Source organism: Typopeltis vanoorti, chromosome 8 (genome assembly GCF_054136105.1).
Source record: "Typopeltis vanoorti isolate ZY-2024b chromosome 8, IOZ_Tvanoo_1.0, whole genome shotgun sequence".
NCBI classification, from domain to species: domain Eukaryota; kingdom Metazoa; phylum Arthropoda; class Arachnida; order Uropygi; family Thelyphonidae; genus Typopeltis; species Typopeltis vanoorti.
The window spans coordinates 50,644,228-50,788,406 of NC_143556.1; the positions used below are offsets into that span (position 1 = coordinate 50,644,228).

Genomic DNA, 144,179 nt, shown 5'->3' on the forward strand with positions numbered 1-144,179 from the left:
AAACTCTCAGAGGATACAAAACGTCTTATCCAAGAGAAAAGACCAAATCAGAGAACAATTGACCCAGCGGATAAACAAGCAGTCAATAGAGCAACAAGCCAGGTTCGATATGCCCTAAAGGACCACCGTAACCAACTCTGGAATAACAAATTTCAGCAAATAAACACAGAGGATCAATCAATATGGAAAATGATGAAATCACTCCGTTCAAAGCGTTTTACATTTCCTCCAATCCAAGGTGAATCTAGTATTGTCTATAACGACGAGGAAAAAGCTGCAGCATTTGCTGACAGCTTAGAAAAACAATGCAGCCCCGATTATATCAATACGGATATAAATTTAATAATCCGTGTCACCAACAAATCCGTGTCACCAACAGAAATATATGAGATTTTAAGAAAACTAAATAACAAAAAGGCTCCGGGTCCAGATGGAATAACAAACAAGGTGCTCAAGCTACTTCCCTGCAAAGGGGTTATGCATCTGGTAGCCATCATTAATGCCATCCTAATGCTAAATTATTTCCCAGAGCGATGGAAAATTGCCGACGTTTTCCTAATTCCAAAACCTGGAAAAAATATACAGTTTCATGAAAATTACAGACCGTCAGCCTTCTTTCATGCATAGCTAAGATAGCCGAACGTGCTATTCTCACACGGGTTCAAGAGGCAGCAGATATCAGCCATGTCATTCAAAATGAATAATTCAGCTTTAGGAAATATCACTCCACAACGCTACAAATTTACAGATTTGTCGAACATATAACCCAAGGGTATGAATGGCACCAACACTCTGGCGCAGTTTTCCTGGACATCACTCAGGCATTTGATAGAGTGTGGCATCACGGACTAATTTTTAAACTACACGAAGTTGGTATTCCATTACCACTAGTTCTACTTATCAAATCATATCTAAATAACAGAAAATGTAAAATAAAACTCAACGGTATCAGATCCGCAGAGAGGAGAATCACGCCCGAAGTCCCTCAAGGCTCTCTGCTATCTCCCCTACTCTTCTCTATATACATGACAGATCTCCCCAAACTGTCCTCATCTATCACCGCTCTATATGCCTATGACACAATCATTATAGCCAGATCCCTCCGTCCACACCTGGCCACAATCAAGCTGCAAGAGAGCAGTCAATGAATTGGAGGATTGGTACACCAAATTTCGTATCGCAATCAATGCAAACAAAAGCTCTGCAGTACTTTTCACCAGACGTAAAGCAGAACGGAATACAAGAATACAAATGTTTGGTAAAATCATCCCTTGGCACAATTCTACCAAATATGTTCATCTTGATAGACGTCTAAACTTCAAGTCACATATGGATAATGTCACCACTAAGGCAAGTCAGACTATAGCACAGCTATATCCACTTTTGAATAGGAACAGCTTCCTAAGCATATGCAACAAAATCCTCCTTTATAAATTGGTAATCAGACAGCAACTAACTTACGCCTCTCCAACCTGGGGTCACACAACTAAAAGCAACATCAACAGACTTCATATAATACAGAATAAATTCCTAAGAATGGCATTTAATGCCCCATAGTTCATCAGAAACATCCAGTTACATCAAGAAGCCAATCTTCCAGATATTAAGACCTAGATGACAGGCATTGCAGAGAAATTCTTCACAATCACGGATAATCACCCAAATCAGCTAATTCGACAAGCAGCGGACTACAAACCCTCAGATCGTTACAAACATAAAAAACCGAAATCCTTCATCGCAAGAGAAAGCTGAGACAGTCTCAATGCTCACAATGAGCGGGTAAATTACCCACAATAATATCATCACCCACAAACTAAAATCCAGATGAAGGGATAAAGAGTCAAGGATTCAGTCCACCACCAACCACTTAAGTTCAAAGTTCAACGATGAAAATCGATCGTGAGATTCGGTGATTAATATCCTTGTAATGGATGGCAATGCTGTTGCCAATGAAGTTCTAACTGAGGCTAGGCTATTGCTGTTACCCTCCTGCCATGATCAGAGCTTTAATAGCTCAATAACACCTTATCCTTACACTCTCCTCTGCAGATAACGGGGAAGATGAAAAGCATTCTTGCTTCCCTTTAAGCCAGTCCTTATAAGGATAATGATATATTTACATGCTTCTTTGTTTTTTTTTAAGAAAAGATTATGTGACACCTTTTTGAGTAGAAAAGTTCGAAACTAGTCTGTGTAACATTCTAAAAAAGAAATGATGTTAAAAAAAAAAAGGACATCTCACAATGACCCCCTAAGAAAAGTACCAAATGCCTGTATGTCATTTTTTTCTTAGAAACTCCTACCTGTTTGTTAACAGTCTACGTTAAAAGGAATGTCGCAAAGGGTTGAAGAACTTTGTTTTTGGATAGAAACGTGTTTAACTTGAAGTTAATTACCATATAATCCATTTAAAATGACTGCTGGCTATACATAAAATGTCTTCTGGCTCAGTACTTGAGAAACTAAAAAAAATGTGAATGTTAAAAAGGTCAGATTAGTTTTTTTGAGGAACCTAGGTGCATCAACATGACAGTGTAATGGAAATAATACTAAATCATCAAAAAAAAAAGGTGCGTTTTGAGTTGGCATTGTTACATGGCGACGTAATTCATTATTACAGCAGCGCTACGCAATATTCTGGGTACAGTTGCTGTACCCAGAACAGCAACTGCCATTTGCTGTTCATGATTATCAATTTAGGAAAATAAATTCAACTGAGATGAATCACTGGAGGATGTGGGAACATTGTCTTGTTTATTCGTAACTTAAAGTTCCAGATTTGATCTAAAGAGTCATGTTTATATATTATATACAAAAACTAAATGAAAATTATGAAATGATAATAAAAATCCTTAATTGATCCTTCGTGAAGATAAAAAATTAAAGTTCAATTTAACCAAGTTTGAATAAGTGCATCCAAATCTATAATATAATACTTATATAGTCCTTATAAGGACTAGCTTAAAGAGGCGAAGCAAGAATGCTTTTCATCTTCATCCGTTATCTGTAGAGGACAGTGTATGGATAAGATGTTATTGAGCTATTAAAGCTCTGATCATGGCAGGAGAGTAACAGCAATAGCCGAGCCTTAGTTAGAACTTCATTGGCTACAGCACTGCCATCCATTACCTTCCCTGGGTACCACTTTTAGTCGCCTCGTACGACATGCATGAGCTACATTGGTGCTATTCTTATCCGGGCAACTACACGGGGAATATTTCCTTATAGTCCTTATAAGAACTGGCTTAAAGGGACGAAGCAAGAATGCTTTTCGTCTTCCCCGTTATCTGTAGAGGACGGTGTATGGATAAGATTTTATTGAGCTATTAAAGCTCTGATCATGGCAGGAGGGTAACAACAATAGCCGAGCCTCAGTTAGAACTTCATTAGCTACAGCATTGCCATCCATTACCCTCCAAGAGTATTATTCACCGTCTTCCCGGGAAATATTTCGAATGGTTTAAATAGGAATGTTATAAGACTATTATTTAAAAAAAAAGGTGTACTTCTCATTTTTTAATAATTTAAAAGTTTCTTAAATTTTAAGATTTTTAAATAAATATTTTATTATTACATAGATTTAAATTTTTTTGTATGAAAAAAAAATGGTCGGATTTTCATTATGTCATCGATTATAGCGGTTTGTTTTGAAGTCATGGACAGATGTATTTGAAAAATGGCCTTGATGTTTCTTTTATAAGTATTTGTTATTTTATTAATTTTGCAATTTCCATTTCAGACCTCCATTGTGATGAGTTGACTACTGTGGATAACGGACAGTTCAAGGTCACCGGAGATCATTTTGGCGCTCGAGTTATGTATACTTGCAATGAAGAATTTTGGATGTCCGGTCCCAAAGAAAGGTTATGTCAAGGAGATGGATCTTGGAGTGAACAAGGCCCTGAATGTCGAAAGAAAGGTAAATAATTTAGCTAGAAACAACCAGTTTTTTTTTAACGTTATCGAATTATTCCATGGTGTATACATTGCAAAATAATCGTTATATAGTGGGATTTAACTTGCAAGGAGAATCTAGTTCTAATGCTGACAGTTCAATATAATTGGCTGAAACTCAGCTGCCTCAGGGGTGTGAATAGATTCTAATTGGTTGTATCGTTTCCTGTAAGTGAAATCCCTGCAGGTACCTTCTGCCAACGTACAAATGTCAAGGAAGATCCATCAATGGGTTTCCTCTAGGCCGATACGTTTCAGAGATATTAATAGGTATACTTTTAACAAGAAAGAGCATATACCCTCTTGCTCATAATAGACTTTGCAGAATAACACTCACTCAAAGATCGTTTGTCTATCATTAGGTGACGACCAAGCTAGTAATTTAGTTTCCATTTAATCAGATTCACAGAACGCTTTCGTAAATGATGTGAGTACGTATCTGGCATTCTAAACATATAGTGCGATATATAGTTATTAAATAAACATGAATATATCTTTCATCGCGCAAATAATAAGTTATTTTTAAGTGGTTACACGAATGATGAATTAAAATACTCTGCCCCCTTTAACATAGAATAAAATAAAAAGTACCGTATAAAATATTATTACAAATATAATGTTTTTTTCTAAAAAGATTATTGATAATTATATATACTGGAAAGAATTTAAACAAAAATATACTCTACATGTATAGTATATCTTTTATTACATTCTTAGAACAATAGGGAGACAAATTGATAAGAACATCTAGCACCCCATGTGGTGGCAGGGACAAGAATAGCGCCGCTGTAACCCATGCATGTCTTAAAAGGCGATTAAAATGGACACCGAGTTTTGAGAGTTTCGCTCTCTCAGGTTTATTCCGGAATTTTGGTCCCAGTGAGAGAAGAGCTTAGATTTCGGGGGGTTTGCCCTGGGAGAGCATTTTGAGTCTCCGGGGGAGGGCGTTTTCCGGCGTGACCCGTGTGGGGCCTTGTCGGTGAATGCCTTTTCCTGGGATATGAGCGGCTCTGCTCAGTGGGGGGGGGGGCGTCACTGAGTGTAACCAACGCTGAGTTGGACGGTCTTTCGGCCACTCGTAGGGAGTGGTCAGAGGGATCGTTTCAATTTTTAGAAAGGGCTTTACCTACATACCAGCTCCTCTGTAGAACATGCATGTCGTACGAGGCGACTAAAATAGGTACCCAGGGAAGGTAATGGATGGCAATGCTGTAGCCAATGAAGTTTTAACTGAGGCTCGGCTATTGCTGTTACCCTTCTGCCACGATCAGAGCTTATAGCTCAATAATACCCCTTCCACACATTTTATTCTGCAAATAACGAGGAATATGAAAGCATGCTTGCTTCACCCATCTAGACAAAAAAATAAATAAATAAATAATATTTGGTACTAATAATGTATCCTATATTTGTTCGGTGGTTATATTGGCAACTGTATGTGGTAATACGATAAGTTTCGAATGATTGTTCCTTTATTCAATTGTAATCTGAAGATGAAAGGGAGCTATTTGTCACCCTATTTGTTAGATAGATGAAAATATCTTTTTAAGATTCCTATTTTTATTTCTGTGAAGCTACAGAATTTTCAAATTTTCGGAAGGTTTTAAAAATAATCACGTTATTTCCTAATTGTTCAGTTTCTGATTTTTTACTGACATTTTAACTCGAGTTGTATTTTTTTAATTTCTTATTTGCATTTTCAGACAAACTAATTTTTTTCAAGATGAAGACCACTTGCTGTAGATGTTCTAAGTGCTTTTTTCCTCTATTTTATACTCAATCCTGACAAATTACTTGTAGAGATTTTTACTTGTCTCCAACATCAGTATAAAAGTAGAATAAAATATTAAAATAATACCTTTTTATTATTATTCCAGTATATTAGCTATGTAGACCATGTAATTTCATATTACTAGGGTTTGCATAAATTTTACTGTGTAAAAATTTTTTTCTTTTTATTCATTCATTCATCTATTTTTTTTTTCATTTGTTATCGTTACACTGCTGATCTTTAAAAAAAAGTGTCTTCATAGGTGAATGTACTAAATACGCTAAAATTCAACATTTTTTGTTGACTCATTTCAGCCATTGTCTCACCGAAGGTCAGTTCCCGTACTTTATCTCTTTTGCAGATATTTTCGTGGGCATTGTCCAACAAAACTAACATTTCTGATAAACTTACAGTAACACGAGCACCATTATCTAACAGCGTTTTAAGTTGAATTGCTAACTCACCGAATCTGCTACTCCCATTCATCTCGTTTCCGTAGAACAGCCATCTCTGTAATGCATTTTCCAAAGACGGCTGTTCATAATGAATATCAACAAGTTACTGCTCTCTTGACTCCTGCCCGCACATCATACTGATTTGCAATAGCCTTTGTGGGCTTGTCTCAAGTATCAGGCTCTGATATAAAGGAAAATAAAACAATAATCAGACATTTTGGGGTATTATGAATGTAAAGAACTGGTTTACAAATGCATGTCATACGAGGCGACTAAAATGGTTACCCAGGGAGGGTAATGGTAGCCAATGAAATTTTAACTGAGGCTCGGCTATTGCTGTTACCATTTTTACGATATCATACCGTATTCATCCATTTTTTGTCTGATAAGAAAAAGATGGAAACAAACACCGATATTTTGCTAAATATAGAAAGGTAGAATATCTCACAGAACAAGCTGAAGATTTCTGGAACAAGAAGTTATTCATCTCTTTTTACAATGTCTTTTACGAGCAGTGTGAGAGATTTCCTATAGAGGAAATCTCTGATGTATATTTAGAATATATTCAGAATATTTAAAAGATTTATGAATGGTTAACTCTAGTTTCAAACACTAGTTTAAGAGAGAAAAAAACTTGTGTTACACTTGTAGGCAGAGTGACCACTCACCAAAAATATTTCGTACCAACTTATGCAAGAAAAAAGGTACAAAATCTGGAAAAAAAAAGTACTAGATTTTTATTTGCTTTCGTTTCATTCTGTTTTGGGCATTTTACGATATCACTATCTTATTATTATATATGAAATCAATGTAAAACGTTTAAATTAACACATGTACGACAAAAATGAAAAGAAAAAGTCAAAACCTCATCTCACTGTAGTCATCTATGAGTCCAGGAGCTGCAGTTGTCATTCATCATAAAAGTCACAGTTGTAACTCTAGCACTTAATATGTGTATTAATTTAATATATAATTTTTAGTGTTTAAAATAATAATATTAAATTTTCAGTTATTTAATATGCTATTTACATATATGCTTATACAGGGAAGCCCATTCACAAGAAAAACACTGGAAGTATTTATTCATTATTTTTAACAGATTTCGCTAAATTAATTAACTCTTCAGAAATAGTAAAATCTGTAGCTGATGAAAGTTTCAATTTTTCTTTTGTCAAAAGGAGTCCATTCATCAAGGGAGTTTGTAGTTGAATCCTTATTTAATTCTTATTTATTTTCCCTGCTGAAAATATTCTTTCAGTTGCTGCTGATGAATGAGGGAGGCACAGTACAGCTTTAACTGATGTTGTTAAATTAGGAAACATTTGTTCTTCTGCAGTATTTTTCATTTCAAAACCTTTATTCCAAACAAAACTTCTTTCAAATGCTTCTACAGTCTTCAATAGTTACCATTCTCTATCACGCTCTTCGTAATGCCTCTAGTTTCGTAGCGCCGCCTCTAAAAATTGACCATTGTCTGCTGATTTTATCTTTTCAATGGGGGTCCAATTTACGCTGTACATAAATAAAAGGTGGTTACTCATATATTAAAATATTTAATTATTCCACTTGTTTTCATTGCTGTAGTGATCTTATAACTCGCGAGAGGTGTTTGAATAGCAAAGAATATATTTTCGTTAGCTAATACCAGTGGGTTTACGTGAGTATGGGTTCGGGGGGTGGGGAACAGATGGATAGCAAACGGTGAGAAGGGGAGGAAAAAAAGAAAGAAATCATGCTTGAGTTACCGAATGTGACATATGGGGAGGTGGGAGAAGATAAAAATATTAAAACTCACATGTCTAACTCTCATGTTATTATTATTATTCGGAAGGAAGTACTAGAACACTAAAAATTTATAAAAGTTACTAGATCTAGTACGAAAGTACTAGATATGGTCACCCTGCTTGTAGGCAGTTGCACGGGTAGTAAATAGGAGTATTTGACTAATCAGATAAAAGAAAAGGTGTTATTGAAACAATACATTTGCTTTTCTATTACTCTTAAAATAACCAATTTGTTGAAGATAATGAAAGTGTCTTTTAAATTACTATATGAAGAATGTTTTATAAAAATCAAATAATATTTACAATTTCTACCTAAAAATTCAAAATATCAAGATTGTTGTTATTTGTTCTGTTGAGCTTAGATTTGAGCTATCAAAAATCAGAAATGCAGTGATTTGAGAAAAAATATTTTATTTATTTTTTTTAATCTAAAAAATAACTTACGAAACACAGATGAGATGCATTTCAATTAACATGATGCCAAACACAGCTGTATTTTTTCTTGGAACAACCAGTTGCTAGTTTTCATCTAAACTAATAAGTGATATATCACAGTACACATGAAGGTTCGAACTCAGGACTAAAATGTAAGGTGAATATGCAGCATATAAAATAGTTCCCTCCTTTTACAAATTAATTAACTATACTCCATCCCTTTTTTTAAATAAATTTCAGCCAATTTAGTTAAATAAACAATCTATTTAGTAATCTATTAATATTATTTTTAATCAACTGGTTATTTTCAGTAGTATTTTTATATAGAAAAAACAAAACACTGGTTTGAGTTGGTAAGTTGGAAAAAAAATCAGCTAACGCCTTTTTATTCCCGTATAAGGAGTAAATTACTCCTTATACGGGAACAGTTTTAGCCCTATCTAAATTTTGGAGACTGAGTGGACAGTTCCATCTCCATCGGTAGCCAATCAGAGATAGCTCTCCCAAGGCCATCATTAATTTAATCTCCACGCAGTTGAAGAGACGGCTACCAAATGTCACCATCCCTATCCGTAACACAATATGTTTTTTATGTCTGAAAATAGTGTGATTAGGGTTCGACGATCGATTTTCTTGAGTTTACGAAAAAACCGAGCATTCGGGAGAAAAAAACCCGCTTGCCCGTGCCAGACATCGACTAACTCGGGAACCGCTCGAGAGAAAAGGGCTTAGAAAATGTTCCTCTAGTCGGAGACCAGATTTGAACCGAAGTCTTTCTTCTTGCGGACAAACGCCGGAGTGCACACGCCGCTTCCACTGAGCTACAGAGGCTCCTTGATAAGTTGATAATAGCAAAATAAATGGCACAACTTGGGCAGGAGAAGTTACCGTGTATAGATAATAGGCAGAGTAACGTTTCATAACTTGGTTTTAAAGTAAGGTGACTGCCGGTGATTACTAATAATAGGGATGCTAACCAAACAGATGATGAATGTGATATTTCGAATAGTTTTATTAAAGTAAACTTGATAATAAAATGTTATCAACTAGTTGGTAATGACAATTCTGTTTGGTTTGAAGAAACTGGGTTCGAATTGGATGCGAAAAAGATAAGATCATTCAACTGAAGGTGAGTCAGCAACTCATAAGGTTTCTCCTCAGGAATCTTTCGTCCCTCAAAACAGACAAATCGACCAGAGAATACGTGCAGTTGACAGATATAGAGGAAGGCTATATGCGATGGAATGAGCTACTCTCTAATCAGATCATTGATTAAGATTTCCATAATTCCTTGGCTATGACAGAATCGTGAACCAATAATCTTCAATGGAAGATGGTGTCAATTTTAAGATTTTAATTATATTACATTATATTATGCAGAAAAGAATTAAACACATTTATATATTATATATACTCCTAGAAAGCTTTCCAAGAAAATGCTGAAGCGGTGAGAGTAGGAAAAGAAATTAAAAAATAAAGCTATAAACATATTTAATCTTCTCTTCCTCTACATCCTCCTCTTTTACGAAATTCTCAGCGTAGATTTTTTGTATCATAAAATTTAAGCAAACAAACCAAATTTATTCTTTGTGTTATAAAAAAAAAACTACCTTCAGTCTTATGTATTTATTTATCGTACTTCAGTTGCGCATTTTCTCTAGAATTCGTTGTCAATGATCTTTCGCCTTCAACATTGACATGCGTTCGTAGGAGTGCTTTAAGTACCAAGTCGGGGTTAGACTCGGAACCTTAAGAGATGTATTCGACTTTAAGAAAGTCTGTAAAGGCACTTATCCACAATGGACCATCTTATTTCTGACCTTACTCACTCTTTTGGTCACGTATCCAAGTCTATAAAAGTCACTTAAATGGTGGAAGTTTGGAAAAGATTGCCTGTGCAATACGAACTAATATTGGATACTCCAGTGTGTGTGTGTGTACTTGCTTAAAGTGCAGTTTGGGAAACTACCGATAGAAGTTGGAGTACGAGTTTCACTCCAGTGTTTTGAAATGACTTCGTGATAGAATTTTGTTTGTCGACATTGAAGTTTGTAACTTAGATAATCGCCAAAAGCACATTTCCACTGATATGAACAAGTTGTTTTGACAGATGAAATGAATACAGTATCTGTTTTAAATTAAACTCAAATAGTAACAGCGCCATCTATGAGATAATAAGGATACCAGTAGATGCCGCTATCAACTAATTATTGAAATGTTCTGATATAAATGTCAAAAAATAAAATAAAATAAACAATATATTATTTCTAAAATTTGTTAAAATTTATAAAATTTTAAAAATTACTTAAAAGCGATGTTGGTTTTTTGGAATTACATTTGATTTATAACTTTATAGCAAATATTTTAATTTTTATTTTACAGAAACCTAGATTTTTTTTTAAAATGTTACTTTTATAAATTAATCCTCCGATTTAAAAGATGTATCTTTTTGCAATCGATTAAAGATATATGTTTTTTGTTGCTTTGTTGATGTATCTTTTTGTGGATAACTTTTCAGCAAGTATCGTACCTTTCTGTGAACTCTCATTTGTGTAATTCCTTAATAAAAAATCAGGAATTTTTTAAAATTTTATTTTTCTATAAAATTATCCTTCCGATTTCAGATAAGCACATTGCTTTGCAGAAAGAAAGGGGTTGTTCACTGTGTGAAGTAATCATGTTTTGAAATCGTGAACCGTATCTAATAACGCTAACTCATCGATGGTCGGTTTTCATAAAGTTCTCGAGATCTTTGTATCCTCCATCTTGGAATGACAAAGTCATCATTTTGCAACTTGCAAATATTTATACTGCTCCAGTAAACGTTTTCAACTGTAAATTATTTCGTCTCCGAAATATACTTTCCAGGCAAATTTGATGAATTAAGTACATTTAATCAATTAATGATAGTATCTTTTGGTAATGAAATACTATCTACACGAACGTAGCGGTCAAGGTTTGCCTAATCCCATTACACATTGGTTGACTGGCGAAATTTGAAACTGGATTTTTTTTTATATATTTCACCAGTAATACAATTATTAGGGAAGTATAACTGACCTTTATATTTAGCTCACTAACTTAAAAGGTCAAGTTAGTTTACCTGGAATCATAGACCCAAACTGTTTTTAGTCTTCCCTTCTATACAATAAAATGATTTTGTTTGACTAAGATGGTTGAGACATCATAAATAGACTTCCAGATTTTCATTGCAATACTACATTCTACTTGAATTTACCACTCACAGGTGATGTTTCCACTATCGATGTCTATCAGTAGTCCTGAGACGTTTGAGAAATTTATTTCAGGTAAACAAAGCAGAGCTTCCGAATTATGTAATCCTTAACCCACCTATGATACTAATATATTACAGGGTTGACAACGAATCGGGATTCACATAGGAAAACAGTCGTTTGTTTCATTTTTATCCATTTATATATGGAGGTGTCGTTTTTTATATATATATATTGAGTTGCTTTGTTTTAATTTATATGTTAACTTAAATTCTTTATCATTTTTGTGATGTTTTTTTTTCTTTGTGTTGTTCATTGGTTTTTCACAAGATCTAAAGGGTCACGGGGGGGGGGGGGATTTCATGGATCAGGAAACTAACGAATCAAGTTATTTTCCCGATGAGCGATTGGTTTTTATTTACTGAAAAATACTGCCGATTATTCCACATAGCAATGCCCGATAGTTATTAACCCGATTATTTATAGAATTTCTTTATATTTAGCAAATAAATATATTTGTATTTTAAAACGCCAATGCTTATCGAGTTGTTTTGTTAAATATATAATTTTTTTGTTTTAATTTTGTTTCCGTATATGTAATTATAATGCTGAGTCAGTTTTTTACAGTTACCACGATTGAGAAGTATTCTCATACTGTAAGAAAACCTAAATTCCAAAGGCGATATATGATTATCAGTAAGCACAACGGTTACAAAAATTCCCTGTTATTATATTTATTTATTTGAATTTTCCTCAGAAAAGTTAGTAGAAAATTCAGGGGATGAAATCAGAAAGATTACGTCTATAGCGAGAATGCCACATGGATAGATTTTCTATTCCATACTAAATTTGCAAGCCTTTCTTCTCCTTGATAATCTGTGCCTTATTCGATCTACCACAATCGCATTTTCGGTAAAGAAACAAAATCTTTACGATCAGTATTATTAGTGTGTTCTATATTGAGATAACTTCAGCGTTGCTGTTTCAGCATTAAATTTAAAAAAAAAAAAAAAAAGTTCCACAGTCTGGTTGTTTAAATCAATTACGTTTTTTTCCTTGCGTAATTTTCAAGCTCACGGCTACCGTCTAAAGTGAATTTTCACTCATTAAAAGAGTAAGCGCAGATAAAAGTACTTGTGATTCAAAGCTGTTCCCATTTCTCTTTCTATTAGCGTAAACAACAAATTTTTGTCTCAGAAATCAAGTGTTCCTTGCAAAGCATCTGTACTTCATACCTCAAGACAAACACGATTAAAGGATGCTGAAGCACGCTATCGACAGTACCAAATAGAATTACGTTTGCCTCTAACTACGTTACCGGAAACTAAGTTACAGTGGCTCATTTACCTGCCTACAGCTTGTTTTAGAATGTTACACGTATGATCTTTGATCTGCATTCATGTTCATTTTGGACTCATATCTAGTTCTCAACAAATGATATTTTACACTGTATTTGTGTTAAGATAAAAAAAATAAATAAATAAATACAATTCATTGTTACATTAGGAAATGCAGGTTTCATTGTTTGTTACTTATGAAATATGAATTTTGAAGTTCTTTCACGTATGTAGTATTTCATTGTTACGTCAGAAAAGATAGATTTCATGTATTGTTCAGAGTTCCTTTATGAAATATACACGTTTCTACTTCTAAAATCCTTGGAATATATCTACAATTTCTAAAAAGATATTATGGTAATAATATCTTTATAGAAATTTAATAATAAATTGTCAAAACAAAATTTTATTGGACTTAAGGATATCAGTTATTGAGAACTCTGAATTTTCTAATTAAAATAAAATAAAAATCAACCTACTAACGCATTTTACTTACTGGGTCACATTTTTTTTTTTTTTGGAAAATCATTCGATGGACAGCCAGTCCCACACTTAATGCGCCAATGTAATTCAGTTGAGTTCAACACTGCCAAACAAGAAATAAACAGACAAACTAAAAGGAGACTTCATGACATCGAAATGTCAATAAAATCGTAAATTTAAATATCACTGATTTAAAACATTGAATGTTCGAGAATCTATTATTTTAACAAAAATGAACAACAGAAAACAAAAGGGATATTAAATTAAATTATATATTTTGTATAAAATATAAAGACACAAGATTAAAATATGTTAAGTATTTTAAAAAAATGTAAAGAAAAATATTATAATTCTTTGATTTTTGTAAAACACCTTTCATTTTTTAATATTTCAATGATATAGGTGAAAATCGAATATGAAATATGATTTACATACATGATTCGAGTTTTTGGTTGAAGGATATTTGCGGTAGGTTTTATGAGATTTTTCTTTTATTGGGTATGTCAGATGTGATGACACAAAAATAAACAAACAAAAAGTCTGGTTTTGCTATGAACGAATAAATGGTTATAGGGTGCTCTGGAAATATACTGAGATGAGATGGCTGGGGAAATTCTATTGTCTTCTAAATATTTTAATACACTTTCTTTTGGTGTAAAAACATGCAAAACAGTCTCTAAATAGAACATAAAATCTGACATTTATATCCATTATGATAAATAAACGATATCATAATGTAGCTATTTACAGTAATGAAGTTGATGTAATATAAATCCATGCATCTGTTAGTAAATATACTAAATGTTACACTTCACCAAATTTCCAAGCTACTGTTACATGGATCTGCATAGCGCTTTAAGCCAATGTCCAAGCTGATGATATTTTAATAACACAGCACTAGCGTTCTACTGTACTAAGAAATGTGTGATATCTTTCACAAATCATGACTTAATAAAAATTCAATTAATAAAAACCTCTGAGTTTCCGATCAATTATTTTAATGTACATTTCTATTAGAAATGCTTCTTTCCCCCTAATATTTTGTGATATGTGAATGCATGATGGCGTATGTTTCACTGTATAATAAGACTTTTACTAAAGTTTTATCATTTTTTTTACTTGTATTTTAATCAAAAAGCAATGTGTGGAATGCCGGCTCAAGTTCCTCACGCTCGTCATAACGCCACAGGAGAAGTAAATGAATTCGATGTGGATGCTGTGGTCCAGTATAATTGCTTTCCAGGTTACGATGCCCATGGCTTCCCAAGAGCTAAGTGCCTATTTTACAACGGAACTACACAATGGTTTGGCCTCGACTTGAGATGCATACGTAAGTAATTATTAAGGGGAAAAAAAAAGTCTTTCTCTCTCTCTTAACTTTTCACCCTTTTCCACAATCACTCGTCTTTATCTATTAATATCTTATACTAATATGCACATTTAATACGTAAATGTATACTTTATAATATGAATAATATATATCTTTTCAAGTTCTGCTTTTTATAAAAAAATAAATAAATAAATCAAAAATAAACCTAAAAAATCAAAGCTTAACCATTTCAAGATGATTAATTCCATTTTTGTTATCATCCGATAACGTCTTAATAACATCTCAATAATAATAACAATAATAAATAAAATAATAATATATAAAATAACTAACTGTGAGATAGCGAATATATCTTTTACTAGATTGAGTTATATATTATAGTATACAATAAATGTTATTTTTTATTTTCATCTACTTAATTTTCATCTACTTAATAGAGAAACATTTCGAAATATGTCTAAGCGATAATGTTTTTTCTGAATATCTAAGATTCAACATCATCTTTTTATTCAGACAACATGTATACACATCAATAGACTTCAGGGTGACTCAAGTCCCTCAACTCATCAAATTCCCCATAATTCGCCATTGAGTCTGCAAAATTTATATACTATGATTTTAATTTGCATAAATGCAATCATTAATTTTACTAGTAATAGTTCTACAGCAATTTGCGTAAGTTTTATACAAACAAGTATGGGTTTCAAAATAAGCTTTAATAGTACGATTTACGACCCCATAAACCAAACAGTTTTCCTTTTTATGCAAATATTTGCGCCGTTTGTGTTCATTTTATTTTCTTTCATAAATTCTGTAATAATATTCAATAGCAGTAATACCACGCCATTAAATTTCTACAGAGTAAATTACAAAAACGAAACAGGCTTAAGAAGATATTTGAGAGTTTTACCGAATAGCTACTGATCTACCAGATTATAAAAAAGTACTTTTTTTACAAAAAAAATGTACTTCATTCTTTTTTTATGAATATCCATTAAGCCTATGAGATTTAATAGATTTCAAAATTATACATGCACGCGCTAGGCTCTCGAGAACAACAATAGTGGAAAACATGTCCATTTCTCAAACGTGCTCGCGAAGCTTTTGCTGTTAGTATTGTTATAAACCAAACGACCTTTTCTCTATTGGACTTACAACGTTCGAAATATCCTAATCAAGTGGGTCGCGTGCTGTCTGCTAGTTGCGTGATCGTTATACTTGAGAAAACATAAAAATGCAAAAGAGAATTGCCTATAATGGGGCAATACATCACCACGGAAAGTGTTCTGCATGTTTTTTCTTTATTTTTTTTTTTACTACTTTCTACTGTAGCGACTATATTTATATATTACTTATTCTCGTTTGAAATCAGGGTGGATTTGGGACAGAAGGAAATGGTTATAAAAAAATCCCTTTTTATCTACGGAAGTTGATTAAAGCGAGCAGTAAAATAAATGGCTTTATTAAGAAAATTTTATGATATTGAGGCAGATAAGAGAATGAATGTACAACCCACGATAAAAATGTAAAGTTAGAGGCAGTCTTTTAAGGTAAATTAGGAAAAATGCTAGAAGATAAAATATAAGATAAAATATATGGGTAGTTAGAAAAACGCAGTTAAAATTAACCTTTCACCTCAAATTACACGAATATAAAAAAAGAAAGGTGGATTATTCTTAAATCTTATCTTTTTAGATATGCAGAAGGAGTTTCTTGAAATAACGTTTTTTTTTATTATTATTTTCTTTTACAGCTCGAAGTTGTGGACACCCTGGGGAGGTGGAAAATGGTCTCCGTGAGGGAGATATCTTTACTTTCACGAGTCGTGTCACATACCACTGCGTCGAGGGTTATGAGCTAGTAGGACGCGCCAATCGTTACTGTCAATCTAACGGAGAATGGAGTGGAGTTCTACCTTCTTGTCGACGTAAGATTTTTTTTCGTTGTTTTTGATGGTATCAAAAGTGAAATTGTATTTAGTTTTCAAATTCCTAAAAATAAGATCTGAAATTTAAATTCGACATTCTATTTTTTATTTGGAAAATTTTTAATTTTTTTATTTGAAAATTTTCCATTTAAAATGTTAAAAATTTTAAATATAAAAAGTTTAAGAATTAAAACATTTTTGAACATGTTTACTATTGATCCATATTAAATGTGTCGAATGTGTTGAAATGACTTAAATCACATGTGTGTGTGTGTGTGTGTGTGTGTGTGTGTGTGTGTGTGTGTGTGTGTGTGTGTGTGTGTGTGTGTGTGTGTGTGTGTGTGTGTGTGTGTGTGTGTGTGTGTGTGTTTAAGCTGGTTTTATTATAAAACTGACCTTTTCAGACAAGTCGACCTTCAGTACATATGAGTTCGCCAATACAAAGTTACGCTGGAAAAAAAAAAAAAACTATCGCCTATTTCGGTCTTAACGACGTAATTTATAAAAAAAAAAAAAACACGAAAGTAACGCAACATGCCAAAATCAGTAAATCATGGAAATGTGGAAGTATTATATCATACCTGTCTTAGTTCAAACAAATAGAAACTCTTTTATATTATTCAGAACCGTTCGCAATGCTTCCTGTTGAGATGTTTAAGCCTAAACATGTTATGTTACCTTTTATAAAATTAACCACATGTATTTGTCCGTTAAAAAAGTATTCATCCTTGAAATCTGTATTTATTACTTTTAGGACTGTTTTTACAATTTGTTGGAAACGTTTTATATGGAGGTGGCCATTCTAAAGCAAACCCTGGCTTGACTCCCCTAATCCATTACTTAGGCTTCTCTCTATCTGACGTTCCTAATTACGGTGCCGGGTTCCTCCTGTTTCTTCCCATCCCCAGATCAGGTTTCCAGTAATATAGCATAATTCCAGTCCCTGGAGAACGACCTCCATACAGATCTAGGTTCTTCTCCCTTACATTCAGGTCATCGGCATGTCCGTTTGTGGAGTGAATAAATCGAATTATCAGAAGGAAAACCTGTCCCCTCCATATGGAAACCGATTAACACTGATCTAGTTGGAAAAGAAAAATTCTTTCATAGAAATACTCCTCGCGTGAAAGAGAAGAATCAAGACTAGGTGTTCTCCAACCAACAGACGTATGTTATGTCTTTCACTTGACTGTGCTGTGGAGATGTTACTCATTTATGTAATGATTCCTTACACGTGAAATTTAGTTTTTATTAAATGATAATGAAATGACTCGCTCTGTACCAAAAACTGACTCCCATGTCATGTTTTAGTACGATTCTCTTATATCAAAATATATTAAATGCGTTTAGAATTTTGATGCATTCTGATATAGGAGGAACCACACTGCTGTACTTAAAAGATAAACTCGACTACTTATTAATGGAAGAGTACGAATGAAAAACTGGAATGCCCAAAGAGTATTCTGTTAATCTGAGAAACTGATGTTAAAGTATCCATATCAAGTGGGTGTGAATAAGTGTAATGTCGTTGAAAAATGTGACTGCGAGTTATAAAATGACAAATATTTCCCAGTCTTCAGAGTGACACTTGCGTGCATACCCTGCCCTAAATGGGGTTGGTTAAAATACTGCGCTGTTAAAAGCCATCCAAAAGACACTTGAAACTTTTAAATATTCAAACGGAACTTGGTTGTAGCGATGCCTAATATCAAAAGCAATGAAGTGTATTTGAAGATGAAAGCTTGTCACTTGAGATTGAGCGGAGAAGATGCTTCGTACCAAAGTGGTGAATATTTATTAGCAGATGAATAAATAGAGACAGGTGAAAAGAAATTTCCGGAATATATTAAAAAGATGAGCGAAATGTCATAAGATAAAAATGTCACAAATTGTACTTAAATGGCAAGTAGAATTCACTCAACACAGATTCGGAGAAGTGGAAGAGCAGGAAATCGGAAATAGAAAGAAGGAAAGAGTGTGACAGCTGGAATGGTGTGTCGGAAACTGGATATTTATAAATGAAAAACAAAAGGAGACGAGAAAATGTGAAGCGAGTAACAAAATATTTATGCATGTGAACATTGCATTAGTCAAATGACTTCGAAGATGAAAATAGTACGACGAAAGAAAAATGAAAACGAAAATTCAGAAGACGACAACAAAGTATTAAATCTAAATATCGGAATATGATAATAATTTATCAAAACTACAGATCGAAATGTTATAATAAAGTATCGAACTAAAAAGCAAAATAAAGATCGAAAAAGGATAATAAAGTATCAAAATTGAAGATCGAATGATGATAATAAAGTATTAAACTAAAGATCGAAAGTGGATCGAAGGATGATAATAAAGTATCAAAATGGAAGATCGAAAGGAGAAAGTAAAATATCAAAACAAAAGATCGAAAGATAATAACAAAGTACAAAACTAAAGACGAAGGATAATAATAATAAAGTATCAAAATTGAAGACCGAAAGGTATCAAAAAATTATAAAATATCAAAACTAAAGATCGAAAGATTATAATAAAGTATTAAACTAAAGATCGAAAGTGAATCGAAACATGATAATAAAGCATCAAAAGTAAAGATCGAAAGAGGATAATAAGGTATCAAATTTGAAGATAGAAAGATCAGAGTAAAATATAAAAATTAAAGATCGAAATATGATAATAAAAAAACTAGAACTAAAGATCAAAAGATGATAGAAAAATATCAAAACTCAAGATCGGAAGATGATAAAAGAATTAAACTAAAGATAGAAAGATGATAAAGAGAAGTTTAGGGTAAAGAGAAAATAAAGGGAGGAAAAAGTAAACAAAGATGTTTATCAAAGAATTAGAAAAGAACAACAAAAACAACATAACTGTCTATGAAAAGGATAAAATGAAAACAAAGACGGAAATTACGTGGCATTAATAAAATTCGCTTCAGAATAGCATTATTCTTCAGAATAGAATTATTCATTATTATTAACAAATAAGTCAATGCCGCCTATGACCTGTGTAATGTAGAAAGTTCATTTACATGTTATTTGTAAAATATAATGTATATTGCGTTTCAAATCTTTTTGCTTAATTTTGTCACTAAAATTATCCTATTTAAATCAAATTAAAATGCTCCCCATGAATTTTTATAAGGATTTTAAATACTAACTTTCAGGCAAAACTACTTATGGTTCTATCACAAATTTCATGATATTATCTTCGAGCCTTAATTGATTTTTAAACTGTTTTATTAAAATTTGTAAAATTCCGTACTGTATTTCCCAAATTAAACACCAAAAATAAAATAAAATAAAATATTGCCATTATTGTAACCCTGAAAAACATCGCGTCATTCTTATTTGCTAACTATTTGTTCTATAAAGAAGTAATTCAATGAATTATATTGATACTAAAAATGATAAAAGACATAGTAGGGAATTATTTTAGCGAAAACTTTACATCTGTTAAAATACACGATGCAAACACCCTTTTAGTTTCTCCTCTAATGCGAAAAACAAATACTGCTCAAAACATTTTCAAAGAATGATCGAGATTTAGCCTTTATGCGCGACAGAATTCTTTAAATTCAAATGAAACTCGTGTAAAAGATTTCATCCACTTCATCGCAGCATTTGGTTAAATCCGCAAGCATGAATTGCGGACAACTTTGTCAAGTGGAAAACTCCTTTTGTGTCTCGTGCGAGATGCACGTTTCAATTGTTGTAGAAATCGTTACATCATAACTCACTGGAGCACGAGTTCCCCAAAGTGAAATGGATCTCATCTCTGGTGACAATTTCGCGTGGCGCGCGCGCATTTCTAAAGCAAGCACGTGCGAAATCTACAGCAAAAGCCTTTTCGTTTTACACTCAAATTCCTTACAACAGAGGGCGCCCTTAACCGTACACTGATAAACGTTTTATATTACGAAATGTATTGTGTTACGTATCGTCTACTTCCAATAGATTTATGCACGTTTGGTTCGATGAGAAGTCGTTAATGAGTTTCGTTCCGAGTCGGTTTATTTTATGTTCATTCCGGTATTATTGTTACACGTACGAATTCCCAGACAGAAATCTTACTGTTGGCTGCTTTCTACCTTTAAACAGGAAGATTTAGTCGGCTTCCGATACGCATTTAAAGCAAACGAATCGAATGTCTTTGGAACGCTTCGTGCCGCGTTCATGAGAAAATGATCGCGCGTTCATCTGGAGGCTCGCGCCGCTAGCTGACGTAGCATCGTTTGCGTCAGTTTTCAAAGGGAAGTTTACTGTAAAACTGAATTATATCTGCTAGAAGCGTTGGTGCTAGAAGTTTAAATACTGTCGCGGTATGCCTTTGGGACACGCAGCGGTGTGCTTTGTGTATTGATTTCCTTTTATAGGTAGCACCAGTTAGCAGATAATACCGTAAACGGAAAATAATAACGAACTTAGGACTATTTTGGACTTCTATTAATAGCTGCAAACCCAATAAGGTAGCCGTTTATGGAAATGAAGATTAAATTAACAAAGATATTGCAGATTGCATGAAAAGAAATGTCTTTTTTTTTTCTTGTTTTTTTTTTTTTGCTGAGTCTGAAATCGACACCGTTTCCATGGCATCAAACATCGTTGCTTTTATGAAATCAACTTTATTGTTTTCTTTTTATTTAAGTGCAGACGAAGCCTGGAATTAATAAAATCAATTATATTTCCCTACCAAAAATATTAGACACTATAGGTATTACTCTTACTGAAATCCAACCAGTTTGCTAATTGTGTCCTATGTGGGTCTATTGGATACTCCCTATATCATTGGGTTTTAACTTTATTTATTTATTTTTTTTTTTTTTTTGGTGTGTGTGTGTGTGTGGGCGGGGGGAATTAGTAGGTTTTTATTGTTAGTTCTTTTTGTTGTTGTATTTAATTATTCATTTGACGTAACAGAATTTACATATTTATGTATTTAACTAATTCATAGTATAAAGCTAATTCACAGTATGTTAACAATTGGTTAGTATTTCTGTAAAAAAAATGGAGATACATAGGCCATGGCTCCTATGATTTGAAGTTTCCAAATCCAATTAACGAAAGAACTTGGAACAGAAAAAAACAAACCGCGATTAAAAAGTGTCACGTTTTCTCTTCTTCTCCTATCCCTCCCCCCCCAAAAAAAATAAATAAATTCTAGTTGTGTAGCCATTAAATCAATTTCAATCAAATTTGGAACATTTATTTATTGCCTTGTTCTGTTGATTTCAACGCAGTTAGATTGAAATGGAAGAGAGAGAGATATCAAGTAAAAAATCCTCAGATACAATTGCAAGAAGCTGGTTAATGGTAGATCATAGAACACCTGTCTGTCTTCTCTGAAAAATTCTATATTCATCCTAGTACGGAACAATCCGATGTATAGGAAAGTGTTCATCATAAAAGAGAAGAGGGGGGGTCGACTTCATTAGTATAGAGAAATTAAACTGATTAATCATCCCTTTCTTAATAATCGCCGATGTGTTCCTCGTCTACAGATACTCTCACTGGTATTGTTCATCCAAACTTGCATCTATAATCCCACCATTCTTCTCAAAACATGTTAATACGTTGTAATCAATCAAGAGCCGTTTTCAGTTAAACTCCAGGCACGCCATGCTAATTACTCATCTCTTCTCTTCATTCATTTCGTGCTTTCTGTCCTATAGAACAGCCCTTCCCCCTATAAACTGCATTCTTCTGGTTTCAATAAGAATCTCCAAATAACTTTCTTCTTTCGATCCAACTTGACCTATCCAAGCACCATAGAATCTGAATGTCTCGTGTGAGAAACTGCTATAAAAATAAAGAAATAAAAATAATGATACGAAGTTGATATATAATAGAATGATAGTGAAATATTATTATTTTTCAATGTTCTATCAATAGGCGAAGGTTTGAAATTTTTCATCAGCATATGTTTGCCTGTGTGTTGAGTCTTCGCATGTTCCGCATTAATAGAGTACAAAAAGGGTTACGTGCTTGCAAGATCCTCATAATTAGTAATTTTTTCTCTTCCTACAATTTCGATTTCGTCTAAGTGATAAAGTTACAGAAAAATGGAGCATCTTTGTCAATGAAAATCACGACGGCGACTGCAAAATACCGTATGAGAGGTCATGAACTTCAAAATTATTTCCGGTTCTTCAACCTACTTGGAAAAAAAGAAAGAAAAAAAGTGTTTGGATGCCTATTGGAATCATTCAGATAGAAAAAAAATCTGTAAGAATTCTTTGACGAGCCATCATTCCTCCAAAACTTCCTCCTTGTCAAATAGACTTATCGGGAAGACAAGAATCCTGCTCCATTATTTTTTGTTATGATGCTTGAATCTAATATTTGTATGACGAAATTCTAGTTCTTTGTAAACTAATAATTTCTATGTAAATCTGGTAGTCTCGTTTGATTGATGATTTTGTGTTTATCGGAAATTTTCACCAACAGTGATCAACTCTGAAGCAATTAATCAACTCTTACTGAAGAGCTACCCTGTTGAATAATGATGTTTTCTGATGAGCTTACACCTAAGACGGCAGTAAATTATAATAAGTTAACAAAAGATACAACCAGGATAACATAAAGACATGATTAATATTAATCTCATGTTTCTCTTTTCTTAGCTGTACAATGTCCCAGTCCAACCGATCCAGGAAACGGTCGCGCCCTCTATAATGTTGTGACATTTAACTCTCTAGTTAAGTATGAGTGTCGCCATGGTTACCGACTGGCTGGACCGAGTGTAAGAACATGCGGTGCTAATAAACAATGGGAAGGAGATGAACCATTGTGTGAAGGTAATTTCACTGGCTTTATCAACTTGGATTTGACAATTTGCTATTGTCGTGTGTGTCTATAATTTGAAGTTAATGTTTGAATACACGGATTACGTTCAAGGACATTTATTGCTCTTTATGTATTTAGAAATAGACTGTGGAACTCCGGGAATTCTGTATAACGGTTATCTGAAGAGTACCAGCACAAGGTTTGGATCTGTTATTGTCTTTCGTTGCTTTGACGAGATGACTTTCGTTGGGACGTCAATCTCTACCACTTGTGGAGAAAATGGAACTTGGTCACATCCGCTTCCTAAATGTCTCGGTAAGGAAATATATTTTCAGATAATTTTAAGAATTGCCATTTATTTAGAAGATTTTTGAGGTTTATATATGAAAGTTGTAATAGTTCTATTTGGTTACACCTAATTTTTTTTTTTTTTTTTTTTTTTTTTTGTAGCTCCGTGTTCAGTTCCTGAAGTTGAAAACGGACGAGTGAATAAATTTGCTCCTGGAACTAAAGTACCACATGGAGAACAAATTTTGGTCGATTGCACTCCCCAATATGAACTAAGATATAACAATACTCCAGCCTCTTGTGACAATTCCACGTGGACCCATATCCCTACTTGTATACCAGGTAATTAAGCTGGCTTCCAATTTGAAATTGTCTGATTTTTAACACGTATTGTTTGCACGCTGAAGGTTATTGATTCCTAGAATCCCGAGAAACCCGAGTTTCCACGGATAGAAACCTATTTCTATCCATGTGAAACGACCGACCTCCGCTAACTCACCTTACGATGAAATCCTTTAAAAATTCTTCCTATCCTTAGACAGGATTCGAGCCGAGGTCATTTTAATCAAGTAGATGCTAGATGAATCCATGAAAGACTATATTTTCATTTTAGATTTAAAACAAGTCTTCTCTTTGTCAGGACGAACTCTTCAAACCTTTGTTCTTTCATTTATACAATGTTTCAATGCTTAGAGTTTTTAAGGTGATGCTGGTAAGTATTAATTCTGATTTCGCTATACCATTTACTTCCCAAAGCAGTCAAAATGACTTCTGCATCGATCTTGGCTACTTTCTTTATGCTTGCGAACCTTTTCGGTCACAATCCATGGATTACTCTTTCATCGAAACTCAGCGGGAAATCAGTGAATGTAACTGACATCGTCTTCTAACACTGCTCCATTTTTACTGCTATATTCATAGATCACTGATTGATGAACTGTGAAACTTCACGTCGGTCTATCGCTGAACATGCGCATTATTGAAAAACAAAAAATGGGGGAGGGGGGGGGATTACAGTTCAATCTAGCTTCATAATTTACTGCAAATAATGAATATTCATACAAAAATGTTATATCATATCCGTTAAGGATAATTGTTACATTAGGTCTATAAGAAACATGAAACGCATATTTATCATAAATTAACATGAAGAAACATGAAAAAATTTTTTATGCGAATTAACATGAAGAAACATGAAACGCGTGTTTATCATAGGGTCTGAAGTTTGCAAGACCATGTCTTGTCTCTAGAACAGGGTTTCCGATGATCTAACTCTTAGCCCACCTACAGTACTAAATGCACTATAAATATGATCTGCCATACACTGCACAATGAAAATGGTAAATGTAAGTCATTTTTAGCAATTACAGTTGATCCCTTGAACAACACGGGAGTTAGGTGCGCCGATCTCCCGGTTTTGTTCGAAAATCTGCGTATAACTTTTGACTTCCCCAAAACGTAACTACTAATAGCCTACTGTTGGTAGATTTAATACTGCATCTTTACGTTTGTTTAATTTCTCTCGGCTACAAATGTCCATGTACGGTCTGTAAGTGTTTGTGTGCGTAAGTTTTGATAAATTTTATTTTTTTTTTATAATAGATTTATGTATATTTTATAGTAGTAGATGATAAAATAGACTAGTACCTACATATATTTTATGAATTCATGACATACCTAACGTTTTCTCAATTCTTTCAATATTTCTAAGCTATTTAAAAACACGCAGACGGGGTAAGTCTGCGTGTTTTTCCAAATTGTCACAAATCTCAAAGAAAAAAAAAAAAAAAAAAAATTACCAATATATTTATTCATAAAAAAAAACCGCGTATAAATGGATCCGTACTGTTCAAACCAGCATTCTTGAAGGGTCAACTTGTATGAATTAAATATCTGAAAGAAGGTACTTGTGTAGATCTATGGAACTTCCACAACTTGGCCGCCAGAAGAAAGATGATAGATTTCTCTATTCGTTGAATAGAGAAACTTTTTAATGCTGTTCTTCAGTCCGAATTCGATCGCTGATGCAGACGTGTGGTGTTTTCTTCACCGAAACGAGAAATCTGTTTTTTATCCATTGAAGCTCAAAAATCGACCATAGAACTCACGCTACGTCAGGCATAATATATACGTGTTAGGATCCGAAGAAGGCGATTGGCTAAGGTATTCTCTCTCTCTCTCTCTCTTTCTCTCGAAAGATCATCCGTACAACTGGCTTCTCTGCTCAATATTTTATTCAGTAGGCAATTACGTGAAACGCAATTAGTGGCTTTGCTAAAATCCAAATAAATCACTTCATATCCATTACCTTGGTCTATTTTCCTCGTGACCTCTTCATTAAAAGTAAACAGATTTGCTATAATCGATCTTCCCCTTAATGAAACCCTGATAAGAATATCCCGAATACGATTCCTAATTGATATTTCCATCGCTTGATCAATAACACTAGCGAGAAGTATTTTGGCCTATAATTCTCCACTCGATGTGATGACCTGCCCTTATGAATTGGAATGATTCCGTGAAGTAGTACATGAAAGTCAGGCCTATTCTGTAACTAAACTAGTTATTGCAAATGGAAATATGAAAACTCCTGTGATACTCGCAAAGGCTGGATTGGCTGTTCGGTTACTTGTACTTTACTTCAGGAGGTTAAATAATGATGGGAAGGATGTCACGTGATCTGGAGATAAAGAGGTTGCCTTTGCTTTTATGTCCTTGTATTTAGTTTAACTATTTTAATTGATTTTTTTTTTATTGCGAATTCTACTTTTAAACAAAACCTCCTATTTTGTTTTTTAGTTTATTCACGATATCATTTCCTTTTCTCTCTCTCTCTCTCTCTCTCTCTCTCTCTCTCTCTCTCTCTCTCTCTCTCTCTCTTGTATTTTATTATTCTCTCTATCCCAATATTTATGTTCGTCAAATAGAAACGTCCATCATTAAATATATTAAAGCTTGAATATTTAAACAAAATGCCCGTTCGACAGTCTTCTAGATAGATTGATTAATGTTCTGTTAATGAGCTGAAGACATTCTGATGCGATGCATTGTAATTAGAGAGAGAGAAAAAATAAAAGTAATAAATTCCATTAAGACATCTCGATTTAAATCAACGCCTCCGGAAAGTATTCGTCATAACAAAGAAAAGAAAACGGACTGCTACAAAAGCGAAACCTCTCAAGACGTCTGAGTTTAATTTCACTTCAAAGAAAGCAGCAAAAAAAAAAAAAAAAAAACGGTTGCTTCGCATTCGGAACTTATAATTCTACGGACAGTCAACCTATTTCTTTCTTCGGACTATTTTCAAGACGTTTTTGCAACCGAAATTACACAGTTCTTCAATAAGTGGTGGTTTTTTCTCTTTCCTTCTTTCCGCCCCCTTCATTCATATTCTTCTCCCGCTGACGACCATTCACCTTCTACCTTATCCACGCTATTAACCGAAGTGCGTATACGCGAGCAGGAAGTCGGCATGCCGTGAATATTCGAGTCGCCACGGGAGCCTAGACGTTCCTAATAGCCGCTTCTATTCGGCGTGGCAATCTCCTTTCCGAGATGGCTCTTGAACGAGCAGCGAGGGAGATTTATCACCTATTACATAAAATGCTGCAAGGTAAACACGAAGATAATGTTTTTCTGGGTGCCGTTACCGCAACGCTTTCTATTAACGGCATCCAAGTGACTCCAGGAAGCATCCAATTATATTCGCCTTTTCTGTTACTGGCTTCGTTTCGAGCCGACTGACTTCCAGGCACGCACTGGCGTCATTCTTTCCCGAATGCTTCAACAACGGAGAACTTCCATGACGTGAGCGGCGCTGCAGGAGGGAGCATTAATTGTCCAAATGAACAACGCAGCATCGCTATCATCCCCCCCACTCCCACAAAGAATTCACAAGTGGTGGTGTGTTGTGTTGCAGAGCAACTACTTGATCACTCGTCCTCTGGTGGATGGATTATTTCTTCACGTACGTTTCCTTGGAAACTGAATTTCTTTAACGAGTGTAAGCGTTTTGACTTCGCGTTATCCTTTACTCATTATCAAAGTCTGTCTCTGTGTGGGTAGATGTGGGTGTGGGTGTCGCTTTCTCCTGTGATCTATCAATACTTTTAATTTCGTCTTATTTTTTCCTGTCATCTTTTTCTGTTTATTATTCGTCTCTCTCTCTCTCTCTCTCTCTCTCTCTCTCTCGATAATTTCCCGACACACACACACACACACACACACACACGCGCGCGCGCGCTCGCGCGCATACACTCATTGGTAAGACCGCGGTTCTACTCCCTTCTAAGACACACACAGAATCTTTATAAAGGTTTTTCAATTGATGATAAATTAGCCAGTGGAAGGATATTTTCCTTCCTGAAAACTCGGTTTTTTATCCCTCAAAACAAACAAACTTCTCATAAAAACACACGCAATCAGCACACATAATATACTGACATCTGGCAGTAACCAAAACAGCAACATCAACAACACACAAAGTCGTTCTCAAATGCCCATTGCCTCCTGTGAGTTCTTTATTTCTACTTCACTTCTCTTATTTTTCTTCTTTCTGTGTCTATTGTCTTCAGTTCTTCCTACACATAATTCGTTCTTGTTTCTCTTATTTTTTCCCCTGTCATTCATCTTTTTCTTTTGACATTTCCAATTTCTCTCTCTCTCTCTCTCTCTCTCTTTCTCTCTCTCAATTCGGCGCTTTTGGATAAAAGAACAACCCTCTTTGAATGGAAATGTCTAGATGTAAATGTCGTATAGTATGCGAGAAACATTTATAATGGCTTTTTGATTCAAGGTGCGGTTCTCCCAAGATTGGCAGTCTTCTTCTTTCATAAGATGGCCACAGTTCTTATCAAGCAGTTCCCATCTGAATGCAGATTATGATATTGAAAACTTTGTGCTTAATTTTTTTTTAAGTGATTGTATTCCCCCAAAATAATATAAATAAAAACTAACAAGATTCTTGTCATTCACATTTACTGAAATTAAAAAAGTAACAATAATTAAAGTATATTAAGAAGATAAAACTAGATATTAAAGATAAAGATAAATTTCTAACACATTTTCCTTCCCTAAACGAAATAGATGGCGCTACTTTCGTCTTAACATTTTACTAATCGAGAGGCAACCATCTTCACTTCTCGTTATTATCATCACAGTTTAGTACATTTCTATGCCGTGATATACGAAAAGGATTACTGCTAATATTAATCCTAATCCCCTCCCCCTTTGTGTTGTGTGTGTGTGTGTGTGTGTTGCCTGACATTTTTTATATCAGAATATCAGCAAAAAAAAAATGAAATACTACATTTCAATAATTATAGCAATCCATACAAACATGTTCTTGTATGATTTCCCATTTGGCTTGCATAAACCAGTTTACTAATCTGTTTGAATACAGATTCATTCCCTCTTAACCTGCTTAGCAAGTGCCGTGCATGGTATATTAGCTCTATGTAAACCAACGAACAAGGCAAATATTTAGATAGCCAGATTACCTCACAAAGCATTTCTATAGTTTCTCGCTAACGTTCGTAATCTATTTAAGATAGATTGCTCCGATGAATAGCGACAACACTGAATACCCAATCCGTCTCCAAATGATACCAAACTATCTTTAAATTTGCTTTGAAACATTTCAAACTCTCAAATTAGTAAACAGAGATTTAAAATAAAGCTATTGTTTCTCTGTTTCACGGTTAATAGCAACCAGACGCTATATTTTCGGGTTATCTGTTAATGAATTAAGCAAAAGAAACTTGAGTTTTGCTTGTTATGAAGATTTAGCATTAAGGAGTTCGTCTTGTATAATTAACAGTTGCATTATCCTCCCAACACGAGGCTTTTGCTAGTCCTAATCTTCTAATAATTAGTAGGAAGAATAAAGCACAGCGAACTACATTTAATTTCCTTGTAAAGCCACAGAACGATGTATCATTATCAGTGTCACATTGAAATACAAGAGCGATAACAACGAACCTAGCGGTCAGAACGGTTACTAATCACCTAGGCAACCATTTCTGTATTAAATAGACATATATATGAAACCTTTTAAATGCATGACTGTTACTTCTTTCAGATACGTACTGAATAAAATTAAATAAAATGAACCTTCACCTAGTACAAGAATGTACCGATAATTTTATCGGAAAACGAGTCCAGAATCGTTGCGAGCGTGAGGCGAACAGTAAACGAAGTCTAAATTGTTAAGGCTTTCTTGTCACGCTCTTGTTATAAAAATAGTCAGTTTCCTGAAAGAATAAAAGATGGCGCGCGTGTGCCTGCTGGAACATAACAATTAAAAGGTGTTTGTGGTTTCTTGCTGAAGGGTCTGACGTTGCTTTTACAAAAATGCCAAGTTGTCAGTTTCTTTTTGAAAATAACGTGATTTTTACATCAACGTGTTTCGTTGAGATGTCAAAGGAAGTTTTCATCGACGAATATACTGACATTTGAACTGTTTCTGTATTTCTCGAATTTCATAGGGCAGAATTCTTGGGAAACATGAAAAGGCAGAGTTTTTTTTTATTATTATTATTAATTTTTTATAGACCATAGATAAAAGAAAACTTATCACAATTGACAGCACCATTATGTGTATATTCATACACAATTTTATTGTCTTTATTGATATAAAACATAATTTATGGATTTGCATGACATCTATTTTAATAATGGCTTATTAGTGAAAAAAAGAAAAAAGAAAGAAAGAAAAGAAAAAAAACAATCTCACTTTAAAATAAACAAAATTATAATTTTAGTATATAGAAAAAAATGAATATTATATGTTATATTAGAATCTTTAAAATATTTGAAAAATAACACATATTTAAATAGTATTTTATGAGTTTTATTAATACACCTTTTATTTATTAAAATGGATTTTATAATGTCCGATTTTATTTGTGTATGTTGTTTAAAAATGTGTAATGTGCATAGACTATAATTTTGATTGGCCGATTAAAATGCTTAATGATTCAAACATTAATTTATTAATATTAATATTGACATATAGAAATAAACAGCAATATAAATGGATGACATCAATTATTAATATAACTTTTGTAGTACTTCTATGAAAAGAAAGAATCATAACGCATTGATCAATGGAAAGAGACAGCAAAACAAAACGTCATATTAATATATTAGGAAAAGAGAAATAACAGTGTCTCAGTAAAATTGTGCACTGAATATACAGAATAGAAGACAAGAGACATCTATGTAACTGCTTCAAAATACGTACAAAGTTTATTCATTTTGAATATCGACTTCTGAATATTTTCAAATATATATGATTACAATTATTCAAGGAGTGAAATACTTGCGTGTTAAATTATTACACGATGTTTTTGTATTTCAGCACGATGCAAACAATTACCCAGAAGGCCTAAGAATGGGATGGTGATAGCTCCAAAAACTGATCACGGCATGAAGGCTTTATTTCGCTGCAGAGATGGCTTCAGATTGGCGGGCCCAAATGTCACTGAATGCGAATTTGGAAAATGGATGGGAGAGATCCCGGTATGCACAGAAAGTAAGTAAATCTAAATCACTTACTTATTCACAAACATATTATTTATTATTCCTTTTAACGTGCATCTCCAAAAGTCTATTTTATTGATGAGACAGTCCATTACTATATAAAAGATATTCATGAATCTATTATTCAGTTTCTGAACGTCGATAAAGTGACCGATTTATTAATTACACTTGTTAACAATAAATATAACCTACTTTGACCTCAAACAGCCCTTTCTGGTAATTGATTACACGGGCATTCCACAAAAATGCAGATTCGATGCGTCTCATAATTGACTGAGCAGAGATGAAGGATTTTAACTACAAACCTGTAAACATTTCCGAAGACTTGAAGTTTGTGATGGGACACCTATAAAAAAAAGAATAAACTCTGAGCATGAAGTCATGTCTCCGTAGATGATCATCTATCGAAGGATCATGTACTGAGGCATGACTGCTGTTAGTTGGAAGTTTTTCTGGTTGGCATCGAATACTAGATACTCTTGTGCGTTGTGGCCCGAAAAGAAATTACATATTCATTAATTTTACATTTTCCATACTAGAAAATCAATCGGAGTCTCACCCTGAGCTAAAACTTTTGAATATTAGTAAACAATATTTTTAGGACACGAGCATCTACTCAAACATACACGGATACAGAGGGATTTGAGCATCTACTCAAATTCCTTTGTATTTGCTTACCTGCTTTATATCGCCTGGAATCGACCAATGGCAACATGTCGCTTTCGTAGGCAACATGTCGCCTATGAAGCGGCGACTAATTGACATCTTTGTCTCCATGATAATAATCGACTGTTTTGATTTGTGCGGGCACAAAGGTATTAATTTGATTAAATAAAATGTATTATGAGACTTTGATCCTTTCTTTGTTCTTACATGGTTAACTGTACTTAACCCGCATTATAACATGTCTGTCTAAAGCTGATCTTTTCATCTTAGCTGGTTTAATTTTTATGCTGTAAATAATTGAATGCAATAAAGGAAGTTATCTTGCAGGGGGAAAGAAATGAAGAAAATAGATACATAAATAACACGAGAATCACTGGTATATAATGTTTATTTCATTAATATAATAAATTTTATCAACGTAATCAAACTTTTTATTGAATGTCTCCTCATCTTTTGCACCACAAAGCTAGTTGCTCATTCATCTGCTAGGATACCGATCACTTCTAAGCATCCCTGCTGATTATTCTTAAAATTAATTATTTATTCTTAAATTACTAGACTAATAAAGTGGCAGTTAAGAAAAATATCTTCATTCTCTGTCTGCATGCATTGTTTACAAATTCTTCTTTCTAAAATACGTATTTTAAATATCTCTGAAGTCGAAGTTTATTATACTTTATAACACTATGGCAAAAATGATTTTGAAGATTCATTTATTTTTAAAAAAATGCACTTAAAATGCTAAAAGATAATCAAGATGTCTGTTTCCTTTTTATTACAATCGCTTGCTGAAACTGACAGACTATAAAACGCTCTCTTCTGTTGTCTATATTTCGTTCCTTGTCACATGACTACAACACGCGCGCTTCTAACGCTAATCAAATATGTTACGAAATTAATTCTTTCTCAACAATATGAAGGTTTCAACTTTCTCTTTTGCGTAATTAATTTTTCATTGTTAAGCTTCCAAAATCTGAAGATATTTATTACCAATTTTTTTTTGTTTTGTTACAAAAATGCGTTTGTAATTTAATATTATCTTTCGCCATGATTCCGTTCCTTCTGATTAAACACTTTTTTAATATTCAGGCATATTGTGTTTCTCTATCATCTATTTTAATTACAGCAAATGAAGTTATTTCTTGCAGGATTTGGCGGTTATAATGCAATTTAGAGACCTTAGAAAGAGGTTGGTTATGCATAAAATTGGACACATTAGAAGATAAGAGAGAAAATAAGAGATAATTAAAGAGTAATGGAGGATATCTTGTTCGTTTGCCTAACATTGTGACATCTGTTCATTGTGAGTTTAATATCTATGCTAAATGACTGCTTAAAATAGGTTTGGATCTGCTCAAAAAGTATCAAAACTGACTTTATTTTCCCAGTAAACTATGCTGCTTGGTATCAGAGGACAAGTAACATGTCAGGACAAGTTAATCATCTATTCAAAAACTGCGAAAATCTACAATTTGCTTATATAAAATAACAGTTAAGAGAACTTTATATTAATTAGCAGTTCGTAGTTTTAATAAGCACTATATCATTAAACATATTGAAGTTATCCGAATGGCATTTAGCATTTTTAAATATAGCATCAAATTGACTTTAAATCCTAAATTTCATTTCGAAATGTCAAATACAAATTGAATATTAAATAAGCACATTTAGGAAGTTTGGAACAGTCCTTCAACACCCACGCTACCACCACCTGATGTGCTTTATGAAGAGCTCACACACACACACACACACACACACACACACACACACACACACACACACACACACACACACACACACACACACACACACACACACACACACACACACACACACACACACAAAGGGACGAAAAGTTGATCTGCACTTTCGAGGAGTAATGAGTATGAAGTTGGATGAAACGGTCGACTTTTCATATGAAGGTTGTGATATACTGGAGAAACCTCAAATTAAGTTAGAAATACAAAACAGTCATGCCCTAAAAACAGTAAAAAAAACTGCATTTTTATGACAGTCCACCCACGAAAGACAAGAAACTTACTATATATATTAGTGCTTTGAAATAACTATGGTTACATAATCTATTCTACAGATTAAACATGATAATTTTTCAATCCCTTTCACGCCTCCTGTTAGAAAGATGGTATCTGAAATAGATCAATGGAAAGCATTTATCACCTGCATAAGATATCATAATTATAGAAATTCAAATGCCGGACAAAAAATATAATCAACATTAATATGAATTATATAACCTATGAATGGTAACTTCGGGTATTTTCAACTTGGCTTAATTCTTGACAATTAATAACCTAGCTTAAGTAAGTATAGCCATATTTTTCACATCTTAGTTTTAATACTTGAATACTTTTCCAGATCTCATATACTGTAGATAGAATTTTTTAAGTTTAATCGAATAAGCAACATTTGGCTTAAACCTAATCTTTGACAATGTTTATGTGTCACATTGCCATGTGACTTTCTTTCTTTCTTCACTCTTCTGTCTCTTTGTATATTACCTCAGTCTACTGTCCCTTTCCTGGCTATGTGGAGAACGGACGTGTTCTCTTGGTCGGTCACATGGGGATGTACGACTATCGCCCATATGTGCGAAAGATCAGCAATAATCGTCAGATCATGTACGAATGCGATAGACACTACACCTTAACGGACGGACCACCAGGTGCTACGTGTGTGGATGGACGGTGGAGCCCTCGGGAACTTCCGAAGTGCGTACACGGATCCCATCCTCAGGTCAGATGGAATCGTTCGATTCGAGAAAGGCGAGAAGCAGCTATTCGGCGACAGAGACGTTTGGAAAACAACCGACAACGATGGGGAAGGTCAGGAAAAAAGCTGAATCGCAGAACTCAAGGTACGATTTGAGAATTTGATCTTCGTTTGTTTAAAATTAATACTCCAAGATTAACTTAGAGCAGTTGTAATTGTCGATTCTGTAAAGTTGACGTTATGATATTGGAGATCACGTGATATACGTATGCTTTTTAACAATTCAGTGCCTGCGTATTTGCAAACTATTGTTGTTACCATGGAGACAAGTGACGTCATTTTTTTTTTTTTTTAGTTAAATGGTAGCTAATAGAGCGAAATCTACAGCTGCTCGGGATGCTTACATGTTCACTGATTTTTTGAATTCTCAGTTTGTTAATATTAGACTTCCACTTCCAAGTATTACAGCTTACCGCTCTAAAAATATTTCAGTCTTTCTCTCTCTCACTCTCTCTCTCTCTCTCAAGCGAGAGGGGCTTGATGTTAAAAAAACAAGTTAGGAAATCAAGTACGTTAAGATATGTTAATTTAACAAACAAAAGGCAAATAAATCCATGCGAAATTATATAATGAAACATCTTCCCTAGCAGAAAAAAACACATAATGTCACTACAAGTAATGTCCTTACATGAAAGTTTGATTTCTCTGTAGTCTCAATACGTCCCAATATATCCACTTCCATTAACTAGGATGCATGAAGCCCAATTAACCAACGATTTGGACCATAAATTTCATTCTGTGAATAAATCTGAAACCCCTGAAATATTTTACTAAACAAAAGGAAACCTACGAACTTGTATCTCGTAAAACGTTCAAGATATTCAGTACATATAATCATACCCACTCACTACCTGTGGGATACGTCCGCGCGGTTAGCTTAGTGGCTTTGCGCTTCGCAACCCTATGTCTGGGGAAGCAGTGTCTTATTCGATTCCCATCGACGACGTGAGGAGCTCAAGGATCTTCCTCAGCCATAACCAAGTTAGCCGGTCTTGGGCATGGACAGCAGGATTTTTCCCGCAGTTTATGTGGGGGGTTTCTTCCCGCAAGCAGGCAAAACTGCTCCGTGAACACACGCGGATACAGTCAGGAATACTTAAGACAATCCCTCCAGCTATAGGTCTGAATTGTCATCTATGCCGGTTCCGAGCCGGGATAAAAATAGGGGTGTGTGTGGGGGGGGGGGGTTGAGGTGGTGCCGTACCTCCCCGTAAAAAGGGGCTCACGGCCGTTGAATCACCATACGAAATGAATGAATGAACCTGCGGGATCTCAATTCTTAGCAACTTTTGAATACTATGGGATTTCAAGCCTGCACTAGCAATTCCTATATAATTTCGTAGGGCACAGAATTTTCTACGATTTCTCTTTCTCATCTGATCATTATGTTTGTCTTTCAGTAATATTTCATCCATTCTGTACGCTCGTAAATTTCAGTAAACTTTTTAAATCGGGGCGTAAGTGCCAAGTTCACGAAAATGACGCTTATTTTTAACACCCTCGCTAACGCTTCTTATTGCTAACACTTCTGACTTTAGCTGAGATATCACGAGCAATCCATGCAGCGCTCCTTAAACGTTAAATGCAATCTTTTAGTATTTCTGTACATAGTATGGAACGATTAAAGCAGGAAATAATGAAATATTAAAATAAATCAGTAATGTAAATTAGGTTAAAGAAAGAAATGGACATTTAATATTAAATATTCGGTGAAAGTAATTGAATAATTCCTCTAATGCCTTTAAATTCCTCAGAAGTAATAGCCAGAATCCAGAGAGGACCTTAGTGACTTTGAAAAGGGCGTGATGGTTGGAGCCAGGCTGGTAGGTGCATCAGCGTCTGGAATAGCTGAAATCGCATATGTTAGTCGAAATCGCATATGTTAGTCCTATCGACCGCCATCTGCATGGCGGACGATAGGACTAACATCATCAGCGAAATGCAATAGTGGACGAAAGCGCTTCTGCAAGAGTGGGATATTCGAGAGTGCTGTAGCACAAAAAATAGACGGGTTACTACTGAGCAACTGTTTGAAAAATTCAACACCGATCGTGAGAAATCCATTTCAACAAAAATTCTGCGCTGGGAACTAGACACAGTTGTATATTACGGTCGGGGTGCCTTACACAAGCCTTTGATCATCCCCTGTCAACGCATGTCTTCGCATCCAACGGTGCATAGATCACAGACATTGGAGGGATGTGATATGGTCAGAAGAATCCACGTTCACACTTTTTGCTGCCAACGGATGAATACGTGTGTGGCGTCAGCCGAAGGAGGCTTACCAGCCAGTGTGCTTGTTTCCAATTGTGAAAGGTTTTGTTGGTTCTGTAATAGTCTGAGGTGCATTTCATGGCGTGATTTGGTCCACTTGTTCTACTGGAAAGCAAAGTGGATGCTTCACGTTATCTTTCCATCATAAGTGATCATCTTCATCCCATGTGGACACACTTTTCTCCTACGCAACCCGGTTTCAACAGGACAATGCTCCCATCTATCGAGCAAATGTGATCACCCATTCGTTTGTGGAACATGACGGTGAGGTACCATTTATTAGAAATCCTATATAACATTTATGGACCATTTTCGAGCGAGCGCTGAGGCATTGTTTCCCACCTCCAAAGAACAAAGGTGAATTGATACAGTTTCTATGGTATACGAATGGTATAAAATTCTTCCTGTTGAGTTTCAAGCAGTACAGAATCTCTTCCTTGAAGAATAGATGCCGTATTACCCGAAACTTGTCACTGTTTCCATTTTTTCCATAATCACTTAGAAGGTTTAATAGAAGAAAATGCAATGAACGTGAAAACAAATTCACATATGTTTATTATACATTTAAGTCCTTATAAGGACTGGCTTAAAGGGGCGAAGCAAGAATGCTTTTCATCTTCCCCGTTATCTGTAGAGGACAGTGTAGGGATAAGGTGTTATTGAGCTATTAAAGCTCTGATCATGGCAGGAGGGTAACAGCAATAGCCTCAGTTAGAACTTCATTAGCTACAGCATTGCCATCCATTACCCTCCAAGGGTATTGGATTGAATAAATCAATCACCGCATCTCACGGTCGATTGATTCCGAAATCCTATCCTTATTATACATTATGGATGTGAATATATGAATATAAAAGGTTTTAAAGAAAAATTAAGAGGTGTCTTTATTAAATTTTATTTTAAGAATAAATTATCGAAAAATAATTTAAAAATATTATTTAATTTCGATAAAATAATATTTTTGTACTAAAGTTTTTAAGAAATAATCTTATTTATTTTAACGATAAATCTTTAATTTTAAATAGATATAGATCCATAGATTGTTATTAATTATATATTAATGAAAGAATAGCAACTTTTTTAAAAAAACAGAAATAAAGAGGTTAATAATAATGGGAATATATTCACCAGAAGAAGGGAAAATAGATGAAACTGTAATATTTTATAAAAATTTAGAAACATTGATGAGATATTGTAATAAATTTAATTACTTGATAATTGTAAAGGATTTTATGATAGAATGGGGAACTAAAGTAGAACAAAGTATTATAGGCAGATATCGATTGGTCATCATTTTATGAATTAAAAATCACAAAGACATTTTCCAAAAATAAAAAATAAATAAATAAAATAATATATATATATATACAAACACACACACATAAATATACATGTGACCACTTATACTGAGATTCGAGCGATGGCCCTCAGTTCTTCCGTACCTGTCAAGAAGCAGAAAAATTTCTCCTGTTGCCAGCTTGAATGTTTTCTCAAACTTTCAAGATCACACGCCTTCTGTCTAAACTATCACGTAGGAATAAGGAAGCTAATTTCTCACGTGATTAGAATTTACCATATCCGGACTATTGCGCTCAACTTAGATACATGGTTCAAAACGATCGTCATTGTCGTCGTATGTTACGCTTTCGCGCAGGCCTACACGTTTTACCGCATAAGCTTCCGTAACCGATAATCTCGGGGAATAGGTTGGTTGCTCCTTATTTACGGTGGTATCCCATGTCTGTCAAAGCGTGTGTTCACGGGGCCGGTTTGCTTGCTTTGCGGGAGGAAAAAACCCCAGGATAAACTGGGGAAAAAAAACCTGCTGTCCATCCCCCGGCTAACTTCGCTATGGCTGTGGAAAATCCTTCAGCTCCTTATGTCACCGACGGGAATCGAACCTAAGACACTCCTTCCCCAGGCATATGGTTGCGTAGTGCACACCCACTAGGCTAACGGAATCAAAACGATACACCTACAAATAGAATAAAAATAAAAATTGAAAAAAAAAAAATAATTACATGCGAATATATACATAAGTTGTAAAATAAAGACAGGAAATATATATAAGAATAAGAAAAACAAGTCAATTTTTATGAATAGCACAAGAAAGAATTTACAATTCATGTAAGAAATTTTTTTATTATTATTATTAAGAGAGACCACCAGGAAATCCACCCATTCATCGAGTGAGTCCGCATACTAAACGCACCAGCTATCATACTTATTCTTGAATTCATTCACACTACCTTGCACTCACGACATCCAATGGAATCCATTCCAATCACGTACCACTCTATGAGAGTGGTACGTGATTGGAATCTAGCCCTCATCCGCTTCTTAGCGGCCTTCATTCTCAGCTTCCAAGGATTTCCTCTTGTCCTTCCCCCCCATAAAATGGAAAATTCAATGAACTAAAATCCTGTATGACCCTTTCAGAAGTTTGTAAGTCTCAATCATATCACCCCTCTTTCTCCTGTTTGCTAGTGTCTGCAGTCTACAAATTCTCAATCCGACTTCATAATCAGTATTCCTCAATCCTGATATCATTTTTAACCCTTTCCTTTGTACTTTCTCCACTATATCAGAATCACAACGGAAACCTGGAGACCAGACCTGCGCACAATAGTCCAAGTGAGGTCTTATCAAGACCTTGTAAAGAGACAAAATGACATCCTTATCTTTACATGTTAAAGTTCGTTTCAGCATTGCAATTATCTTTAGAGTTGTATTTGCGATCGTTGCTACATGGCACCTGAAATTCAACTTGCTATCTACTAACACTCCAAGATTCCTAGCCTGATCAGTTTCTTCTAGCATAATCCCACCAATATAATACGCCATTCGATATCTAATCACGCCGAAGTGCAATAATCTACACTTACTAATAACGAACTGAAATCCATTTTCCCGTGCCCACATTTCCAGGCTATTCAAATAATTTCAAATCATTCTGCAAGTAGCAAAATCAGCATTCCTGATTATGCTAACTATCTTTTGCGTTATCAGCAAATAGCTGCATATCACCTGTCAAATCCTTCCCAATACCATTAATGTACAGATTGAATAACAGTGGACCAAGGACTGATCCTTGCGGTACACCACTGGTTACCTTAAATCTTTCAGACTCACATCCCCCGTATACTACTTTTTTGATATCTCTCAGTCAACCATCCTCTTATCCACGCTAATATTTTATAATCCAAACTCATATTCTCAAATGTATGCAACAGTCGTCCATGCAGTATTCTGTCAAAAGTCTTAGCAAAATCCAAAAGTATCATGGTGTATCCATTCCCTTTGTCTAGTTCAATGGTAACATTATTTTCTGAAACGTAACCCTCCCTTAGTAAGTCTATGCTGTTCATTGCAAAGTAGAGATTCACTGTCAACCTATTTCTGAATGAGAGCCCTAATTAATTTTTCAAAAATCTTCACCACCACTCCTGACTTTCTCATTGGTCGATAGTTGGTTACATCAGCCTTGTGCAATGAAATTACCATACACATTCCTATTCTGACACTCAAATTATAAAGCCTGGTTAAGGGAATAGTCAGTTCAAGTGAACACACGTTTGGTACCCGTGCTGATATTTCATCAGACCCTATTGCTGAATTCTTATTCAGTTTGTGCAACAGCTGTAATGCCTCCTCTTCATACATCGGAGTTTCCTCATTCAGTGAAGAGGTGCAGTGAGCTCAATGTTGCATACACTAGGTTGATAGCTTTTAGCAAAATGGAAACTCATTAGTCGAACAACCTCATCTATATCTGTCACCCTCACACCATCTGCATTCGGAAGAGTTATTCTTTCATATTCATTCTTTCTTTTACTTGTAACATATCGATAGACTTGTGGGCTATTGGGATATCTTTAGCATGCAGAGCCAGTTTTTTTTCATACTCAGACTTAGCTTTACATACAACAATTGTGACTGCTCTAGCATGCTGCTGGTTATAATTTTCATAACGGACATCATCCTTATGCAAACGGTATTCGTTCTACATCATCATTTTCTTACGAATCTCTTTCTTAATAAGATTACACATCCATTTGACTCCTACCGTATTTATTCTTCGAATTCTCGGGACACATTCTGATATCGTATCATTTAAGTGTTGTTTAAAGGCTTTCCATGCACTGTCGGTATTCTTCCCATCTAGCAACCGATCCCATTCCACTGAACTCAGTAGTTCATAATTTCCTGCTTTGTAGTTCAGCATGTAACATTTTCTGAATGAAACATTCATAAATTTAGTCACTTTCCAAATGAGTACCGCATAATCATTGTCACCAACTGGAGGCAAAATAGTTACGTCTTTAACTGAAACGCCCTCTTATACTATAATCAAATGTAACACTCTTTGACCTTCTATCACATGTTGCTCGAGGAAGTCTCACAACAGCTCAATAAATTTAGTTTCATTCTTCTCGTGAGATTTTACTATTACACAATTAATATTTTGGATAATTTAAGTCGCCCATTATGATTATACTTTTCGGGCCTATCGTCTCTATTTGGTGATGCATTTCTTCATCACTGGCAACCGATCTACCAGCTCTGTAACCACACTCCACTGTGTATTTAATCTTGTTACACTCCACCTCACACCAGATGGCTTCAAACTCTGACACAAATTGTTACTGGTATTGCAGTCATAGGTTTCAACACCAATTGGATTCAAGTCATCCGATATCATTAGCAGCACGCTCCCTCCTCTTCTATCTTATCTATCTTTCCTTAAAATACTGTACCCTTTAAACTCAATACCCAGTCAGTATGTCTGATTCTGATAGCTACGTCTCATTAATACCTACAATCTGAGATGCCAAGATATTGGATTCATGTCATCCGATGTCATTAGCAGCACGCCTCAGCACACAGATACTAAGGCAACAAACTCTACACCTTTATTTCTGATATCACAAAGGAAATACCATTTTTTATAAAAAGGGAAGAATTTTATTATGTATTATGTATTATTAAAAAGGAAAATCATAGAACACTTTTTAAAATTTATTTTATGTAAATTTTAACATCTAATCTTTAACAAATTTATTTCACGTTTAATATTTATTTTCAATATTTAAAAATAAATTTTAATATTTTATTTAATCTAAACCAAGCAGAGAAGTCAGAGCAGATACCAGAAAGATGTGCGCACACATACATAAACACCCTTTAAAAAAATCTATCGCCTCTCATAAAATAAATTAAATTACTTCCAAATATAAAAGGTGAAAATTCAGAGGGTGACAGATGGCAATGCTGTAGCCAATGAAGTTTTAACCGAGTCTCGGCTATTGCTGTTACCCCGCCATGACCAAAGCTCATAGCTCAATAACACATATCCATACATTTTCTTCTATAGATAACGTGGAATATGAAAAGTATTCTTGTTTCACCCATCTAGCCAAAAAAAAAAAAAAATATATATATATATATATATTTTTTTTTTTAAATAGATTTAATGACTTAAAAACCGAGATTACTTATAAAGATTTAATAAGATTAATACAACTAGTTTCGGCTTATAATAGCCTTCATCAGGTATTCTTAAAGGAAGAGAATAGTAATAAACATTGAAGTATCTAAAAACTTGAAAATACAGGTAAAATATCGCCACACATAATTGATACATAAAAAACGTTGTATTTTTTCAAGTTGTTCTAACAGACGTGCCATTGTTTATTGCAAGTATGCGTGCAGACTCACGTGAACGCCAATATTGAATAACTGCAGTATGACTATCTGGGATGTTATAACTCAAATTGTTGTTTAAGTGGACAGGATTCAGAAGGATTTCCCTTGATTCTATAATTTTTCTCTCCAACTCATCATCAGAGCGAAAAATATTTTCTGATTTATCCCAGCAAACGGAGTGGCTTTGTTGATCATCATTAGGATTATTTGAAAAAAGAACATGACTGGATAACGCAGTTGCATGTGATCTTTTGTAGATATTTCGGACAAACTAACAAATCTGTTGAGCAACGTATAGAAGAGCATAAAAGAGACATCTCTTACAAAAGATCACATGCAACTGCGTTATCCATTCATGTTCTTTTTTCAAATAATCCTAATGATGATCAACAAAGCCACTCCGTTTGCTGGGATAGATCAGAAAACATCTTTCGTTGTGATGATGAGTTTGAGAGAAAAATTATAGAATCAAGGGAAATCCTTCTGAATCCTCTCCATTTAAACAACAATTTGAGTTATAACATCCCAGATAGCCATATATATATATATATATATATATATGGCTATCTGGGATGTTATATATATATATATATATATATATATATAATTAAAATGGACAATGTTATCTTTATTCATGCTTATTTTATCTCTTACAAGACAAAGCGCATGTTATCTCCCAACTAATTCCATATGAAGTCTGCGTGCTAACGGAAATGGCAAGACAAATTCGCTAACACGGGCCCGGTAATACACAGTCCACCACAAGAATGCTGTATCTTTAAGAGAGGAATGTAATTATGATTAATGACTCTTCTAGCTATCCACCATGGCTGACAATCATAATTTATTTGTAAACGACCCTGTGCAAGCGTACATTTTAATCAAGTCTTCAGTATTGCCATTATAAATATTAATGTTCCCGTCTCCGAATAGTGTCACGTGCTACCTCGAAATATGAGACCAAAATTAACAATTGCTAGCACGTGAAATGAATCAATTTCCGTTTTCGCGTCATCATGTTTGTTTGCTTTTGTCCTATTCATATCCATGCATACATTTTCACGTGAATTATTTACTGTTTTATTTATATTTTATTAGTATAAAATATAATTCTTTCATTATAATAAAATAATTATATATCTTTATTTATTTATTATAAAAACAACAGAACAGACATTACATAATTAAAATATATATGCATATAAATATTGATGAGAGGAAGAACGGGAAAACAAACATAATGACGCGAAAACGAAAATCATATATAAACATTGAACACTCTGTAGAAACAATTATATATTCTTTATACATATAAATTCATATATATGGCACTACAGGAAAGCCTCTTTAGCTCGGTCGGTATAGACCAGGGGTCGGGAACCTTTTTGAACCAAAGAGCCATTCCACCAAAAAAATTAATTAAAACTAAATTTTGGGAGCTGCAACTTCAAGTCGATTTTTCCTGGTGACTCAAAGTTGCAGTTAGTTCAAACTTAGGTAATTTTTTTTTTTTAATTCAGTACTTCCAGATATCAAATACCACTTTTATGTTTGCATATAAATTTTTTATATGTTCAATAAATAAAACAACATTAAGTTCGATTAAGTTTTTAATCACAAAACATGTTTACGTAACTATAATATTATAAAAAAGCCAGAATTTGTGTTGCAAAAAGAATTATTCCGAACAAAAATACAATATTATGTATTTTAATAGATATTTGATTGTTTTAATTTAAAATTCACTAACGAGACTTTTGATTTTGCATCTTCTCAGCCAATTTACTTAAATCTGGATTGTATGTGGTGCACTTTAATAGTAATTCGGCTTTCAAACTTTCATCAGTCAATTTGTTCCTATACTTATTTTTAATGTAATTCACTGAGGAGAAAAATTGTTCGCAATTGTACGTTGAACCGAAAAGAGTCAAAACCCCAAAAGCAAGTCGCCTGGCATTTGAATAATTAGTTGGGAAAGAATTCCAACATTTAAATATAATTTCCTGTGGTGTTTCTTCCATAGTTTCCTCGTTTTCTTCAATTTGTGCTACCATTTCCTGAAGTTTTTGTACCCAGATGCTTTTGTTCTGAATTTCCAGAAGCTCCATTTGTAGTTCTGCAATTGATATTCCGGGAAAAACTTCAATATCTATTAATTTTAAATTGAAATTTAAATGATGTAATATAAATTTCATCTCGTGATGTTTTTTTTTAAATCCTGAAATCTGCTTGTAAATGATTCTAAAATTACAGTAATTATTTCAGCAAATATTTTGCAATCAACTTTTTCTTGATTTAAATTCAATCTATAATTTTTTTAGATTTTCAAAATATATAAATTTTTCTTCAGTAACATAACATCTTCCAAAACACTCTTAGTTTCTGTTCAAAGGTAAGGACTTCCTCTAGTAATTGTAAGGCTGTGTTTCCCTTCCCTTGAACTTTAAATTTAGCTTATTAAAATGTTGTCATATCAAGTAAAAAACAAAAATTTTGTATCCATTCGGGATTACTGAGACGTTCCACATGATTTACGTTATAATTTTTAGTGGTTAAGAAAACAATTACTTCTTTTAAGCACTGAAAAAACTTTTTAATGCTTTTTCTTCTTGATAACCATCGTACAGATGTAAATGTCACTAAATCTTTATATTGACTACCAAGTTTCTCTAAAAATGTGTCAGAAACGTCTGTGATTCAACGCCTGAAATCGGATGAAATTGATCATTGGCACAACAACATCCATCACTCTTTTTAGTTGTAGTAATAATCCCAAAGAATTTGTAACTAAAGCTTCTTGATGCAAAATGCAATGAAATGAAATAACTCCATGTGGAATATGAGTGGAAAATAATTGAACAAATCGCTTATTTTTCGCAATCATAGAGGGCGCGCCATCGGTCGCAATGCATACTATATTATTAATATTTTTATTTTTATTCTGTAAATTTGTCAGAAGGTTTTCTGAAATATCTTGACCTGTAGTCAAGATATTTCAGAAAATATCTTGACTACAGTTGATTCATCAACCGCAATAGGTATAAAATCGGAAGAATTAATATCCATAATTTGCATATTTGAAACTTCTGCAGAAATTGTTACAATCCGCTCCTTGACAGTTCTAGCCGAAAGAGGTAAATCTTTATTTTTTTTTTACGTATCTCGTCCTTATTTTTCATATCCTTAAATAGAATTTCAGAGCCATCATACATGCAATTTTTTAGAAATTCACCATCGGTAAAAGATTTTCCCGCTTTTGCTATTTCAAGGGATAACAAAAAACTTGCTTCAGTAGTATTTGACGAAGATTTCGTCCAAGTTGACAAATTTCTTTGCTGAAGAAATGTTTTCTTTTGTAATTCTTCAATAGCTTTTTTTCAGTTATCACCCTCATGATATTTTTAATGAAGTCTAAATGTTTTCCTCGAAAATGTCGTTCGACATTACTTGATTTGTTATTTTGAAGTCGTAGATGGCAAATTAAGCATCGGATTTCCATTTACTTCTATAAATGCAAATTTCTCTATCCACATTTTATTGAATCCGCTGTTTTCTTCATTTATGTTTCTTTTTCTTGAACTCATATTAAGAGGTTTATTATCACAAATTTACCTGCAAGTAAAAACACATATTCAACATAATAAAAATTAATTTTTGCATAACATTGTCTGACACTAAATTAAACACCAGTTTAGTACCACAATCAATAAGTTAACTAACAGAATATTTATTTTGACAGTTAATATCCGTATGTATCTAAAAACCGTGGTGTTTGACAGGACAGCTGATCAATTAGTTCAAATTTTCGCCGTGGCGCTAGTTACCTTAAGCAGGGGTTAACATTTAGCAGTATTTCAAATGTAACGTACTGTAGTTGCAGTTGTTCGTGTCAAAATTTCATGCGTAACACACATCACAGGCCGTATCAAAAAACAATATTTAGTTGTTTGTATTAATTATGTGTCTTTTAATTCAATATAAAAGAGCCGCCGGTTCCCGACCTCTGTGCTAGCCCATAAACGTATGTGCTAGCACAAAGAAGAACTTCGTAGAACCTCGGACAACTTTCAAAAGTGTTATAAGCGTCCATACCACGTAGCATAGCGGCAGCTGTAGTAACAACAGGGAACCTACGAACTATTATGGAGGACATCATTAGATTTTGACTGGATAGTGCAGTACATTGATAGAGTTAGAAGGATCTGTTCTTTTGTACTGAATTATGGCCGAAGCAATTTTGGCTACGAGGCCATTGTATTATGTCTGTTAATTTGGTTTGTTTTCTTAATGGATTTAGAGGTTTGTTCTTTTTTCCCTTAAATTATGTTAGACTCTGTAATATAGCGCTGTAATGCCATTTTTAAATGTCTCAAACTGAGACAGGAGTTTTTTTATTGTTATTAGACGTACTACGTTTGCTACTTTATGGGATTTGTTCATTCTGCTTATAAAAAAAATAAAAATAAAAAAATAAAAATTGGCACACTACAATTGAAACATTATACTTTCTTGTCCGTTAAACAAATCGGCCTTTCAGAACACACGCAATTTACAGACAAAAATTACTAGTTGTGGTGGTGGTGGAGTTGGGCGGTAGATGGGGTTGATGGAGATGATTCGTAGTAGAGGTTCGGTGTAGTGGTTGAGACAGTTGTAGGTGTCCTCCAACGATGAGTCTTCGGACTCCTTGGAGGAAGACAATAATAATAATAATAATAATAATAATAATAATAATAATAATAATAAACAGAAAAATACAAGAAAATGCTCACCTATAAAATGCTCACCTATTAAACAATTAAATCATCCCATTTGCCGCACATGCGCGGTACGCGCATGTGCGGCAAATGGGATGATTTAATTGTTTCAATCTTAACGTAATTTGTGTGCCAAATTCGAGTAAAAAATCCCCGCGATTGTTTTTTGTTTTCCTCTCAAAATAAGACTTCAAAATGGAGGAAATATCTGACTCAGATCGAATACTGTGCAGTACCAATATTTGTACTTCAAAACTGAAATCTTACGTGAAGGGAAAAAAAAGGGAAAAAAAGAGATTCGGAGTACTTTATTGTAAGGTGGAGATGGTGCAGTTGATCGAATGGTTCTTCGAACTACGCTACAGAGGTGCAATACTTATAATTATTGTCCATTGTGTTCGAAACATCATGAAACATACATCCCCTAATGTACACCATTGAATACCATTAGTAATGAGAGAGAGAGAGAGAGAGAGAGAGAGAGAGAGAGAGATGAAATTTAAAAAAAAAAAAAAGAAAAAGGTGAAGGAAAACAAAACAAGGCTAGACAGTTTAAACATCTCGCACTCCACGTACTGTGCGAGGGCATTACCCTTCGTATATCATATAGTGTTACAACTCCTATTACTTTCATATTATATTTTCAACCTCGAATAGTAGTTTGAATCAATAACACATTAAGATTGTTTTTAATATAATCTCCGTGAGCTATCTGCTTATAATTTTCTGTACTTTTCTTTCTATTTTAGAATCATGCAAACCTCTTGTTCAAGTGCCCTGGATGGACGTAGATGTGATCAAAATGGGTAAAGGGAAAGGTAGAGTTCCACATGGGAGTGTTATGAAAGTAGTCTGTGGACGAGGCTACACGTTAAACATAGGGAACCGGACTGCTCGTTGTATGCGTGGAAGATGGAAACCTCAGGAACCAGAGTGTGTCACGTGTACGTTGCTTACGTACGTATGTCTGTGTTATCACCGTGATGATTCTAATACTTGTTTACTTTCAGCTACAACCAGAGGGCGCTGCGAGATGAGATTTGATTTTTAACGTTTAAAACATCCGTATATAACACTAACAGAAAAATACTTTAAATATTGGCGTTTCAAGTACAGACAGTGTACATTCCGCTATGAATTACATTTAAAGAAATTATAAATCTTATTTAAAGGTGGTTTTTTTTTTTTTTTTTTTTTTTTTTTTGTAAATTTACATGTTGTACTGAATATTTGTTTTCTTCATTTAACATATAATATAATTATCGTTAATCTATATCAAAATCCAATTTTAAAAATTCACTTTTGATTATATAAAAATTAATCGACATGCACAAAATAACAAAAGGGAAAATTTTTAAAAAATGAGAAGTGATTTTTTTTTTCTTTTATTTATTTTTATTTTTATTTTGGCTCGAGAAAGGAAAATATATCCTTTTTTGTTTTGTTTTGGAACACTAGTTAGAAAAAGGCGACACTGGCGTTGACACTATAAGTCTTCGTCAAACTCCTAAGAACCGTGATACGGAAAAATGATCGTAAACATTTTATTTTTCATATATTCGCTGCACGTGTCGTTTACAAGTTTTCTCTTTTTTCTTTTTTTTTTTGGCGAGTTTCGTCAGTTTATGCGAACGTAAACAAATGCTGATTTTTCTATTATCAACTCTGCTGTCTGTTTACGAGAAAATTATAAGATTTATTAAACAAGATGACAAGAAATTACTTTCCAAGTAACCACTAATATCACAATTTGGTAATTTAAAAAATCGATGATAACTTTCAAGTTGAATGTAGTTAGAAACAGATAGAAAATGTAACAAATAACTGTATTGTAGTCGCGAGAACTGCCGATAGTGATTTATTATTATCTTCGATTAGATCTGAATAACCTAATCATAATTTAACTGGAGATTCTTTCTTACAAGGAATTATTCGCTTTTAATTATTATTTTAAGTATGTTTTTGTAAAATCAGCATTATTTAGATATACTTTTTCAGTCTGTATAATAACTTCGCTCTGGCTTGATGAATTTTAATGAAATTTGGTGTCGAACATTCAACATTTGGCTGAATTCGGACCATTTGGAGGGACATAATTAAGCAAAATCTTTTGAAACAATTCAACTTAATAATTCAGCTCTTGCTAATGTAAATTAAATAAATTAAGTTCAATCAATATATCTACTTGAGTCTATAAGTTACAAAAAATACTATTAATTAAATAAAACTAGTTGGTAGTTGCTATGATAATAAATGACTTCATGGTACAAAAACATTTTGTACGGTAAAATATATTGCAAAAAAACTTCAATTTTTTAATTATTGCCTCAGATCATTACCATGCTTGGCAATAGTTACATGCACGGGAAAATTTCATTACATACTTATATAAGAAAATTTTACATATTACCACATGTTTATTTAATTTAATAAACAATCAATTCATTTTTTTAATTACATTTAACATATGAGCAAGTTTTATTATTTATTTCGAGGGTGGAAATTTAATTTGCTTTTGTTATTTAAACAGCTTAATTTTTTAAGTAATCATGATGACGAAGAAGGAATATTTCTAATTGAAGGTCTGTGGAGCATAAAAAATAATAGAGAAAATTGGCTATTTATTTCAGCCTCGAGATACCATAAGGATCTAGGCAGTCCATTATATCAATACACTGAAATGTCTTCTATCGATTTTCCTCGCTATTTCAAGTACTCTTTGATAAGCTTTTATGACCATGAACGTTTCTATTAACAGCATTTGTTGGTTACCAAAAATTATGTGGATTTTTGTATCTTGAAATAATCTACACATTTTATTAGTAAGAATAATATTGGCATTACATAATTACTACTACTATTACTAGAACTCTGAATGTAATAATTTCTACTGTTATTTTTCTTTCTTACACTTAAAGAGAACAGATAGAAAATCTAACATTTTCATCATCGGTAAAATTAGATTTAGATACAATGCCCTCTGTAGGAACTCTCTCTCTCTCTCTCTCTCTCTCTCTCTCTCTCTCTCTCTCTCTCTCTCTCTATATATATATATATATATATATATATATATATATATATATATATATATATATATCAGTGGCGAATTCTCCATGCTTGCTGCGCAAGCTCATTAATTGAGAAAGAAGTGATATTTATTTGTTAATAAATGCATGCATTTATAAGCATTCCATTTAGGATTTTATTTTTGTAGACAGAAGACGTTTTAAGCAACAGGGTGAGATGACGTGAAGGGAGCGGAAATGGCTATGCGCGCGCGCATGAGATCACAGTGCTGAAGCGAGGACCTGGATGCTCCCACAACTGAGCAAGCGAAGATAGCTTGACTAGCGTCGGCCTTCGATACACAACGCAAAGCTCAATTATTGCCGCCAAGCTTAAATACGTGCCATACGCAGTCAAAGTAGCTCTAGCCAGTGAGCTTCAGCCAGCCTTTACAAATGTGGAAAAATTAAGTTATAACCAACTTTTGATGACGATGTTATTGACCAGTTCATAAAGAAGAACTGTAGGGTAGAATTTGTATTCAAGTAGCTAAATTGAAAAAGATAGAATATCATTTGTAAAATAAATGTTGTATTTGTATGATTAAATGCACATAAATTTCTAAATACAGGTAACCCTCGTATAACGCGTTACTTATAAATGCGGTTTCGATATAACGCGGTCTAAAATTGTAGTAACCCTTGTTGAACGCGGTACTCATACAACACGGTTTACAAATTGTAGTAACCCTTTATCTTTTCATATGTTTTTCACCACACGACTTAAAAATCAAATTTTATCTTCGTTAAATTTGCGTCTGCCTGTATCCCGCATGTAATTATAAGTAGCGAATTTATATTAGGGGAAATACCCTTTAGCACGCATGTACCTCAATTGTTTACCGTGTAAAACGTTTATTGTTGAAAATTGTCCTCGTTTCTGCCAAGAAAGTGCATTAAAATCATAAGTGTGTTCATCTCAAGCTGAGCACTTTATTTTCTGGTGAGTTACATACAATATGTAATGCTTGCTTTTTTGTGTAAAAAATTCTTTTATGGTAATGGCCACAAACTGCAACGAAAGGGAAAAAACAACATTGAAAACAAAATTAATTTCTCTCGAAGAAAAATATTCAAAATCTTGAATCGGTTGAAAAATGGAGAAAAGCCAGGAGTTTTAGCAGGGACTTTGAATTTAAATGAATCAACAATTCGAACAATCAAACAAAGTGAACATAAAATCCAAGAAAGTGTTTATTGCTGGGTCAACGATGAGTGCAAAGGGCGTTGCTCGTGTACGCGATATTCTAATGGAAAAATTGAGAAATCTCTAATGATTTCGATAGAACATTGCACTTGAAAAGAAAATTCCTATGGATGGAAATCTTATTAAACAAAAAAATCTCAAAGTTTATAAACATTTATAGTGCAGACCAGGTGTTCAATGAGGATGAATCCGCGTTATATTGGAAAAAAGTGCAAAAACGCATCTATATTTCGAAAAATGAAAGCCCAGCTCCTGGATTCAAAGTTTCCAAAGATAGAATTACTCTACTGTTTTGTAGTAATGCATCAGGTGATTACATGACAAAACCAGTGTTTATTAACCAATCCTCAAATCCTCGTGCTATGAAAGATTAAAATATGCACTATTTTATTTTGCCTAAAACATTTATGCATTATGTGCAATGAAGTTTAAGTACAATTTGTAATTTTGATACTTTTATACTATGTATTTGACTTACATGAATTAAATAAAAATATATTTATGTTGCATATGTCATTGTTGTTTATATAATTTAAAAAAAAAAAACGATTTCGTAACATAACCCTACTTTTTCTACGTGATCTGAGACTCGCATAACGCGATTTATATAACGCGGCATTTCTGCGGAACCTAACTTCCGCGTTATACGAGGGTTACCTGTACATAATTTTAAATGGTCAGTAATTCATTATTCCGTTAATCAGACTTCAATCACACCTCTCATTCCCTGAATGATAACAAGAGCAAGCGTGAATTTCAAGACCAGCATTCACCCTTGATATATATATGTATATATATGGTGCATGTGCGGCCAATGAAATGATTTAATTGTTTCAACCTTAACGTAATTTGTGTGCCAAATTCGAGTAAAAAAAGCCCTGCGATTGTTTTTTGTTTTCCTCTCAAAATTATACTATATTTTTATATAATTATATTATATTAAAATTATATATATATATATATATATATATATATATATATATATATATATATATATATATATATATATATATATATATATATATTAATAATAATTATAAACGGTTTTAAAAATATTATAAAATTATTGCTAATTAATTTCTTCCTAGTATGTGGGTTGAATTTCTAGAATGACGATTCCACCCTGGGATGGTAATGGATGGCAATGCTGTAGCCAATGAAGTCCTAACTGAGGCTCGGCTATTGTTGTTACCCTCCTGCCATGATCAGAGCTTTAATAGCTCAATAACACCTTATCGTTACTTTCCTCTACAGATAACGGCGAATATGAAAAGCATTCTTGCTTCGCCCCTTTAAGCCAGTCCTTATAAGGACTTCATAGTATGTAATATATAAATATTAATATATATTTTGGTTGATTTCTTCCTAGTGTGTAATTAAATAAAAAAATTCGGTCGATTGTTGATTTCCTTCCAGTGTGAAATTAAATAACATATGATTGAATAAAGTCTTTTTTTTTATTCGAGTTTTCTCTAATTTTGCTATAGCTCCCTGTCAAGTTCCTATAACTTCCAATGGAATTTACTATTATTTCCACGAGACTGTCAGCGAACGTAGCGCCATCTTACATGGTGAGGTTATAACCTTAACTTGTCAACGTGGCTTTCAGTTAATGGGTCCAGAATCTCTGCGATGTTGGTATGGAGAATGGGCTGTGAACAAGATGCCAGAATGTGTACCAGGTAGTTAAATCTGTCAATTATATTTATGATAGGATAATAAGAGATTAGAATAATGCCATTTAGATTATGTCAATTATATATTAATAGAGTACTGAGGCGTAGGTAAAATCAAGAATCTACAATTTCATAAAATTATTTATTTTATTAACTCGTTAGCAAAATAACTGTCAATAAGTGAAATAAATACGATAAAAATTCTAAAAGTATGCAGTATTTTGTATTAGATTAACAGTATTTATTTTAATACATCATAATTAAATAATAAAAAAGAATGTTAAAAAAAATAATAATAAAAATTAATAGCTGGTAATCATCTTTTCTATGATTGTGTGTGTGTATGTGAAAATAAATATGTAAATATATATGTATATTTTCCTCACCCCACTAGGACCATGTCGTTTACCCGAGATATCCAATGGATTCTATACAGAAGGATATAGGCCTGGATTAACTGTCTCCCATGGCTCAAGAATTGGCTACGATTGTACTCCAAATTTTTCAAAGGCTATTATGGAATCAGTCTTATGTGTACAAGGAAAATTCATGCCCGAGTCTCCAAGTTGTGTGAAAGCTCTTTCATCGTCCCAGCCAATAGGTAAATTATATTCCGAATTATTATTAAGTTAAATTAATTCTTTATTATAGATTCCATAGGTTGGGAATTTTTTGCGCATGCTAAGCACTGAAAACTAATCAAAATAAAGATAATCGATTTTAGAGGCTATGTATAAATTACATGAAAGTTTCATGTAAAAAAAAAAAAATCGATAAAAATAGATTCCTTAGAGTTTGAGGGTTAATTAGTATGATAGAGAAAGCTTACATGAAAAACAAGGAGTCCGCCAGTTAATTGAGGCAAATTAAATTAGTATAATTTTAATGCAATATAATCTTACTACAATATGCAGTGACTGATTACATGGATGTTATTCTGAGGCAGGTTAATTTCTTTCGCTAAAGTAACAGGCGCCTAGAAGATTCGCATGTTATTTTGCCCAATTTGATAAAGTAGATGGATATTTACAACATAAACAAATGATAAAAAAAGACTTAAAAGCTCTTTGAAGTTTGATATAAATTTCTAAATAATTGACAATCTGGTTTTCCTATCGGAAATGCTAAAGCGCATGCTCAATAAAGTTACGTATATGGACATGCATCATATATTAAATGCAAAAATTAACATTTTTTTTAATTATTTCAAATATTTGTATATTAAAAGAAAGATTTATAAATATTTTATGAAAATATTTATTTTCTTTCTTTTTTCTTGAGTATACAATAAATAAATGTAAATAAGATAAGGTACATCTTTTTTTTTTAAACTTAAACCGCTGTAAAAATCTTATCAAAAGTTAAGGTGATTTTATCTTGTAATAAAATGGTTTTAGTGCTTTACTAAAGCGTAAGCATTTCCAAAACTTGTTTTATGGCTTGATTTTACAATCCAGAACTCACATGTTTGATACTTTTAACGCTTTTGTCTATGAAAGAGAAACATATTTTCTTTATGAGTAAGGTTTCGCGTTGTTTATTCTTCAAATGTTATTACAGAAGCCAGAACGGACTGTTCAGTTTAATCTAAGACGACAAAGCCATTTGCTGTTATATTACTCATATATTATTTTCAATCAAACTTTAAGTGCGCCTATTTCGTAATTATATGTTGTTACGGGGATATATGGTATTGTTACCTCTATATTTATATTGACAAATAGTGAATCTTGTGTTAGTTCTACTTGGAATAGCTTTCCAGTCCTGTCTATCTGCAGCTGTCATTTAGATTTTGTAGAGTTCAATCTGGTTATGTTCGTGTAGTTTTCTTTCTATTACCTTCTTTGTCTTCCTTAAAGTGTCTTTTTGTTCCCTCTAATCTCTCTCCTTTTAGAGAATTTGCGAAATCTTCCTCATCATCCTAAGGCAGGTCGATAATGATGATGATGATATGACTATTGAACAATGAGACTTTGTAAATACTTGCTTTTAAGTATTGAAAGAAACGTCAATTTGACTCTGGGCTCAAATAAAGATTTTCAGATTATGATAATCTGTATTAGAACTCAAAATTTTGACTAGTTTTAAATATTTGTGAATTGTAAGGTCATTTAGAAATTTTCAGTGTATTTACTATTTATTCTTAATATTTTATAAATAAAAATAATTCTTTAACTAATATATACAGATGTATATACGAAGTTGAACATCAAAATAACGATACTGTCCGATTAAATAACGATATTATCGTACTGAATACTTGTAAACGAAAAGCCTTTCAAAACATTTTTGTATTATTTGAAAGACTATTGCATTTGCCAGATATCTTTTGATCTTTTCGGATGATGGGTTTCGCTTCTTTTTATTTCCGGGAATAAAAAGTACAGCACACGGCAACAAAGTTTCAGTTTCTTGAACAGCAAGTGTTTCTAGTCTTTGCAATCTCGTTTTATTTATTTATTTTTTTTACTTAAAATAAAATTCCAAAACATTTGTTCTTCACCAAGGTTTTAGCATCTCTTTAAAAACGGCTTTCAAATATAAAAAAAAAAAGACAAACCAGCCTTTGAACATTCAGTTTACAGACACAATATACTCACCATATAGCAAGATTTCTTGTAGAGTAATCTAAACAACCAACAAAAAATGTTTATGAGAAACTTAATCTCACAAGGATATCTGATTATATTCAGTTCTCTGTTAGCGTCTTATACCTTTAAACATCTTGATTTTTTTTTTAATTTTTGTTTATTTTATTTATTTATTTTTTATCATGGCTGATGACTCTTTGATGCCTCAGATATTTGCAATTCGTTCTTATCTCGAATGGATTAAACTAACTAAATAAAAGTTTCTAATAATTAATACTGCAAAGTCGCACGTATAAAAAAAAAGCATATCCCAACAGCAACTATTTGTCCAATGTTTTGTTACAAAGTACATGTACTCTGTAACAAATTCAGTCTCGATATTTATTTATTGTCATCTCTCGTATATATTTAGATGAATTACAGCTTTGAACATATTGTCTCAAAATATCTGATTTAAGTCAATCTTTTAAATCAAAGCAGAGAAAATCACGAATATGATTCGATAACCGCATAAAAGGAGGAAGACACGTTTCCTTATTAGTATGTGACATCCCTCGGGAGTCAAGGACCTCATTACAGGAAGATACTCCACTCCATACAACCCTACACCAGTGATTCTTAAACTGTGTTGTTCCACAGAACCACATGGATCCGCGGAACAGCACAGCTCTATAGTTCAACCAGACTATAGAACATTTATTATAATTTGTATTAGGTGTAATTCCAGGAAAAAAATTCAATGAATAGGGAAAATACTAATTTTTATTAAATTGACTTATTTCTAGAACAGTTCATGCTACTGCCAATCCAAATTAACTTGTTTCCTGGTGGAGATCGATAATAATAATAATAATAATAATAATAATAATAATAATAATAATAAATTCCCCACTTGCATTAGATTTTCGCATCTTAACGCGTATAATACTTCATGCAAGATTGACAGTTTTAAAGATATTGTATTGTTCTACAGGTGGTGCTTCCGTCCGAATCTCTAAGAAGAAGGAGACGTTGCCTCCAAAAATTGCTGTTACTGAAATGGTAATGAGTGGTATTCAGAGGCCCTGTAGTTTACCAGAACGGCTTCACAACACATTACTATACAGGGGTAGTAGGATTGTACCACCTAGTTCGATGCAAGCTGAAGAAGTGGTAGACTACGCAAGAAGAGAGAAACTGCCAACTGGTCAAGAGAATCGTTATTTTCCTCATGCCACAGAAGTCCTTTTTCGTTGTTTGGCTGCTTTTACCGGAAAGAAAACCACGTGGAAGATTGTATGCCAAGATGGTGTTTGGGTTGGAAGACCGCATTTCTGTGGTAAGCAGTTTTAATTTGAAATAGCTATGTAATCTTTCACATGGGAAATAAATTTCAAAACATGCATCATGGTGAAATTAGATTAGTTCAGTCAGTAGAAAAATAAACTTTTCTTAATGTGAGAACGATTTTCAAATAACAAAAATACATATAAATCGAATATCTATTTGAATTTCATTTAAATTTATTTTGGGTGTTATTTGTAATTTTAATATTACTTAAATTTTATTAGTTATGATTAAAAATAAATTTTTAATAAATATTTAAATTTCATAAACATTTAATTTTTAAATAGGATCGTTAAAATATAGTTAATTATAAAAAACTAATTTACATTGTTAACCAAGCAAATCACTTAGTATGATTTACTTTCAATGAAAACGAAAAAGTTGTATTTAATATATGTTAAATTGAACTGCTATATATATCCAAATTAACTTTTCAAAAGCTTCTTACAATGAAATTCCTCATATAAAACGATTATACTAATCAGTGGCTTAAAAACGACTTCTTTATATGATTATAAAATCATTGTAAATCATTATTATTATGAGTAACACAGCAATTATATTTTTTTTTTGTATGTAGAACAACATTATAGTTTTATTTTCTTCTATAAAACAACATTATAGTTTTATTTGTACATGATTACTATTTTATATATTAATAAGTCTATATATTAAACTGTGAATTTTAATTAATTATCATTTTATTGCTATTATGCGATTTGGTAATGATTACCATCATAAATATATTTTTCAACTTATTTTTAATAAAAACATATAAAAGATATAATTAATTTGCTATTGTTTTCAGACAATTAATAATTGTCTGTGTAATAAATGTTATATAGTTGATTTTTCAAGTTATTTTTATGTAAATGAGAAGATTTCCTCTAATTAGGAATAGCCGAAAAGATTATATTTAATTTTTTTTTTCCAAAACAATAACAGATAACTTTGCGGACGGCTGAATAATAATAATAATAAAAACAAGCTTCGTGATGGCGCTATTGCATTTGGCAATGCTAAAATTCATATAATATATAATTTAATTTATATAATTTAATTATATTAATAACCATCTAATTCAAAAATGTGAACGATATTTATTGTTATATTACTATTGCAGTAATATACTTCCTCATTACCATTGTTAATATGTTTTCAAATTATGATTATTACTAATAAATGTATATAAAAAAACATTATTTGTTAATGCTTTAAGAGATTTAATAATTATATTTAAAAAATAGAAAGGGGGATGGTAAATCCCTTTATGTTTTTAATAGCCGGGTACGAAACTCGGATCGAAATCTATCGTAATCCATAGAGTTTCATGCCGAAAAAAACTATCGGCAGGCCCAAGTATAAATGATTACTTGGATAGTACAACACTAGGGCAACTCCATGCAAAGGTGGATCAAGATCCCTCACTAACTTTAATGTTCTTTCATAATGTAAAACCTAGCTCCTAAGAGATCCGAGTTTCGTACCCGCTATTAAAAGCATAAAGGGATTTACCATCCCCCCTTTCTATTAACATGTTCGCCGATAAATAGCCTTTCGGCTTATTATATTTAATAAATTTTGCACAGTTGATTTTCAAATTATTCTTATGCAAATTAAAAGAAATCCACTATTTTGGAGTCAGAAATATCATATTTAACGACTTTTCTAAATAATAATAACCGACTTAGTGATCTGGTTCTATTGGAATTTGCAATGCTAAATCAACATGAAGATAAAATATTTTATTTTTGTTGTGACACTTTCTCATATTTATCCGCATTCTAAATTGCTGTTTCTTTATCAGATAACAAAAATCAGTCAGCGCTGAATGACCAGACGAAGAATAAGTCTTGTACCTTTACTCAACCTAACCCTAACGTAATCGCATTTCACGGCGATCGTAAAATCGCTCGAGATAATACGGAATTCCCACCTGGCACTGAACTTATATTCCGTTGTCGAGATATTGGAAAATATGAATTTATCGGAAGCAACAGGATGAGATGTGTGCATGGACAATGGGAAGGCACCAAACCCTCGTGCTATGGTTTGTCGCAAGAAAATGACTATGCCTGTAAGTGTATACACTTTCTTCATTTATACAACGGATTTTTTTAAAAAAAAATAACTTATGCCGACTTCTCTTTTAACTGTATGGATATCGAAATAAGCAAAAAAATACACTCACGCAGTAAATATGACAGTTGATTCTTCATGTTTGCAGCAAAATGCATGCAGTTTAATTGCTTTCCATAAAAGTAAACGTTTTATTTATATATTATTTATTTTATATGTAATAATTCATAATTTTTATAAATGAAATAAATGTGTTTCTTTATCATAATTATATTTATAATAATTTTACGATAAATATATTTATAAAATTTTATGAACATTTTTTCTACCCATAGAATTATTATAACTTACATATTATTATATTCTAATTATAAAAACAAATACTAATAAAAAATAATAAATACAATAATATAAAATTATTGAAAAAATAACAGTTTTTCAGAAATATAGATCAAATAAATTTATACACCAATTTATTTTACATATGTTGAATAATAAATAAATTTGTGCTGATATATAGATGAAGATGATTAATACCATTGGAGGGTAATAAATGGCAATGCTGCAGCCAATGAAGTTCTAACTGAGGCTCGGCAATTGCTGTTACCCTCCTGCCATGATCAGAGCCTTAATAGCTCAATAACACCTTATCCATACACTGTCCTCTACAGATAACGGGGAAGATGAAAAGCATTCTTGCTTCGCCCCTTTAAGCCAGTCCTTATCTATATCTATATCTATATAAGGATATATATATATATATATGAATCCAATATCCTTGGAGGGTAATGGATGGCAATGCTGTAGCTATTGAAGTTCTAACTGAGGCTCGGCTATTGCCGTTACCCAGCCATGACTAGAGCTTTTAGCTCAACAACACCCATCCACACAGATTTTCTTCATTCAGATGACGGGATAAAGAGTCATGGACTCAGTCCATCGTCCAGTTCTTTTAAGAACTTTAATATAATATATATCGCTTCGCAATTATACAGGTTTATCACAATTATACAGGTTTATCATTCATTACATTTTTACTGTAATGAATTAAACATACTTTTTTACATGTTCTATACATCTAAGTTAATATATATATATAGCTTGGAATGTAATACACCCGATATTACAGTGGTTGAAAAAAGTGAAAACAAGGGTGTTACGTTTATCGAAATATCAGTACCAGGAGATAGTCGGATTGACAACAAAGAAAATGAAAAAAAATGCAAATCGCGATTTGCAAATCGAAGTTGAACGAATCTAGCAAAAGATAACGAAAGTTGTTCCCATAATAATAGGTGCTTTAGGCGCCATCCCTAAAACATTGAAAAAACATCTAGAAGCACTCGAGTTAGATGGATTAAAAATTGGGCAGCTGCAAAAGGCGCTTTGTTCGGCACAGCTTTCATTTTCAGAAACTATTTCCACAACTCATAGGCCCTTGGGTAGGGCTCGAATTAGTGGAATATAACCAGCCTTTTCTTAAGACTGAGGAAGCAAATCAAGCTTTGATGAATATTTTATATATATATATATATATATATATATATATATATATATATATATATATATATATATATATATATATATATATATATATATATTCGTCAGTTAAACAGTCTGTTTAACTGACGAAGCCATTTCATATGTTAAGGAAAGTGATAAAGTCTAAAGGCCATTTTTTTTCTTTGAAATAATAATAATAATATAAAAAAGTAACCGGAAGTGTGTACTGCAACATGTGGTCGGAAGCTATGGTTGCTACCTCAGTTCCTTGAGGACAAACGCGATACTGTTTTCTAATAAGGTGGAGTCCCATCGAATGCATCATTCTGTGACATCCGTTGTAAATATGTAATTGAATGGCCAACAGATTGGACAGACTGGGCTACAACTTGGCATCTAACTCACCTTGCGTTTTCTCTGGGCTTACATAAAGGACAATGTGTATGTATCGCCATTGCCACAAAACGTTGATGACCAGTAGAACTGCATGCACAGGACTGTTGCAACTACCGAGTGCCAGATGGTATCATCTGTTTGGCAGGAAATGCAGTTAGTCCCGGTTCTTTTTTTTTTTTTTTTTCAATTTAGAAATATGTATTTTTTTCTTTCTATTGTAAGCGAGAAAAATTCTAAGCTGTTGTATACCAATACAAAATTAAGAGAAACGTCATCATAAATTTTCACAGGTATTATTATTATTATTATTATTATTATTATTATTATTATGTACATGATTTCATGGTTAATGCATGTTTAAAATTATTCATTGGTTTTTGTGTAGTCCAATAGCGTGATTTCCTGCCCAGCATTTTACAATTTTACCATTCATTGCACTCTCTCTCTCTCTCTCTTTGAAAATGCCCTTAACATGCGTCGAAATGTATGTATCCTAATATTTACATGTGCTAAACCCTTATTGATATTTTCGTATATCTGACACGCAGGTTCCATGACGCAGCTTTGTTATAAATACTTATGAAACTAAATAACAGGGAAAGGTTTATAAAGGTTTCTTCACTGTTAAGGAGGATGCTAGCTGGATGTAATCTTTTGATGAATCGAACTAGACTTCGTTGTTCTCAATGGAAACGATATTCAACCAGAATCTGTTGTGTGCTTTCTTTCGTAGATTCCGTTTTTTTTCCCTCTACAATAAGTGATTGAAGAAGAAGAGGTCTTTGCCTATTCTTGAGTCTCTTTTAACCGCCTAAGTATCAGGGCATACGTGATAGATGCCTGGTTTATTGGGCGAGTTGGATATGTGTGGTGCAGGGCTCCAAAAATGCAAAGATCTCCGTCAGCATTGTTCCTGACTAGAGTAGGAAATTCTTTCTTCATTAGAGGGACGGACAAATATGATATAGTTGTCTGTCCTTCTTAAATATAATTTAATTTAGAAATTATAAAATACATCTATTTTTCTAAGGAATATGATATTCAAAAAGATTTACTTAATAAATTAATTAAATTTTAGATTTTATGGTTTTTAAAATAATATAGTATCACAAATTACCTAACTCACATTTAAACTCACACATACAAACTAGTTTGTATCTATTTGCTTTTTTTTTTAAACCGATATGCAAAAAGTACTCACTGAAGTTCACACCTTTAACATTGAATACTGTGGTATGTATGGTGGCAATACTGTATATTGTGCAACAGAGCGAGAGATGATTGTTGAACTTATGCTTGCTATTCAACTCGGACTACATTCTTCTTAGTGCAAACTGCAATACACAAAACAGCATCGGAAAAATTTATTGCAAGTCAGGCAATTAAATCCTACAAAAACCACGCTTCTTGTTATTATTATTACTTAACGCCTCTAGGGAGTCCAAAGACTCATCGGGGAGGGCACCTATTCTACACCTCTCCGTCTTCACCAATCCACCAACCGCAACTACTTTCATCATCTACACCAATGCCATCTACCGCCGACCACCACAACTAGTAATTTCACAGACAATCACAAACATTCTTGCCCACGGCGGGATTCGAACCAGCAGCCTTTTGGCTAAAGAGCGAATACGCTAACCACTCGGCAACCAAAAACACTTATAATCAATTGATTTTATACACGAATTCATGTTTATAAGAAGTGTTTTATCATCAATGCTTGAAAGAACTCTGTCATATTGCTATATTTGTCTGTATGTATATACATATACAACATATTATTACTTTCGGTACAATATGCCATATTTAAAGGTAAAGCCGTCTCTAAAAATTCGGACGATCCCTAGGTCACTCAATCGTGGGCGAAAGACCGTCCATCTCAGCATTGGCCTTCCACCCACACTGAGCAGAACCGCTCATATTCCGAAGAAAAGCATTCACCGACAAAGCCCCTCAGTAGGCCGTGCCGGAGAACACCTTCCCCGGAGAGTCAAATTGCTCCCTTAAGGTAAAAATCTTAAGAGAGCGGCTCAATCTCTCCAATCTCTGCGCCCCAGGGGCTAACAGCAACAGCGAACCTCAGTTAAACTTCATTGCCATCCATTACCCTCCCAGGGTTTTATTCTGCCTCTCCCAATGACATTAACATGCCTAAGAGTAGTTCTTATCCTTATAAGGACTGCTTATCCTTATAAGGACTGGCTTAAAGGGGCGAAGCAAGAATGCTTTTCATCTTCCCCGTTATCTGTAGAGGACAGTGTATGGATAAGGTGTTATTGAGCAATTAAAGCTCTGATCATGGCAGGAGGATAACAGCAATAGCTGAGCCTCAGTTAGAACTTCATTGGCTACAGAATTGCCATCCATTACCCTCCAAGAATATTGGATTGAATGAATCAATCACCGCATCTCACGGTCGATTGATTCCCTCCCTAACCTAAGGACTGCGTAGTACTTATAAATCTTTTTTTATATTTTTCTTTGGATATAAAAATTAAATGGTGTATGAGTACATAATTAAATATTGAATCTTTATAAAAATAATTCTTATTATTCAGAACATAATCTTATTTATATTTATGGGTTATATTAATCTGTTTACCAATAAAAAAAAATAATTTAAAAGAAAAAGGAAAATCCTAACATAGAATTTTATTCGCCATGTCTTTTTTAGGATTTGATCTCAGCTCTTTTATAAATGACGGATATTAATTGGTATGGAATATTAAAGGTTTAATCATTCTTTTTATAATAGTTTATTGAAACTAATTCAAAGTAAAAGCAACAACTGCTGATTTTTTTATTTTTTTTTTTTATCGGGCATAAAAATGGTCAAACTTCATCATCTGTAGACCAAATGCATTCACAGCCATACTATACATTTGTTCAGTCTCACTAAGGATCCGATTTAAATGTCTGTAACCGATTTAAATATCACATTTTAACTATTTCGTATACGATACTGATCTCATTTCTCTTTCAGTGGAAAAAGCTCCGACTATTCTGTTTCGGCATCAGATCGGTGAAATTGCCCAAAGCAATGACGGGAAGCTTATTGTATACCCCGGAACCATCCTTCATCTCGAGTGTTTGTGGATAAGGAAGTACGGAACACCACACTGGGAAGTGAGTCATGATAACGGGAAATATGTAGAAGGTAACGTCAATTGATTCGATTGCCATATGGAAGAATTTTTCAACACTTGTTTGTCTAGTGAAGTTAACATTAGCTTACGTTTCATTTATTTTACATAGTGTATCTTACTTTGTTATTATTATGCTGTTGTTTTTCTGCGAATCCAGATATTCGAAAGAAATAAAAAACATCAAAATTAAATATATATAATGTCCCTTTAATTTCCCAAGAAGGCTAACCCCGCTAACGAAGTTATTGGAGATATGGAGGTTAATAAGCAGATCATCAGAGAGAACGCGAGAATTACAGTAAATCGAGAGGCGTTTAAATAAACATTGGAAGGAAAAGAAAATTAATCAGCAAAATAAGAAATAACAAATCAAGAAAACAGGTAAGTCAGGAAGCAACGGAAATCACGTAAGTGGTGTTGTTAGTAACGCTATGATAAAAATGTGACCTCGCTATGATAAAAATGAATTAAGAAGGACTATGAGGGGAAACGATTCAATGGGTAGGCTATGTAGAAGGATTGGATGTGTGGAGTGAGTTTGAGGGAAGATTGGATTTGTATAAGAGGGACGGCCTACATTTGAATGCGTTTGGTATCAGGAGTCTGGAAAAACTAATAACTGGTATGAGACTTAACACAGAGAGTCAGGGAAACTAAATTATAAAGGGAGGAATGGTGAGAATGTAAGAGCGACAATGTTATATAACTGTGTTAATGACGGGAACGGGCTTTGTCGTGGAAATGTTGACGAGGAGAGAATGATTTCGACTTTGTCCAGTTTGGACCTATCAAACGTATACAAAAATGTATACATGTATAAAGCACTAGAGAAGAATAGAGATCTGCAAGTTGTCCAAATATGTCATGCAGACTGCAGACAAAAGTATACAAAAGAACATGCAGATAAATTATTATTTCTGTACACGAATTCTAGGAGAATCAGAAACAAAGGGATAGAGTTTGTTGCCTTAGTCAATATGTTGAGACCTCAGAGTGTATGTTTAAAGACAGTGAGTTTAAAGCCGTCTGCATTAATGAGACCTGGCTATAAGAGTCACACACTAACTGGTATCGGGTGTAAAGGGTATAGTATTTTTAGGAAAGATAGAGAGAAGGGGGCGTGCAACTAATGATATCGGATGACTTGAATCCAGTTAGAGTTTGGACCTATGATGTAGGGCTACTACTAATAGTATTTCATGTGGCAGTGAGTTTAAAGCCATCTGGTGTGAAGTGGAATCTAACAAGATCAATTACATAGTGGAGTGTTGTTACAGACCTGATGGATTGGTTACTAGTGATGAGGAAATTCATCTCTATTTGGTGATGAATTTCCTCATCATTAGTAACGATAGGCACAAAAAGAGTAATCAATCATGATGGGCGCCTAATCCAAATTGGACTACCCAATTTAATACTACTCAATCCAAATATTGATTGGACAGCAGTAAAATCTCACGAGAGGAATGAAATTAAATTTATTGAGCTGTTTCGAGACAACTTCCTCAAGCACCATGTGATAGAAGGAACTCGAGGTCAAAGGGTGATAGATTTGATTACAGTGTCAGAGGGCGTTTCGGTTAAAGACGTAACTATTCTGCCTCAAGTTAGTGACATGACAGTGATCATGCGGTACTCATTTGGGAAGTGACCAAGTTTATGAATGTTCCATTAAGAAAAGTTTACATGCTGAACTGCAAAGCAGGAAATTATCACCAACTGAGAAGTGTACTGAGTTCAGTGGAATGGGATCGGTTGCACAATGGGAAGAATATCGACAGTGCATGGGATGCGATATCAGAATGTGTCCGAAGAGTTCGAAGTATAAATACGGTAATAGTCAAATAGATGTGTAATTCAGAAATGGGTTGATAGAAACTCTCTACTCTCCAATGAGCAACATGGGTTTACTAAGGGAAGATCATGTTTTAGCAATTTACTCAAGAATCTTTTGCTCTTATTAAGCAAGAGATTCGTAAGAAACGGATGATGTAGAGGGAATATCATGTACATAAGGACGATGTCCGTTATGAAAATTATGAACAGTAGGTTAGAATAGTCATAGCTGTTTTACGGAAAGGAAAGTCTGAGTATGAAAAGAAACTGACTCTGCGTGCAAAAGACAACCACAAGAATTCTTTCGATATGCTGCAAGTAAACGAAAGAATGAAAATGAAAGAATAACTCTTCTGAATGCAGATGGTGTGAGGGTGATAGATATAGATGAGGTTGTTCAACTGATGAGTTTCCATTTTGCTAAAAGCTATCAACCTGGTGTATGCAACATTGAGCTCACTGCACCTCTTCACTGAATGAGGAAACTCCGATGTATGAAGAGGAGGTATTACAGCTGTTGCACAAACTGAATAAGAATTCAGCAATAGGGACTGATGGGATATCAGCATGTGTGCTGAAAGTGTGTTCAGTTGGACTGGCTATTCCCTTGACCAGGCTATATAATTTGAGTTTCAGAACAGGAAAGATGTCGCAGGAATGGAAGGAATGTATGGTAATCCCATTGCATAAGAGTGGTACAAAGACTGATGTAATCAACTATCGACCAATCACTAACTCAGGAGTGAAGATTTTGGTGAAGATCTTGGAAAAATTAGTTAGGGCTCGCATTCAGAAATGGGTTGATGGATCTCTACTTTGGAATGAGCAACATGGGTTTACTAAGGAAAGATCATATTTTAGCAACTTGTTCACATTCTATAACATTTTTACCATTGAACTAGACCAGTGGTTCTTAACCTTTTCAAAGTTACGGAACACTTTTGATTATAAGCAAAATTAGGGGAATAGCAAAAGCATTAGTGTCGTAAAACTAAGAATAAAAATACGCATGGACTTGCCTTTTATAAAAATGGGACTTATTTTAATGCGATATTTGAGCTTGTGGGCTTTTGCAGATTTCAGCAACAATATCAGGTCTAATATGTGATGTGGCTACCCTCATCTCTTTGTCTATATTAATAAGTCTTTCACGCTTTTTAGTTTTTATATTGGTTAATATTGAGAAACCGAGCTCACAGAAATATGATGTTGAAAACTGTAACAAAAATGTCAGTTTTTGTTACAGTTTCTCTTTAAAGAAATTTAAAGAAAATTGAACGGCAGAAATTTATCACCATTCACAACAACCGCGATAACAATTGGAAAGTTTAAACGAACAGGAACTCAGTTGTGATCTTCGATGACAGTGCATGCTCATCCACTGAACTCTACGTAACTGGAATGCTCTCACAAAAGCAAGAAAGAAATAGCGTAACTCGGAACAGAGAAAATTTCCAGAAATGAAAGTCATAATAAAAATAAAAAAAAAACTGAGTACCGGCGTATAAGACGCACCCTGTTTTTCAGACCTATTTTCAAAGGTAAAAAAGTGCGTCTTATACGCCGGCAAATACAGTAATCAAAAATATCGGCTAAATATGCCATTTTATTACACCAAATATCATTTTCAAGACATTTTACAAAAGCATTTGTATAGTTTCGTTTTGAAAAAAGGCTAATAATTCATTCTTGAGTTCTAAAATTCGGAATAGCACTTTACCCCTGGATAACCATTTTATTTCAGTGCAAAAACAAAGATTCGTACTTCGCTTCCATAGATGTGCAAATTGTTTTGACCTGATATAAGTTACCATCTTTACAACTGGTCTAGTACAAGTTTTAATATTGCCGCTAATGTTTTTGAAAGATGTCATGTGACATCTTTCAACAGAAGAACACTCGTAAACAGTTCGCGGAACAGAAGTGTTTCGAGGTAGGTACACTGGTTAAGAACCACTGAACTAGACAATGGGAATGGATACACCACAGCATTTTAGACTGTTGCATAAATTGGATAATTTATTACAGTGGATAAACAGATGGTTGACTGACAGATAACAAAAAGTGGTATTCCGAGGATGTTATTCTGCAAGATTTAAGGTAAGTGGTGTACCACAAGGATCGTTCTTGGTCCACTGTTATTCAATCTCTACATTAATCATATTGGGAAGGATCTGACAAGCTACATACAGCTATTTGCTGATGATACAAAGATGGGTAGGGTAATCAGGAATGCTGCTGATATGCAGTCTTTGCAGAATGATTTGAATAGGTTGGAATTGTGGGCATGGGAAAATGGATGTCAATTCAATGTCAGTAAATGTAAACTAATGCACATTGGCGTTATTAGCTATCCAATGTCGTATTATACTGGGGGATTATGTTAGAAGAAACTGATCAGGCTAGGGATCCTTGAGTGTTATTAGATAGCAAGTTGAAGATAGGAGCCATGTAGTAAAGATTGCAAATACAACTCAAAATACAACATTCACATATAAAGATAAGGATGTCATTTTGCCTCTTTACAAGGCTTTGATAAGACCTTACTTAGACTATGGTGCGCAGGTCTGGTCTCCTGGTTTCCGGTTATGATTCTGATATATTGGACAGAGTACAAAGGAGAGAGTGTTAAAATGATATCCGGATTGTGGAATACTGATTATGAAAACAGATTGAGTATTTGTAGACTGCAGACACTAGCAAACAGGAGAAAGAGGGGTGATATGATTGAGAAGACTTACAAACTTCTGAAACGGTCATACAGGATTTCAATTGATGGAATTTTTCTATTTATGGAGGGTGGGGAAAGGACGAGAAGGCATCCTTGGAAGCTGAGAATGAATGCCGCTAAGAAGGAGGCGAGGGATAGATTTTTCTCTCATCGGGTAGTGCTTAATTGGAATGAATTGGCATTGGATTTGGTGTGTACAAGCAGTGTGAATGAATTCAAGAATAAGTATAATAGTTGGTGCGTGCAGTATGCGGCCTCCTACGATGAGTCTCTGACTCCCTGGAGGTCTCTCTTAATAATAATAATAATAATAATAATAATATACAGTAGTTCGCAGCTGTGTTGATTGGTATGTAAATAATATTCGGATTGGCTTGAATGGTGATATACAGTTGTTTGCAGATCATGCATAGTTGGGAAGAACTATGAGGGGAATAATGGATGTTGTAGCCTTAGAGGGAGATTTGAATAGACTTTCTGAATGGGCAAATAACTGTGGCTACCATTTCAACGTAGCAAAGTAAAAGGTTTTAAAGGTCTGGAAGCACAGGTGGATTGAAAAGTATACAATTTGTATGGATATCTTAGAGTCGTTGAAGTAGATGATGGATATTGGGGTTTTGGTAGATACGTACCTGAAATTTCGGGGACTTTTTGCTCATATTATGAGGACAGCTCAGCACATTATTATGTCAGTGATGTGGAGAACACTTGCACGTAGGAGTAAGGATATTATCATTCCACTGTATAAAGCTGTGATCAGAACACATATAAAGTACTATATGCAGAGTTGGATACTAGGTTTTCAGACAGATGAAGAGATGTTAGAAAGAGTTCAGAGACGATTGACTAAGGTGGTTTCTGGTCTCTGGAATGTAGAGTATGAAAACAGATTAAAGGAATGCAAACTTTAGTGGATCGAAGTCTTGTAGACTCTAGTGGATAGAAGGATGAGGTGTGGGAGATGATCGAGACAAGAAGTTGAGAGAAACATACATAAACAAAATAAACAATTACAGACATAAAGGTTAGTTATTAATGGATTAATGGAATCAGATTTTTCATAGAATTGGTGGAGACAAGGGAAGAAAGAGACCATGCTTAGAAGCTATGAGAAGGGAGTGATGGATACGTTTTTTGTGTGGAGAGTTGTGGGTAATTGGAATTGGAAGGCTCACCATTTCCAGGCAAAATAAATATATTGCCTGGAAGTGGTTAACATGGAGACAGTGAAGGCATTTAAGTCACGGTATGATGAGCTGTGTGTGTGTGTGATGGAGGATCTCCTGCGATGAGTTATTGACTCCACGGAGATCTAATAACAATAATATGCATGTGGCTTGCCTTTCAAAGAGTACCAAAATTTCCTGTTTAAATGCTTTGTATAACCCCCCTGGTGCATTGCCACAGGACACATGATGCTAGGAACTTCCTTTGGGTAGAAGTCATAATACTATGGACGTTCTCGATCATTAGGAAGATTGCAGAAAATATCCACCATCTGATCTTATACGATGGTGGTCTAAAAGGTTCTCGGCCTAACAATGAAAAAACGAATTTATAATTTCAAAATTATTTTTATTTTGACCAGAAAGGAAGAATTTTAGTTGTGGAAAAAGATACAAGTCAGAACGAGCCAAATATGGGGAATAGGGTGGATGTTACAGCAATTCATAGTACGGATCCCTCAATTTTCCCATTGCCAAAATACCTTTGTGGGCAGGTGCATTGTCGTGATGAAAGATGATTTTTTTCTTCTGCAAATGGGTCTTTTCTCACGAATTTGTTTGGTCTAGTCTGGTTAAAAGATCAGAATAATATTCTCCAGTTATCGTTTTACCCTTTTCAAGATAATTAATAAACAAAATGCCTTTAGCATCCCAAAACACCGATGCCATGACCTTTCCTGATGGTGGAACCGACTTTGTCTTCTTTGGCGCTGAACAACCGGCTCCTGTCCATTGTTTTGACTGCTATTTGGATTCTGGTGTGTAATGGTGAATCCACGTCTCATCCACAGTAATAAATCAACGCACAAAATCAGTTTTATTCTTGTTAAAAAGCTCCAAGCACTGTTCAGAGATTTTCATGCGAGTGCATTTTTGATCTGTTGTGATCAAGCGCGGTACCATTTTGCGCAAAACCTTTTCATATGCAATTATTCATGCAAAATATGTCTTAGACGTTCTTTCGAAATGCCTATAGCCTCACCAATTTCACGAACTTTGACTCGTCCGTCATCCAGTACCATATCGTGCACTTGATCAATGATTTCTGATGTTGTTATACTTTTTGGACGTCCTTCACGTGGATCATCTTGAAGGCTGATACGGCCACGTTTAAACTCGGCAGCGCATTTCTTAATTGTCGAAAACGAAGGAGAAGAGTGCCCATAAACTTTTATGAACTTTGAATGAATTTTGGCGTTATACCTTCTTTTACAAAGAATTTTATAACCTCACGATACTCAATTTTATCCATTTCAAGGGATAGAGACAACACTTTTGCTTCTGACAGCTGTATAAAACAAACTATTTGTTGAAATGACTTGCAATTTCACATGGATGCTTATGACAGATGTACCAACTTGGAAAAAAATTCTTGCCAATAGTGTTGCCATCTAAGGTTTAGACCGTGAACTTGTCAGACCATCCTCGTATATAGTGATCCCCTTGCAATCAATACGGGTTAATCTCTGTCACTATTAATTTGTGAAGAGGTTTTAACTTATCTAAAATTGTTTCTAAAGAGATCTGTGTTTCTGAAAAACGACTTTCATATCCTATTCATTGGATGTTCAGCGATTAAGAGAGAGAGAGAGATTGATTCAACTTTTGCTTTAAACTATATATATGTAAACAATCCCATTTATTATTCAGAATATTTCTTAATATCTGTGATACTTGAAAATGTAGATACACTGAGTAAAACAATCAAGCAAATTACTGGATTTAAGGTATTATTGTATTGTTTTAAGTTCGCTGAAATATGTTTGCAAACACTCTGATAGTAATGGTTAAAATATGCGAGGTACCACCAAAAAGCATTAAGTTTCTTCGAGATGCTCCCCATTCACGAATGGTGCATAAAGGTGGGATTCAAGAATTCCTTCATCCTAGTCACCCCTACTAACTATAATAGTGATTTTCTGTATTTATCAATATCAACCTGTGTGTATGTGGTGAGGTTATTTAGTTGCTAGTATTGTATAAAGAAGATACACTCTATATTCATAGATATTTCATGGAATGTGTCTTGTTGTAGGTTGGACGAATGAACCGGGTAGGGATTCTCAGTTGGAATACAGACTCTCCATCTACGACGCTAGTAGTGAAGATTCCGGAAGATATACTTGTGTGACTCCAATGAATCACAAACATTCAGTGGATATCGCAGTAGCAGGTAATATCTCCTATCACATTTTTCTAATGGGTTCATATTGTCCTTTTTATGTCGAACGTTTCCATTATCAAAGGACAAACACGAATGCTGTTTAATCATTGATATTATTCTGTTATACCTCTGAGAGCTTAGAATGTATCATTTATTATCTTTGATAGCTGTCGACTGTTCACCAATTCCCAAAATTCCAGGCCTTCGTATAAGCACGACAAATACAAAAATGAAAGTCAAAGTTGTGTTCTCCTGTGATCACAATCGAAGACTTATTGGTAGCGAACAAGCAACGTGTCTGCCTTCTGGTGGCTGGTCTTCACCCATACCAACTTGCCAAGGTATCTTATTGATTTATAGTAGGTCTTAAACCTGTAGAATGAGATGTTTAAAGTTCTTTATGTATTGATGTGTATCTAAGGAAATATCCATATCCACAAGAAGGCAATTCTACTTTTTTTAATACTAATTATAAACTATTCATTTGAAAAAAAGTGCGTTCCATATTTAATTTAAAGGTAATTTATTAATATATTAATTAAGTCAATTTTTTGGGGAAGATGGACTGAGTCTTTGACTCTTCATCCCTTCATCTGATTGAAGAAAATCTGTGTGGATTATTGAGCTAAAAGCTCTAGTCATGGCTAGGTAACGGCAATAGCGGAATCTCAGTTAAAACTTCATTGGCTACAGCATTGCCATCCGTTACCCTCAATTTCTGAACCAAAGGTCGCGTTTTATTAAGTCAATAGTCCTTAAAAGGACTGGCTAGACGAACGAAGTAAGAATGCTTTTCATATTCCCCGTTATCTGAAGAGGACAGTGAAGGATAGGGTGTTATTGAGCTATATAAAGCTCTGATCATGGCAGGAGGATAACAGCAATAGCCGAGCTTCAGTTAGAACTTCATTGGCTACAGCATTGCCATCCATTACCCTCCCATTAGGATTCCAATTTTAGTCGCCTCATACGACATGCATGAGCTATATTGACTCATGCTTGTACATATTTATAAATATTGCTATGCCCCTCCCTTTTGTATTAAGGGGATTAATTCTCTACTTCTTAGCATTTGAAAGGATGAGAGGTTACATATTTGTAATACTCGTCATTATGCAAAGACTTTATTGGCTAGTATTTGATCCCTTCACTTGCCCAAGAATTGTCAAAGAAGGCTTATATCCTAACCTTATATCTTAATCACATACAAAATATCCCATAAAAAGTTCTAAGAAATGCCTTTGTAACGGTATTTCTTAAAATTGATAGTGTGTTATCTAAGATTCAACAATGAATTGTGATTTAAACGAAAAACTTTATTACAGTATCCATGTCACTGTAATCACCGCTCTCATCACTATTGAACATATCTTTATATAAGATTTTATTTATTTTGAAGCCACTTCAGGCCACCATTAAGTGGGTTGGTGGTTTCACACAGCACTATGGAATTCGTCTTCCACCTAAAAGACAATAACATTCATGATTTTGACGGGATTCCAACCCGCAGCCTTAGATGGTGCGTTGAATATTCAGTCAACTAGGATGACAATACAATATAATTTTATATCTCACTGTATAGTCATGTTGATACCATTTAATTATTTGTTTAAGATTCTGTAATAGCATCTTTAAAAATCGATTAATGTAATTTCTGATTGTAATTATACGTGACAAATGAAACACAAATTAATTACACTTTATTTGCATTATTTTTATTTGAATCTGAAAGTTTATTAAAAGAAAAATATTTTTTCTTTTAATTTTTAATTTAATTTAATTTTTATTTATTTAGTATCGATGTTTAATCCTAAAATCAAAATACAGTAAGTTTGAAAGTGTATATATTATGTATTTATTAAAATTAAATTAAAGAGAGTTAAACTAAGCATAATTTGGTTTCGGGAGAAACAGGGAAGTCACGCTACGGATATTGGAGGAAAGAACGATCGAGTGCAATGAAAATTTATATCTATGCTTTGTGGATTACGAAAAAGCTTTCAATAATGTTAATCACTCTGTTTTATTTGATATTATGCATAAAATAGGAATAGTTGGAAAAATTATCAGACTGCTGTTCAGAATATACCATATATTAGGAAACAGAAATCTGAACAAACAGTTAAAAATAAGAATCCTGAAGACAATGATCTGGAGCGTGGGGACGTATGGATGTAAGTCCTGGACGATCAATAAGGAGGTGAATGACCGACTGAATGAGTTTGAAATGTGGTGCTTAATAAACGGGATTGAAGAGTGAGCAATGAAGATGTTCTTAAAAGATTCAAGGTGAAAAGAGACTATATGGCTAGTATCCGAAGAAGAAAAATATCGTTTGCAGGACATTTGATGAAGGATTCTTCTGGAGAGCTCCCCAGAATAGTATTGCAAGGAAAGGAGAGGAAGACACCTACTGCAATGGAAAGACAACATCAAAGACTGGACGGGCCAGTCTTACAGAAGCAGAAGATAGAGAGGAATGGAAGAGGACTGTTCATCAGCCGCAATACTCTCAAAAGGGAAGGCTACAAGATTCTATTCGATTAGATTTATTAAAATTGGCACGTCTACAACAAAAGATGTGTAATTGAGCTTTTTTCTTGGCCTTCATGAAGTTCTTATGAACTGTTCAAATGAATAATTCATTTGGATTTTGTACACAAATGAAGTTTACTTCTGCCATTAATGTATTACTTGTAATAGCTGCGAAAATTCATCATTATGACATAAATTTTGTAATATTTTTTGCATTGTATATATTATTTGCTGACTGATTCTTTTTTTTTTCAGCGGTTCCTACTTGCTCTTATCCAGGATCCACAAGAGGTTCCACAATGTCTCTTGTAAAGTTCTACTACAACATCCACGAAACCATCGAGTTTCGTTGTAAGGATGGATATAAATTACAAGGAAGAAAAGTGTTACAGTGCTTAGATGGTGGAAGATGGTCCAGCACAGTTCCAACGTGCCATCCTATTCGGAAGGGATAAAACATTCAGCTTCCTGATGCCTTGTTCGCCTTTAATACGAACCATTAACAACACAGAAACGAAATACAGACGTCGGTACGCCTTAACATCACAGAACTGTGTTTGGAAGTGAGAAAACAATTGATACTTTAAAAAAAAGGGAAACATAGCCTTTTTTATAGTCACAATTTCATATACGATACATTTATCAGTTTTCACTTTCCTGGTAGATAACATTGAGTTTGGTCATCATCGGCATTTCAGATGTATGCCTTAACTGGAAGGACTCAATCATCAAGAAACTCTGATGATCTTGCCATTTGAGAGATACCACATATCGGAAATACTGAGTTTAGTAGAGCCGAATGCAAGATGTATTGTCTTCAAACTAAAATGGAAGAAGGTCATAATCATTTTTATCTTTCCACTTCTACTAGAACTGTTTTTAAATTACAAAGCTAACTAAAACAAGTCCTGGATTCAAAGTGTTCATTCCACAAACGCCTTCATTTTATATGAAAATAGTGTTATGTCATAATCATTTTATAATATTGATTCGTTTGCATATAGCTCTTGCAAGTGTTTTTTCTTGTGTAGCTTGACGATTTCTCGCTATTTGATTATATAGACATTATGTGCATCGTGAACAACCGCTGCCATCTATCGGATTATGAGATTTTGTTGTTGTTGTTTTAAAAAACATTTCAGAGTTATATGGATTTCTAGATACATTTTGAAATAGTAAAATAATCTCTTCGTAAAGGTAGATAAAAACTTCGATAATGATTGTAATTTTTATATAATTGAGAAAATAGTCAAGTAATATATAAAATAATAAGGGAAAGCATAACACAAGGCATTTTAAAATTTCAGAAATTTCATACACCTTAAAGAAATAAACATAAAGTTGTATAAATTGAATTCTGAGAAGTGTAGATAGTATTCAAGTAGTTTGGAAAATGCTTTGGTATTTTTCGATTTTACAGATGAAAGTTCATTAGGTTGTTATGTTATTTGACTATTGTGATCTAGTCTTTTATTTCATGTTCGTCAATATTCCTAATTTTCTTATTTAGTAAATAATTATATGACAACAATTAGAATATAAAATATTTCTTTGATAAATTATTGAAATTTTAAATAAATACATAAATGACGTACTATTTTGAAGCTACATTAAATCATATTTATAAGAAATAAAAGATAACATTTGACATCATTATTTATTTAAATCTTTTTTAAAATTTTGTTCGAATGCTGTCTTTTATTTCTTATTAATAATAAGATTTCATTTGAGAACGTGAGTCATATTTAGATTTTTCCCCATTTCTTTGACTAGTTAATAATATTAAAAGGTCACCTAACTTTAGAACTCTGTTTATTTTTATTAACGATAACAATGAATGTGTGCATTATTGTCTTAGGCAAATCCGCATGGAATCCTAATCTATTTTATGCTCGCCTCTTCATTTACAAATATGTCTTATTTTTTACATATTTGCTTTAATTATGAAATATTACTTTACAAAGCTGCAATTATATTGTGTTACGTCATTTATATATAAGTAGCCAGGAATAAGTAATAAAGAAAAATTCTAAAAAAATAAAAAAGAAGAAAAAAAAAGAGATTCTCGCATAGCGAATGAGTGCTGTTAAAAGTTGATATTAACAGAACGCGAATGTTTCTGAACCGAATTGAAAAAACTTCGTATATTAATATGGGAAATAAGAAATCATCCGGAAGTACCTATTTGCAAAAAACAAACACCCTAAATATTTGGAATTTTATTTTATTATTTTCCATAAAATAAAGTATTTATTTATTTCTCTAAGATTCAACTCAAATTAATCTTATATGAAATGACTTTTATATACAAAACTGATTTAGGTTTACTTACAACAAAAAATGATAATAAAAGGGGGGGGTGACACTTTTTTTTTTTTTTCATTTCAGAACAGAAAACGAAAAAATACGAAGCATTTTATAAACTCATGAGAGGTTGTAATTTATATTCAAAGTAGGGTAGCCTCATGGACTAGAAACGTTGTCTAGACCAAATATTTTTGTTATGTAACTTGGATCTCTAATATAAAACAGGTAGTTTTAAAATAAAGTAAAAATCAGTAAGCGAGGTTCCAAGGTGGGTAAAATATAAGTTGATTACAAAAAAAAAAAGACAAGACTGTCAGCTTTTTCTTTCATATGGTTTTTATTTATGGCTTTTGTAATCATAATTATATATGGTTGATTAGTGTTATTCCTAAATATATTTTTGTTTGTAAATTTAAAAAAAAAAAAAAAACACGACCGTCATATATATATATATATATATATATATATATATATATATATATATATATATATATATATATATATATATAATACAGTTTTTAAGCATCTGTTTCTGTCTAATCATTAAAAATATGTAGCGAGGGTGAAATGTTTTATATACCGTATAACACATATCAATATGGAGTAGGAAATATTAATAATGAGCTTTGATGGAGCGGCAAATAAATAAAGCACCTTTATTATTTCAAACATTTCCGCTCACATTACTTTGTGATTCTCATCAAGTAATTTATGTAAAAAAAGTAGGAGACAGAGAGAGTTCTGCATTCTAAAATTAATTCAAAATAAGGTTATAAAAATACCCTGTAGCTGTTATAATGGATATTTTAGATGAATTGTTAACTATATATATTTTTTTTCAAATAAATAATAGAAATCAAAGTTTTAAACATTTTAAGAAGTTTTTAAATTTCACTAATAGAACGTATTTTTAAATACACCTTTTTTCAGATATCAACTTAACTGTATAGATTTTCTATAAGGAAATTTTAATTTTCAATTTTCAATATGCTTGAAATTGATTTCTTTTTATGTGTAACTACTTTTTTTTTCGGAGAATCGCTTTATATATTTTAAAAAACAAACAAATCTGTCTGTTAAAAATTAATTTCAAAGCACTGCTAATTTAAAACAAAATTTAAAAAAGACTATTTTCTCAAACGAATAATTAAGTACATTATCCTTGAACACAAACGAAACACATTCCAGTTTTGCGCTTTTTACAGTCTCAAGAACGTTACTAATAATGATAAAAATATTACAATTGTTTTGACTGATTCAGATCAGTATGCATGTATTCAATTCAGAGAGAATCTAGGTTTTGAGTCAAGATTAAAATTTTTAAATTTAATTTTTTTAATCAGAGATTTATTTAGCTATCATTACTTACTAACTAGTTCATTTTTTTTTGTTTAGGATAAATGAACAGCATATTGAGAACTGGTACAGTTCTTATAGTTATAGTCGTATGACACAGTCATATTCCTTGTTCATCATAAATCGGGTTTGTCCTTGCTCGCTACTCGAGTACACTGTTGATGATATCAACTATTTAAGACACATAAACTCTCAACTATTCAAGGCATATATATCATAAATTATTATAAATTATCTGAATTATTTAAGGATTTAAAATAGAAATTAATAAGTAACCTGTTTTTTTTTGTTTTTGTTTTTTTTGCTAGATGGGCGAAGCAAGAATGCTTTTCATATTCCGTTATCTGTAGAGGACAATGGTATTGATACGGTGTTATTGAGCTATAGGCTCTGATCATAACAGGAGGGTAAAAGCAATAGCCGAGCCTCAGTTAGAACTTCACTGCATTTCATTACCCTCCCTGGGTACCAGTTTTCGTACGACATGCATGGGCTGCAGTAGAGCTATTCTTATCCCGGCCAACACACGGGGAGTAACCTGATGACTTTTTTCTTTTTTTTTGGGGGGGGGGGGGTGATGGACCGAGTCCTTGACTCTTTATCCCTTCATCTGATTGAAGAAAATCTGTGTGGATGGGGTGTTATTGAGCTAAAAGCTCTAGTCATAGCTGGGTAACGGCAATAGCCGAGCCTCGGTTAAAACTTCATTGGCTACAGAATTGCCATCCGTTACCTTGAACAATTTACTTATAAGAAGAACGAAATGGTGTTAATGAAGGTATATTATGTATGACAAAATTAAAAAAGAGAAAATAGATAAAAATAATTAAACTAAACTTTAGTCATAATAATAATAATAATAATAATAATAATAATAATAATAATAATAATAATAATAATAATAAATTAGAATAAAAAATGAAATCGATGAGATTTCAACACTTTTTAATTTATGTGCTGGATAGATAGGCGCACTTGCTAGCGTCATCTAGGGATAGAATCCTAGCAACAATCGCTAAAATAAGTCAAAATAAAAATCAATACTTTCAATATATATATATATATATATTTCTAATGGCAGCGTTTAATAAGACTATTGGAAAAAATATTTATTAACAAAACACCCACTAAAGTGATTTTTGTTTGAACAAAAATTATAAAATTTCATCGAAGAGTAACTTTGATGAAAGAATTCGAATTGCGCGACCATCACTCATACGGAATATATTTATCTTAATGATGACAAGAGTTTAATAAAAAAAATTTCCATGAAATTTTGTGTGGATGTTTATAGTTAGATATAATACACTGGGTTTCCAGTGTTGTGAGCAGTATTTTGTACACTTAGAAATTCTTGTGCATCTGTCTTTTTGCACCAATAAAAGAGCACTGCCTAGTGCTTTAAAATTTTGGTGTTCATTTATTTCTTTGTACTGTCCAGTTAAACAATCATTAAGACATCATCATTACATCCCATATTTCATTATATATACTTTCAAAAAATAGTGAAATTTTCAGATTTTATATGTAATAATACCATAATAAATATAATATTAAATAAATTTAATAAAAATTTATACTATATAATAAAATTATTAATTTTTATTTATTTTAAATTTATTATTTAAAAATTTATAAAAAAATACATTTATTTATAATACACCAATCAAAATTAAAAATCACTTTATTATATTTAAAAATATTTCGAACAAAGCTTTAATAGTGGATGAATTGAAAAATTTTATTTATTCCTATGCTCTTCTCGGCCTTTTGGCTTAGATCAAGTGAGTAGTATAGTATATATGTATATATAATAGTGGATGAATTGAAAAATTTTATTTATTCCTATGCTCTTCTCGGCCTTTTGGCTTAGATCAAGTGAGTAGTATAGTATATATGTATATATATATATATATAGTATATATATATAGTATATATAGTATATATATAGTATATATATATATATATATATATATATATATATATATATATATATATATATATATGTATATATATATATATATATGTATATATATATACACACATATATATATATATATACACATATATATATATATAAGTTCTTTTTAGGACTTCAAGGGTAACAAGTATAGTTTCTGTTCTTATGTATGTATATATGTATGTATGTATATATATATATATATATATATATATATATATACATACTATATATATATATATATATATATATATATATATATATATATATATATATATATATATATATATATATATATATATATATATATATATATATATATATATATATATATATATATATATATATATATATATATATATATATATATATATATACATACTATATATATATATATATACATACTATATATATATATATATATATACATACTATATATATATACATACTATATATATATATATATATATATATATATATACATATATATATATATATATATATATATATATATATATATATATATATACTATATATATATATATATATATATACATATATATATACTATATATATATATATATACTATATATATATATATATATATATATATACATATATATATATATATATAAGTTCTTTTTAGGACTTCAAGGGTAACAAGTATAGTTTCTGTTCTTATGTATGTATGTATGTATATATGTATGTATGTATATATATATATATATATATATATATATATATACATACTATGTAGAAAGTATTTTTACCTTGGGTATAAATATATGTTAAAGATACCAAGCAAATTTAAACCTGGTTTTACTGCATTTCCCAAGTAAGCAAACAGACTAAAAGTCAAGTTTGCGCCTGCAATTGATGCAAGTCTAACTGATCCCACAGGTAGTGCAGGAACAGGGCAACTCGTGGCAAAGGTTCCTGCACTACCTGTGGGATCAGTTAGACTTGCATCAATTGCAGGCGCAAACTTGACTTTTAGTCTGTTTGCTTACTTGGGAAATGCAGTAAAACCAGGTTTAAATTTGCTTGGTATCTTTAACATATACATACTATATATATATATATATATATATATATATATATATATATATATATATATATATATACATACTATATATATATATATATATATATACATACTATATATATATACATACTATATATATATATATATATATATATATACATATATATATATATATATATATATATATATATATATATATATATATATATATATATATATATATATATATATATATACTATATATATATATATATATATATACATATATATATACTATATATATATATATATACTATATATATATATATATATATATATATACATATATATATATATATATAAGTTCTTTTTAGGACTTCAAGGGTAACAAGTATATATATATATATATATATATATATATATATATACATATATATATATATATATAAGTTCTTTTTAGGACTTCAAGGGTAACAAGTATAGTTTCTGTTCTTAACCGTTAATATCGGTACGAGTCCCATCGGGTTTCACGATATTCAACGGCAAATTTGCAGAACTTCCTAAACCCCAGACTGGGGAAATATCAAACACTCGGTGGTGGGAATAGTTAGGCTCCCCCATCTGATCATGCCCTCCATTCTGCCGCGTGTGCGTAACCTCGGAATTGAGGTTGACGCCACAATACCGGCAAGGGCGATGGCGAAAGCTATCATAGACTGCGTCGGCGCAGAGAACATTTTTGGATTTACCCCTTATTATGGGGGAGGAAGATACCAGGTAGTGACCAAAAATATGGAGACCAGAGAAAAGCTTCTCAAAGGGTTTGACTGTGGTAAAGTAAAAGTATCTCCCTTCATGGTTGGGAGCATCCTGTGAACCCTTAAGATACCGCGATTTCCCCTAGAATATGCAGAGAACAACGATATAATTCACAGCGTATTCTCTAAGTGGGGAGTTGTACGGGAAATCCAGGTTCACAATGACGCAGACAATCCTGAGTGGAAGTCAGGGGAGGTAACTATCTCTCTTGAAATGAGGACCGAAGTTCCTAACTTTGTCCTCATAGGATCTGCCCGGGTAATGGTAAATTACCCAGGCGTCAAAAAGCAGTGCTTTAGATTTAGATGTAGTGCCTTCAATCATCTTGGGGCAGACTGCCCTCGCATAAAATGCAAGAACTGCCTAAAAATTGGCCACAACCAAGAAAAATGTGAGGCAGCTTGTTTGAAATGTGGGGTCACTGACCACAAAGTCGACACCTGCCCAGCCAGAACCCTCGCAGAGAGGATGGGTGGTGCAGTCACATCAGCAACAAAACCAAGTAATGAAAAGGTCACAACACAGGAAGAGTTTCCGCCTCTTGAGGCCACTCCTGATCATGCCGCCATGTCTAAGACAACGAAAAGGTCCCGTAAGGGAGGGAAACCTACCAGAATTGCAGAGACCAGCCATACGATCCCAACAGAAGAGATTGACAATGCAGAAACCATCATGGTAACTCCCACGGACGAAAGCGAAGCTACCACTGCCAATATAGACATCGCCAATTCAGATACAGTAGAAGAAGCTGTAGTAGAGATGGAGACGAACACCAAAACTTCCAAACGGCCATTAAGTCCGCAGGAAGAAGAGCTGACAAATCTCAAAACAGCAAAAGTATCTGAAACCGAACACCCAGAAGTCCCTCATGCAAAAGCAGGGGAGACTCTGAAACATCTCCTTAGAGGTATGCCCGGGGTGGCAGAAAAGTTTAAAGAGGCAATAGATAAAGTAGGAGAACCTGAACTCCTCCTCACAGGGAAATATGGACCCGACATCGTCAGTGCAAAATGGGGTGACCTCTTCGTTGATGACATCAGCAAAATCACCCCTGAGCAAGTAGAGGTATCCCTGGATATAGACGAGGAGGCAGCTTCGGCGTTCTACATTGCTCTCTGCAAACTAGACATGGCCAAGGGAAGTGAGGTGGCCAAAAGAATCATAACAGCCCACAACAAAAGAAAGGAACAGTAACCACCTTGTGGATTTCTGTACTCAGCTTCACTGGTTTTTAGCTCCCACAGGTGGGGGAGGACCTCAGAACCCGAGCGGCGAAGGCTTACAGCGAGGCGGTGCAGTTCCTTGTGAGTTGCATCGCTCGGGCCAGATCCTTCCTCCACCTCTAAGTTTACCTTTCAATTTTTGCTTTTCTCTGTACTTTTTTTGTTTGTTTTGTTACATGTTTCCTTTTTAGGATTTTTCCTTTTTGTAAAGTGAAAAATCAACGACCGTTTTAGAAACGCCCCTGGGGGGTAAACAGCTAAAACAGGTCAACTGAGGCCTCTTTAATTTTTAATTTTTTAATATTCTTTTAATTTTTAATTTTTATTTCCTCTCCTACTATCTGCTGACTCTCAGCCTATCTTACTCTACAGACCGATGATGAAGATTTGTTGAACTCACAAATTATAAATATAAATTGTTCAGTTGGATTTCTTGATTATCCTGATTATCGTAATTATTTCTCTAATCTTAAATAAATATTTCACTGTTTATTACTTCCTGACCACTGCAAAGGTGAACTCTTAAGGTTCCAAGATTTGAAAAAACGTTTTTTTTTTTTTTGTGACGAAATCCTAGAAATGTGTTGGTCGGTATTCTTCCACTTGAAAAAAACAGATAGGATACAGGAATAATTTATTCTCATTTACAAGAAGTCAGCAAACACTGGACGATATTTGCCGCGCCACATGCCATCACCACCTGGCCCTTAAAATAGGCATTTCGTTCCCTACATGATAATGTTTACAAAATCTCCACTAATATAGATAACAGAAATCACTTGACTATCTCGGCATCATCCTATCAAAGTATGGTCTTAACAGGACATTGTACGTCAGCCTTGAAAACAGTAATGAACATGAAAAATCCTCCCCCATCATCACCTGCTCTCAGTCTCTCTATGAAGTCACATTCACAAGATTGAAAGACCTTTATGAATTGCTCGTTAATTATCTCCACCACATCTTCTGTAACAACTGTCTTTATACCATTTTCTCTAATCGTTCTTTCTTTTGCTGGGTACATATCGAAAGAACTCCTTAGGATTCTTTTTGGCTTCATTAGCTAACTGCTGTTCATACCTCTCTTTAGCTACCCTCATCAACCAAGTCACCTGCCTTGCCTAGTGAGTCTCCCCTATATACAGTCTGTCACAGATAAGATATCAAGGATACTACATCAACAAAATATAAAGGTTGCTTTCTACCTCCTTCAAGGAGATCTCTAATCTCCTGAATTCACAAAATCTTCCCATCCGCTTCTCAAAAAAAAAAAATGATGTCTACATGATCAACTGTAGCTGTGGTGTGTGCGTGTGTGCTGTATAAGAAAAACGGGAAGGTCGAGAGAGGTACGCCAATCTAAACATACCGAGGACGTAGAAAACGAAAGAAAGCACAAATGAGGACTGCTTGCACACAACCGGAACCAAATATCAGGTATTATGGCAATAAACCGAAGGGCTCCACATAGATTTGAGATTTTTCTCAAGAGGGTTCAAGGAGTTAGCTGAAATGATCGTCAACAATGCAACAAAAATATAAGGACTGTGTTTTTCATCGAGTCTGGTCTTGTTTAATTCACGACATGTACGTGTTTATCAGTAGTATGCAGCAGACCACGAAGCATGAAACACTATCATAGCAAATGTGCGCTTTCATTGTTATTCCTGTTCAAATATTTTCATTATGCACGTTACCTGTTAGAACCTATCTTTAGTTTATTCGCGTCTTTCTCCTGATGATGTGAAACATACGAATTTTCCCGAAACTAGTTATGTAGTCAATAAATTATGAAATCAATGGGGGAAAAAATGTTTTTTTTTTTTTCATGTGGAAGAATACTGGCAAACATATTGTTAGTATGTCCTCACATCACAGAAACCTAATCAACGATATTTGATCTCGATGTGAGTCAATGATCTTATAGGTGAATAAATTCGAAAAATTGCGGAACAAACAAACAAACAAAAAATTATTGTAACAGGTTAACTTTTGTATAAGATGCAGGTTAAAAGTTTTATCTTTTCCCTGATTTTGATGGAAGCTACACCCAAACTTTCTGGTAGCTATGTTAGTTGTAAGATTTAGCGAGCATAAATCTTACATCTTACATAAATCTTACAATAAAGAGAATTTTTTAATTTTTATTGCCTCATCCACTTCCTCACTTTATGGTTAGCGAAATCTTTAATCACTTAAATCTTTAAGAGCGTAGCCGTCTGTCTAAAACAAAACACAGTATCATCCTCGATATGCCATTATTCTTGATCATTGTTGTATTATTACGAGAATTAAACCATGCATTATAAACACAGTTATGTGACACGTCGGGGCCCGACAGTCGGGCCCATTTCGATGCCGGGCCCGTGACAAAAGTCTCAGATGTCACCCCCCTCTCGGCGGCCCTGCTTATCACCACAAACAGCAACCCGTCCTGGTTCAGCAGGAGTTGTTCAAAGTTCGCAAAATTCTGAAAACTATGAAAATGACGATAGCCATATCCTATCTACAGCAATAGACAAATACCACTAGCTTCTCCTTCTGAGACAAATAGAGTTATAAATAACTCTGCTCGAAGTACCTCTACCAGGCCTCACGTTCTAGCAATGGAAACAAAAAAAATCATCTGATTTTATGAGAGAAATTAATTGTTATTTCTATAATGAAAAACACACCACTGGAACAAACCCTGGTCCCTACAAAAATAAAATACCATGCTATACAAAAATAATGCAGTCTTTTTATTATTTTGGTTTGGACTCATTGAACAACAACACAAATGAATCCAGACCAAAAATAATAAACACGGAAATGGAAGGCGTAGCCAGAACTTGTTGCATCACTATAGCTTCACATTGTTTCTACTTCCACAAATAGGGTCATATCAAAAACCATCTCCATATACAATACGTTCAAGAACGAGAAACCAGCTGACAACGCAGCTAACATTAGTTTTGGAAGTGTTGTCAGTTGAAGTATACTATGCTATACCATTTGGTTTCTGGTATATCAGAAATAAACAAAGAAAGAGAACAGATACAGCAAATGACATAACTCCAAGTACAAAAGATTATACTAATACTGCATTTTCAAAATCAATTGCAATAGTGAAATTTCATCTTTGGAAAACTTTTCATCATCTAAGAGCATCCGTAGAGAAGTGGAAGAGAACAGAAAAAATACCAACTAAAAAGTAGCTTAGAAAAGTAACAAAGAAAAAAATAAGCGAATATCACAACCAGTGCTAAACAAAGCCATCCAAAGAGCCAAAAGACTAGAATCATATGAAAAAGAAATGAACGATGAATCTAAAATTGATTTTGATTTTTTCTTCAACCTCGTTGTAACTATTGCAGACAGCAATTATTTTCTGGGTTAACTACTCGATGTGTGATTACAGAAAAATCTCTTTAAGAGGTCATATACTATTGATCTTTATATGTAAGTTTGTTAATTTTAATAGTAATAACCAAAGAAACCTCTCGTGGTGTGTGTGTGTGTGTGTGTGTGTGTGTGTGTGTGTGTGTGTGTGTGTGTGTGTGTGTGTGTGTGTGTGTGTGTGTGTGTGTGTGTGTGAGAGAGAGAGAGAGAGAGAGAGAGAGAAATCATTAATCAGTATCTAATAGTAGTTTCCTGCACCGATTCAAATGTGCTAAGGGTTTCTTTGGGATACCAACCCCCAAAAGTGAGACAATATTCAAAGATCAAATGGATTTGTGACTTGTGTACTGAAAATAGTTGAAGATAATGAGTTGAGACAAAGAGAAAACCTATCTTTGGGGATGCTGGCGATATAATATTTGTAATAATATATTAATACCAAGAGAGATTCCAACTTGGATTTCTGAGTTTCAACTATTTTTTGTTCCCGGGACTGGAGACATTTTTTTCCGAGTCCTGGAAGTTCTCGGAACTATACATTTTCACTCACGAAAATTATTTTTTAAATATATTTATTATATGTTTTATAAAACATGTCGATAACTACTAAATGAATGGCATGATTAAGGCAGAGTAAATTATCAACTGAATTTTCACGTCCAAATTACTGCATTCTCAAGATCTGTGGTTATAACCACAATAAGTTTTTTCTTCTTCAAAAATTATTCCAAATTCCTGTATTTTGTGTGTCCTCCATTCATAACATTCTGAATGTGACTTGACGAACATTTTCTGAGTATACAAACTAATCCTATATTAAAAACCTTTGCATTATCTGAATAAAAACAATATTGAAATAGCTTTCATTTCCAAATCTGGTCCATTCATCCAAATATAATGTTTTAAGTTTTGATATTTGCTCGTTTTTGATCGTTTATAATCTACGTGATACAATAGTAATTTTGCTAAAATAAAAAATATAATAAATTTGACGCATTTTTTTCTGATTCTGATATTTAAATTTATGAAAGGTATTCCTACACTTATTCCTGGTAGAATACATTTTTTTAAATTTAGAAAAGCAGGCTTGTTTAGAGCAGATGCGTATAACCATCGGGATTCGAACCAGCAAACTTTACGATAAACGAGCAGCATTTGCTAACTATCAATTATAACCACACATTAAAGTTTAGGATCGCGATATAAATTAATTTTCGTTTATTTTTTTTAATAATAAAAAAGAAAAAAAAACAGTTCTGAAGATTAAAGAAAAAAATTAAATAAAGCATTAATATAATAAATCTATTACTGATTCCAACCATTTATGCGGAAAATGAGCTTATTAACAAAGTTCACCTAAAAAAACTAACAGGAGAGTTTCATCTTGGGAATTGTACTATTTGGTTCAAATAACATGAGCTTAATGAAATGAATAAAATGGGCGAAATGGAGGTTTAAAGTATTTTGGATCGTTTCTGAATTAAAGCTATCACATTCACCTTCATTCACTGTAATTTCTACGTTACAATATCCAGTTTTCCAATGCGAGTGTTTCTCATTAGCATAATGTTCGCATTTTGGGAAATGGCACATAACATCACAGTTCTTCCACTGTGATTTAAATGTGTTCAATTTTGCCGATTTCTTTGTATTTACCATCTCTTAAGATGTCAACGGTTACTGGATTTCTTCGCAGGTTTCCGTTCAACTGGTTTTCTATAATGAATTTTTGTTACTTTTCTCTGATATTATTTTTCTCTGTTTATCTTTTTATTTGTTTTTTTAAGAACATCAAGGCTAATAATTTCGGAGTGTTGAACTATATCATCATTCCGAAAAAAATTCCTCAGAACATATTAAACCTATTAGAAAAGATCTGAAATATATAGTTTATGTTTTCATTGATTTATTTACTTTTTCAGCATGTTTATTCGCTCGTAACCTTAAGAATACTGCATTGATCTTCATAGCCAATTATTTATTCGAAATCATTAGTTTAATTGTATTAATCGCTGTTGTTCTTCTAGTAAAGCTGATTTTTTTTTCACTTTTTATTACCTATTCTCTTCTGAAGTGAATTTTTAACACTCCTTCCTACTATTTTTTTTTCTTTGAGATACTACATCGAGAACTAAATATAACTTGCGGTCAAGTACATTACTAACTTAGTTTATCACAATGATGCTGGTAGAGATGTGCACTGCTTCATTAGGATCATCTGCATACACATGTCGCGATTCTAGAGTTTTTTTTTTTTTTTAGATTTGGTCTGCAAATGTAATCAAAGACAATTTGGAATCTAATATTCATTAAGTCTGCAAATGACTACTTGCCGTGTGGCGATTTTATTTATTTAATAAGCACATATTATTATTGTTGTTGTTGTTGTTGCTGTTTTACCCTCTTATCTCTATGCATATAAGAACTCTGCTCTAGCTGGAAGGATTTTAATAAAACTTTACATTTACTAAATTTTGGGTTGAAATCATTCAACAATTTCTCTTGGAAAAAAAAAATTATTTGACAATATACAAAGCAACGTTTCAAGGGGAGGGGAGGAGAGATAAAAAAAAAATAACTGTCTAAATGAATTTAATAAAGTTTGGTATTTTTATGTGAATTCGACTCCCAAGATAATGGGAAATCTCTTCCTATAGAATAATACAGAACTTTTATATTTCAAGCCACTTCAAACCTCCAATAAGCAGGATGGTCATCTTACACAAAACAACGAATATTGCTTGTCATCTAATTTGGGATATTTCGAGAGCCTCTGCTGCGCAGTTAGTATCGACACTGCCTTTCGATAGAAACATCTGTCTTCAAATTCCCGTCTGGAGCGTGAAGAAGAATGTTTATATTTGCTTTTCAAAGAACGTGATTTAGCAAATCTCATAAGAAGATGAAAGAGTTTTTTTCTCCCAAAAACTTCGTTTTTCATCCCATAAAACAAACAAACCGGACAGAAAACACAGAATTTACAGATTTAATGTCTGTTTTTAAACTGGAATATATAAATAGGTTTAAATTTAATTTAATACAAAATTAAAAAAATATTAAATAATTAAATAATCTATCGAAATTATATATTCTAAAGAAGAACAATGATAAAAACTTTAAATAAAAAAGTAATTAGTAATACACCTTTTTTTTATGTTTATCATGGATCATTTTTAACTTGTTATTAGGCGCACTTCGGGCTGAGGGGAGAAATCGACCGTGAGATGCGGTGATTACTCATACCCTTGGAGGGTAATGGATGGCAATGCTGTAGCCGATGAAGTTCTAACTGCGGCTCGGCTATTGCTGTTACCCTCCTGCCATGATCAGAGCTTTAATAGCTCAATAACACCTTATCCCTACACTGTCCTCTACAGATAACGGGGAAGACGAAAAGCATTCTTGCTTCGCCCCTTTAAGCCAGTCCTTATAAGGACTTCGGGATGAAATGGATGTTGGAAGATCGACCGTGAGATGCGGTGATTACTCATACCCTTGGAGGGTAATAGATGGCAATGCCATAGCCAATGAAGTTCTAACTGAGGCTCAGCTATTGCAGTTACCCTCCTGCCATGATCAGGGCTTTAATAGCTCAATAACACCTTATCCCTACACTGTCCTCTACAGATAACGGGGAAGATGAAAAGCATTCTTGCTTCGCCCCTTTAAGCCAGTCCTTAGAAGGACTTCGGGCTGAAGTGGATGTTGGAAGATCGACCGTGAGATGCGGTGATCAATACCCTTGGAGGGTAATGGATGGCAATGCTGTAGCCGATGAAGTTCTAACTGCGGCTCGGCTATTTCTGTTACCCTCCTGCCATGATCAGAGCTTTAATAGCTCAATAACACCTTATCCCTACACTGTCCTCTACAGATAACGGGGAAGATGAAAAGCATTCTTGCTTCGCCCCTTTAAGCCAGTCCTTATAAGGACTTCGGGCTGAAGTGGATGTTGGAAGATCGACCGTGAGATGCGGTGATCAATACCCTTGGAGGGTAATGGATGGCAATGCTGTAGCCAATGAAGTTCTAACTGCGGCTCGGCTATTTCTGTTACCCTCTTGCCATGATCAGAGCTTTAATAGCTCAATAACACGTTATCCCTACACTGTCCTCTACAGATAACGGGGAAGACGAAAAGCATTCTTGCTTCGCCCCTTTAAGCCAGTCCTTATAAGGACTTGAGATGTGAAGTACTTCGATCTTCTGAACTGGGGATGAGAAGTGTTTTAGTCATACTAAATTTTATGGAGAACTTTACATTGCCATTCAGTCGAATGTTCATTTTCAACGGATAGTAGAATGTGAGTAATCAATCCTCTTTTATATTTATGTCTGTGAAAGACTATAATACATTTACATAATGTCGAACTCAGTGGAATATTTTAACATAAACTGATTTTTAAACGTAAAATGATTAAAAAAAATCCTTTTATAAGTTTTTCTCGATGCCTACGAAAGTCTTATATTTCCAGTGATTAGCCGATATAAAAGTGCCGACACAGCTGTAAAAACAACTGCCATTAGCATCGTCATTTTTTTACACGTGCGACTTAAAATATTTTCCACAACCATTATTTTTCCATTGAAAATAGCAGAATATCCACCTTGTTAATATGACTTAAAATCATGAAAGCTAATTTTTCAACCATCTTTTCATTATTGTAGCCAGTCAATTTTGAATGAGAGTTTCATATCTAGTCCAATCTTCGACATGCTGGAAATTATCAGTGATTAGTTTTGAATTATAACACACACACACACACACACACACACACACACACACACACACACACACACACACACACACACACACACACACACACACACACACACACACACACACACACGCACACACACACACACACACAAATATGAACAAATATAGAATAAAAAAACAAATATGAAAATGATCCCTAAGAATTAGAGTCAATTATTTAACCTTGTTTTGGGTTTTCTTGAGACCTTAATTGTTACTACTGGAACTCAAGGGAAGAAAGAACCTTTCCATCTTCATATGAGACGGCTAAATCGCCTTCAGCTGCAAAAAGCCTTAAAGATATTTTGCTTCGCAGACAGGCCTTCCCATTCGAAGGCATTTATACTACCAACTGAGCAACTTGAGGTCTCCAAGGTCACAGTATGAAAAATGCTACTAAATTAAAATACTTTGTCATTTTAAAAAAATTTTACAAATTTTAAATATTTTTTCGTGATGATTCCGAGCACCAAAGGTATTTAAATTCTACTCCGCTAATATCTTAGTTATGACACTTTCACATACGAAACTTCCATAATCCAGGATCCTTCCATACTCTACAAACCACAGATAGTACTGTTTTCCACAAGTTATCTCATGCCTTAAATAAACATGGGGTGCTGACTCATACAGGATCATGAATATAAGAAAATAATCTGTCAACTAAAGACATTCACAAACATCAATGTCCACTGGAATTCGAATCAGCTGTCCGACATACAGTCAGTAGGTCAAAGAGCGGAGGCGTTATCCTTTCAGCCAACTAGACCGCCAAAGGTAGACAAGTAAGGAAGATAAAAGGAACTTGTTAAAATTAGATTTCAGTATCGGTTGATTATCCTTTTAAGGGACATCCCATTCCATTCCATCTACAACAGTAGATGGGATGAATCGTTTATCGACCCAAATGTTGTTTTCTGGAGGGAGTTAAGCACGTTTAGAAAGCCTTTATAAGCTACAAGCAGATTTGAAAACAATAATCAGTGAATGAACTTGCGATTAGTACAGAATCGGTAGTTGTTCAGAGATCAAAGCAACGCTTGCAGCAAAAGATCATAAATGTTGCGTGGCTTAAAAGTATCATAAGTATTGCCACTATCTTTTGCACCTAGCTTCTAGGAAGCTGAGGAGATAATACGTATGATACTTTTACGCCAAGAAAAATTAGAAGTTCTAATTTTTCCAAGAATGAAAATTTCTACTTGTCTAGAGTTGTTAGTGTTGTAGAAAGTCTGTTTCACTGAAAAATCAGAAACCACTTATTAGTATTCAGTTCATTAAGGTCAAGGATAAAGACTTGTCCAATTATCTTGCTTATTAACGGATTGAACTGATCTACTAAAATGATTATCACAGCGTTTGAAGTCTGACATACTTCTGACGCAGATTTGATTATGTGATTTTAAACAAAAAAAAGAAAAAAAGAATAGTTACATATAACATAACATCATGAGTTTTTATATTTTTGGGGGATGGACTGAGTCCTTGACTCTTCAACCCGTATTATTCAGCTAAAAGTTCTAGTCTAAAGTGCTGGGTGAGCAATAGCCGAACCCCACTTAAAACTTCATGGGATATAGGATTACTATTTAGAATTACTATTCTTAACTATATTTATAAAAATGCCTATATTTTTAAAATGGTGTAGAAATAAACTTCAAAATATTAAGAAAATTAAAAAATATATTGCGTCATTATCAAATTTCTTAACAATCACTTAACAAATTCCAGCTGATTTTTTAGATAAGAAGTGCGCTGGTAGATTTACGGTTTTTGTAAAGGTAACCGGAGGGCTGTAAAGGAATACTGGCGACGAACAATATTGTTCCTAATGTTCATGATCTACCGACATCTGCAGAAATCTAATCACTTGTTGTTGTATCTGAAAACTAAGTTATTTACCAGGTTTAAAATGTAGAAATAATATTCCTAATGAACATTTAGGGATTGACGAAAATCATACAACCGTTAACGACTTTCTGCCGCCGCTGTGTGTTGTGTGTTGTGTGTGTGTGGTGTGGAAAATTAATTATAAAATTATTGATTTTCCAACATGATGTTACATTTTGTGAGTTCTGATTCTAAACTAAATGTTGAATACGATATCAAGTTCTACCCCTTATCATTGCCATATCTATATCATTTAGAAATCAGATGCATAATTGATATAAACTTTTTTTTTTGGCTTGTAATCACTCGAGGAATGAACCCTTGAAGTTTCACAGATTCTTTAGGTTGCATCTCGTAGAATCAGAACTGTGTAATGGAGAAGAAAAATCTTGTCAGTTGTATTGATTACTATAAACACTACATAATTTCTTGATATGTATAATTCGTTTTGAAAAAAAATTGATTAAGGTTTACACTAATTTTGTAATAAATATTACTACTCTTTTTTTAATGTTTGTAAATATTTTATTATTTTCTTAATATTTTGACGTTTATTCCTACACCATTTTAATAAATATAGGCATTTTTATAAATTCTCTGTTTAAGCATATCGATTGATTCATTCAATCCATTACCCTTGGAGGATAATGCATGGTAATGCTGTAGCCAATGAAGTTCTAACTGAGGCTCTATTGCTGTTACCCTCCTGCCATGATCAGAGCTTTAATAGCTCATAACACCTTATCCCTACACCGTCCTCTACAGATAACGGGGAAGATGAAAAGCATTCTTGCTTCGCCCCTTTAAGCCAGTCCTTATAAGGACCATGTACTTATACTTAGGGAGTCCTTATAAGGATAAGGACTACTAAGCGAATGGGTGATGATTCTACCCTTGAAGGGTAATGGGTGGCAAAGCTGTAGCCAGTGAAGTTCTAACTGAGGCTCCTATTGCTGTTACACTCCTGCCATGATCAGAGCTTTAATAGCTTAATAGCACCTTATCCCTACAGTGTCCTCTACAGATAACGGGAGGATGAAAAGCATTCTTGCTTTTCATCCTCCCCTTTAAGCCAGTCCTTATAAGGACCATGTACTTAACGGACAGAAATAATAATACCCTTGGAGGGTAATGAATGGCAATGCTGTAGCCAATGAAGTTCTAACTGAGGCTCGGCAATTGCTGTTACTCTCCTGCCATGATTAGAGCTTTAATTGCTCGATAATACCTTATCCCTACAATGTCCTCTACAGATAACGGGGAAGATGAAAAGCATTCTTGCTTCGCCCCTTTAAGCCAGTCCTTATAAGGACCATGTACTTAACGGAATCGAGAACCTCCAGAGGGTAAAACAGATGGCAATTCTGTAGCCAAAAAAGGTTCTGACTGAGGCTCGGCTATTGCTGTTACCCCGTCATGACTGAGCTTATAGCTCCATAACACCCTATCCATACATTTTCTTCTACAGATAACGGGGAATATAAAAAGCATTCTTGCTTCATCCATCTAGCCCAAAAAAAAAAAAAAAGACAAATTAGTTAAAGGACACACACAACTAACACACATAATGCACTGGCCTGGGAACCTTCTTAGCGTCCACAGTTCTAAACAATAAGAATAATCTCTTCATGCGCATGTGCACAGATGCTTATACCGAATGATCACAAAATATTCGAGCTGTCTCCAGAAAAGAAAAAAGAAAAAAAAAATTATATATTTGCTACTCGAAGTAACGACATCCTACCAATGTTCTTCCCTAACAACATCGTATCTTTTCATATTTATAAGCGTATATAACAAACTATAATAAAGATGCCTGCAAGCAAGTGTGTTCTGTCAACCAAAAGAATAACAGAATTATTACCTCAGCCAGCGAAAAGCAAAAACATAATTTGATGACATTCCTGACATGAAAATGTACGTCTGTGTATTGTTGGTATTTATTATAGAAGAGTAATAACGGAAATGTTATTTCTGATGGAAGAAATGCCAGCAATTTTTTTTCAGGTCTGTTGTTCGAGATGTATTTCAATTTTTTGAAGGTATAAGCTACAAACAAATGTTACTGATTACTGATATATTACTGATATTTATTGTCTACGGTTTGAACCAATCTCGGATTCATTTTTATTTCGTTAGGCACACAAATATTACTGATAATGAGGGAATTAATTATGTTACATCAATAATGAAGAAATATTCAGGTAAAACATGGTTTTAGTAAAAAAGTAAATAATTGAAATAAAGATAAATAATTAAATTAAACTAACTAAATAATATCTTCATAATGAAATTAAGTAACTGTATTCGTATAGTCGTATTTATCGAAGTCATTCCAAATGGATGTACAGAACATTTTTTTTTTCTTTCAATCGTGCTGTTTCTGGTTGAACAGAAGTTATATCCGAAGCGGTAGACAAACAATGATTATGAATTTCCAAGTATCTTGGATTTCGTAACCATAATTCGAGGATAAGGTGGTTAGCCATATAATTATTATTTGTATGTTAGTTGCGAATGTTCTTCAGGCTGCGAGATAAAATAAAAACTTGCCACCTCCGTATGAGATCGGCTAACTCACCTTCAGTTGAGAATCTCGCCATGAAAAGATTCTGCGCGTCTTAAACGAGATTCAAACTCATGCATTTTCAACCAAAGGACTTTATCTATATCGACTGAACTACAGAGGCTCTAAAGTTCATATTAAGCTAATCCTGCCCATGATGGCATCAATTTTCTGTATCAACTTTGAGTTATCAGCAAGCTTAGGACATTCATTGTTGTGCAAGGTGTGATAGTTACGAAAACGTATAATAGACTTTCAAATAGTATGAAGTATGAGGCTCTGGTTCCTGTTTAAAATAGCATGCAATAAGATTACTTCAAATGATTTCTCCATCAAAACTATTTTATTATATAGATTTCAATAATATGTAAACTGTTTTCGCCAGCAGGTACATCTAACCAATGAACAAAGGAAATCAAATGTGCAGATGTGGAAAGATATATCTATCTCTATCTAACAATATTCCACAAAAAAATAGACGCAGTGGGCTGTTATGATTAAGTAATTCAGTTACTTTGAATCTTAATTAAATCATATGGCATCCTATTTGAAGATCAGTTAACTATGGAGTATTTTAAATTTAAATAAATTAATTAATTAAATCATATGGCATCCTACATTTGCAGATAACTTAATAAGATATCTTATTTATTTAAAATAAATTACTGAGCTATTAAAGCTCTGATCACGGCAGGAGGGTAACAGCAATAGCCGAGCCTCAGTTAGAACTTCATTAGCTACAGCATTGCCATCCATTACCCTCCAAGGATATTGGATTCTTCCTCAAAATAAATTACCTTATCCTTATAAGGACTAGCTTAAAGGGGCGAAGCAAGAATGCTTTTCATCTTCCCCATTATCTGTAGAGGACAGTGTAGGGATAAGGTATTATTGAGCTATTAAAGCTCTGATCATGGCAGGAGGGTAACAGCAATAGCCGAGCCTCAGAACTTCATTGGCTACAGCATTGCCATCCATTACCCTTCAAGGGTATTGGATTGAATGAATCAATCACCGCATCTTAGGGTCGATTGATTCTTCCTCCTCTATTCAAATAAATTACATTGCAAGGCTCAATTATTTAAATTTTATAATAATTAAAATAAAAAGGTGTAGTTAGTTATTTTTAGTTTATAAAATAAATATAAAAAATTTCTAAAAATTCTTTAAAAATTAAATAAAAGATAATACTTTAATTTTTTAATAAAAAACTTTTTAAAAATATATTAATAAAAATAACAATAATACTCAACAGTATCTGCAATGTTTACCTTACCAATGTTTCGAAAATCTGTATTGAACTACGAACAAAAAATGTACTATATGATCTGCTTTCTTGTGATTATTTTAGCACCGAAACAATTTGAGTGACAACATTAACTAAGAGGGTGTTATTCGATTTAGAGCATCATTATCAGAATTGCCAACTTAAAATACAGTTAATTGGCTCACACACACACACACATCTTTTTTATTTCTATAGGCTTTCTTGCCTTTCCTGTGCGGGAGTAATAGAAAAAATATATACATCGATTCAAAATTCGCATAAAAACTTGGAAGACCACCCCGTCTTGATATCATCTTACGAATTTCCTGGTCTTCTTTAAACTGCTTAAAAACCTACTAAGGCCTATATGAATTTTCCAACATTTCATTGTTGATTGTTCCCAACTTTAATACACCATTTTGTATTCTAATAGTTTAACGTCTAGTTTGTTATGAAACAAGATACTGTACTGAATCATATTTAGAAACGCACGCATATATCGGGGTAAGAAACACAGTCTAATACTTGAAATATAATATAATAATAAATATTTTTAAAAAAATAATAAAAATTAAGATAAAAAGTCGATCTTCATAAAATAATAAAAATGAAATATTTTTTTAAAAAAAATAAATAATAAATAAGGATAAAAATTTTTTAAATAAATAATACATAAAAACAGAACCACTTCGATGGTCATATCAAATAATAATAATAATAATAATAACGTCAATTTTGTGCTGCTCCATTACATTTTCACTCTTTAAATGCCATATGATTTTGTTCTTCCTGATAAATATGATAATAAATTAGTGTCCTTGTTACTGACTGCTGCTGGAAAAAAAATCGAAATAATTTTTCATACTTTCGATAGCATACTTAAAAATGTTTCTTAATTTCGATAGCATACTTAAAAATGCTATCGAAATTAAGAAATATTCTTTTACTATTTCCATTTAAAACCGCACAATTAGAGTATTTTAGATTATTATTTTAAACTGTATTGGATTATTTATTTCATTTCTGTATAAACCATTTCTTTATAAAATATATACATATATACATACAGATTCCAAATTTATCATAATAATTTAAATTCAATTTTATGCGTATAATGCAGCTTGCAAACTCGTTTTAATTACATCTTAAGTTCTTAAAAGAACTGGGAGATGGACTGAGTCCTTGACTCTTTATCCCGTCATCTGAATGAAGAGCATCTGCGTGGATGGAGTGTTATTGAGCTAAAAAACTCTAGTCATGGCTGGGTAACGGCAATATCGGAGCCTCAGTTAAAACCTCATTGGCTACAACATTGCCATTTGTTACCCTGGAAGTCCTAAAAAGGACTTTCTTCCTTCTCCTCGTTAATAATAACCCTCTTGATCGTTTTAATTACATCGAATCCTGAATTTTAAATCTCTATATATTTTATTCAATAAAAAAATTAGTGTCAAATTGGAGTTCTAGATTATACAATTTCTATATTAGATTATATATTAAATATTTAATATATAAAATATAAATTAAATTCTTTAAAATAAATGTAAAATTTAATATTTTTATAAATTTAAAAACATTATACCTTAGTAGTAATACTGACGAAAGAATAACAAGATACTGATTACGCTTATGAGGTGATTTTTATTTGTTCATAATTTCACTACAGAAAGTATATAAAGTATAAAAATATAAAGTAACCAATAGCACATTACAGTGAGTGTACCAATGATTAGTTCATCCCGAAAATTGTTCTACAGACTGAACAGTCTTTTGCAGGTCTCCTTTAAATAAGGTAATAGTGGGTCACGTGTGGTGATGAAAATCATCGTCTACCTGTAGAGTTTCATAAACATTTATGCAATATTAGAATTACTTAAAAACTAAACTGGGATAAAAACGAAAATAATTGTGATCCACAATGATTTTCGTTTTAACAACTCTGTTAACTGCAGATGTGTAAACGTGTTATTAAAAACACGAGAAGACATGTCTGTTGTAAGTCCTCTTGAAAATCGCAATGACACCGTTCCGTGTTGATGGTTTTTCAAGTTTGCTGTTGTGTCACATATAAAGAAATTTTCACCACTATCAAAACAATATATTCTATTAAATAATATAGAATTAGAATACAAATTTTAAGTTATAATTAATTTTAATTAAAATTTTTAAAAGAATGAATTTGAACACCATTAAAATGTTTACATAATAACGATCTTTATGTTAGTGCGGTTAATGCATGACGTACGAGGATGAATCAATTGACCATGAGATGCGGTGATTGATTCATTCAATCCAATACCCTTGGAGGGTAACGGATGGCAATGCTGTAGCCAGTGCACTGAGGCTCGGATCGGATATTGCTGTTACCTCTGATCATGGCACTCCTGCCATGATCAGAGCTTTCATAGCTCAATAACATCTTATCTCTACACAGTCCTCTACAGATAACGGGGTAGATGAAAAGCATTCTTGCTTCGCCCTTTAAGCCAGTCCTTATAAGGATAAGGCATGTCGTACGAGACGAGGCGACTAAATTTTTCAAGTTTGCTGTTGTGTCACATGTCTAAAGAAATTTTCACCACTATCAAAACGATATATTCTATTAAAAAAAATAAAATTATTCTATTAAATATTAAATAAAATAAAATTAGAATACAAATTTTAAGTTATAATTAATTTTAATTAAAATTTTTAGAAGAATGAAATTGTACTATAGCTAATGAAGTTCTAACTGAGGCTTGGCTTTGCTGTTACCCTCCTGCCATGATCAGAGCTTTAATAGCTCAATAACACCTTATCCCTACACTGTCCACTACAGATAACTGGGAAGATGAAAAGCATTCTTGCTTCGCCCCTTTAAGCCAGTCCTTATAAGGACTATAAGGCATGTCATACGAGGCGACTAAAATTGGTACCCAGGGAGGGTACCAATGGATGGCCGTAGCCAATAAAGTTCTAACTGAGAGTCGGCAATTGCTGTTACCCTCTTGCCATGATCAGAGCTTTGTAGCTCAATAACACCTTATCCCTACATTGTCCTCTACAGATAACGGGGAAGATGAAAAGCATTCTTGCTTCGCCCCTTTAAGCCAGTCCTTATAAGGACCTTTGCGCGTTTAAACCCGTGTGGTGGCCGGGATAAGAATAGCCCCAATGTAGCTCATGCATGTTGTATGAGGCGACTAAAATGGGTATCCTGGGAGGGTAATGGATGGCAATGCCGTAGCCAATGAAGTTCTAACTGAGGTTCGGCTATTGCTGTTACCCTTCTTCCATGATCAGAGCTTTATAGCTCAATAACACCTTATCCTTACACTGTCCTCTTCAGATAACGGGGAAAATGAAAAGCATTCTTGCTTCGCCCCTTTAAGTCAGTCCTTTCCTTATAAGGACTTTGCGCGTTTATTCGTCTTCCAATGCACGGTTTACGTGTTATATTTTTGATGCGCCTTTTTTTTTTTTTTTTTTGTTTGTTTGTTAGTATGAATCCCCCAAGCGGCAGGCCGGTTGGGAGTAGAATATGTTTTTGTCCGTAGCATTGTGTGTTCACGGGGCCGATTTGCCTGTTCTGAGGGACGAAAAACCCGAGTTTCTCCGTGAAAAAACCAGCTACTACCGTATGAGAATGCTAATTCAACTTTAGTCGAAATAGACAAGATAAAGGTTCCTCACGTCATGGACAGCAATCGAACCCAGGCCGACTAAAGGGCGTCGTTTATAACGACTGAACTACGAAGGCATTTATATTATTGTGCAAAAGATGTAAATTTAAAGCAAATACCTAAATTTCTGCTTGCTTCCCAAAGATATTTTATACAAAATTATTTTACAACAATTATCGATCTAAGATAGGTAATTAGGTAGTTGTCTAAGACTCTGGGTCTTGGGGAAGAGTGTGATAAACAAAATTTTAGGATTTCTTTAATTGGCTTTAAGAAAAAGTTCATGACATGTTTATAGACTCAATTTGAGTTCGCGTGCAATGAACGAATAGAATTAACTTTTCATTTCTCTTGATGCGCTGCATATTACTATAAGAAAATCCACTGTTTTCACAAATTTAAAGAATTTATCGCACTGCCTTTTTGTATAACACATTTTTTAAGAAATCTACCCAATTCAACGTTATGTTTTAAATTTAAAAATTAGGAAGAATAGCGGAGTGAGTTTCATTAAAATTCTCTTCAAACTCAAAAGTGTGAATGTTTTTATAATGTTTCCTGTTGTTTTAATTAAATGTCAATGATGCTTTCGTTGTGTGTGTGTGTGTATATACACACACACACACACACACACACACACACACACACACACATATATATATATATATATATATATATATATATATATATATATATATATATATATATATATATATATATATATATATATATATATATATATATATATATATATATATATATATATATATATATATATATACACACACACATTACAATTTTAATGATGCGTCACTTATTCGTTCTAAGTTTTTATCTTTTTTTTTTTCTTTGTCTGTCTGAGCCTTTTGTTGATATAAAATTTTTTCTATACGCATCCATCTAATTGTGTTTGTGCACGCTTTCTCATTTAATGAGAGAAGAAAAGAGTAATTCTGTGCATTTTTCTCTACAAAAATAAATGAGATTTTTACAATATTGAAAAATTAAGAATGAGAGAGAGAGAAAGAGAGAGAAATAAAGATAGGCTCCGCTTTATAAAAGGAGCTATTGCACTATGCAAACGTTTTTCTTCTTTCTTTTAAAATGATTATTTCGTAAATAAAATAAGACAGAGTATATGTGTTGCACAGTGGGCGGCGGACAGGAGACAGATCTGGAGCTGGAAGGAAATGTTATCAGGAAGGTGAGAGATTTTAGATACTTAGGTTCAACAGTGGAAGAAGCTGGAGGAGCTGAGAAGGAAGTGGGATGCAGGATACAAGCGGGTTGGAGGAACTGGAGGGAGATGGCTGGAGTGTTATGCGATAAGAGGGTGCCGATCAATCTGAAAGGCAAAATCTATAGGACAGTAGTGAGACCAGCTATGACATATGCTATAGAAACTGTGGCCCTGAGGAAAAATAACATCAGCAGGATGGAAGTAGCAGAGATGAGAATGCTTAGGTGGATGTGCGGTGTGACCAGAAAGGATCGTCTGAGAAATGACTATGTGAGTGGAACAGTGAAAGTTACGAACTTAGGAGCGAAGATACAGGAGGCAAGGTTGAGATGGTTTGGTCATGTGATGAGGAGGGAGGACGAATATGTGGGGAAAAGGATCATGCAGATGGATGTGCAAGGAAGGCGGAGCGTGGGCGGCCAAAGAAGAGATGGAGGGAGCTGGTGGAAGAGGACTTGAGGATGAAGAACTTGGATGTGGTGACAGCCCAAGACAGGAAGGTGTGGAGGAGACGCATTATGAACAGTGATCCCACTTAAGTGGGACAAGCTGCAGAAGAAGAAGAAGAAGAAGATTTTGTAAATAAAATTAAAAGTTTTTATAAAGGTATCTAAATTAAAAATAAAAGAAATCCTGATTGTTTTCCTTGAAAGTATCTTGAGAAAAGTTAATGCCAAACAATGTTTGAAAATCATACATAATAGAAGAGCTCTAAGAAGTTTATTATTATTATTATTATTCATGTTTAGTCGATCTATACGTGGGCTTTCGCTTGAAGATGAATTAATCTGTCCCATAGTGAGATGACAGATTTTTTTCTCCAAAAAACTAGTATTTGTCGTTCAAAAATCCTCCAGAACACTCGTACTAAATAGGCAACACTCACCTTATATATTTAGTTGCTTTGGTTTTAATTCTAGCAACAGTTTAAGATGATTTTGTTTTTATATATCAAGATACACACTCCAAGTCTCGGTTAGCTTGTAATGTAGTCATGTTTAGCGCTCTACGTAACAAGAACTTATTTAAAATAAAGAGAACTTTTTTCAGTTATTCGATCAATGAATAACGTTCTGGCAGTATAGCTAACGTGTAACATGTTTTACTTTGTGTAGCCAATTCAAGTTATAATACAATTGTATCATCATACCTTTCTGGAACACATACACGCGATGGCCTTTCTGTTAATTTGTAAGAAGTATTCCCAGAATACTGTTGATCAACGACTATACTTGAATCATTTCCTTTAAATTAGTAGATTTTGATTTATTTTACTAGCTTGGTATTTAATTTAAAAATAAGGAGAGTTAAATTATAAGTAACTATTAACTTGGTAAGTATCGATTTGCTGGCAGTAAAAAGAAAACACGATTAAAATCTGATGCCAAAGAACAAGAGAAAAGACTCATGCCGGCTCGGATGTCGCCTGGTCAAATAAGGTCCACGTCCCCACTCGAGTAATCAGGGTTGGATCGAAAAATCAGCTACTGAAAACAAAGACAAAAAAATAAAACTCAAGCCTGTAAAGGATAGAATATCAATAGGTACATGGAATGTCCGTACACTATGGGCAACTGGAAAATTTCAGGTTGCTTCAAGAAGAAATGAAGAAATACAGATGTGGCATCTTGGGTATTTCACAAATGAGATGGACACTGTCACGAGAAACAAATGGTGGAAAAGTTCTCCGGTCAGGAAATGAAAGTAAGCATGAAGCAGGTGTGGGTTTCCTGCTAAGTAACAAGGCCTGTCAGGCAATGATAGGATAAAAACCAGTTAGTGAAAGGATAATAGTTGCAAGATTCAGTGCCCAACCATTTAATATCACGACCATTCAAGTATATGCGCCCACTGCGGAGAGTGCAGTTGAAGACATTCAGCAATTTTACAGAGATCTACAACTAGAAATTGATGAAGTAACAAAGGAGGATATACTCATCATTGGGAGGAGACTGGAATGCAAAGATTGGCAGAAATAACACAGGATGGGAAAAGGTTATGGAAATATTTGGATATGGAAAAAGAAATAAATGTGGAGAGATGCTTCTGGAATTTGCCACTGATAACAACTTGATGATTTGCAATACCAAATTCCAACAAAAAGATTGTCGTAAATGGACATGGTGCTCCTTCGATGGCAGGCATAGGAATGTGATCGACCTGATATTAATAGACCAGAAATGGAGAACCTCAGTTCAACAGTGCAAATCATTCCAAGGAGCTGATAATGATTCGGACCACAGCTTAGTGATTGCGAATATAAGACTAAAGCTGAAACAGAAATACAAAGGAAAGTTCCAAACGGCTAGAGACATCTCAAGACTAAATGAAGACAGGCTAAGAACAGCGTATCAAAACACTGGAAACTAAGCTTAAGACCACAAGTGAAAAACAAAATATGAATACAAGTAGTAGAGAAAAACGCAGTAGAGGGAGTAATTCCTGAAATCGAGAAGATCAATAAGAAATTGATAACTCAGGGAACCCTGAAATTGGTATAAGAGAAAAGAAAACTGAAACTTAAAAGAGATAATTAAGAAGCAACAGACCAGTTATACCGTCAAAAATGCAATGAAGTACGGAAAGCAGCAACTTTGATAAAGCCAAATGGTTGGAGGACCAGTGCAAAGACATTGAACAATACTCTGGAGAACACAAAACTAGAGAGGTCTACAAACTTATAAGAAATGTCAATAGGAAGTGGCAAACAAGTAGCAGTCAAAGATGAAGATGGTAAAGTATTGATGGAAAAGACCGAAATCATACACAGATGGGAAGATATTGCAGTGAACTATATACAAATCAACTAAATGATGCTGCAACAGAAGAAATCAAAGAACTAAAAGCAATCTCTCCACCAGCAGAGATCTTTGAAAATGACATCTTGGAAGAGGAGATAAAGAAGGCTATAAAACATCTCAAGAACAACAAGAGTCCTGGAGATGAAAACATAGTAGGCGAGATGCTAAAATATGGGGGAGAATTGGTTGTTAAAGAAATGCATAAGCTATGTAATGAAATATGGAGATCAGGATATGCCCCCGAAGAGTGATAAAAATCGGTCTTTCTTCATAAGAAAGGCAGTGCTTTAGAATGCACCAATTACAGAACTATTGCACTAATGAATCATCTTGGCAAAGTGCTGATGAAAATACTAACAGAACGCCTGACGGTTCATATGGAGGCACATCTTCCTGATGACCAACCGCTTTTTGAAAAGATCGAAATACAGTGCAACAAATACTCGCACCAAGACTAATAGCAGAGAAAGCTCGAAGAAAGGACAAAAATATATACTGCTGTTTCGTGGACTACCAAAAAGCATTTGATAATATTGACCAAAATATAACATAGGCTGTCTTGGAATCCTATGGTGTTGACAATAAATTGATCCGCCTGCTGAAAGATATAAGCAGCCAAGCACAAGCAAAAATCAGAATAGCAGGTGAGACTGGAGATTTGTTTGCCACTAGTCAAGGCACTAGAAAAGGGGGACCCAATATCACCAATCATCTTCATCATCCATCTGGGAAGAACACTAGATAAGATGAAAGAAGGTGGAGGCATTTCAATAAATGACATAAGAATAAACTACCTCCTTTGTAGATGCCATCGTCCTGATTGAAGAAGATGCAGCAAGGCTGGAAAGGACTAAATGTCAACTTTGAAAAAACTAAAAGAATGATATTCGGACAGCAGGAGTTACTGAACAAATTTAACATTGAAGGATTTCAACTGGAAAATGTGGAACATTTCACATATCTTGGATGCCACATGATGCTGACTTGGACCCAAAAAAGAGAGAGAAAAATTAGAATAGCCAGAGCAACAGCTTATCTTAAAAGCCATGGACAAAATATGGAAGAGCCGAGCTATAAAGATGCAAACTAAACTGCGCATTGTAGAAACCTATATCTTCAGCAGCATGCTCTATGGATGTGAGGCCTGGGTATTCCTGAGAGAATCTGACAGGAGGATATTGGCATTTGAGAGGAAATGCTATAGAGAGATATTGAGAATAAGATGGATACAGAAAGTGAACAATAAGGAAATCTACAGACGAATACAACCAAAAGAAAACCTGATCCAGAAAATAATCAAAAGACAACTACGTCTATTTGGCCATATATGCAAACGATGAGAGAAAATTAAAAACGTTGCTGCTTGGAATGATTGAAGGAAAGAACAAAAGAGGAAGAAGAGAATGGGTGATGACATCGTCAAATGGTGCGGAAACTCTGTACACAAACTGAGTCATCTTGCACAATATAGAATGCAATGGAAGAATTTAAATATTGTTTATATCGCCGAAATGAAGCCTGTTGGCTCTTTATATTTAAGTAACTTAATGGGTGCACCTTTTGGACAACTCGTATAGCAGAGTATATAAGTTCTTTTCGCTATACCCTTTGGTATTAATTTGGTCTAGCTCACTGATGAAGCCTCAAAAAAAGGCTGAAACCGGTCTGGGTAGTGACCTCCCACCATAATGTAATAACAGCATACATTTCCTAGGAAATGTGGAAAATACCAAGAATAGCGATCAGAACTTTACTCACCTTTGCAACGAGTTGCCCGGTATTGTACTACGTACTAGGATCACTTGCATTAGCTCACGTTAGTATTCGCCGATACTTTTATAGTTTACTATATTCGGCATGAAACTCTCTGATTCCAATCTTTGAGTTTCTTATTCGGTTTTAAAACAATGTGGCTGTTGGCTCTTTATATTTAAGCAATGGAAGAATCTTATCAAGGTGGCGTCAGACACCTACGGGCGTTGAACCCATGGTTGTTGTTGTTGTTAACTTGGTCATGAAAAATAGGAGACCTCTCTCACATTCTTGCCTGCATCTTATATCTTGGTTTAGAGTCAAAACGTCTGCGTGGACTGAGCTACGGAAACTCCTTCATCTCCCAGCATGAGATCACCGTCCTCCTTATTGGAGGCCTGAAGCTGCTTGAAAAAGTTTCATGTTAGACACAGAGCAAATTTTATGAATTTCGTTTCTTGTATACGCTTCACAACCCGAAGCTGAATCGGGACGACTACTTATCTTTATCTAAAATTTCGGAAAGTCTTATTAGAATAACACATCAATAAAGTTTTTTTTTTAAGCTCAGATTACCAATCTTCAAATCAATCCATCGTTGGCGTTCTACCTTGTAATCAACTGTCATGACCACCGAAGATGGCTTGTAATCTTCAGATCGAAATATTTAGCTTTATCTAAATAAATACTATTCCTTCTACACGTCAGAGAGGTTGTTCCTGGAATCAACAGAAGCCTTAAAACATACTCCAATTTGCGTGTAAATGTGAATAAATCTCTATAACAGCAATTGTTTTCTATTAATTCAGACATTTAAAAATTAGGTGTTTTAATTTTAATAATATTTATTTAGAAATTATTTTAAAAAAATCATTTGAACAAATCAGTTTAATTTAATATTAATATTAACAGTAGTTTTTAAATAAATAATTAGTTTTAAATGTATACAACATTTATCAGAAATTTTTAAATATAAATTTGAATGAACTCTTATGTGAAACTTAACTACCCTTTGTTCTCCAATCACATTAGAGAGAAATAACTTCTGAAATCTTGTAATAGATTTCACGGTATGATATGAACACAGATGGATAAGAAAATAACTATTCATTAACTTAAAAGCTAATGTTTCGCTGGTATTATATCCAGCATCTTCAGAGCACACAACACAAAGTTTGTTACAAATGCAAAACAACCACAATTCGGTGTAACAGTGGGGCTAGTAAAAATAATTGCAGCGTGCAACACAAGACTAAAATCATAATATGGCGCCATCTAGGTTAAAAAAAATAAATAAATAAATTCAGTTTTGAAATAGTAGTCCAAATGATAGTCTTAGAAAGTTTGAAAAAATAAAATAAAATAAAAGTAATAAATATTAATTTGGTCTTACGATGACTGTCTCCCAAATCTTTGGTAGATTTATACAGCCATACTTGTTAAGGTTTGGAGTATGTTTTAAGGCTTCTGTTGATTCCAGGAACAACCTCTCTGACTTGTAGAAGCTTCTGTGCATTACTTTTGTGTCTTTCCAATTAATCATGTGTGCAGGGGTATCCAAAGCATGGTCTGCCAGACCCGACATGCCATAGCGAAAGTGTCGGATATATTTTTTGTGTTCACTGAGGCGGATGTCCACAGTTCTTCCTGTCTGTCCGTAGTAGGCTTGGATACCCCTGCACACAGGATCAATTGGAAATAAACAAAAGTAATGCACAGAAGCTTCTACATGTCAGAGAGGTTGTTCCTGGAATCAACAGAAGCCTTAAAACATACTCCAAACCTTAACAAGTATGGCTGTATAAATCTACCAAAGATTTGGGAGACAGTCATCCTAAGACCAAATTAATATTTATTACTTTTATTTTATTTTATTTTTTCAAACTTTCTAAGACTATCATTTGGACTACTATTTCAAAACTTTGAACTTTTTTTTATAACCTAGATGGCGCTTTATTAGGACTTTAGTCTTGTGTTGCGCGCTGCGCGTGTATCCAAGCCTACTATCCAAGCCTAAAGGCCGATCGAGATCCTTCGACACTTCTGCGCATGTCAGAAAAAAGGAGAATCCATTCCGATAATAGGGTAATCAGTCCGTATTGTGGGATGAGTTGTTTATTATTACACGTGAGAAAATTAACTTCTCTTTTATTATTATTGTAGTTAACTATGTTGCTTGTATAACAGTTGGAAAATTTTACCTATAAAGCACGTGATTTCGCGTGTTGGCGACCGATTCGTACGTCCTTCATTTCTTTCTCCCCTTCAGCAGGAATCGACTATTCTTGGCAAGACCTACAAACGGTGGGCGAACTATACTATTACATACCCCACTGTTACACCGGATTGTGGTTGTCTTGCAATAGTAACAAACTTTGTCTTGTGTGCTCTGAAGATGCTGGATATAATACCAGCGAAATATTAGCTTTTAAGTTGATAAATAGTTATTTTCTTATCCATCTGTGTTCATATCATACCGTGAAATCTATTACAACATGTCTGACGAACACATAAGCCTATCCACGCGTATAAACTTCTGATATCACAACTAAATTTTTTTTTCAACATAGGAAATGATTATTAAGCTATGACTATTGGAATTATCACTGCTACGGTACGATTAAAATTAAAACACCTAATTTTTAAATGATGCTTACTTTGCTGCTTTGCCAACTTGTTCAATCAAATACATAAATAAATAAATAAAATATTTTATAAATTCCTAAAATAAAATGAAACAATGATAAAATGAATTTCATTTCTAATTTTGAAATCAGAAATTCATGAATAAATTCAAAATTCAAAATTAGAAATTAAATTTATTTTATCATTGTTTCATTTTATTTTAGGAGTTTATAAATATTTTATTTATTTATTTATTTGAAGCAGATAACAAAGCTATCGTTAAATGATATTACTCCAACTATGAATAAAACAAAACTATCATATTTTGATATTATATTATATTATAAAATATAAATTACAAAAATAGTTAAAATTATAATTAAATAATTATAAAATTGTAATTAAAATAATTATAATTAAATAATTATAATTATAAGAATATTATAATATAAAATTATCTTATGATCATTCTTGTTATTTTATTTTTACTTTCATCTCTCGATACAGCATTGCCTTTCTTGCTGTACATACTTGAAGTGACATAAAATACCGTACAGCGTGACACGTGTCACTGTTAATACCGCGTTCGACAATTCGGATCTTTGCTAAAAATTGGGTGGAGCAACAAGGAACTATAAAACATATTTAATGACATTTTTAGGAACAAATTATAAATTTAAGGCAAACTCTATACTATCCTGGAAAACATAATCCTACCACTATTCAGACACACAACAAAACTCTTAATCCCTTAAGTAGCACAAAAATTACGTAGATGATCCCATGCAAAAATTTACTTTTAAAACTCTTCTAGATTTGGACATTAAAAATTAATTACTTCCCCATAACATCAATCTCACTGGAACTGCTAAACATTGTTTTTCCGAAATGCAAAATTATCCTAAAAACAGCAGGGTGTGGGACACGACAATGAAATTAATATTTGGATAAAGAGCCTAAAAGCCTTAGACTGACTTGGTAAAATTTAAAACTATAAAGAATCGTGTAAATTCATCATTATTTCATAGCCAATTGTTTAGCTGCGGAAAAATAATCGATGGTACGTGATAGACAAAATTATGGCAAGAACTGTTGATTACAAAATGTTTACATGGAGAACACTTTTTCTAGCGCTAGTCTTTTTACTTTTCTAAACTTTTGACACTTCAAAATATATAATTCTAAAAAATAAAAAACTCCAAGTATAAATGAAATAAGTAAAATGACAATCTACCTAGAGCAACAAAATGAGCTATTCCAGAAGGCATAAATTATTCAAGATTTTCTTAAATGATCTAACAATTAAGCCTGCAATTGTGCAGTCATTCCATCAGTATGAGGAAGACACACTACATGTATCCATAAACAAAGATCATTTACAGACATAATTTAATCTAATTACAGATAGATATATATAATAAATAATAAATTGTGTAGTTTTTCATTTATACTTGGAGTTTTTTTTTTATTTTTTATTTTTTAGAATAAATAATGTAAATTGTAGAATGAATAAATTTAGCAACTCAACCTTATAGCTAATTTGAAAGATGATATTTGACTGAATTCTAATTTCCAATTAATTATGATTTTCACAAACGGGTGTCTGAAAAAAAAGATGCAATTTTGTTTTATTTAAAATAATAAATGGAATTTCTGAATATTATTACAAAGTTTATATTGTATTATTAATTAGTTATCTAGATGAATTATTTTTAAGAATATTGAATATTATACGAATGAAAAATATTTTAAAAGGAGTGTTACTTTTCCGAATGTGCTGCCATCTATCAGAGTATATTAAAATTATCGTTCTTTTGTTATAAAACAAATGCTTCCATTTGATTACGATGCAAATGTACATATAGAGACATAATTAGGCAAATGCGAAATTGTTAGTCTATAACCAGCATGAAACAATATAAAAATATTTTGGCTTGTATTAATTAGCTGATAGAGTTAGCTAACTATATACTGTGATTATATTTTTAGGCATTTCTGGTAACCTGAAGTATATGGAATTTCGTACTTATAAAATTTAAAAAAAAAAAAAAGCAAAACATACATTTCGTAGTTATAATTGGATTTTTGTTATTATTTGAGTTAATTCAAAACTCTTACAAATTTTAACAATTGTAGCATGATTGAAAAGATTTGAGAAGGTTTTATTAATATTCCGTGCCAGTTGTTTCAAATGCCTGTTAGGAAAGACCTGTGAATTTTTGGATCTTTAAGTATGAAAATGTTCATGACATTCTTGAGATTAAGCGGTTCCCTTGATTAAATCAAACATAATTAGACTAACTGAACATACAGGGTGTATATATCACAGCACTGTGTGTGTGTGTGTGTGTGTTTTCTCTAGCCAATTTCTTTCTCGTACAGGCGAACGGGGGGGGGGGGGAACAGCTTTTTTTTTTTTCCTTTTTTGTAAGGATAACGAACTCATTTTCAGGTGATACTGATACAGTGGATAGGGCACAAAAGAAAGTGTTAAAGATGATATCGGGGTTGTGCAATATAAAGTATGATGATAGCTTGCAATATGCGCACAGTCTAGATGAAATGCTAGCAGAAGATAGACGGATGATATGAATAAGACCTTTTCAATGCGAAAATATCATATAAGATACCTGTATGAAATTTTTAATTTTATGAAGAGTAGAGAGAGAGAGAGAGAAACAGAGGGCGTGCATGCAAGTTCAGATTGAATGAATTCAAGAAAGGGGTGAAAACTAGATTCTAAAATAATAATTTATAGAGATTATTTATAATTAACTAAGCACTAAAACTTAGTTGCAACTTAAGCTACAAGGCTAGTGCGCTATGTTTGTGTGCGTTCTCCGGCTGGTTTGTTCGTTTTATGGGATGAAAAACAGATTTTTCGCAAGGAAGAAATTCTTCTAGCTACGTGTGAGACTGGCTAAGCTCGTCTTCAGTCGAAATTCGACGAGAAACCACTAAGGGTTCTCGTTTCTTGGTGATTCCAACCAAAAGAAAAATATCACATCTTGGCTACGATGAACATTATTCATATTCTTTGGTGATTTTTAATTAGACCCAAGAAATTGCAGAAACATAGCACATTAGTTCAGTTAAAGATCAGTCCAACGGCACTGAAGACATCAAATGTGTCACTGAAATTTATGATAAATCAAACTAAGCCTAACTGAATATAATTAGGCCCAGTGTTGCTAACTGTTTTCCTGTATGAACCATCAAGTCTTCCGCAAGTGTTTATTTTTATTTATTAATGGTAATCATGCACACGAAAGGCTCTGCATTCTACTGTACATTAAAACCGTTGAGGGGAAGAAAGCTCGAAAACAAAACAAAAAAAAAACTTGTTCTGAGTCTATAGAAAATGCATAAGAAGGAAGAACACTTCAAAGTGCGGAGATAGAAGGAATGAAGGAGAGAAAGTTTGTTCTGTGACTGTCGAAATGAACTGCGAAAGAGTATTAAATACTTGCTACATACGTTTTAACGGATTTAGAGAAGGAGTGTGGAATTACTGATGCCAGTTCTGATGAACAGTCCAAAGCAACGTAATGAGGACATTTTATGATGTTAAATGCGAATGTTCTTCTGGCCAGGTGGTCTAATTTGCAAGTTGAAAAACAAGAGTGAGTCTTAGGGAAGAAACACCATCTACCTCCGCTGGTGAACTCACTTGTATTAGAGGTAACCACCACAAATATGAGAAAAGTAAATGGACTTGATTTGTATATAGAGGTAATAAATAAAAGTAGCTCAGCGAAAGAACAAAAAAAAATAATAATAAAAAATAAATGGATGATGTGGAGGCGATATGAAAGACTGGAAGATCGAGTTATCCCAAGAAGGGAAATCTTGAATCGTCCAGAGATCGCAGTGCTGTCAAAAGTAAGATGGAAAAAGTTCTCTTCTTGCAAATATAGGTTATGAGATTGAAAAATTGCATAGTTACAAAACTTGATATTTGGGGTTTGTTGATTTGTGCAGTGTACGATTTCTCAAACAAGGAAGAGCAATGCAGTCTATTGTCATACTGTCAGTGTATTGGAGATGGAAGAACATAGACTTCTGTAACACCGGCATTAGTTGACAAATTTAACGAGAAAGATTCATCCACAATCATCGCACGTAATATGCGTCCAAACAAAAAAAGTCTGGCGATCTACTTGCAGTTGTCAGAAGACAAACCATATGATGGAAGTTTACTTAACAGACCTTTGTGCCAAACCTGGTCCACTTGCCCGTAGAGATAATGACAACAGTCTCCTGAGATTCTCTGGTGTTTTCACCCACAGATTGTGGGTGACACAATCTCTTGTTGTTCGACTGTGCTAGAATAATGAACCCTCGTTATTAAATGGCAGGATGTTCAAGACAACGATAGAAGATGAATGTTAATAGTTTTCCTCCATTAATTTATTTTTTTTTAAATGAATTGAGTCTGGACAGTAATTTGATTTTTAAGTTTAGTTTTCCTTCTTAGGAAGGATTTGAATAAAGAATTAACTTAATAAAGAAGATGACTTCTTCATCTTCTTTATTAAGTTACTATTAAAAAAAATCACATATAATCATATAGCAAATCATATTTTTAAACTACGCATCTTTCTGTGATATATAACGCTAATGCTCTGTTGAGTAATCTTGAGAGATCCAAAGTCAATGACTCTCCCTCCGAAGCTTTGATCTAATGACTACAAAAATCATCATTCGTTCATTGTGCTTGCTATGCCTGCAATTTTAATCATAATATATCTAATACTGTCTTCCTTTTTTCTCTAGTCTAGTCTAGTCTATAGCAGCTTTAAATCATTTTTCTTGTCATTTACTTTTTATAAAAAAAAATATTTAGTGAAAGAAAGTTTACTTTTAAAATTAAAAATATTACTTTCATTCACATCCTGGTACTTCGACACTAAACAATTTATTTATTTTGTAACATATGTGTGTAACACATTCGTACACCACGCACATACACGTGTATATAGAATGATGGATATATATTACGGAGATGCTGATACAAGTTACAGGATAACGGAACCCGGATGTTCTCTATTGGATACATAAAGGACACCTGATGACCAATCAGGTGTCCTTTATGTATCTATTTATTTATTTATTTAATTACAGAATGTTCTTTTTTTACTTTTATTTATTTTTCAACGTTTTTTTTTTACTAAAAATAAAGAATCAAGCTAGTTAAGAATTAATAATACAAAACGGAAACAACGCAACTGATAATGTTATTCGTAAAATTGTAAGTCATAAATATTCTGCTAAGGAAAGTTTGTAATAATTCCTGAATATTTGTTACCTGAAGAATAATTGGAAGCTTATCTGAACTTGTTGCCTGAATACTTACATCAATTGCTACAAGGACTACCTGAACTTTACATGAAAAATAAGTAGTTTGTTGGTCCAAGAACCAAAGGGTCCAAACAATGTCATTTATATTTTGTTACCTAAAATACAGGTAAGATAAGCATCTTGTGGTCTTTTGCCAAAGTTATTGGCGTATGTTTTCTCCAACGGTGCTTTCATTTCTTTTCCACTTGGAGGGTTCAACTGTACCATCACGCATTGAAAGGGGGAAAAAAAAAAAGCCAATTTCCAGGCTTCTATTCGTCCTCTAATTTTTGCATGGACGAGCTTGGCAAATGCCATTTTTCAATTCCTAATACAGGGCATGTTCCTTTTGAGTTTTAACCAGAAAGACATCAGAAGAGCAACAATCTTGTCCAAACTGGATACCAACACGTTTTCGATTCTGATAGTATTTCTCTGATGGTTGTTAGGTTTTGCATTCTGTTTTGTTTCACCTTTTCATTCTCTCCTACTCTACTGGTACCTATCATATTTATAGATTTGTGAATATAATAGATAATTTATTAAACAAATAAATAAATGATAAATATTCTTGTGTAGCTCAGTGGAAGCAGCGTGTGCTATCCCCGGCGATAGACCGTTCGATGGAAGAGCATCGCTAGTTCTATTCTAGTCGGTAAGTCGATCTAAAGTTAGTCGATCTCTGACACGGGCAAGCGGGTTTTTCTTTTTCCCCCCGTAAACTCAGGTTTTTGTCCAGTAAACTGAAGAAAATCGATCGTAGAACCCACACGCTGCTTTCAGACAGTAAAACATAATGTTATGATTATGGACCACCAGATGGCGGCAGCCGCATCTCTTCACCAGTACCGTGTATAATAGTAATAATCTTGAGCTAGCTATCTCTGATTGGCTAACGGTGAAGATTGAACTTTCCCCTCAGTCTCCAAAAAGTTAATAGGACTAAAATGGCCTCCCCTACTCCCTATAGAGAGAAATAAAATGCGTTAGCTGCTTTTTTTTTTTTTTATTTGAATAAATGATAAATAAAGATGCATAGGTGAATAGATCGCTCTATGCTGCAGTATTTTATTTATTTGATGATTAAAATATGTTTCTTGTGTCTTTCGAGATCCTAAAAGTGTACGTGCTATCTTTGTATAAACGTATCCATTTTAGCAAGTCATTAATGTACAGGTTTGGGTGGTTTGCAGTTACAACCGAAGTTGCTATGGTTATGAGATCAGCGTATTACGTCTGATGTATGCTATATTCTGGCCAGTTTGGCAGGAGGTTTGGGGAGAGAAAAAAAAAAAAAAACACTCCCACCTCCGTATTACAATTGTTAACTTTCAATTGAAAAGCTTATATAACGGTTCTTGGCATTCTGTATGGAATTTCAATCCCACGGCTTTCCAACCCAAGGGCATCGTTACACAGCTACAGAGACATCCTTCGTCATTCCCTAACTTTTTAATACGATTTCTCAAGGTTATAAGGTTAAAAATTCCAATGGTCCAGTCAGTGGCAGCGCTAGGGTCTTTCCCCACCCCTAGCGCTCCCCCCCCCGGGGGGGGAGCATCGGTAAAAAAAAAAAAAAAACTCGCCAACTTTGTAGAAGGCCTGCTAACTCACATTCAGGTGAAAAAACCCTTATATGGTGTCTTAAACGGAATTCGAATCCGTTTAAGACGTACTGCGTACTCGAAACGGAGGCCTTAAAATTAGGTTAGTCTTAATGAATGTTGTTATCGAATTATTTATTTCCTCGTTAGCGATCAATGGCTAGGCCTATTTCCGTTGTATTAAATTTCCATAGATGCGGCTTTTAATTTCTTATGAAGATCGTCGCCATGTTTTTGAAACTCAATTATGGACAAATGTGAACCTCTAAAAAAAGCGAGGCAACCATTCCTCGAGTTGAGGCTATACTCTGCATCTAATACGAGAGGGGGGAGGGGGGCAAGCTGGAAAGTTCTGATAAACACCTAAACAAATATCATATGGTTTGCGAACAATATGACATGCAAACAAGAGAAAGACTTTTTTTTTCCCTCAGAGAATTGCAAATGAGGAAGCAGCGTTGTAACAAATGTATAACACTTCGTGGAGAATACGTAGAATAATGTGTAAGTTAGGTGGTTCTTCCTCAATTTCTTCAGGTGATTATCACGACTTTTCAGACCCCATCCTGGGAGCTGTCGTGCTCTTCACAACGGAAACCAGGAGACCAGACCTGCGCACAATAGTCCAAGTCAGGTCTTATCAAGGCCTTGTAAAGAGGCAAAATAACATCCTTATCTTTACATGTGAACGTTCGTTTGAAATTGCAATCATCTTTTGAGTTGTATTTGCAATCTTCGCCACATGGCCCTAAACTTCAACTTCCTATCTATTAACACTTCAATATCCCTAGCCTCATCAGTTTCTTCTAGCCTAATCCCACCAACATAATACGACATTGGACAGGTAATCATGCCGAAGTGAATGACTTTACATTTACTGACATTGAACTGACACCCATTTTCCCATGCTCACAATTACAGATTATTCAAATCAATCTGCAAAGACTGCATATCAGCAGCATTCCTGATTACCCTTCCTATCTTTGCATCATCAGCAAATAGCTGAATGTCGCTTGTCAAATCCTTCCCAATATCATTATTCAGTGTAAAATTGATTTTAATGATATTGGTTTGAAAAAAAAAAAAAATACGGCAGTGAGAAAAATATTTATGCATTGTAACTCATAGAAGTCACCTGAGCAGGCAGGGTAAACAGCAGAAGGATGTCCACTTGTCGGAGAAAAAAACTTGTTTTATCACATACACACGCCAAATATTTATATATGCAAAGTATGTAATTTAATAAATAAAAATGTGACTCTCTCAAATGAGTCCTTTTTAGGACTTCCAGGGTAACAAATGGCAATGCTGTAGCCAATGAAGTTTTAACTGAGGCTCTGCTATTGCCGTTACCCAGCCATGACTAGAGCTTTTTAGCTCAATAACACTCCATCCACACAGATTTACTTCATTCAGATGACGGGATAAAGAGTCAAGGACTCAGTCCATCGCCCAGTTCTTTTAAGAACTTAAGAACTCTCTCAATTCTTAACACTAGTTCCAGCACTATTTAATATTTTGAATTTAAAAACTCAGCACTTTAAAACAGCAATTATAAGTGATTGAAAAAGTTAAACTTTGTTTCTTTTATTAAAATTGAGTTTTAGTCTTTTGTTTCTGTTTTCTGTCCATTAGCTTATTAATTCTGGGATGAATTGAAGCGATACAAACGGAGACAGTCAAGAAGTTTCAGGCAGTTCCTCTGTTTCGTTTTAAGCACACTCATGGCAGAAAATACAACGATGTGTGGTGGAAAAACAAAGAAGAAATCTCATTGCTATTTCATGTAAATTTGGATATTCATTTTTCATTCTTATCCATAATTTCGAATTACTCATACAATTCAAAGTACTTTCGAGTCCTTTGTCCGATGATAATGCAATAAGTTGAAGAGTTTCTTCCTAGGAAAAGGCTGCCTCTTTGTGTTCAACAAAGGAGTTCACAATCCACATATTTGCCTCCAAGGATCCTCATGTTCGGGATAATACTTTTCAAAGGACAACAACAGCATCTTCAAGTGGGCTGCAATAATATATGAAACCGAATTCTGTGAATAGAAATCATCTGCTTTCATAATATAATCTGAGTACGACTGAAACATTTCATTATTTCTTTCTGCAGTCATATTAAGCCAGAGTTTGAGTCTCTTTTTGAATGATTCGATCTTGTTCAAAGCATTAAATGTTGTTGTATCTAACCTTGTAAAGTTTTAAATTCAACTCATTTATGTAAGAACATATGTCGCTCGGATATGTCAGCCTGGCTACCCATTTCTTACCCTAAAAATAATGGGACAGGTCACTTTTCTTATCAATTAGAAACAGCTCAACTTCCTTACGGAGTTCAAATAACCCTTGAGAATTTTACCCCGGGACAGTGAACGAATTTCCGAATGGAAAAGAAGATTTTGATGAGCAAAGCTCCCATTTCTTTGCACAATGCTTTTAACAGTCTTGTATTTAAAGTACTATTTTTAACAGATTGTTATTTTTTAACAGATTTTTTAACAGTACTATTTTTTAACATAATTATTACTTTTAACAGATTGAAACAGGACTTCATTAAGCTCAGATGCAATTTTTTGGAGGCCAGGAATTGCTACCTATGAATCTAGCAACGCGTTGACAATGAATTATTGTCCGCCATATCCTCAATTTTTGTGACTAAACCTGAATTATTGACGGCGCTGCCTGTCTTACAGGCAGCGCTGTCAATACAAACTCCAACGCAATTTTTCCATTCGAGACCTCTCTCTTCAATGAAACCATTTCAATTCAGGTTGATAGCCAACTTGTATAAGGAGCAAGAAGCCACAGTAAGAACAGGTGTCGGATTGACTGACTGGCTTCAAGTTGGAAAAGGAGTTAGGCAAGGATGTTTACTTTCTCCTCACTTGTTTAGTATATATGCAGAGGACATCATGCGTGAAACATTGGATGAGCTCAGGACAGGATTTACGATAGGAGGTAGATTGATCAGTAATCGGAGGTACGCTGACGATACAGTACTCCTTTGTAATGACATCGAAGGACTAATTCTTGACAAAGTTAACAAGATCAGTAATAACAGAGGACTTCAACTCAATTCTAGCAAGACAAAGATCATGGTTTTCAAAGGAAAAACAAATAGAGAAGCTCTTGAGAAACAAATGTATCTTAATGGAGAAAGAATTGAGGAAGTCAGCAAGTTTGAGTACCTGGGATCCATTATTAATGTGAAGAATTGCTGTTCAGAAGATGTCAGAAAAAGGTTAGGAATGGCTAAAACAACAGTCAGAGACTTGTCTAAAATCTGGAAGGATGGATCTGTCTCCATGGGAACAAAGTTGAGGATTCTGGATGCGGTTGTTTTTCCAACAGCGACTTACGGATGCGAGACTTGGAACCTAAAGAAGTCAGATAAGAAACGGATATTTGCTTTTGAGATGTGGTGTTACAGAAGGCTGTTGAGGATATCATACACTGAAAGGCGTACAAATGAATGGGTGTTATAAAAGATTAGTAGAACTTTAAGGCTCCTTAAGGATATTGACAGAAGAAAGTTAAAATATTTCGGACACATAGAAAGGATGGAAGGAGGACTTCTCAAAACAGTAATAGAAGGTAAAGTTCCTGGAAAAAGAGGCAGGGGTAGACCATCAATGAGATGGATGGATGGCGTGTGTGGAGTGATTGATCTTCGGAGAGTTGAGGCTGCCAGAAGGGCAAACAAAAGGACTGCATGGCGAGGCCTAGTGTGGAACATCATCGAGCATCGGAGTGACCATACGGCATCTGTAGATGCCCAGTGAACACAGACAGATATGTCACTTTCATCATGATCAATATATCCTACACACGTAAGTAAAATGCTGTTCTTCTGAACATCTGAACATCTACATATGTTCAGAAGAACATCTGTAGATTCGCCCAGTTGTAATGCAAACAATTTCGATATTTTAATTTTTTCAGTGAGTTGCGTTTATGAATCTTCTTCGATATCAGATATCCGCCTTTTAATTTCCATCATTCGACAATGGGATGTCTTTCATTCCATTTGCCGTAGACTGGTCTAATACTTCATTACAAGCAGCAGTCAAAGAAGGCTTAATGAGTTCTTCGCCAATGGAATACGATTTTTCACATTTAGCTATCTGTAATTATATTAAATAGGATGCCGTCAGAGGTGAAGTGTCAGTGGTTGAAGCTTGGGAAATAATTTTCTTTTCTATTTTAAGTACATCTCTTTTACGCATAAAGAATTCAATGCGTTTGTTGACTATATTGGAATATTTTGTGTTGAAGTGTCGGGTAAGTAGCGATGGCTTCATAGTATCATTTCCCCGAACAGTAGCACAAATGACATTGAGGTCAGGCAATTGGTCAGTGTGAGAGCATTTTATGAAACCAAATTTTAAATAGCTATCCATGAACTTAACAGTGATTGCAGACGTTTTCTTCTGTGTGCTGGTAGTTTGCCCCTCCTTTGTACATCCTTGGGATCGCTCAGTATGCTTGAGGTGGATGGATCACTACTTGTCGCGTCACAAACACCTTCAATAAGAGATTTCTTACACCAAAATTAAACAAAGTCCCTTGTCTCTTATTCATATTAAAATTTAAATCTGTAGGCCTATTACTTTTAAAAAATCAGGGAACTCGGGTTTTTCGAAACAAGCACTTACACATTTCGCAAGATTGCAATGCGATCTTGCGAAGGAACAGTATTCAGTATTACTAGATTTGAGAACAGGATACAGACAACCTTGGGCTTCACTTTCAGCGGAAATATTTTCTTTATACCGTATTTAGTTGAATAAAACTCGATGGCTTCCATAAAACCATCGTACTCAAACATTGCGGAAGATATGCTGCACCACATCGTCGGGATTGCCTCCCACAGATCTGCAAATGTTCAGAATAGAAAATTTCAAATTCAACATCGCTCGATCCGTGATACCAACGAGATGTTCTATGAGTTTCAAATCCGGCGACACTTGAAAGTCGCTAACATTTTCAGTAACTACTAGTCGGTCTCCTTCCGCTCTTGGAACACCTTAACAACAGCGCGTTCCTCAACCTCCCCCCCCCTTACAATATTAGTAGTTTCATGGATACTGCTCCTTTCAACCTATAATCACGGCCTTTTTCTCTAAGTCCGAAAGATCAAGTCCCTTGCTGATGTCGATCAGGAACTTGGAGTGAACAGTAAGTTTCAGAATTCCAGTATCATATGTACTGGCGTTCAATGAGATGAGTTTCACTAACGGGGTGGAATGCCAGATTGCTGGAGTCATCATAATATTTTGAGTCTTTATAATAAAATATCAATATAATCACCGATGTATCAATTGGAATCTCTCGAGACCTACTGTCTAGTATTATTTTTTTAATCCTCAGATATGGATAATACAGCCGCTGTCTCTAAGCACATTATTTAATCAAAGAGCTTCGAAACGTTATGAAGTTTTAATGGAGCTCTGCGAAATATAATAATCTTTGCAGATATTAAATTATTCCAAGTATCTTGATCATATCTACATACGAGACAATATCTTCCTGTCTATGCAATTATGTAAAACACCATTAATGTGCTATCCTGGGTAGGTTATTACTGATCTGTTTGCTTCAATTGCATAAAATGGACACGCACCTGGATTTTTTCTTTTTTTTTTTTTGGAAATCGTAGAGATGACAGAACTTATGGTATATTCTTCGAGAATGTTGGCAATATATTTGGGGACCAAACCAACTCAGAGATCTGTGATTACTTTAAAGAATATTGCTTAAAATAGAAAAAAAAAATTGAGCACACCATAAATATGTATAACTCTAATGTTTTCATTTTAAGATTTAAAACACTAAATAATACATAAATATTTATACACGTATGTAATAAATTTACAAATCTAACTGTTCGTTTTTTTTTTTTGTTGTTTTGTTTTTTTGTCTTAACATCATAACAACCTGTTAGCTAATCTTTCAGCCAAATGAGAAAGTGTTCCGAAAATAGAAGAAAGATTTGCAATCTCTAGCTGGACAATGCTTAAAATAATAATTACTATTATTATAAAACTGTGCTAACATATTCATTTTGAACAAATTTCTAACCATGATAAAACATTCCTACCAAACTGTTGACAAGATTTCGTTAGGCAGCTATGCAATTCACTACTCATCGAAGTTTCCTGCTATTAATCCAAATAACTTGCAGCTATTAACCATTCACCTGTCATATAAAGCAGGCAGTTATGTACGTGGATAAACAGAGACACAGTACACGTTCTAGTATTAGCAACTAACTCTGCTTCGTTACCTTTCCTAGCCCTTTGATCGAATTTGGATTAAATAGACGGTAGATCGTTTAGTGTAGCGTATTTTATTCAATATATGCAAAAAATACATTTTTTTTTCACAAGACACTTGCGTAACCTTCAGAAAACTTCCATGAATCTAGATCTGCATGATAAAGAATGTAATAGGCCCAATTCTATTCACCAATCGTCTTGAGAATTCAACCGGCTGGAAGAAAACATCCGTTTTCTTCCAGCCGGTTCCTGAGTTAGTTCCTTTTTCGCGCAATAAGAATTTTTACCTCACTTTAGCTCAGCAATATCGTAGAACACACACACACACACACACACACACACACACACACACACACACACACACACACACACACACACACACACACACACACACACACACACAAAGAATAGACACAATGAACACTAGTTAGGATTAAGAACATCCCCTAACGTCTATTGCTCCGCAGGAATGTAGGCTGGATGATAGGTGGAGACTGGCTGCTTTCCCATTTCCAAAAAAACATTAGGAATGAAAGAGTCAAGTGTGCTGTCGACTATCTACCAATGGATTGTCGAAACCTTCCTGGGAAGTCCCCCTTCCTATGTTATTTATGGTTTCGACCCTCGGCTAGACACATCAGCCGAATTATACTGGACAGGCATAATCCTTTCCCCCCTCACAGCTTAAGCTATCGCATAATTAATTCTCTCAATAATCCAATCCAAACTACAGTCTGTTAGATTTATAATCAGCTACCCTTATAGTTATTTTATGCTTGAAAGATCAGCTGAATTGGCATGCCATTTCAAGAACCAATTTGGGTTTAAGAAGTATTCAACGAGAGGATGCTAAAAGATCGCCTAAAGAAGCCTTTTGAAAATAACTGCAGTGGAAATGACCACGCCATAAGAATAATCCGTAAACTTTTTATTCAAGAGAGTGAAATCCAGTGCCAAATTATATATATATATATATATATATATATATATATATATATATCTGTTATTGTACAGTAATAATATAGAAAGTAACCTTGTTGCAAACTCTATTCTGAATTACTATTGCAAGATATTTTCTCACATCCACTGTTCAGAAACATTTTTTTAATTATTTAATTCAAGTCTTGTGACAGTTAACTTTATTGTTCAGTTTTTTTGAACTACATTTTCTTACTCGGCAAATCGATATCACACCGAATAAAACTAGCTAAATGCAGCACAAAATATAGCACTGAAAACTCAATCCATTTGGGAATATTTCTTCTGAGATAATGTCACGTCTCTGTCTTTAACGATGCCATCTTTGTCTCTGTAAAGATTGATGTATAGCTGTAAGAATTCGTGTTCTGTTTCCATAATCTTCTCCAATGGACCATCGGTAACCTAGAAAGAAACGAAGAAACATTATCCCATGATTTTAGTTCACTAATTAAGCATCTTACTAAGTGGATGATGTTTCAGGAAGATGCTAAATGTATAATCCCTTTCGGATGAAGTCAGTTAGCAGTTTGGTTTTATATAGCTCGGCTGGAAATTCCCTGTAAACAAAGTATTGTTTTAATAATTATGCTAATTCCTTTTTTCTTTCTATTTTAGATCAACCTTTGGATTCGAATTCAGAAGAAATAGTAATTCATAGAGAGAAAGAGAAAAATGGGATATTTTTCACTCACTTTTTATTTTTATCGTATTTATATTATATATTAATATCAAACCACGTATGAGTATCACCCTACTATTACCTCTATTACCAACCTTTCAACAAGAAGATTATTTTTTATATAATTTTTATTTAGAAAGAGAATAAAGGTGTAGAGCATCCGTAGCTCAGCCAGTATAGGTGAATCCCTTCGATCGAAAAGACCTAGGTTCGATTACCATCAGTGACGTCAGGAATCTTTATCTGGTTTCTTTCGACTAAAGGTGAGTTAGCTGGTCTCATACGGAGGTATGAGTTTTTTTCACCGGGATACTCTGTTTTTTTTTTGTCCCCCAGAACAGGCAAACCGTCCCCATGAACACACGCATCTACAAACATAGGACACTCCTGGAATAGGATTGACCGGCCTATTCAATGGGATCCAGTTTTGAATCGTAACAGGCCACTAAGCCTAATACGTAAAGGAAGAATAAGATAAAAGTGTATTACAATGCTCTCATTAGAGGATTATTATTTTTTTAAATTTTAATAGTATATTATAGATTCAAAAATATGATATTTTAGATTTTCTATTTCATGACAAAATTTAAATAAATTAAAGTTCTATCTAAAAGGGAGGAAGTTAATATAGTTCAGTTAAAATGGAGAAATTTCCAATCTTTTTTTTTTTTTTTTTTTAATCTACGCACATCCCAGTACCCGCCAGGGGCTAATTTAATTTTATTAGTTACATTTTAATATTATGTATTACGTCTTACATTTCATTATATTAAATTTAAATTTCTTTCGTGAAACTGAAATTAAGTTCATTTCCAGAAAAATAAATAAGTAAATAAATAATAATAATAATAAATAAAATATGTTTCTTGTCAGGTATTCAAACAGGCATGAACGTAGTTTACAAAGTCACCTTTTTGATGACTGCGAAAACATTTATCTGATATTCTGTTTCTAATTATAACAGATTCATTATATTCTCAATTCATATCATTAATGCTGCAATCTGCATTTATAACGCATTGACATTAACATTACTAGCGTTACTGTCAATAATTTTTTTTTTTTTTTTTTAGCTAGATGGGTGAAGCGAGAATGCTTTTCATATTCCCCGTTATCTGTAGAAGAAGATGTATGGATGGGGTAATATAGGGTTATAAGCTCTGATCAGCATGAGGGTAACAGCAATAGCCGAGCCTAAGTTAAAACTTCATTGGCTACAGCACTGCCATCTATTGCCCTTCCTGGGTACCCATTTTAGTCGCCTCGTACGACATGCATGGGCTGGTATGTAAGTAAAGCCCTTTCTAAAAATTAAGACGACTCCCTACGATTGGTCGAAAGATCGTCCAACTCAGCGTTGGTTTCACTCTTCACTCAGTGACAGCCCCCCCCCACACACACACATACACACAACTGAGCAGAAGCGCTCATATCCCAGGGAAAATAATCCACCGACAAGACCTCTCACGGACCACCCCAGAGACTCAAAATGCTCTCTCAGGGCAAATCTCCCGAAATCTAAGCCCCCCCTCACCGGAAGAAACCTAAGAGAGCAAAACTCTGCGTCTCATTTCAGTCGCCTCTTACGACATGCATCAGCTACAGTAGCGAATATTAAAGTAAAGCCACCTCTAAAAAATTAGGACGATCCCCCAGACCTACGAGTGATCGAAAGGCCGTCCAACTCAGCGTTGGTTCCATTCAGACAGGCTCACTCCACCACTGAGCAGAACCACTCATATTCCAGGGTAAAGCATTCACCGACAAAGCCCCAGACGGGCCACGCTGGAAAATACTTTCCCCCGAAGACTCAAATTGCTCCCTTAAGGCAAAAACTTTAAGAGAGCGAAACTCAAACTCTCGAAACCTTACAGAAAACTGGCCAGAAACTGAAAATGAATTAAAAACTTGGATAATGGATCAAAGAAGATCGGGTTGCTGCAAATCTACAAAAATGATTATTCAACAAGTAAAATTACAGTAGCGATTTTTAAGTAAAGCCACCTCTAAAAATTAAGACGATCCCCTGGACCACTTCCTACAAGTGGCCGAAAGACCATCCAACTCAGCATTGGTTCCACCCAGTGTTTCCCCCCCACCACCGAGCACAACCGCTCAAATTCCAGAGAAAGGCATTCACCGACAAGGCCCCTCACTGGCCACGCCGGAGAACACTCTCCCCAGATACTCAAAATGCTCTCCCAGGGCAAACCCCCGAAATTAATCCCTTCCCTCACTGGCAGCAAAATTCCCGAAGAAACCTGAAAGAGCAAAACTGTCGAAACTCTGCGTCCATTTTAGTCGCCTCTTACGACATGCATGGGTTGCAGCGACGCTATTCTCAGCCCAGCCACCACACGGGGTTTAATGTCAATAAGTCCTTATACCTTATAAGGACTGGCTTAAAGGGGCGAAGCAGAATGCTTTTCATCTTCCCCGTTATCTGTAGAGGACAGTGTAGGGATAAGGTGTTATTGAGCAATTAAAGCTCTGATCATGGCAGGAGGGTAACAGCAATAGCCGAGCCTCAGTTAGAACCTCATTGGCTACAGCATTGCCATCCATTACCCCTAAGGGTATTGGATTGAATGAATCAATCACCGACTATGTAAGTAAAGGTGAAATCTCAAAAATACGGACGATCTCTAGGCCACTCCATAGTGGGCGAAAGACCGTCCTAATCTCAGCGTTGGTTCCACTCAGTGACGGGCTCCCCGACCACTGAGCAGAACCGCTCATATTCCGAGGAAAATAATTCACCGGCAAGTACCCCTCAGCGGGCCGTGCCGGAGAAGACTTTCCCCAGAGACTCAAAGTGCTCCCTTAGGGCAAAACCTAAGAGAGCGAACTCATTAACCCAGGTTAACAGCAACAGCCGAACCTCAGTTAAACTTCATTGGTTCAGCATTGCCATCCGTTACCCTATATGGGCATCTCATATAAAATCAATCACCGTATGTGTAAGTAAAGGTGATATCTCAAAAATATCGGACGATCTCTAGGCCACTCATTCGTGGGCGAAAGACCGTCCAAATCTCAGCGTTGGTTCTACTCAGTGAAACTCGAGTACCGAGTAGAACCGCTCACATTCCGAGGAAAATAATTCACCGGCAAGTACCCCTCAGCGGGCCGTGCCGGAGAACACTTTCCCCGGAGACTCAAAGTGCTCCCTTAGGACAAAACCTAAGAGAGCGAACTCATTTACCCAGGATAACAGCAACAGCCGACCTCAGTTAAACTTCATTGGTTCAGCATTGCCATCCGTTACCCTATATGGGCATCTCATAATAAAATCAATCACCACATCTCACGGTCGATTGATCCCTCAATAATGTCAATAAGTCGGTCGTGTGATATGATTATGTATGGAACTATTGTATAGTTCTGCAAATGGTGTTTTAATTATTTCAGGTCTAAATATTTGAGATTTATTTTATTATTTATTATCTAAATTATAAATACTATACATTACAACTTCTTTATTTTATTATATAAATTTTTGGCTTTATATATGTTTCCGAGCAGCACAGCAAATGTTTTTCGGGAAATATTTTGTACTCAGTACAGATAATGAGGAATAATTTAATTAGCTAACAGTATCAACAGGTGATAAACAATCTTTGATGAAATATCCTTCAATTAGAGAGAAAAAAAAATCATGATTCTCCAGTGGAAAAATGGAGTCTAAATTATATGATTAAAATTATCGGTATTGAGCCTTCATCAAAGCACGATGCTCATTTAGTAATCTTCGGGTTGCTCTCCCATAGGTTTCTCCGATAGACCATTGAAAACCTGGAAGAAAAGTTAAATTAATTTATTGCCGAATACCGAGAATGGAACATATAAAATATCAGATTTTCATTTCTCTAAGAGAAGAAATCTCAAGTAACATCATATTTGTGATATTAGCAACCACAATTCAAAATTGTTTTATGCTTGTTTCGTATTCAAATTTGAATTCTTCTCCGATTTCGAATTTTCTATAAAATTTTATAATACGGATAATTTTTGCTGATTTGTGTTAGAAATATCAAAAAAATTCCTGACCTCGTAAAATACTGCATTTCCACACCATCTATAAAAATGTTATGTAATTATAAGTGGAATTTGATAACGAATGCAGCCTTTTCAAAATATCGTAGAGTGCTATTCTGAAAGAAATCAAATGACCTGACAATTTCTTTTATTGTTTAGTTTTATGAAGTTACATTCTTGCTTTGCAAGGAAGACAGGCTCTGTCAAATAAAAAAAATGCTAATGCATGGAGCCAAAACTTGAAGATGAGAACACGATTGCATTTGAAAATACCATAATTTGGAGAATGTTACATATTTTTCCGCCATCATTTTTGCATGGCTTCATAACGACGCCATCTTGCTCTCATTATAGCCTGGTGTTTAGCAAGAAGCCTTCTTGTGGCATTTCCATAGGTTTCTCCGATGGACCAGCGATAACCTACAAGGAATTTAAAAAGCGTAAATTTCCAGTGAATCTAGCTAAGTAATCGGCATCTTACTAATTAGGCGATGATGGACAAAATTAATGTACATATTAGATGTTGGAGGCTGTGTAGCTCAGTGGAAGTAGCGCTTGCATACTCTGTACTAGGCTGCCCGAAGATAGACTTAAGTTCAAGTCTAGTAGCCGACTGGAGAACTTTTTCTAACCTTTCTTCCACCGGTTCCCGAGTTAGTCGATCTCTAGTACGGGTAAGCGTTTTTTCTCCCAGAAACTCGGGTTTTTCGTCCCGTAAACTCAAGAAAATCGACCCTAGAACACACATTATTTCAGACAGTAACACCTCCTGTTAAGAATAGGTACCAAGAGATGGCAGCACTTGTTTTTCCGTCTCTTCATCGGTTTCCGCTTATAACTAGTGATTACCAAAGGAATGCTACGAGATGGTGAGAAGAACACAGATGTGGTGATGATATTATAATAGTACGGCTTTTAAATTTCCAAAAGAAAGCAAAGAGATGACGCTTTTCAGAAATTGAGATACTGGTGACTGGAACATAATACAAAAGTAAATTGGACTTTAGACACTATAGACATTAACTAATTACTTGTCGAACCACGACAATATTGCTGGAAACCGATTATTACTAACAGTGGTCCCTTAAAAAATCCGTGATTTCTACTTTTATCCAAAAATAGTCTTTCCCTATAGGATTTGACGATTTTCATCCATTGAATGCGTTAAAATACCCTGATTATATTTATGATTTTAGAAGCAAGTCGCCTTCAAATTTATTTTGAAACTCTCTCTCTATTCAAAGAAAAAAAAAACAATGAATGCTGGACCAAAAAATTATGTAATATTTTTAAGTTAATCGTTCTCTGTAGATAAGGACTAATTCGTATAAAAAACACTCAAAATGATATACGCACTTTTTATAGGCCTTCCTACATTAACATTAATGGCATATTATTAGTAATTAATGGTTAATTAATTATTGATTAATATATCTTATCCAAAGGAATGAATACACATGAGTAAACATTGCATTTAGAATCTTAAATTTATCCACAGAATTGATCTGCAACAGCGGAGTATATTGTTTTAAAATACTAATATCTAGGAAACCTAATGCTATAATCACTAGTGATGACAAAGACACATTTCTATGGACTAATTATTATTTCGTCCTTAATTAATCGGCATTTACAAGCCATTAGTATAAAGTAAAAAAATCAAGTGAAGCCAACAATTAATTTCTAAATATTAATTTTTAGATATTTAATTTGCAATATATGAAAATTTAAGTAGTATACATTAAAATTTTAATTTTTTAAAATAAAATTTAATTTTAGAATCATATTTTCAATTTTAAAATTAAACTTTTAATTTTATAATTATTGTTTTATACAAGCCGCTATAAATAAGGTAAATTCTGTGAATAATAATTAAAATCTTCCAGTTATTTTCATCATTTATTTATTTATCATAATACTTGTAAAAGGCCAATGTTTATGTATTCAGGATCTGACTTCTTTTATTAAAATATAAAATCTCTCACATAAACAACCAAAAAAGTACATCAAATAAGTGATCGTCTTTCTCCCTTTTTTCAGCCAATATTATATTTAATAACAAACTTTAATTAGTAATGGCAAACATTTAATTAGAAACCTTAAGTGTAGATTAAAAAAGTCAGCTCCTTATACAATAAAGTCCTGTTCATTTTAGAGCTGTTAAAATAATTTCTAGAAATCCAAAATCATTTTATTTATTTATTATATTTATTAAATTTATTTATATTATAGGATTTATATTTAAGAGATCATAAAAAGCGATACACAAAATCTAAAATAATGAAATTTCTTTTTAAACGAATGCTAAGAATATTTGACACCAATAAATTTTAAAAATCATGAAAAATATAAATGAAATAATACAGATTACGTATGTCCTGGGGGGGGGGGAGAAGATGAAATATCAAAAGTCCTTTTTAGGACTTCCAGGGTAACAAATGGCAATGCTGTACCAGTGAAGTTTAACTGAGGTTCGGCTGTTGCCGTTACCCAGCCATGACTAGAGCTTTTTAGCTCAATAACACTCCATCCATAGAGATATTCTTCATTCAGATGACGGATAAAGAGTCAAGGACTCAGTCCATCGCCCAGTTCTTTTAAGAACTTACGTATGTCCTGGATTGATTCATTCAATCCAATACCCTTGGAGGGTAATGGATGGAAATGCTGTAGCTAATGAACTTCTAACTGAGGCTCGGCTATTGCTGTTGCCCTCCTGCCATGATCAGAGCTTTAATTGCTCAATAACACCTTATCCCTACACTGTCCTCTACAGATAACGAGGAAGATGAAAAGCATTCTTGCTTCTCCCCTTTAAGCCAGTCCTTATAAGGACTACGTATGTCCTCAGAAAACATGCTGAGTACCTTGAATCTTGCCTATATTTGTCCAAGTATTATTTGCATTCTTAAACGTCTGTTTGGCTTTGATGCCTCATGGATTGTTTGATTATTTCATTCTTTTAACGCTCTCAGTCCATTTTATCTTATTCCTCCCTCCTCTGATATTGCTTTCTCTCAGCTGTATGCAATAATTCAACATGTATGGAATGCAACTGTACCTTATTATTAAGGTACAGTTGCCAGTCCATCATTACTGAGTTGCTCAAACCAAGTTCTCACCGTATCCAGAATTTATGAAAGGATAATACCGCTAGTTCCTTCACCATTAAATTGAACTGAATCATCATCATCACTGGCAGTGTTGTATTGTCCTAAAGGATAAAAAGATTATATAGCACACGGCGCTCTCTCCGAGCTTTAATGAGGTATATAACTTCCCGGTTGTCAATGATCGAAATCACCAAGCACTCACTTAACGTCATTACCAAAGCTTATTAGTCTATCATATACTTGTACTCGAGATGTCCTATACTTCTGGAAATAGTGTATTTTTTTAATTGACTACTTAAAATAATTAGTTTCTATCTTACCTGGGACGAAGCCTGTATAATTTGGAATCATTCCGTTTTCCCTAAACCAAGTTTGTTTGGGCACTTTCATCCTGTGAGGAGTCTGAGTGGATACTTGTTTGGCCCACCATTTGTTCCTCTGTGCTTCTTCTGGGGAGGGTGAAGTCCCCATTGGGGCTGGTGTTGCCGCCTTTCTGATTTGAGGTAGATGGATCTGAAAGTTGAGAACAAATGAAATCTCACAAAATTAAATGGCAAGGTTATAAACACATTCCACGTACAGTGACAGACTAAATAAAGATGGTGCGTCTTTATTTAGTTGGTCATTTTAGAAGTGCCATCAATAAAAATGGTATCTCTAAAAAATTTCGTTTCAATCAGAGGTGGAAAATTCATTCTAATATGTACTTTAAATGTCAATAAACAATGAAGTAGTAACATAGAAATTTAGTACTTCAAGGGCTTATGTTTAATTCAGGCATTCTCAAACTATTTGAAACATTTATATACGAAATACTGGTTCTTAAAGTACTCTAAATACTCGGTAAGAACAAAACTTTAAATACTATTTCGAGTACCCTTTGATCAGATTACAACACAGACCATTTCGTGATGACTTACTGCAGTTGTGGATTCAAAAAATTCCTGTAATTGTTAACTGAAGTTATATTTAAAAAAAAAAAAAAAGTCACGTGATAATATTTAAATTAAAAAAAAGTTCTTTTGTTTATCTAAATGAGATTACATCCTTGTGTTATCAAAACATAATTAAAACCACACACACACACACACACACTTTCAACCTACCTCACTGCCGTATTCTCTATATTCCGCCCCTCTGGTAAATCTGGGTGGAACCATAATTCCTTCTGGTGTTAGCTCTTCGGGATAAGTTATCACTTCGTAATCCCTATCTTGACGACGTTTCAGAAAGTCAAATTCAGCAATGGCTTCCAGGCAACATTTTTTGTAGATCTTCTCCGGTTTGTCCTTTGCCAACAGCACTTTGGGAATATGACCTTATTCCAAACAGGCAGGAAAAAGAAAGATTAATTTGGAATTTAATAACTAATTATTCGTCTAAAAAAGTTATATCTCAATTCAAAATTTAATCCATTAATTCAAAAGTTCTTTCAATTAAATTTTGATGTTGCTTTCTTAATTTCGAATTTCAGACTACAGCAATTAGGTTTATAAGGAAGCCACCAGTACCAAATAGGTCATTAACATTACTGCTCAGCTAACTAGTGCTATAAGAATATTATATCAGTTAACTGCATATATTCTGTATCTATCGTTTACTTTGCTTTGCGGGATTAAAAAAAAAATCCCTAGTTTCTGAGGTAAAAAAATCTGCCAACCTCGTATAAGACCAACGACTCATCATTGACTATAAGTGATGATGATTCCTCATATCCTACACTAAATTAATCCAAATTCCCAAATTACCAATTGCAACATTAACTTTATCGATACCTGCATTACAACAAAGAATTATGTTTGAAAAAAAAAAAAAAAGTTGCTTGTAACAAGTTATTCATTCTGAATGTGAAAATTTATTTAAGTATTATTATGCTAAACAGCAATAAAAAATAAAACAGTATTATATGAAGAAGTGGCAAGCGTGATATCCTGATAAGATTATTCAACTCTTATCACATTAATTACTGTACCTAAAATATCGAATCGTAATTATTACTGGTAGAGTTTGTTATAAAATAAAACAAAGTTCTCGTAAATACCGAACTTGCATTTTGTTAGATTCACATTCGCTCAACGCACGCTTAATTCCAACTTCAAAAATCAATTTTCCATTTAATTTTTAAATAAGCAGATTAATTTCTAGGCTGTAATCTTAAAGCAAATTATTTTAAATTAATTAGGGTAACAATTATCTTTCCTATCTTTCCTCATTTTAAACTGCGTTTACAATTCAATTAAGTGACGATCAAGTTTAATAAAAGTAAAATAAAATCCATCTACAAATTAAGTGACAAATAATTCTTATACCTGTGTATCCTGGGACTACATAATCAAATGTTTTGGGTGGCATTGGCTTTCTGTCAAAATCTGGAAGCAAGAATCGCTCTGATCTTTTTTTGTCTGGAAAACGTCTCTGATATTGGGTTACATCCAAATCCATCTTTTCTCTTTCCTTCATGGCTCTCTTCAGTCTTGTTGTTTCTTCATCTTCTTCCTCATCTTCATCTTTCCAAAGAATTGGGGAAAGCCGAGCAGATACCTCTGGTTTTGAGCGCATAACATAGTGCGTTGCCTTACCATAGGTTCGTCCTAATTGATCCATAAGCTCTGGACAGAATCCAGTGTACCTGATCAAGAAAATAAAAATACTCTAATATATCCGATGAAAAAGGACGTGTTTGGAAAAATTTAATAGTTAAATATTATCGGTATAAAGTAATATATTTACCCTGGAATAAAATAAGGATCCGGAGTGTAGGTAGGATCATACCGGAACTTTTGGTTACTCATCTTTAATTTTTGAAAGTTAGCCAAAACAAAAGATGGAAAAACAAAAAGGATCTCTGAGCGAGATTGAAAGAGACCTGTCTTGGATGGTATGAATTTTAGTTATGTGATGTCATCTAATAATTACCAATATACGCAAAAAATTCTAACAATGAAATAAATAAAGAACTGTTTGTTTTGAACAATATTTTGGGCAAATTATGTTAAAATCTACTCTTTCATTGTTGACTTTGAAAGGTTGCAATAATTACCAATGCCTTTTGTTGGCCAATGAATTCCGTGTTTTTTTTTTTTTTTTTTGCAAGGTTATAAACCTATAATTAATACATTAGTCTGACATCTGTCATGTTTTGTTTATTTTAATATATTAAAAAAAAAACAATTATCAGGAGTTAAACTACTAATTAACATAAATAAATTAATTCAATAAATATATAATAAAAATTATTTTATATTCGAGTATATTAATTGGTTGCAAGTATCGAAATATTTTTTATTTTTATTATAAGCGATATATAATTAATGGTATTTGTGTACTTATTTAAAAATATATAAAAAAAGAAAGAAAGAAAGAAAATATTGTGGCCAGTAATATTTCATAATTGCTAACATACGTTATCCATATATTAGTGGAAGATACATAGCCAATCAAAATAACCAGTCAGGAGAGAACTCTAGCAGAAAGCAAATATGAATTTTTCATTCGATATATCTGCATTTTCTGCTTTTAGTGCGACTCTTGTCGTAAAAATTAATTTTATTCACAAACTTTAAATTGTGCAGCAAGTCTTAAAAAAAAACTATGTTGTAAACTTGGAACCATCACCTGTCTTGAAAGAATAAAGCCGGTAATGGTGAGGTAAGAAGAAGTAATCACGGGTTTATGGAGTTTATAGTACGGACAGTTATGAAAAGTAAAGACATAAAAAGGGAAAAATCTGTTATGCTTCTGGCATCAAACTTCATCAATCCACTTAAATCTTAGTCTTCATCTAGGTCGTTTTCGCCCCGTCCTAAGAATAAAACACTTGTTCTGTTAATTTTGTCTCTCCCGTTCTGTTTAAATGGCCATACCACCTGACATTAGCTCTTCTAACATATTCCTGAATGCTAACAAGATCAAGTTCTCTCCTGTGTCCTCGTTCTTAATGATACTGTCATATTGATGGCATCTATTCATTCCCTTAATCTTTTTTTAGAAGTGTCATATCTGTGGTATTCGGTCTCTGATCTCTGAGCTCTCAGATCCATCAGTTAAAACCATAATAACTTTGCTAATTCTGTTATCTATTTCCATATTTAATTTGTCATCTTATACATATAACAGAGATGTGTGCGCATATGCGTGTAGCCCCCTTTTAATTACATAATACATTATCAAATAGCACAATGAAGAATAACATTTGTACTCGCCCGTACGAAAGGACAAAATAGGTACTACACACTTGCAAAACTAACCTAAAAAGAAATACGACTTTCAAAAATTAGCATTGCTCCTGAATGAAGACCCCAATCTTCAAAAAACAAAGAAATACTTCCTCTCCCCCCAAAAAACAATGCTATAACACTAAATAGCACTTTAAAGAAATATATTCGTAGACGTAAGTCACACAGGTCAGTGCATTAGGAATCACGGCTGATTCCACTAAGGTTATGTCTGTTAATTGCGTGTGTACTTTGGCCAGTTGGTGTGTTCTATGAAGAGGAACATTCTTCTAATTTGATATAAAAAAAAAAAAAAATCAGCTAACGCCTTTTTATTCCCGTATACGGGGAGTAGGCGAGGCCATTTAGCCTTATCTAACTTTTTTTGGAGACTGAGTGGGCAGTTCAATCTCCACTGGTACCAATCAGAGATAGATGGCCCAAGGCTATCACTAATTAAGCGGTACTCAGTGAAGAGAGACGGCTCAAATGTGCCGCCATCTCGTGGTCCCTAACCCTAACACAATATATTTAATGTCTGAAATAATGTGGGTTCTACGGTCGATTTTCTTGAGTTTACAGGACGAAAAACCCGAGTTTCCGGGAGGAAAAACCTGCTCGAGAAAAGGCTTAGAAAAATTTCCTCTAGTCGCCGACTAGACTCGAAACCAAGTCTTCCTTCGTGCGGCCAAGCGCCGTGGTTGGCAAACGCCACATCCACTGATCTACACAGGCTCCTAATTTGATATGAGATCGTGAAAGCTAGTTTACCTTCAACTGTAAAGTGCTTATAATAATAAAGGCTTTATAAGTGCCCTACTGATTCTCTGGTCTAGGGAATCTTTTTTGTTTTGTTTTGTTTTTTGTTCCTCTAGTATTTAGATGGGAGTGAGGAGATGCAATGCTCCATGGCCCCTGAGAAAAGGTGGCTCCTTGATGCATCTTTTTTCATGGTTTTGAAGCATTTCAAAAACAAGTGGGAAAATTGTTTAAGTATCAGCCACATCGCTCTAAATAATTTTCACAGCATCGAAATGAGATATTCAATAGCCTTTTTGTTTTAAGTTTTTAGAAGAGCATTAAAAACTCCCAGATTTTTTTTATATCGTTTAATCCACATTTGCCTTACAAATAGGTCACTTTCTGACCGATGCTTGGACAACTGCTGTTCAATAGACTGCTGAGAAACTTTTGAAGATAGCATGCTTAAATTCTTGTGAAGGAATTATGTCTCAATGGAGAAGTTGCGTTGATCGGCTTTTTTCCATAAAAGAATAAAATAAAATAAAAGCATTTTCTTTTTGAGAATAAAATGCTTACTCCACAAAATTCCAGAAAAAAATCCCAGCAATTGGACTAAACAATATTTACGACTGATTCAGTTGCATGTTCCACAGAGAAAAATAATCAGTCTGATTACTTTATCATCAGACTGCTTATATTTAGCATGTTTATATCAGCTCCAGTTAATTTGTCAACAATAACTTAGTGACTATTGTCTAAATATAAGGGTCCATTAGTTTGACCAATATCCGCTGTTGCGATTTGTTTTCGAATGCCATAAACACAGATTCCATATTTTTCCTATCTTTATTTAATTTATTTATCTCTGAATTAAGACTACGGATCAATTCTAAAATGTGCGCGCGCACATTATAAATTATGGCTGTTTGCATACTTCATGAAAAAAAATCCACATTCCACACGAAAAAATCTGCCGTCTCCGTATGAACCTGGCTAATTTGCATTTATAGATTCGCCCCAGTCTTTGAGTACCAGTTTATCAAACAAAGGTTTTGCGTAGTTTTGCTCCTGCTTTTTCACATTAATTAAAGGTGGCTTGTAGTGCAGGTTCTCAATATCTGAACTATTTTTGTTCCACGTCTATGCAGCTTACAGCTCATCTTTGAAAACTTGTTGCAAAAAAAAAAAAAAAAGAAGTTCTCAAAGATGAGCTATAAGATGATCATTGATAACAGCTGAGAAACTCCAATGAAGCACCTTCAAATAAGCATCCGTTTCAACATTCTTCTCTGTATTCAATACGTTAAAATAAGTATTAAAAAACCCTCGTGTTTTGCAATGAAACATGCTGATATGTATATTCGAAACTAATGCTCTCTAGCACTGCATATAATGAATGAAGCATTTAGATATAGCCATAGAGTCACTTGGAGATCCTCAGTGGCAAGTGGAGAGCTGAAGGATTTCAAAACATATGTTATTCACAGGTTGCCATCTCAGACTTATACGTTCGTAATATTGGCAAAAGATTGCTTCATCGAAAACCTTACAGCCTATGGAAATGTGACGGTGTCATCTCATTCAATAAATGCTCAGAAGACTAGTGCAAGCTAATACCAAGAAAATTCTGTTAATTAGGGAATAGAGTTTTGGCGATGGCTTTTGATGCCTTTGCACACGAATCTTTGATGTGGTAGTTGAAGGTTAGTCTTTTGTCCAGCAGTACACCAAGGTATCTGACCTTCTGTTTTTTCAAGGAATTTTGGTGTTTAACAGGAAGATGTCCCCTGTGAGAGATACTGTCCTTCTGAAGAAGAGCACGGCTCTCTTCAAGGGATTTACTTGTAATCTCCAATTGGAAAACCATTTTTCTAATATTTGTGGGTTTTCTTGAAGTTTTTTGGTGACTAGGTGTATTCGAAGAGATCTGGTTAGTATAGCAGTGTCATCAGCGTAGAGGGTCAAGATAGATGGTATTGGGTTGTGCGGAATATCTGCCATAAATATCGAGAACAGAATTGGGGCCAATAAGGATCCTTGCGGAACTGCAGCAAGAATGTGGTGTTTGGTAGATATTGTTCCGTTTATCTTGACCTGCATAAATCTGCTGCTGAAGTATTGAGCAATAATACGAAAGTGTCGCATCCTATTATTTTTGAAGATATAATTCAAAGTAAAAAATTCAATTTTTTAACTTTTAAAAATATTTAATTATTTATTTTTATATTCATAAAAATTTAATAAACTTTAGATATTTACAAAAAGTTTAAAATGAATTTCTGTTATAATTTTAGATTTTATTGATATAAAACAAGTGAAATTTCTCGTTTCAGGGTTATGCTCTTATGTCATTTCGATCAACTAACATTTTCTTTGGAATTGATATTATCTAGCAATTGAAAAATAAAAAGAAAAATAAATAAATAAAATAAAAACACTTTCAACAACAGATTCTCTATTAATTTATTCATAGTACTTATTTCTGATAATTTAGTAACGAATTTTTTTTTTCCACAAGTAGATCCCCGGGGGAGGCAAGTTCTCCATTTCCTCCCCTCTGCGGACGCCCATGTTGTTGGCCATACATTTATATTGTTATGGCTCCATGGGTTAATGTTGTTTTCGTTCTACCTTTTTTCTTCCGTCCGTAGGAAACAGGGATTTATCACTTCATCCAATCTTTCTCCAGATCTGTGGAAAACCTATAGACGATACATTAATACTGTAGGTGTGTTAAACCACTTCGGATCTCTAATACTTCTCATCATCCTACTTATGAGTACGATGGCTTCATATCAGATAACAAAAATTCGAATCCCACTGTTGGCTGAGCGGAGACACTATGGACTCCAACAAGGTCTACATCGTTGGCCTTGTTGGAGTCCATAGCGTCTCCGCTCAGCCAACAGTGGGATTCGAATTTTTGTTATCTGATATGAAGCCATCGTACTCATAAGTAGGATGATGAGAAGTATTAGAGATCCGAAGTAGTTTAACACACCTACAGTATTAATGTATCGTCTATAGGTTATATGGAATTCTTCTTCTCCTTTGAAACTACAGCAAATATTCTTTTGACTGCATCACTCGGGTTTCTATTACAAAATTCATACCTTTGTATTCGTCGTTGGAAAATATCAATGGCAAATTTACAGTTATTACTTTTAACAGTAATATGACAGTCGTAGTACAAAGTATTTGTTAGTGCTATCTAGGAGAAAAATTAGATGGAATCGATTCCCTTCAATTGGATATAAATACAGACAATTGTAACATATTTAGTGATATAAACAAAATAATGCCCTCTTAATTTAGTTTCGAAAATTGTTTTCCTATTAACTCCAATCACAACAAGAGAAGGGGGAGGGGCTGGAAATACATATCGTTTTGTTTTCCGTAATTTCTTTTTCCCAATAAAATGTCAAGTAAAACTCTTCTTGGGAGGTTCCGTAGCTCAGTCAGTATTAATCAAAGCAAGGGTGTCAAAGTAAAAAATTCGATTTTTTTAACTTTTAAAAATATTTACATTTTTTTTATATTCTTAAGAACAGGTAAACCGTACCCGTGAACACACACACACATGGACAGACATAGGACATTCCGAGAGGTATAGCGCCAACCACCTTATCCTGGATTTTATCCATTTGGATTGAATTTTATCCATGCTAAACACTTCATTCACTCTCTCTTGAATAACTTATTAATGAAGCAAAAATTACTGCATGACAACATATCACATGAAGAATAAACACTTTCCTTGAAAGTTTTTATTATATTTACATACTTATGTTTATATACAATACAGTTTGAATTTAGTGAAGTAAATTTTCCACTGGCGATACTTCTGTTGTTCTTGCGATACCTATTACGATGTCAGTGAAAATTTATACAGGAAAACCTCGCTTAGCGCGATTAATTAATTCATTAATTAATGCGTGCCAAGCGAAATCGCGTTAAGCGAATAGTAAACAATAGGAATAATTATAATTCATCCATCAGTTTAGCGTAAATTTGGAGAAAAAAGTACAGTATAAGCTATATTAGAGGATAAAATCATCAAAATTAATAATATCAATTGCTTAAATTTTTATTTAATGTCTAGACTCTAGACGTTTGATTGAGCTATTTTTTACAGAAAAAATTAAGTAAAGATTATTATTTTTACAGCCATTCGCCCATTTTCGTTTAGGAGTGCCCCTTTTTAAGGTCATTGGCTTTCTACTGAAAAATTCTTAGGGCATTACTGAGTATTATAGAGACAAATATATGCAGAATAATAGAAGAAGAAATTTCGGACATATCTTGCTTGGATGTTGTTGGCTGTCTTCTTTCCGCGATGCATACTTCTGCTGTTAAGCTGTTAAAGAAAGGGGTTTTTGGAAAAAGCGTGTGTGCGTGTGTGTGTGTGTGTGGGGGGGGGGGTGTTGAGGCAATGTGGGAGAATTAATTAAAGCAGGCGAAATAGCCGTAAAAACAATAGTTTTTAAGAGGAGTAACATGGGAATCTTCCCAGAAATAATATCGTTAAGTAAAGATGTTTGAATCGTGCTCGACTTTTTCATCTTGACATTCAATTTGCGATACCTGGCGATCGCTTTTATCACGATTTCAGCGGACTTCGAAGCTTCGTTCCATATCAGGATCAGCATCAAACAAAATTTCCTTAGTGTGATTGAAAACTAGCTCAAGTTCTTTTGCAGTTAGCTTCTTAGTCATAACATTCTCTCCTTGTTCGCACTCCTTATCTTCTTCTTCATATGCACGCTATTCTAGTTGAAGGAGATCATTCTCGCTTAACTGTTCTGAATGGGAATCGAGCAAGTTTCTCACATCTTCGTTATCCAGTTCATTAAATCCAAGTTCTTTTCCAATTGGGCTGATTTCTTCAATAATGTTAGATCTTGTATTTTACGCACGATAAACTAACATAAGGCTTGAGTTTAAAGTCCCCTTCTGTATTGCCTCCTAATAAAAGCATAAGACGATCTTTAGATACTTTGTATCCTGGATGAGGTGCTTCAGTTTTAGCTAGGAATATGTTTTGTTGGCATACGCTTCTAAAAGAGACCAATTTCGTCGACGTTGAATATTTGCCGATCGTCATAATCACCCTCTTGAATTATCCTTTGAATTCTGAATTCAAAGGATAATTCAGAATTCTGCTGAATTCTTCAGGAAACTTGGCCGTAGAATCTTTATCAGCACTAGCAGATTCCCCGGTTATTCTTACGTTATGCAGTCCAACTCGATTTTTAAAACGGTCAAACCATTCTAAACTCGCAGTAAAATTTTCACATTTCTTTTGAAATTTGGTCTCTTTCAGTAAGATAAAAATATTGAGAGCTTTTGCCTGAATATTCCCTGTACTAATAGGTATTCCTTTTTTGGTTATAATCCTCAATCCAGAGTGATAGAAGTTGCTCCATCTCGATCATTAAATGGCTTCTATTTCAGGTGATCGGCGTGCTTAAAGAAGTAGTAGAACCTTTCCCTTGTTCTTTGTATTCTTTGCTCTTATTTAATATAGTCCAAAATGTGGACTCGCACAATCATTCTATTACTAGCACCACTTTCATGTCTATTAATGACGTCCTGCTTTTCCGCTCTCTATAGATTGCCGACAAAAAATTTCGCGTAACATAAAATTTCGCATAACGTAAAAAATCGCGTTAATTGATTAAATCACTCGCTTAAAGAGGGAAATAGTATAATTTCACTCATTCGCGCTAACTGATTATCACGCATTTCGAGTTCGATCACTTCTCTCCTGCAGCATATGGACGAGAATGTTATTGGTGCCTTCAAGGCATATTATTCAAGAAATGCTTTTGCTCAGGCTGCTATTTCTGCAATTGTGGGTGAGAAAACTATTATAGCATGGAGCGAGGTGAGAGCAGAGAGTAGGAATGATGTTTGGAAGCAGCTGTCGAAAATATATGTTCATACGTTCACAAAGCCTCACAAGAGACCTGGTCGGTGATAAGACAGTCCAGTTAACTAAAGAGCCGGAGGTTCACAATAAAGATGTGGAATAGTTGGTGGAAGCTGTAGAAGAAGAGTTCTGAAATGAAGATTTATTCAGCTTGAAGCAGAGAAAGTTACAAAAGAAAAGAAAAAAAAAAGAGAGAAAATCAAAAGAACAAGACGAAGAATCCGAATGTCAAAAAAAAGTTACAGAGAAAAAAAAGAAATGGACGAGGCATTTGTCTCTCTTAATAAGGTAATTCGGGTGTTTGAAGAAATGGAACTCAAGATGCAGAGGTTTAGTAAAGTAGAAAGAATAATGCAAGCTACATTGTTTCTACAGAAAACTTTCTGGAAAAAAAAAAAAAAGAAAAGTCAAACTGTGTCAACTAAGTATAATGTAATGTATACATATTTGTAAAAAAAAAATACCACTCCTGTTGTCAATTGTCCTCAACCCTAAAGACGAGGTTTCAGCTTGAAGTTATGAATCTGATGAACCATCCTCAGAACGCTTTGCTGTAATTTCTGAATCCTAACATTTCGGGAACACATTGCTAAAATTATGAGAACAGCACAGCGGATTTGGGAATGATGCAGAGGACACATTTTTGGAAGCATATATGTGTCCTCTATATATGAAGACAGATTAAGCAAATGCAATTTGAGGAGAACGAGTGGATAAGAGAAGGAGGGGGGGAGGGATATGATTGAAACATATAAATGACTAAGGAATTATTGCCAGATTGCTGTGGGTAGATTTTAGTCATCCCTGGAAACTGTATAAGGAGAGTGTGAGCAAGGTGGTGGCTGATGAGAAGCAAGATTTTTTTGCATGGAAAGTGGTGAGTGATTGGAATGTATTGCCCGAGGATGTAGTGATCGTGGAGATGGTGAATATAGTTACGGCGCGAAATGATAAACTGTGTATAACTCCGGCAATGAGCCTTTTTACTTCATAGTTTGGTGATGGTAACAATTCTAATAATAATAATTACAGGTCCCTTCGCAACCATATGCCTCGGAAAGAAGTGTCCTAGGTTTGATTCCCGTCGGTGATGTGAGAAGCTGAAGGATCTTCTTCAGCCATAGCCAAGTTAGCCGGTCTTGGGCGTAGACAGTAGGGTTTTTCCCCTAGTTTATCCTGGAGTTTTTCATCCCGCAAAGCAGGTAAACTAGTCTTGAGAACTCAACACTACGGACATAGGATACGCTGGGACGTGGGGCTGACCACCTTATCCTGTGAACGGTTTGAGGTTCGATGATTAATAAACCCTCGACGCCGCAAGGTAAAAGAGGGTATAATGAAGATGAGACAAGATAATAATTAGAGTAAACTAGTATACTTTAAAGACATACGCTAAACAAGAAATACGCACTCTCCACACCATTATAGACAATCAAATGCATCAGTTCAGGCTTTCCAGTTCATTAACGCATAATAACATTCCTAGGAATGTGTGTGTGTGTGTGTGTGTGTGTGTGTGTGTGTGTGTGTGTGTGTGTGTGTGTGTGTGTGTGTGTGTGTGTGTGTGTGTGTGTGTGTGTGTGTGTGTGTGTGTGTGTGTGTGTGTGTGTGTGTG

At 34.0% G+C, this 144,179-nt stretch overlaps 2 protein-coding genes across 2 annotated transcripts; one reads left to right on the top strand and one right to left on the bottom strand.

Moving 5' to 3' along the window:
- The first annotated feature begins 3,828 nt into the window (after window positions 1–3,828).
- LOC150103979 (sushi, von Willebrand factor type A, EGF and pentraxin domain-containing protein 1-like) lies at window positions 3,829–76,524 on the top strand. Its single transcript, XM_090397112.1, has 17 exons — window positions 3,829–3,919; window positions 14,591–14,782; window positions 16,536–16,709; window positions 23,329–23,502; window positions 23,630–23,806; window positions 23,942–24,121; window positions 31,140–31,313; window positions 34,512–34,862; window positions 48,264–48,458; window positions 53,274–53,468; window positions 53,857–54,063; window positions 57,027–57,371; window positions 59,187–59,456; window positions 64,344–64,517; window positions 72,338–72,475; window positions 72,634–72,807; window positions 75,257–76,524. The coding sequence occupies exons 1-17, from the start codon at window positions 3,844–3,846 to the stop codon at window positions 75,454–75,456; spliced, it is 3,396 nt and encodes a 1,131-aa protein (XP_090253238.1). The 5' UTR covers window positions 3,829–3,843; the 3' UTR covers window positions 75,457–76,524.
- A 52,344-nt stretch (window positions 76,525–128,868) lies between these two features.
- Window positions 128,869–134,466, bottom strand: LOC150103980 (ciliary microtubule inner protein 2B-like). The gene is made up of 5 exons (XM_090397113.1): window positions 134,405–134,466; window positions 133,984–134,303; window positions 132,781–132,992; window positions 131,995–132,187; window positions 128,869–128,981 (listed from the first exon to the last, which is right to left on the bottom strand). Exons 1-5 carry the CDS (start codon window positions 134,464–134,466, stop codon window positions 128,869–128,871), a joined length of 900 nt encoding a protein of 299 aa, XP_090253239.1.
- Between the last annotated feature and the right edge of the window lie 9,713 nt (window positions 134,467–144,179).

Bases quoted from the DNA above. Each gene is read 5' to 3' on its own strand.
- LOC150103980 (XM_090397113.1), bottom strand. From the start codon at position 134,466: ATGAGTAACCAAAAGTTCCGGTATGATCCTACCTACACTCCGGATCCT. The intron at 134,304-134,404 runs GTAAATATATTA...TTTCTTGATCAG, and splicing joins GATCCTTATTTTATTCCAGG to GTACACTGGATTCTGTCCAG. The intron at 132,993-133,983 runs GTATAAGAATTA...GTTTGGAATAAG, and splicing joins TGTAGTCCCAGGATACACAG to GTCATATTCCCAAAGTGCTG.
- LOC150103979 (XM_090397112.1), top strand. From the start codon at position 3,844: ATGTCCGGTCCCAAAGAAAGGTTATGTCAAGGAGATGGATCTTGGAGT. The intron at 16,710-23,328 runs GTAAGATTTTTT...CTCTTTTCTTAG, and splicing joins AGTTCTACCTTCTTGTCGAC to CTGTACAATGTCCCAGTCCA. The intron at 64,518-72,337 runs GTAACGTCAATT...GTCTTGTTGTAG, and splicing joins TAACGGGAAATATGTAGAAG to GTTGGACGAATGAACCGGGT.